Here is a 142,523-nt window from a genome sequence, read left to right on the forward strand (position 1 = left end):
ATTACCTGCCAAAATCTCTGCTCTAATTAATCTCTGTTTACTGGAATGGTACCTGGCCTTTTTAGTGCGTATGCGTCTTTTAACTCCAGGTTTCTTATGAATAAAATTTTTAAAATGTAAAGGAATTAAAAATATAACATCAAAAGGATCATCTTTAGAGTTGATGTTTTATGTTCTTATGTTTAAGTGATTCAGGCATCTTCGAATTGTGGCCTTAAATAAAATTTAAAATGCAAAATTGAAATGGTTAATTTAGACTTCTAAATTCAAGTTGAAATCTTACTAGTTTATCAACAGTTTCAGAATAGCTAAAAGAAATTTAGGCCCATCATATTATGTTTTATGATTAATTTAAAAATGATCATTTAAGGATTCGAAAAGGCATTACAGTGAACATTTGAAGTACTTATTAATGAAATATTAAATTTATAAATACAGTTTTAAATGTTTACTTAAAGATGATTAAATGAGTATGTGAATGAGATCTGAAATTTGTCAGAGGTTAATTCCAAGTTTGCTACACTTAGCACTAGACTAATAAGAGCTGTAAATTAAAAAAAGCCCAAGGTTTAACTAGGGCATTGAATTTGGAACTCTATAAAGTGCATATTAACTGTTAAAAGTAAAGATTTTTCTAAAGAGTATTTTATTTCCTCTTAAAACATATTTTAACAGCTTTAGCGAGCTGTAATTCTCATACCATAAAGTTCACCTGTTTAAAGTGTACGATTCGGTGATTATTAGTATGTTTAGTATAGCCATCATCACGATCTAATTTGAGAACACTGTCATCGCCCCAAGAAGACACCTCATACCTATTAGCAGTCGCCCCATTCCATCCCACCCCACCGCCAGGTGATGACCAATGTACTCTCTATGGATTTGCCTATTCTGGATATTTCGTATAAATGGTTTCATACAATATGTAGCCTTTTGTGCCTGGCTTCTTGCACTTAGCATGCTGTTTTCCAGGGTCATCCATGGTGTAGCATGTCAGTATTTCATTCCTAGAGAAATTTCTGAATAGTCTTTGGCATATAGAAACCACCTTCAAGGGTATGCTGAATTATATCTCCCCACTCCAAAATTCACATTTTGAAATCTTAACCCCCAGTATCTCAGAATGTGGCTCGGTTTCCAGATAGGGCCTTTCAAGTGTTAATTAAGTTAAAATGAGGCCATTGGGGGGGTAGGCATCCTAATCCAATATGTCTTGTGTCCTTATAAGAAGAGGAAATTTGGACACACAGAGACACCAGGCCATGTAGAGACACAGCAGAAGGGAGGGGGGGTGTCTGCAAGCCAAGGAGAGTGGCCTTGGAAGAAACCGAACCTGCTAACAGCCCAATCTTGGCCTTCTAGCCTCCAAAACTGCGAGAAATAAACTTCCATTGGCTTAGCCACGCAGTCTGTGATTGCGTTCCAAGCAAACTGATAGCTACATCAAGAGTTTAGAATCCTCCAGGAAAAACGAGAACTCAACTTTCTAAACCCATGTTCCAGAGCTGTCCATCATGTCCTTTCCGAGAAGCCCGTCCATGGCTTAGAAGGAGCAGCTCTCACCGTGTGACCCCATCTCTCTGGCTACGGCTATTGGAAACAAGATACATGCCTCGGATTTTCTGGGAATTTGGATTACGTCATGGAGACTTTTGTTGGTTAACTGAGTTAAAAAAAAAAAAAAGCAACAAAGAGTCATAGAGACTGAAAGGCTAAGACAAGTAGAGAAGTAATTAGAAAAGAAAGAGCTTTCTGGTTTTCATGGGGCTCCATTATTTCGCCAAAAAAACTAAAAGGGGCCCATACGATTCTTCTGTGTCTTTACATGGTTCACTCTCTCTTTTTAACTGGGTTCTTTTACTGGGGTTCTTGCAGCCAAAAATTTTTCTTTTGTTCGAAGCAGGATACAAAAATCACCCAACATTTTTAAAGCAGAAAGATATTTATTACAGGGCATCGGGCACCCCAAAATCTTTGTAATGGATAGAGGAGTAGGCTGTAAGCTGAGCCTCAGATTGACCCCCTCATTCTTACAGGATGGACCCAAGAGGGGAAGTACCACCTCTGAGGTTGTCACTGGAAGTTCCGAATTCTAGAATGCACGGATCGGCTGCTGCAATACAGTGATCAGGAGGCCAGCACCAGAAAACCTCCGCCAGCAGAGCCATCGTTACCTCTTAACTCCATCAGAGCTCGTCACTGGGAGTTGAATCCCTACCGCAGAAAGTCCCAAACGACCAGAAAACAGCCCTGAGGGTTTAGAAATATGGCTTCTGCTTCGGTTCGGCTTGGTACCTCTTGGCGAATACGTTTAACTAGCAGAATCTAATTCGCGTGCAGAACTGTGGTGGCAAGAGAGTCTGGGTAACGTCACCTTGTTTTCCAGATTTTGATACGAGATGGCACCCTGAAGGAGGGATGACTGGGGGCTGAGCAAGGACACCCAAGGTACCCAACACTTTTCTCCTCGATCTCACCTATCCGATTAGGCAGAGACTGCGTTGAGCCAGGTTCTCCAGAAACGGAGGCTGAGGCAAGGGGTCTTGTTCAGCGGTCGACGAGGGGAGTGCTCTCTGGAGAAGGGGAGAGAAGGAAGCAGGACTGGCCAGGAAAGACAGGAAACAGGAACGAGCCTCAGCTGATCCCACAAAACTCACCAGCAAGACTCAACCCAGAGGGCCAGCGGTTTGTACCGCCAGGCCACTGGGCGAGCTCTGCAGGAGGGGAGCAAAGCCTAATCGGTGGGGTGGTTTCTGCTTTGGCCAAGGACAATTCTCTGGAGAAGGCGGCTCTGGAGTTATCTGACACTCACAGCGGCCAGAGCATAGATGCACTAGCTTAGAACGCGGATTTGGGCAGGGCGCAAGCAGAATCCACTGGAGTCCACACTTTGTAATGCTTAGATTGCTTTCCACATTAACTCCATCCAAGCGCGACTTCTCCAGAATTCACGTTAGTGAGTCACGATTTCTGGGGAATTTTCTAAGAGGAGGGTAATGGGATGAACGACAGGCCCTGTCGCCACAGCTGGTCCCAAGCCGTGACCGACACTCAGTATCTCCCTGCTCTGCCATCCTTTGCAGATCGGCCATCAGGAGGCTTGACTGATAGACCGACCCAGGCCCTCATCACGGAGGGGGCCGACGCCTGGTTCCCGCACTCTCATCGAGCGGTAGCTGCCGTGCGTGGCCACCTCTAGTTGGCATCTGGTACGGAATACCAAGAAATGCCCCAGTGGACCGCCGGAGTGCCCGGCACAGGTGTTTCTGCCTCCGTGAGGTAGCAGCCTCACCTCGTCTTGATAACGTGCTCATCGGTCTTCCGGCGTTAAGAACCCAAAGCGACCCGAGAGCAGCCACGGCTTTCAGTGGGACTTTAACAGTGTCCTCCGAAGGAAGCCTCCACATGTGGGTGTCAGGATTTCTGGGCCAGCAGAGCCTGAAGTTGCAGGGAGAGGACAGGACTCACACTGTCTGCACGCGGGTCACTGGGCGTGACAGTCCCACCGGGAGTGATGGCAAGTGGGCCACTCGCCCTTGTAGCTCTCGATCTCTGGATCCATGGATTCTACCTAACGAACAGGGACACAGAGCCATATGGTGGCCATTGACTTCGGGAGCATGTCGCTTCCTGAAGGATGACACCCCAACTTCACGAGGTGGCGTTTCCAAGCCGGAGCCTCAGCTGCGCTGTCCACAGGCCAGGGGTCCACCTGCCAACCTGACGCTTCCGACCAGGGAGGTATGTGGCATGACCTTGGGACCTCAGGTCAAGTGCCGCCCGCTCCCCGCTCTTGCTGTAAGGCGAGTCCGCCAGCCGGAGACAGGGTTATGTGAGAGGCCAGAATGTCAGACGTCCCGTGAGTCCTTGGACGGCGGTCCCCACTGAAGCGCTGTGGGCAGGAAAAGCAAAACCGTACTCGGAATTCATGTCGAGCCCAGTAGAGACGAAATGTCACCCTTCACGGGCGTCGTCGGCCCAGTGTAACCAACCTGCCGCCCGGCCACTGTTTGGCCTTCTTGAAAACTCAGTGTGGTCTCTGCTGCCGGCAGCTCAGCCTTCCGGGAGCAGCAGGAGTCACGTCAGCCAGGACTGTCCCTGGCCCACCGAGGCTTCGTGGCCAGTCATCAGGCAGATGATCCAACTCCGCAAGCCCCCGCTGCCTCCCGGGATTCCTCTGGGTACCCACTGTCGCAGGCTGGAGTCCCGAGAAATAGAGCTTGAGCCAGTGAGTCACTGATGGAGTGTCCTTCGGGGAAAATCTTTCAGTAGTGACGGGGAAGGGTCAGCCAAGGGGGTAAACTGAGCGAGCATTGGCTGAAGTCTGGCCCAGTTGCTCTCCTTACTTGGGAAAACTTAACCCCGCTGCCTCTGCCGGGCTTGGCTTTTCGGAGCCATCTGTTCTGACGGCTCTGACCGAGAAGATTCACTCACCTCTTTGGCCTCGGTTAGGTTTTCTTTCTGCGTGACCCGTCTGCGTTTTCTTTCTGGTAACCCATAGCAACCCACACCTTTCACTTATCACGTGATATTATAATCGTCTTCCTACCCGTTTGCAGAGAGGAAAGAGAAGTGTTTTCTGAAAGACGTAGGGAACTCCTTTTACTAAAGATCTCAATATGCCTTCAGGCGAGGGGAGGGGTAGGAAAGGATTAGTATTGTACTACATTTTGTAAACTCCCCAAGTGATCGCAGCCCTACCCTAAACTCCTGAATATCCACTAGCCAGTGGCTCTCAATTCTAGCTACATATTAGACCCGCTAAGGAGCTATAAACATTTTTGATGCGTGGGCTTGACAGACAAAACGTTTAGATTTATAATAGGTCTAGGACGAGGCGTGGGCATCAATGCTTACTTTTTTATAGCTCTCGGATTATGCTCATATGCATTTAGGATTGCGAACCACTGCACGAGACTATGATATCCGTGGAGAAGCCGCTGGCCTGATTCCTGGGCCTTCGTCAACAGCTGTGGTGGGCAGACGATCCTATTAAAGAAATGAATAAATGATTGAAAAAGAAAGAGGGAGAAGTGCCATTTCTACCCTGTTTGTGATATAAACTGACATACAATATTAAATCACCTCTATGAATAAAGCTGACCTGAGCTAACTTTCCATTTTGATGATCACCAGTATCCCCGGAAGCGTGACTCACACAGGGGTCCATGAGTCTCAAGTAGGTATAGGGAACCCCGAAAAGCCCTCACCATTCTCTCTCAGCCTCCAAAAATAATGGTCTCTGCCCTGTATACATTAAACAGTGCTTGAAAGTGATCAAATTTCTATACTCAGTCTTATAGAAAAAGACGGCCTTGGCATTGGCGAAGAAGTGTAAAATTAAAGCGGGTCCATTTGACTAGCAGAGACGTCAGGACAGGGGGAGACAGGTTCATACGAAGGTCAATGCCAGTGGAAAGGAATGAAACATCAACGGAGTCCCGGAAGCGGTGTTCACGGCGGCCCGCGGGTGCGGGGTACAATGGGGGCTCAGTGAACATCGTCGGATGGATAACGGAGCGAGGATGGAGCAGACGGCAGGTGGGGGTGGGGGGACTGCTCACTCTCGGTAAACATCGTTTATCTGTTTATCGTCTAGAAGGCGTCATCCGCGGAGAGAGCACGCGTGCTGGGTCCCAGGCTCGTTCGAAAATATGCAGCGAGGCCGGAGCGGACCGAAATTATTAACAGTCCGAATAGGGTTTCACTTCCCGGGACCAGATGTGCGCACCGCCAAGCATGGTGGGGGCGGGGCGGTGGGGAGGGAGCAGACGGGAGGGTTTTCTCACCGTCCCTTGGAAGTAAAGTTTCTAATCTACAAGCTGATCGTGTTCGACAGTTTGTAAATTGCTCATCAGACCTCAGAACTCATCTCGTTAAAAAAAAAAAAAAAAAAAAGCGTCTATGTCAGGTTAGTTTCCAACCAGTCCAGCGTTTCCATGGGAAATTGATTGACATGAACTTATTTTCGATTTGATTTGATCCCCTCCCGTGCTCGGCTTCCAGGTTTCTCGCTTTCTTTTTTCAGTTTCTACTTGGGCTGTCTGTGTGCCCTGGAGCAAATTAACCTCTTTATGCCTTAATCTCCTAATCTGTAAAATGAGGATATAACCATAGTATCTACCTAATTCTAAGGATTAAAGGAGTTAATATCTTGCACATAGAAAATATTCAATAAGTAATATTGATTATCGCTATTACTATTATCATATTATTATCATCTGTCTTAGATTGGCTCCTCCCCATCCCCCTGAGGGCAGAACCTTCAAGAAGGAGTCGTGTCAAAATGATTGATTTAGGAGGCGTTTCCAGGAAGATCCAGTAAGGGAGTAGGGGGTGCAACGTCGACTCTGATCTAAATTCAGAGGGGACACAGGAGACAGTGTTGGTCACCCGGATGCTGTCCCGGCCAGAGGCTGTAAGATCAGGGGTGTTCATACTTGTACCCACGGTCGCTGAGTTGAGGTAGAGGTGGCCTAATTCCCAGGCACTTCAGCTTCGTACGTGAAAAGGGGTTCCAGGAGCCCAAGGGTGGCCGTCCCACAAAGAGATTAAGCAATCTGAAGGCATGTGGTCAGAGCGCTGATTCAGCAACTGCTACGTCATCACCAGCACCAGCACCAGCACCAGCATCAGCACCATCTCCCATGAAACACACAATAATACGTACATAGTAGGAAAGGCATTGTGTTGTTAGGTTCTGGGAATAAAAATTGCTGTAAAAAAAAAAAAACAAAAAAAAACAGTCCCTGTCCTTCTGCACCTTAGAATCCTGTTGAAGAGACAGGATAAACACACAGAGGCAAAAGGAGTTTGTGCCAAGTGCCCGCTAAGTGTGACTAAGGCACTGCCACGGGAGTGTGTCAGCCTTGGGTGGCCAGGAAAGATCCCAGAAGTACCTGCGTTGGATCTCAAAGAGGAGGCAGGATTTAGATAAGTGCGGAGGAAAAGGCGGGTGTCGATAGGAAAAAGAGCGGAATGATGAATGTTCTAGGGAGGATCAATAAACTCGTTCTAACATAGTGGTTCTCAACCTTGAACGCTCATTAGAATCACCGGGGAGCTTTAAAAAATCCCCGTGCCTGGCCATAGCCCGGATCAGTTATATATCGGAATTACTGGTATTTCTAATGGACATCCAAGGTTGAGAATCACCGTTTTATTGGCTAGGAAGCAGCTTATGAGAAACCGGTCAGGATACTAGAGCTGCAGAATAGCTCAGATTGTGGAAAACTTAGCTATGCGGAGCTAATTATTTTCCTCGAATTCTAACGTTGCTATTGCACGTTGCCTTAAAGGATTTTCCTAAATTGGGCTAAAGTAAATACAGAGCCTGGAATAATAGATGAAGTAGTTTGAACTTTATGCCGTAGGCAGTGGAAGGTCACGTAGAGTCCTTGAGGATTTTTGAGCAGAGGAATGATGTAAATATAAAACAACATTTTAAAATTTAAACAGGATGTGGGGTTTCAGAGCAGAAAGGACAGTATCTGATGGAACTTGACCTTGGCTGGTAGGGGGGAAGGGCTACTAAAGGAGAAAAAATTCCAGAGGTTCTGGGCATGGGGTTGCGTGGAAACAAATAGCCTTGGGTATCAGGTGGCAGGTGTTTGTAGAGGTAACCTAACCATGTTTACGTGCAAGAGAAAGACAGCCGTGTGGCTCATAGGAGATCCGCGTTCGTACAGGACCAGCTGGAACGGACTTGGCCTTTCTAGCGATTCCGCCTAAGCGACTTAGACCACGTGGCTTGAAGGTGAAACATACCAGAACAAGAAACCAGAGTGACATACTAAGCCTCGAAAAAGTAAACGAAAAAGTAAACGAAAAGTATAGCTTATCTGCTACTGCTACACTACCGTGTAGCAAAATACATTTTGAACTGAAAAGCAGAAAGTTATAATGCTTATTCAAGAGAAGAGATGTCCGATAGGGCGAAAATGGACAAGATTATAGTACTGTGTATCAATGTAAAGAGGTGCATTCTCCTTAATACTTAAAGAACATCAGAGCAGGGTTCCACAACCAATGGGAGGGATTTTCAGTTTGGGATGCCCATATCGGTCGCAGTAATGGGAATCTACTCGCTACGAAAAGCAGAAATCATTGTTAACCTGCTACTTTTACTATTTTTCAGCCTCTGTTTTACTTAGCACGTACTTGATGAAGGGGGCATGTTACCATACGCAGATATTAAAGAAGCAAGGAATGAGGGTAGGTATGTATTTATCAAATTATCTCTCAAAAAATAAAAATAAATAAATAAATTAGAACGAAACCAAGCTAGCGTTATGAAACGAAAGGGGAAATCCCATCCTCGCTCTCCTCCTATTCAGCTGAAATGTCACGGCCTGTCATTTTATCTAGTCTACTGCCAATAAGCCCTACCTGCCTTGCCTCATTTCCTTTTCATCGGGCTCACCTGGCGAGGCCCTAACCCCGGACGAATCCAACATCTGTCCGCGCCCAGTCTCCAGCTGGGCTGTTGAGTGCCGGTGATGAAAAGCTCACAATCAGGCAATGATGCTGATATCAATGCAGGGCCGCACCTGCAGCGGGCCCTTGGCATTGGCCGCGGGTCCAACGGCGACATCCTGCCACGTTCCCCGTCCTTTCCTGCGCCAGGGTTGTTTTAAACCTGCGGTCTCTTCAGATGTGCAATCGTTGCGTTTTTCCCTTTCCCCTCTGTCTCCTCATCATAGCAGGCGAAGCTGAAGAGAAGACCAAGGCCATCTGAAGAAAGAACTGCGTCGACTTTCACCAAATCTGCAGATTCACATGTATCCGTACCTGGGTAGACCGACAGAGATGCGGCCACGGAGTTCTTCACCTCCTACTCTCAAGGGGTGGATTCCACCTGCCCGCTCCCTGAGTCTGGGCTGGCCTTGGGTCTTGCTTTAACCGACAGAACGTGGGGGGAGTGGTTCGTGTGAGTTTTAGAGCCCAGGGCTGCAGAGACGTTGTTATTTTCACCGTTGGCCTTTCGGCGCACACCCACACGATGAAGGACGAAGGACGTCTAAGGTGAATGCGGAAGACCACGTGCAGAGGCCCAGCCGAGAGCTGGCACCGAGGTGACCGACATGGAAAGGAGGTCGTCTGGCCGACAAGCACCTGCAGGCTCAGGGATAATTTCAGGTGAGACCAGCAGAACCGCTCCGCTGATCCCAGCCGACCGATGGAATCGTGAAGAAGAATAACGTGTTGTTTCACACCCTGCGTTTGGGAGTTCTTTGTCCAAATGTGACGATGCTTCTTATCCTGTGTTCCTCCTCCCCCAGTTAACCACAGAAGAGATGCTCAGGCACGAGCCTTCCACCTGTGCTCTGGCCCATTCCCTCTTGCTATGTTAGGGGTACAGAACTATATATTATCCTCCATATCTCCCTTGCAATTGGTTCCATCTAACTAGCAACGCAATATCTCCAGTCTCTTCAGACCAACAAAGCTTCCTTCAATGCCATGCTCACGTCCAATGATAACCCTGATGCTGCAGGCTCTATCTCCCGTCTGCCTCTCAGAGTTAACATCATGAATGAAAAGAAGAATCGCTAAAATGTACAGAACACGTAATGTATGCGAGGTACGACTCTAAATACTTAGCATATGTTATCAATGCCCTTAACCAGCACAAGAACCCTGTGAGGGAGTTACTACTACGATTCCGACTTCGCGGATGAGGAAACTGAGGCACAGGAAAGTCAAGCAGCTTGTCCTCTTGCAAGTTTGGGTACAGAAACCAGGCTGAGTGGCTATGGAGGTAGTTCTCTTAATCATTCTGCAATAAATAGATGTACACTCATTGTTCCATTTCCTATTTTGAACTTACTCTTCGGTCCAACGCCGACTGAGTGCAACCCCCACCTCGCCCCCGAAACCACGCAGTGTCAAAACGGTCCGCACCTCGATCTATAAATCGTGCATTCTCAATGGGGTGATGTCGCCCACGAGGGGGTCAATGTTGGTTCTTGAGGGGCCAACAAATTCTTAGGCGTAACAATGGCTTGTGGCCCTCCGAAGCTCCGCAGAACATAAGCAGAGATACTGCGATGGTAACATTTTAGAGGGGTGACAGTCAGGAACAAAAGGTCTGAAAGCCTTCCTTGGTGTGGGGGGGGGAGGGGCGATAGTTTTAAATGAGGTCATGAAACGCTGCGATGAATTAAACACTACAGTGTTTATCTTGCGGGGCTTCTTGGCAGCACCCAAAGCTTTTGACCGCTCCCTCCTTTTCAAAACTCTTTCTGCCCTCGGGATTTCGGGGTGTAGCACTCCCTGATTTCCCGAATAGCTCTTTGGCCATCTCCTCTGTGGCTTTCCTGCTGGCCCCTCCTCTTCTCGGCCCTTGAAAGTTGGAGGTGCTCGGGGCTCTGCTCCTTTCCCATTGAAACACGCTTTGCAGGCGACGTGATCATTTCTTCTAGATGGTCATTTCCAAATTTTTATCTCTGACCCTGAGATTTTTTTTTTTTTTTTGAGCTTTGGACACCCACATCCACTTGCCCACTAGATATGTTTTTTTCTTTTTTTACATTGCTGAGACATCTCATGCTTGACATGTCCAAAACGGAGCTCTTACTTTTTTCTCCTAAACTTGCTTCTCTCAAAGTCTTCCGCATCTCAGTAAGTGGAGCATCCTCAGGAGTCATCGGGCCCCATTCCATCCGACTGATTGGCTGATCGTCAGGTCTCACTTTTTCCTTCCTCCCTCCCTCCCTTCCTCCCTCCCTCTCTCTTTCCTTTTCTTTCTTTCTTGCCTCCTACAGTCCATTTTTAACAGAGCAGCCAGGATAGTCTTTCTAGAGCATAAATCACATCTAGTCACTGCCCTCTTTACAACCTTCCAATAGTTTTTTATTGCCCCCAAAATAAAACCCAAGCCTCTGACTGTGGCGCGAAGGGCCCTATATAATCCGTTCCCAGCCCACCTCTTTGTCTTCATGGCATAGAGCTTCCTCCTTTTCTCAGGATGCTCCTACCTACTCCTCGGCCGCCAGGTTACAGCCTGCGCCCTTGCAGTCCATCTGGTCCACCTGGACTCCCCTGCAGCCGGAACTTGGCAGGTTTTGCTTCTCATCACTCAGGTCTCGGCTGAAGCATCATCACCTCAGAGATTCCTCGGCCATCCACCCAGTCTAAAGGAATCTCCTCCCTGTCCCACTTTCCGTCACGTCGCCCCGTTTTCTTTTCCTCCTTCATCCTTTCTGAATGCAGGTGCTCTCTCGCCTGACCCCGTTGCCATGGCAGCACTGCGTTGGTCCAGAACGGGCGGGCCCCTGACCCAGCTGGACCAGAGCCCTTCCTGGCATTTTTGGAACTGCAATCGGGAAACAGAGTCTTCTTTAACGACAGGCATCATCTGCTCTAAAATTCAGCAACTGCTAGTGGCTGTGTTTTCGGTCACGTGGCGGAAATGAATCTGTAAGAATAAATGACACTCACATAATGAGGGGGAGAAAAGAAAGTTATTTTCGAGAGTGTTCTTTGGTTCTAGTTTTTCTAAGGTCTAAATTATATTCTGGATGCTTACAGAGTTAGTTGAGAAACTTCGACATCAGTATTTTCTTTGAAAAATTAAAAAGGGCTGGAGCGTTCATTGATTTAACTTGTTCTTTGTGTCTGACGCTATACTCAGATGTAGATGTTTAATACGTGCTTTTGATGATGAAGGCGCTGAAGACCCCACCTGTGGAATGGGAGCTTAGACCCTTTGCATTTAAAGCACACTTTGATAGTGAGTGAGAAAATGGAATCAAACGCTGTAGAGACGGGAAGCGATCAGCTCTGAGAAGACTCACTCGGGCCTTTACGTGAACAGAGCGCCATGTCCTAAATCCATTTGCATACGGTCAGAGGCAAGATGGAGCAAGACGGTAAATGTTTAAAAATGACCGCCTCCTCTCCCTTTATCATTAAGGTCCATTTCAACTTTAAGAGAAAACAACCCAATTAAACACAGTCTAATTCAATATAATTATGCACTGGAAGAGACACAGAGAGGAATAAATCAGAGACTCGGCTGTTAAGGTTATTTATTAAAGGACAGATGTTTTCAAGTGCATGAAATGAATGACTAAGGCACAGGGTAATTGTCATGCTTCTAGGTAAGTTACAAACAAAGTGCGAGGGTGCCAGGGATGGGGTGGGGGTTTGTGGTAAAGAAAGGTCACGTTCACTCTCGAGAATTAGGAAAGGGCTCGTGACTAAGTCAGGCTGTATCTTGAAGGCCGGGTAGGACTGTAAAGGTCAGAGATGGCACGAGGAAGCACCCAGCCTTTGAGAACAGGACAAAGGCATATTTGGCCATGGTATGAAGGACAATGTGCAGCTAATGAAGGTCTGAACTTGTGGGGTTGGCAAAGGAACAAAGGAATGTCTGTCTACCGTCATTGCTATTCCCGGGAATTGCACAGCGTGGTATGTTCAGCTTCAGAACTTTTAAGTTCGACGTGACAGTGGACTGTCCCCTTAGGCTGACCGGGAGGCAGGTGAAAGGTGGGGCTGGCGTTTGGGAGGCATGTGAAGATGAGAGATGTTAAATTCCGATTGTAAATAAAACCACATTTGATGAAAAGAAACATGCACGTTATTCGTTCATTGTTTGGAACATGGACCGATGCGGGTCATAGACTCTACAATGTCACTGGAGATCATCATGGAGCAAAGAGGCATGTGATGTCAGTATGACCTGAGGTTGAAGGTCGAACTGAAAAAAAACAGCTTCATGTCCCTGATGTGTTCAATTCATTCAAATAACAATTCAGTCTGAAACCTCAGCCTTTGATCTGGAGGAAGTCCATTCTAAGAACAGGTTCAGAATAGCGACAGGTGCCACGAACCCTTCCTCGCCCATCGCTTTGGCTCTGCAGGCCACTCCTTACCTTTCATTATTGAACCTCTGGCTGCTGCTTTCCCCTTTTCTCACGGAAGCATGGCACAGGCCCCGCAGGTAAGACCAAGTTCTAGCTTGGTATGACAGAAGGAAATACTGCACAGAAAAGAACCACCTAAAATCAGGGATTAGATATCATCGCCCCTAACACATTGGTTGAGCTCCCTGTAAGGGCCTAGTGACAATCTCTTCCTTAGCTGGCCATCCTCATGCTATGTGAAGGACCTGCTTAAGTCACACTACCGTATTCCCCGAACCTGGAGACCCCTAAGTCTCACTCTAGCTCCAGAGAGAAAAGCAGGCTTTGTTCTTCCTTGTCCAAGACCAGCTTCCTTTCCTGCCCCAGGAAGTCAGAAAGAACACTGCTAATTAGTTTCACTATAGTAATCATTTCGCTATGTATATGCACATGCCACAGAACATGCCATACATCTTAAATCTGTACAATTTTTATTTTAAAAAAAACATACCACTTGATTTCTTCAGGGAGAATTCTTACCTTCATCCACAGAACGAATCGAGTTGAAACAGTCGTCCAAAGTACGTTTTAAGAAGTCTGGGACCTTCAGTGTTTGGGAATGTCATATGCGGGTGGAGCAGAGATGGGTGTTGGGGACGGGTTGGGGACATGGGCAGCGCAGGACCAAGCCCACTTGCATGCTTCTTCACAGCTTTTCTTCCCGCGTGGTGGTTTGGTTTCTCACGATATATAAGTAAATACTTGGACTAAAAGATATTTCCCTCAAGAAACACAAAATATACTTTCAGGAAGGGTCTATGCTAAATCTGTATTTAGGAAAATAATTTTATTCTTTATGCAAAGGAAACAGTCCTGCTAGAGAATCACCCAATTTACATCGCTGAATAAAAACCTGTAACATCTCATTAACGAAAGCTTACCTTGCTGCGCACTTACTGTAAGCTAGGGCCTTTACATCTCTGTTTCTCAAAGACAGGAACTGAGGCTCCAAGGACATAACACTAATGAATTGCATAGCAGGATTCAAACCCAGGGCCACCTAACCAGTCAGCACACTTAAACACTAAATGAGATTTAATGTCCTAAGTAAAAACTTTATTTAAACAAGGGGTGAAGTCACTATTTTCTCCAAGGAAATTTTTATGAGAACACTTTTGAGGGTTTTTCATAAAATGGTATCATTTTCATCATCTGTAAGTGGATACTTTTGATACAAACACGCTTCCTCATTAATTCGACAAATGCTTCCTGTGCACCACAATGCAGGTGTCCTGGGTGTTATGGAAGAGGCAAGTATGACTTCCTGTAGAAATTTACAATCTGGCAGGAGAGAGGAAATAAAAGAGAAGACAGAATTTGATGAATACCGTGGGAAAGGTGAAAAAACTTGTAATAGGGGTTAATAGTGGGAGAGATCAAATGTGCTTTGGGGGGTAAAAAGCTTTAGTCGGAATGGTAGCAACTGGAAAATGCAGAATAAATACAAATAGACTTTAAAATAAAATTGAAAAATCAAATATAGACATCTAAGTAAGAGGGTTAAGACAACGTGAGGGATTATTGTCAAGATATTGGGATTCTTGCAGCCGACCCCTTTCCTACCTTAAAATGATTAACGGATTAGTTACAAATTAGTGGATTTAGATCCACTGCTGTAATCATGGCTAAAAATTGCTGTTCTTATAGGCAGGGGTGCATAAGGTCACGCTCAAAATAACGTCCCCTCCGAATGGATGGGAAGCATTTGGGTGGTCATTTGTCACAAGAGTAACAGTATTTACGATCAGTGCGGACACTCGTCCATGATTCACTTTTATTGATGTTTGTAACACGCAGTATGTTATCAGTATGTTATCAGACAGTGAATGAGAATAATATACCAAGTGATAGTCCATGAGCTGTTTACAAATATGTAGGCTTTTTTTGGATAATGATAATGTCCTTTATAATCGGGAATTCGGAAGTGGCACAAAATGTGAGCCTAATCCAAACTAACCTCCCTCGCATGTGAATTTCTTTACGGGTCAAATCAGACACTGATGATATCGCCGTAAGAAAAAAAAAAAAAATTTGCCCAAGTGATTGAAACTAATCTCATCTCACCTTGGACTACAAATCCCATGATGCAACGCCCAGCCCGTTCCCACCGTACGGGGTGGAGTCGTGGGAGGGGTGGCACCGGCGCTGGCCGGTGCATTCTGGGCGTTGTAGTCTGGCGCCCTTGCCACCGTCGGGACGGTCCACGTGGTGCGTCCGGCGGCCGCTTTCGGCAGTGGCTGCCCCGCTCCCTCCACGCGGTCCTCGGGGTGCCGGCCCCGGCGGGGGACGGACAGCCGCCGCGCAGCGGGCGCGCGGGCGGGCCGGAGGGAGCCCGAGCCCTTCGCGACGCTTTTGCGACAGCCGCGGCCGTGTTTCGCGAGTCTCCTCCCTCCGCCTCTCTCTGCCGAGGTGCCGGCTGTTGTGCGGGGCTGCCTTTCTGTTGGAGTGTATGGCAGAGTGAGTGAGTGAGTGTGCGAGAGAGGGCGAGGCGTGAGTGCGCGCTGCGGAGGGGAGGAGGGTCCGCCGGGGCCGCCCCGCCACCCCCCGCCGCGGGAGCGGAGCGCGCGGCCGGAGCGAGCCGCGCAGCCGGCGCCCCGGGAGCCCGCGGGGACAAGGGCAGGGACAGCCGCTCCCCGCCCCCAGCCCGCGTCCCTCCGCGCGCCCGCGCCCCGGGGAGCCCCGCCGGCCCTCCGCAGCCCCCCCGGATGTCCCCGGCGCCCGCGCGGGGCCTCCTGCTCGTGCCGCATCAGCCCGGCCGCCGCGGCGGCTGCCGGGCGTAGAGCGGGCGGGCTCCCGGGGGCTGCGGCTGCCGGCGCGTCCCCGGTCCCCACCCCGGCGCCCCCGGCCCCCCGCCGCCGCTGCCCGGCCTCGGAGGCTGTGACAATGGACTATGACTTTAAAGTGAAGCTGAGCAGCGAGCGGGAGCGGGTCGAGGACCTGTTTGAATACGAGGGCTGCAAAGTTGGCCGCGGCACTTACGGTCACGTCTACAAAGCCAAGAGGAAGGATGGGTGAGTGTCGCGGCGCGGCGCGGCGGGGTCCGCGCGGGGCGGCGCGGCCGCGGCCCGGGCAGGTGGCCGCGGGGCCGGCGCGGCGCGGGCGGGAAGCGCCGCGCGGGGGCCGCAGACCCGCGCGCCACGCCGCGCGCCGCCGCCGCGCCGGGCCACTTTGGCGGCCCGCGGGGCGCAGGAGCCTCTCTCTACCCAGCCCGCGGGCCGTCGACTTCTCCAGGGCTTCGGTCCTAGGCTTTTTTTTTTTTTAAATAAATAAATTCTTTATAAAACGTCGGTTTAAATGATAAATATATATGTATATTTTTTTTGGGGGGGGGTGTCCATTGATGCTGGTACCCTTCTGGGGATTTCCCCGCCCGTTTCTGGAGTGACATCCATCAGTCTGGAAGGGAAGCGGTGACCCACCGGCTCGGGATTGATTTATGGTCAAATTCGGGTTTTCTTTGGGGGAAAGGGAGCCGGCAGGTAAATCCGGTTCGCAGGAGTTCCTCGTCGCGATCATCCGCGAGCGACATCAGTGTACCGCCGGCCGTTCCGATCGCATTAGCTGTGGGTTTTACATAGAACAATGGGGGTTTGGTGTAGGGTGGGCGGTGGGGGAAAAGGCGAGTGGCAAATAGGGGTTCTCTTGTTCAGGCCGTTCCCCCAAAATTTAGCAGCTGGCAGTGAACTTTAAACGGTCTCTTTGCTTTAAATATTCTTCCCGAGGAATAACTTAATTAAGTCTATGACTGGGAATGCCCCCGGTTTAGTTTCTGAAACAGGCAAGTGAAGTGTTCATTTTTCCTTTGTCAGTAGATGGATGTCTTGTAATATTGACAAAAGAGAAGGCAATTCTTAGTTGAAGAGAAAATGTATCGAATTAACTCCTTGTTTACCGCTTGTAAAAACGAATGTTGTCTCTGACACTACAGAAAATTGCTGGAAAAATAATATCAAAGCTTATTATATAATCCTTAGGTTTTATTGTAAACAAAGTGGCTTTACTCGGACATCTCTGTTAGCGGCTGTTTAACAATTAAAGCGATTGCGTTTTTTTTCCTGAATTAGATTGGAGGGTATGTTCAGAATGACATTAGCAGTGAAAAATGAAACCATTCATAAAGCCGAAGTTACCTAGGGGTGGGAGGGAAGCCATATTTATAACTACTTTAGTATTCTGGATATTGGAAAAGGAAGTGGATATTTATTCAACGTTTTTCTTAGATGTGCTGAGATATCTTTCTAAAAAACTTAAAATGGACTCTAAGCGTAAGATAGGAATTCTGATCATTTCGGAATGTGCATTTAAGTGCTTCTGTGCAGCAGTAAAGCAATACAGATAACTGCAGAAGGTCGAGATTTGAGAACTTGATGCTGCATGTATTGAAAAGTACTTTTTAGCAGAATGGATAATCTGGTGACATTTGAGAAATCGGCATCTGGAGACACTTTTGATTGTTATTTAATTGTATTTCTCGTCGAAGTATTAGTCTGTAATAATACATATATTTTAATAATTATCCTTGTTAACTACCCATATAGTGTTTTTCAAAAGCCTTAAGCCTTCTTCCCATCCCCCAACGTTATGTAATTTTGAGCATATTCATAAAATCCCCAATCCCATGAGATTAGACGTCGTAGTACCGTTTTATAAAATTCTCGCGACTTTAAATTATTTTTGATCTCCCTGAGAGAAGCCAATTCTGTTTTCTTAAATTGCCATTCTAAGCTCTGAAAACATGCAAATTTTATTAACTTCGATTTTACTTTTATTTAAAAACTATGGTACTGTGTGTTGGCAAGAGGTACTTTTAACCACATATATCTCATGGTCAGATTTTAATTTAGCCTAAGAACAATTTTAGAAGAATCATATAATTTAAAAATAGTTGAATGTATATAGTATATGAACATTTCTTAGCCATTTGTGATAGTCTAAAAGTAACATTGCATTTGGAAAAAAAAATTGACTTTTTATTTATAATTATTTGGGCCTGTTTTCCAGTAACCTTTAATGATTTTGTTTATAGCATAAACTTTTTTTGAATGGGTCAAATATCAAGAGGGTTTTAAAATTACCTAAAACAGTTTTGTTTTCCAGAGGGAATATTTCTTGGTTTAGCTTCTTTTTTTATAACCTCACTCTGGTAAAATACTGCATTGTATTTATGAGGTTCTTTTGATCTTATGTCAGCGAAATGTAATTTAATGCATTTTACTCCCGGTAAAATAAAATTTGTGGCTGTTTAATCTTTTATAAAAGCAGATGACGATTAAATAATTTGTTTCTAGTATTGATTTACTTTCAAATTAAATTATATATTCTGTAACTGAAATTTCAGAGTGCTCTAGGAACCTAGACGGTAGCACCTTCAAAAAAGAATCTTGAGATTTACAGTAAAGTAAGTTTTGTTTAGATGTATTTGGCTATTAAAATGAATGCATGTAAATGTCGTATCCTTTCCGTTGCCCAGCCAGCATCATGGGACATGAATAATTAGTAAAAAAAATAAAAATAATAAAAATAAAAAAATGAGACCAGAGGAGTTAGTTTCTTAAATTACTGTTTTAGGAAAAAAATAGCGCAAAAGGTCATTTCTTTGAGTTAAGGAATTAGTAATGCTATCCTGCTGGTATACCACACTTATGATGAACTCAGCATTTTTGGGATATGGGGGAGGGAGAAATACTTTATTTGAGCCATGATCACATACCGAGGGAAAGGGCCTTTTATGTGTTAATTTCACATTCTAATAGAGTTAAAAAAAAATAAATGCACAGTAAATCTTGGAAATAATTTCCTTTCACTGTCCCCATAAATGAGATGGTGTCCTTTGCGTCTGAACACCAAAAGGGTACTTGGTGAGAAGCGGGGGATTCATTTCCTTTCTGAGTCAATTGCATTTCCTCTTTGCAGAATTTGGGCAACCAAACTCATTTTGTTCCTTTAAAGAATGGAAAACTGAGAAGGCAGAAAACAGTTTGTGTTTTTAAATTCTAAACTCTCAGGATAGGCACTGGGCATTTGAAGAATTTAAAAACCAATTTGGAGTAAGGGTTTGATCTCCAGAAAAGAAAAGAAAAAGGAGTTTTCTTGAATAGGGTTCTCAGTTGGCCTACACTCTGTATTCAGAAGAACAGATAATATGTAATTTGTGTGTGTGTGTGTGTGTGTGTGTGTGTGTGAAATATATGGAAAACTTCTGTTGGGACACTTGTGTAGAAAACCCCGAGATTATTAGTGACAATGATAATAATGCTAAATTATTGATTAAGTACTAGGTCCTGGGCAGAGTCCTTTACATTCATCGTCTGTTTAATACTCAAGTACCATATCATATCAGTTCTGCTTTCCCTAAAATTTTGCAGGTGAGGAAACCAAGGCTTAGAAAGGTTAAGCAGATTTCCCCTGGTTACACAACTCATTCAATATCAGAGCTGGAATTAGAGGATTACAAGCAAGTGTCTTATTCCAGAGCTCGTGCTCTTAACCATTATGCTTCATATAAAGTATCCAAAAACATAAACCCAGGCGTCAAGATTTGGTTTTCAGTAGGCCATTCGGAAAACAGGAATGCCTTCATCACAGGACTAGTCTTTTCAATTAACCGATATGCTTGTTTTGGTACATTTCTAAACAGCCTGGTTTTTTTTCCAGAGCTACAGGAATGTGTATGTAGATGTGTGGGTGTGTATACGTACACACATATATATATGTCTGCAGATACACGTGCGCGTGTGTGTGTGCATGTGTGTGTAGCACCAGACTCTAATCAGGTATGTTAAGGGATGAAAGTTCTTCCTCTGCTGGGAGGAGCTCAGGACTGGAGACACTGGAGGCCTGAGCTGGATGCCTGTCCTGCCTCTGATGACCAGCGCGACCTTGGGCAGGTCATGGTCCCTGTAGGTCTGTTTTCTTATCTGTAAGATTAGGGAGTTTGAGTTGATATTTTTTAGGGTCTTTTCCAGTATTATGATTGAAGGGAGTAAAAATTCTGAGTATGAAATGTAGCACTTCTGCATGATTATGTTAACAAGCACTAAAACAAAAATTTTACTTTAGACAGTGGTCCACTTCATGTTTCCTAGTCCCGTGCTTTAATGTGGGTTGTCGTCAACTGCCACAGAGAAGTTAGACCACTCCCAAAGCCTTAGCTACTTTACTAGCCTGTCTTTTCCTGCTTTGCCGTTTTTCGTACTTACCCTGAAGACGTCGAGATTCGCGGGCTAGCGCCTGCCGCCCCTCTGTGAACCACGCACTTGGTGGCTGGCGCAAGGGGCGCTTCTGACTCAGTCTGCACTGGAGTTCCCATTCAGTTTGGTTCCTTAACTACGATCAGAACCTGGGTGGATCCCTTTATTTCTCCCAAAGGAAACTAACAGTTTTTCTTCTGAATATTGCTGAACCCTGTATTGAGGTTCCGTTTGATTGAAATATTTCTTTAGATGTCAGAAATGCCAAATACAACACCTGGGGATCGTGCATGCCCAATAAGGAGTATTTCCTATACTCTTTAAAAAATGCAGTGAAAGGGGACAAGCAGAGAGTATTTACCTTGCATGTCTTTCTTATCCACTGCCAGGTGAATTTACCTGCCTCAGGTGTCAGCGCGTTCAGATCCACCGTTTAGGCCACTTAGAGGTTTCGTGCTTAGAGCACATTTTCTTGCTAGCAAGACTGGCAAATTAATTCCTTTGGGGTTTGTTTATTGGATTAGTACGTGTGTGTGTGTTCTTCCTCCATTCGAAGAAATCTAGTCAACAAATATTTGTTGGACCGCGCTACATGCCAAGCACTGTCCAAGGTGTTGAGAATACAAGAAGAATAAAGCGTTCTATTATTTGAGGATTCATCTACTGGAGAAACAAACATATAAGGAAACTAACGGTTGAATAAGCGCCATAACAGTACAAGGTGATATTGGCACACAGAGATGGAGGATTTCAGGAAAATCCTCTCGAGGATGACGAAAGTCTGTTTGACTTAGGAGACAGGGAGGCTCTGATCGGGAAAGGCCTTTCGAGAGGAACGGGGCGCAGAGGGGAGCTTTCGTGCACCTTACAGGCCCCCGCGAGTTTCGCGGGGTTGCCTTTCCCTCCCCGCTCCTTCCTCGCGGCGTTTTTAGCTCCTGCTGGGTGTGTGGCGCGTGCCCTGCAGGTGTCCCCACTGCGCAGCGGGCGTGGTGATGACGAGGCCTCTGGAGGCCTCTGCTCCCTGACGATGAGGACGAGGACGCGTCCATCAAGGGCGCGCCCGCGCCCGGGACGGGTTTCCGTCGCGGGAATCCGCGCGGGCACCGTCCAGCCGATGCCCCGTGGCCCTCCGGGCGCAGCTGGGCTGTGACCCTGCAGAGCGGGCGCTCGTGCCTCGGCCTCCCCGCTGCGGCCAGAGGAGCTGGACCGTCCGTGGCGGCGGCTTGCGGGGGGCGGGTTTCTCCCGGCGGGGCTGCGACGCCCCAGGACGTGGGACGCGGGGGAGCGGCCCCCGGCACGCCGGGGCTCGGCTCGGAAAATAGGAGCCGCGATGAATTACTCTAACTTACGGTCGGCTGCTTGCAAGTTCAGGGCTTTTTCAAGGATCGTGTCCCTGGGGAGACGCGTTCGCGGCCGCGGGGCGCGGGCCGTGTGTGGCAGTCGCGCTGCTGAACCGCGCAGGGTCCCCGGTGCCGTCCCCGTCCCTACAGTGCGCGTCACCGTCGCATTGGGCCCCGTGGGCTCTGTGTTTTCCTGCTCTCACGCTGCTGGAGGAGGGAAATCCCGCTGTCCTTCCTCCCGCACGGCAGTCCAGGGATTCTTTCCTCCACGCCGCTGGGGCGGGCCTTGCTGTCTCTCTGCTGCTCAGAAACTCCGTTTTTTTTCCTCTTTGGACGCCTCTTGCCACCTCGAGGCAGTTCTTGCCGTTGTCACTACAGGGTGACTTTCGCCTGCTGTTTGGGTCTGAGCCTCGCAGACCCTTCATGTGGTGGGTGATTCTCAAGGTCCCTCAGTGCCGCCGTGGGCAGTCACGAAGCTGGTCCCTGCGGTGGAGTCGCGCCGTGTCCTCCCGACGTGTCACGGCGGGGAGAACGCCGCAGACCCGCGTCCCACTGTCGCGGCGTAGCCCGCACCATAGAATTCGCCCTTTTAAAGTGTGCGATCCGCTGGTTTTCGTATGGTCGCCAGGCCGTGCCACCACGGCCACTGTCCCATTCCAGACCCTTCGCGTCTTCCCCCAGGAAAGCGCGCACCCGCCGGCGGTCGCGCCACGTCGCCCCCTTGCCCAGCGCCCGGCGGCCGTTAGTTACTCTCTCTGGGGCTTTACCTGTCCGGGCATTTCACGTCAGTGCAACTGTACACGGCGTGGCCTTCTGTGTCTGTCACGGAGCACGGTGTCTTCAGGGTTCACCATGTCGTGTGTGTATCAGTGCCTCGTTCTTTTCTAAAGAATGAATGAATGAACGAACGGTGAAATCATGTAGCGTTGTGTGGGTGTAGCCCATTTTTAAGATGTTTTTCAGTCGATGGACGTGTGGGTGGTTCTGCTTTTTGGCCGCTGCGAACCCTCACCTGTCAGTCGGTGTGTGGATGTACGCCCGGGCCTGGGCTTGCCGGGTGGTTTGGTCCGTCTGTCTCATGTTTAACTTGCTGAGAAATGCCAAACCGTTTCAGAGTGGCTGAGGATCACTTCTGAGCGGCTTTACCTTGACTTTGGTTTAGGACCAAGATCTTTGTCCTTCGTCCACAAGAGCCGACAGGCCCACCCTGTTCCCCGGACAGCGGTCACAGCCCGGCCTCTCCCGGGGATTCGGGCATGCGGGGTGATGCACCTGCGTCCCTCCCCCCAGTCAGGTGGCCGTCCGACCTCCTGCCCAGGTAGCACCTTGGGCCGGACGTGTTTTTCCCTCAGGTGAAACAGGTTCTAACATTTAGCTTCAAAATCCCAACTTCTCCATCCCAACATGCAACTCCGATCATTCCTCTTCACTCATCACCCACAAAACGTAGTCCTTCATGGATGTTATTATGTAACTACTTCAGTGCGTATGTGGTTAATGTTTATATGTCCTTTGGGTCTTTCTGCTGAATGTTGATGGGTTGGAAATTATGGATTTCCTCTAGGGCAGTAATTGCGTTCCCCTCAGTTCCTGGCACATAGCCAAATGTTGGCAAGCGTGTAATCCATTTTTGTTTTCGGTGTACCTGAAATTCATATTTGAAAATCTCCCTTTTAATCTTGCTAAAATTAAAAACTTGAACAAATTATTGGAGAATAGAAAAACAGCACCTCGTGAAAATACCCAGAGAAGCAAAATTTGATGGGCCGGCTGTGTCGATACCGGGAACAGAACTGCACAAAACCAAAAGCTGGAGGCAGGGGCTTCGTTAATTGGCTGAACCAAATGGAAGGCCCGGCTTTTTGAAAAGCGGAGCCCCACAAAGAATAAAGTATTTTTTGAAATATGCCTTGTAAATGAATCAGTTTAAGTGCAAATCAAACCTATATTTCTGAACTTAAGGAAAATATAATTTCTGAACCAGAGTTGGCATGTAATTTTGTTTAAATCCATTATCGTTCCGTGTTTGAAATTTACTTTTGTTATACGAATAAAAAATTACTTAGTTTAACTATCACTGACGGTAACTCTGTTACTCATTTCTGTAGACAAGCTCTTTAACATCTAGAACTTCGTAATCGCCCGTGACTTCTAACCAATGATCATGCTAAGGAGAGGAGTTCTTTACCTCATGACGCAGAGCCCGTTGTGCGGGTGTTTATGTATACCCGAATGCATAGGTCACCTAGAGCAGCGGTCCCCGCCTTGTTTGCACCAGGGACCGGGGCTCCAGTGAGAATCCGATGTCTGATGATCTGAGGCGGAGCTGAGGGGGTGATGCTGGCGCTGGGGGGCCTGCTGGCCGCTCACCTCCCGCTGTGCGGCCTGGTCTGGGGGAGGTTTAGGGGGCCCTGGTTTAGAGAACTAAAGGGATTTAAAAACCCTAAAACTTGTTTATCACTGGTGTTATGTTTTATGGTAAATAAATCATACTTTGAGGGAAAGAGGAGGTAGGTAGTGAAAATGATTGTTAAAAGGTTTCCGTTTGAAGGAAGGCCAATAAAACGTGAAAATTTAAGTACCTGTAGAACAGATAAATTTGTTTGGAGTTTTTTTACTTTATGAAAGCATCTTTGTAAGTATGCGAGCTCTGTTAGCATATTTATCGTGTGACTCAGTGTGCAGAAAGTTCAGTTTATACACAGTTTCCAAGAAAATGCCAAGCACAAAGTAAGGCATACTTGTAGTCTGTTTTCTAATGCTGACTTAACATCGAAAGTTCTTTTAAATGTAAAAGTACATCATTTAAATATTTGACATTCATTATAATTTCTTTTTAGCTTTTTTTTTAAATTTTTTTGGTAAGTTTATATATTTATAATTCATTTGGGAGCTGTTTACCAAATGTCTGTAATATGCCAGGCCTGGGCCAAATATAAGTAAGTGATTTAGCAGTGAACAGCCCGTGGGCTGCGTCCCTAGGGAATGTAAGACTTTTGAAGAGCACACAAGGACACAGGTGATTATAACGTGGGGGGAGGGGCTGTGATGGGAAGCTGGAGATTGCTCTGGGGGTTCGTAATCTGCCCTGGGAGGCTCGAGGACGGTGACAGTTCCGATGTGACGTGAAAGGTTAGGAGGTGCACGAGCAGTAGCTGAGGGTGATGGGGTCCTAGTGCAGGGTCACCGTGCAGGCTGGAAGGTGGCCTCTGGGCCCAGAGTTTCTTCAGACAGTGCAGGACGGGGGTGCAGTCTGGGCGAAAAGGGATTGGATGAAGCATAATAAACAAACGCGAATTACAGTGTTTCTTGAGGTAAGCTGGGGAGCCCAGACGTTGCAGGGGGCTGGCTAAGGCTCTTCCCTGTACCTTTGGAGCCACCACTGGGTGGCATTTACGGAGATACGAAGGAGAGAGAGTATGGTGAGGGGATTGAAAGAATTTCATCGCCAGCTCTTAGAGAGGTGAGAAAATACATTTAGGAAGTAAGTGGGTCTTGTAAATCATGCTCTGGACCTCATCCTTTATTCCGAAGACAGTGCAGACCATTTGTAGGATTTTAAACAGGTAGTAAGTAACGAGTCGATTTATCATTGAAAAATATCGCTTGGCAACACAGTCCTGATGGCTTTAGGGATCTGGGGTTCGGAGAATGTAATAGTAATCCAGATGAGAGATCCTGGTGGCGGGAATGAGGTGAGCGACAGGGCCTTAGAGGACTTGCTGGTGTCGGACGTGAGAGAGGCAGAAGTGAGGGGGGCCGAGGCCAGCGGGCCTGCCTGGCCGCGCGCGGAGAGCCGCATCGGAAGGGAGCGAGTTGGAGGGTGAGATGATGAGCTGCGTTTTGACACGTGGAATTTTAGGTGCCTGTTAAACAGCGAAGAAGACATGTTCGTTAGACAGGTGAATCCTGGGCTGGAGGGAGCTCTGAACAGAGGCCGGGCGTTCCCAGGTACTGGGAGTAGTAGCCTCGAGTGGCTTGGAAGTTGTGGCGAGAAGGACCCGGGGATGCAGAGAAAGCGACGCCTGTCCAGGAGGCCTGAGGCGGAGGAGCAAAGCCCGGAGCTGCCGTGCACAGCAGTTCGTGGAGGGACCAACCCGACGACAGGGAGAGACGTCTCCAGAAAGTGGCGCGGGCAGCGCCACGTGCCGCGGGCAAGGCCGGCCGGCAGGGAGGTGTCTGGGTTAAGGATTTAAACGGAGAAGGAAAAGCAGCTCAAGGGTTTTTGAGACCAGAGCTCAAATTGTAACACACTGCATAGATTTCGTCAAAAGTGTTGGTTCACGGTTAGCCTTCTCTTCAGGGCAAAGCCGTGAAAAACTTCACTTCCATTTTTGGTTCCGCGTTGGGTCCATTTCTGAAGCTAAATCTGTAGATGCCACTTATGTATTTCTTTATTCCATGCTGTGTAAGGTAGTTCTTACATATATATTTTTAAATAGTCTTTTTCCCTGATTATGAAAATGATGGTACATGTTCACTGTAAAAAATGCATAGTCCGGAAATACAGACAGAAGCTAAAAGCCTCGACTCTTAATACTAGGAGACAATTATTTTCCTTGTTATCTTTCTCAATAATAATATGAATATAAGTATAGATTAATGAAATCTCCAGTGTGCTTTTATTTTTTCATTCAAGAATGCTGTGCGTCTTTCTCTGTCAGTAAATAGAGCTCCGGCTTTAATCGTTGCAGGCATCTGCAGATACATCCCTAGTTAACCAGCTCTCTGTTGACAGGCAGCATTTAAACAGTCTCCAAATTTTAACCATCACAGTTGGCAAAGGACCTCGTAGAAAACATGTCTCCACTTCTCCACCGTGGTGTCAAGTCCTCGAAGTGGAATTTCAGGGTCAAAGGCGATGTCTTTCAACAACTGTATTCTTATAAAAAAAAGATTGGATTCTAAAGTTAATATATTCTCATGCTAAAAAATTCAAACAGTACATAAGGACACCCAGGAAAATCTGTCACCTCTTTAGGGATAATCATTGTCAGCAACAGCTGTGTATATGCGAATAAAAGCATGTATATGTATTGGGTAGACTTTAAAATTTATTTTAATACACTATTCATTTCGAGCAGATAATGTACACATATGGGAAAAAATGTAAATATACTGAGGAAGTGAAAACTTAAGTCTTCTCACTGCCGCCTTTGCCAGGCATTCATTTCTCCTTCCTAGGGCTGTCTGCTGGTGCGTTTCTTGAGCCTGTTTTCCAGTTTGTGGAAACAAACATCTTTTGACTTTGTTTATGGTATTTTCTTTTTGTAAAATTAATTATTTTAATTCTTTTTCAAAATTACGGTTGACATTCAATATCGGATTAGTTTCAGGTGTATCTCTTCATTTATTTTTACTGAAGTATAGTCGACACAATGTTACGGTGTTACTTTTCATGCGCAACTCTCGTTTTTACGAAGTCACGTTTATCAGCCGCTTTAATGGCTGCTGGGTTACGTGTCTTAATCAATCGGAAAGGTCTGTATTCATCCTTAAACCCAAGTTGCACGGTCCGTGTGTATTATTCCGTGCATGCGTTTTGGAGGTCGCCGGCGACGCACACAGCGCGCTTCCCTTGGCCCGCCCGCCACTCCGTTTCCCGGATGTCATGCAGTATGCTGGTCCGGCCGAAGGCCATTTCGGTTTTCATTTTTTCCGCTCTTAAACAGGACTGCAGCAAAAGTCTCGCCATCCGCCTCGTGCACAGCAGCCTCTCAGGTGGAGGGAGATGGCGCAGGCCCCCAGAGCTCCTCATAGGACATTTGTCGTGGGCAGTTCCCCTGGCAAGAAGCGAAGGGTTCCTGGGGTGAGAGGCGCTCCCGACACCCCGGGGAGTCGGGAGCTCTGTCCCTCCCGGCCTCTCTCGGCCCTTCCGGAGGCCGAGCCGCAGCACGGAGCTGCAGGACCGGGCAGGTGCAGGCCCCTTCCCCAGGGACATGTCCCCCGGCCTGGCTTCGGGCGTCTTCCCCGAGGCCGCGCCGGCTCCACTCACAGAAGGAAACACGAGTCTGGGTCCTGGGGTTGAGTACGCGATGCGCTTGGAGTTGTTCACATGCCGCTTTGGAAATTCTGCTTTGGGTTTTCTCCCGTGTGTTTTAGATTGCTGGTCGGGATAAAAAAATTGAGATCCCCGTGGAGGTTTGAAATTACAGTCATTATTACGATGACATTTTCCGTTCGCTTCATCAGCTTTCTCCATTTTAATACCGCTGCTGCCCTTTGTTCCCGTCACACGTGATCGATGCTCTTAAGCCCGGTCGGCGCGGACCGTGGGCGGTGCTCCTCGGTCCTTGCTCAGGCGACCTCCGCTTCCTGTCGCTGGGCCTTGACCTTGTCTTCCTCGCACTCCCTCCACCCACTCTTTTCTCTGCGCCCGTTTGCGGCTCGCCTTTTCTGTTCCGCGCTGCTTTTGGCTTTGGCCTTGCTCCTTGTCACCCGACTCGGTGGCATCCGCTCTGGCCTTGCCTCTGCGGATCAGGAAGCTGGCGCTTGGCTTTGCGTTTCCAGCAGAGGGAATCACTCACGGTAGCTCGTGTGGAACAGTCCTGGTGTATCTTGTCCCTTTCGAAGAGACTTCAGATCGGCTTTAAGGCCTGGGAAACAGTTCTTCAGCGAGGTCGTAAAGCGCTCACTCCTTATAGATGGGAAGCTGGAGACGCACACGGGTATTTTATCCTTTGTCCAGAAGTCCGCTTTGGTGCAGGCGAGTTCAGCTGTGCCTGGGAACTTACACCGGATCTCCGGGAGCCGACAGTGACTCTCGTGCCGTTCTGGCCGAGCCCGGCCGACCCGCAGGTCCCCGTAGACCCGCGACGCGAGCCGGACTCGGAAGCGCGTGAGTGAAGCACGTGTTTCTCGCTCCCTCTGTCTGTCTTCCGGGTCTTTTCGTTTGTTTTTCCAGATGAGACCGTTCGGTTCTAAAAGGTGTCCTCCAAGGACTTGGAGTTTTCAGTGCGAGCCAGAAATACTAACCTCTTTTATTTATTTTCTTTTGAACTTCGATCGCGGGGCGTCTTCGCCCCCTTCCTCCTGCACGCTGTGTGCTCGCTGGTTTCAAGTCAGAGAGCGGCACAATCGCATTCTTCCTTAGTGAAATCCTGTACTATAATTATCCCTGAAATGTTTTGGAATGTAAGATAACATTTGCCACTAGCTATTTATTTTTAAGTGTTTAAAAAGTAGTTTTGATTTAGTCGCGGCGTGCTAAGTAGGGCAATTAAATCTCTGTCTTCTTCGTGGAGAAAATATCAGTAGTACCTTATAAGAAATAATGAATCTATAGTTCAGAAAGTTTTTGAACAGCTTTATTGAGAGAAAATTCACATACCATGTAATTTACCTTTTTAAAATTTACAGTGCATTCTTTTTTAGTGTATTCATAGGGTTGTGCAGCCGTCACCACAGTCTAATTTGAAAATATTTTTGTCCTCCCTACGAGAAACCCTGGGCCCGTTAACCCTTCCCCTGCCCCTCCAGCCTCTCGGCCCTGGGCGGCCGCTCATCTCTTTTCCGCCTCTGGATTTGCCTGCTCTGGACTTTTCACTTAAATGAAGTCATGCAAAATGGTGTTTCTGTGGCTGGCTTTTTCCACGTCAAGTGTTCAGGCCTCTGCTGTGATTTAGTGTGTATCACGTTTTGTTTAGTCATTCGTCAGTTGGTGGAGATCTGGGTCGTTTTTGTTATTTGTCAGTGCTGCTGCTGCTGCAAACATTGGTCCACACGTATCTGAGCCCCCGCTTTTGATGGTCCGGGCACAGATATGCCTAGGAGTGGACCCGCTGGGTCGAGTGGTCACTGTGCTTCCCTTTGGACCAGACTGGCGGCCCAGCAGGTGCGCGGTTCCCGTTCCTGCTCCACGGTTCCGACTTCTCCGCATCCGACACGCGGTTTCCCTCTTTTAAAACACAGCCTTCCTTACGGGTGTCGAGTGGCATCTCATCGTGCTTTCGACTTGCATTTCCCTAATACTTAATCACCTCGAGCATCTTCTCATGTGCTTGTTGGCCATTCGTGTTATCTTCTTGGGAAGATGCCTTCAAATTCCTTACTCATTTTAAAATCGTGTTGTCTTTTTATTGAGTCGTATGAGTTCTTCATATATTCTGAATACCAGGCCCTTATGGGAAATGTGATTTACAGACATCTTTCCCACTCTCTGGGTTGTCTTTTTACTTTCTCGTTATGTTGTTTATAGCATAAAAGTTCTACATTTTGATGTAACCCAAAGTACGTGTTTTTCCTTTTGTCGCTTGTGTTTTTGGTGTCATATCTAAAAAGAAAATTTACCTACTCCAAGGTCACCAAGACTTCCTCCTATCTTTTTTCCTAAGAATTTTATCATTTCGACTCTGAGATGTAGGTAACATGTTTCGTTTATTGGTATATTAACTCTTTTTATCCAAGTTACAAGTATTCTAATTTTTTGTCTGTTTTTACATTTATGATATTTTAATGGTAATCAAATCTGTCATTCTTTTATGGCTTCCGACATTTTTCCATTATGTTCATTTTTTCTTACATTCTAATTTTTTTATGGGTTTAAAATTTTTTCACAGTTACATTTTTATTTAATCTTAAATGTATTTGTTAATCAAATGGAAGTTGCAGCCAAGAAATCAAGAGTTAAACTTGGAAGTGCCGCAGTGGAAGAAATTGAGAGATCGGTAAGCAGAGACGTGGCATTAGAGACCCAGGCTAAGATCATCCCAGTCGCCGTGTAGGGATGCGAAGGTCGAACCATGCAGGAGGCCGATAGGAAAAAATGGACTCATTTGAAATCCGCTGTTGGAGGAGAGCTCTGCGGACACTCTGGACCGAGAGAAAGATGAACAGTGGGTCCTAGAGCCAGTTAAGCCCGAAACGTTGCTCGAGGCAGGAACGACAGAGGCACGTGGGAGAAGGCCGCGCTGCCTTGGTCAGGCTGGGAAGAACAGAAGGCGCCGGAAAACCTCTAGGGGAGAGGGAGCCCGAACGGGGCGGGTTAGGGCCGCGGGCGGGGCACTGAGGACGTCGCCCACGCCCACAGTCACTGGGAGTCAGCTGATGCGGTGGCCCGCCACGCACACCGCAGGTTCTGTAACTACATTTTCTAGTCCCTTTAATATTGCCGAGTAATTCTCTCACGGCCGATTTGAAATGCCGCTTTTACCATCGCCCCGAGCGCTCGTGTGTGCCCGGCGTTTATTTCTGGACGTGGCTAGTCTGTGGAACTCTTTATTCCTGTTTCTCCCCTGTTGTTTGCAGCCTTACATGTTTATACTGTCTGGTGAGACCGTAGACCCTTTCATTCCCCTTCTTTAAAAATATTATAGGTTTTTTGGTCCATCTATTGCAGGTAAACTTTAAAATCAACAATTCAAGGTCTAAAAAATAGTTTTTGACTTGCGTTTAAATTAATTATGTAGATTAATTACTCTCCATACTCAGCAGTATGGTTATATTTTTTCATTTCAAATTTTATCATATGAATCTTGATAAAGGCTTGTTTTCTTCATATATATTCCACAGATTGTTTATTAATAGGTATTTTATTTTCTTTATTTTACTAGTCTCATGCACACTTTCGTGAATCGGTTGATCTTGTGCACTATTTGTCACATACTTACCAAAAAATTATTTGTTAACTATTTGTTATAGAATTTGAAAAATGTACCCAAAATAAAGACAGATCAGTGAATCCTGATTAATGTACCACGTGCTCAAATCTCCATAAACTTTCTGCTTTTCCTGTCTCAGTTTAAAAAAAAATTATTGCATTTGTGAATCTTCCCTATTATATTTTTAAAATACTTCTTTCTAGTATTTAATTTATACACACACACACACATATATTTGTTTCTAAACACTTAGGTTACTGTCTTGGATTTTCTAGGTAGATATTCCTATAATCTGCACATCCTAATTTTGTTATTGATTCTTGTCTAGTACTTCAGCTTCACAATAATCTGTTACTGCGTTGGTTGTAACTTTTTAATAACTAACTTTTTAATATGGCATTGTTGGTATTCTTGCCTTTTAATTTTCAATGGGAATGTGTCACGTTTCTCTGTTATGTAAGAGTTCTTATTAATTTGATTCTCAGAACGTTCTTATGAGATCGACATCTCATATGCAATGTACTAGCTTTACGTGCTTGAGCAATTCATCTAATCTCTCTGAGCACTTTAGATTTCTCATCTGTAACATGAATTCATCTCACAGAGTTCTTTTGTACAACATAATAAGATAAAGTATGTAAAAAGTTTTCAGACTCTCACAAGGTCACATAAGTTACATGTACTTTATTTATTAATCTCACTTGTTCGGCCATTCATGATCCCCTGTTTCGTATTGCCCGATTATGCCGATTCACGTTTTTAAAGAATTTAAGATGTTTAATAGTAGATGATTTTCCTAAATATGTCTGTTTCCAGATAGCGATGTCATGGTTGTGTTTCTGAGAAATCTCTTATTAGGAGAAATCCCTTGTAAACACGTTTGTTTCAGTGGGCAGCGGGAGCTAGAAGCTTTCCGTAGGACTTGATACTAGTATTTTTATAGCTGTAATCTAAAAGTAATACATCTATTGACTAAAATGAACAGAAACAAACCAAATGTTTCGTCCTTAACCATTTAGTCCACTGGGATCCTTAGATCTTCCTAGCCCCTTTGTCCTTGACTGTGGTTATGCCCGGAGTGCTGTCCCCTGCCAAGGACAAGCAGAATAGGGGGACGCTTGGGTAAACAGACCAGTTCTGTCCAGAGCGCCCGGACGCGCACGCATCTGTGTGCGCCTGTTCTCTGCATGCAGCGAATTTTCCTGTTTACCCAGTGCTCGCTCCAGTTTGCACTGTAATAATGCTTTCGTGTGGCGATTTCCCCCCTGATTAATCGCTGACGTTACAGCCATGATGTTATAAAAACTCATGCAGAGGAGACTTGCCTATATTTGCTGGTACAGGGTAAATAGTAAATACTGTAAATACCCGTTGATTGCAAATGGCACATTTCATATATTACTTCGTATGTAAGTACTTTAAATGATTGCAAATGACGCATTTCATATATTATTTCAGGTTTGGCTCAGTAAACTGCTTATTGGTTAGGATCTGGTTGTGTAAATCTGGTTGTTCTTGTTATAAACATTCCAATGGGTTCTAGAAAATTGCAAGGTGGGGGTGCATCGCTAGAAAAATGCACGTGGGGGGTAGGAGTTGGGAAGATGAAACAGGTATTCACTGTATCATTTGGACCATGTGTTGAAAACAGTCGAAAATAATCCTGTTGTACAAAATCATAGTACCTCTTTACTTCGGACAAGTGTCACGTAGTAGGAGGACAAGAACTGGAACAGGTTTAGAGGAAGGCAGACGAAACGATCGGGGGAAGGGCACACCAGTATATAAACTGTGGGTTCAAAGTGCAGCAAACCGACTGTACAGGTAAGTTGAGTACGGACTCGTTTCAAAATCTCAGGCTACGAGTTGTTGTTTCTTTCTTTCCCATTCTTGAAATAGGACCGTGGGGCTGAGGCTCTGTAATACTTTAGTTTGCTGATGAAAACATAATGAATTTCCATAAAAAGTTAGGTATATTATAAATGGCAGAGCTATAATTAGTTACTAAGTGGCATTAAGATGTTTTAAGGTTGCATCCTCGGCCTTCTGAGGTTTAAGTCAGCGGTGTGAGTGTGGTTTCCATGTGGCAGAGGAACGAAAGTTCTGAGTGACCCAGGATGAGGAATCGTGACCAGTGACTGGACAGACAGTAAAGGCACACCTAGGAACCGTGACACGAGGAACAATTCTGTAACAGACAAGGTTGTCACAGTGGAAGGCAGAGAATGCGTTCTGCTGCCGATCCCAGCACGTCCTGAACGACAGGTCGATGGAACTGTTGTAGAGGAAACTCAGGTATTGTGTGGCTGTTTGGATTAAATCACTTCTATGGTCCTGCCAGCTCTGAGATTTTAAAATAAAATATCAGCAACCGTTCGTTATCCGTTAGAGGACATTGGACCAAATGGGCTAAATCTAGAAAAAAGTACAGTAAGTTATGCTGAAACTGGGAGACGGTTGGTTTGCCTTTAAAAGTTCATGAGCACAAGCTCATCATTTTTGCATTTTGTAAGTAATGCTTTAAAATTAATAATAATAATAAGTGGTTATGCAAAGAAGTATAAACAGTAAACGTGCAGCACGTATAAGGGGGTGAACTTGAACGTGGTAGTGCCCGGGCCCCTGGCCACCCTACAGCCTCTCACACTAGTAGCGGGGCCCAGCGAGGCCCCCGGCTGGAAGAGCCGAGGTGATGGTGGTGGTGATGCCGTTAACGGAGCGGGCGTCAGACTTGGCAGAACAGGAAGCTGTGTGGGGTAGACCTGCTGAGCTGTCTTGCATCGCCTGAATGGATTATTTAGGTCTTGGTTTCTTTTTGTTGTTTAGTGACATCTTCTGAGATATCATGTTCTTTCGAAAGGAGTAGGAGCTGACTCGAAGAGGTTGTTACTGGACAAATTCGGGCTAATTTGAGCATTGAAAAGGGTAATTGATTACAATTTGTCATATGAAGAATCCATGGATCCCTATCGGCAGTGAAAGGGAGAGGGGTTCTTTACCGAAGAACGTTAGTCGATGCACGTGGAGGGGATGGTAACATCAGAAAGAGCCTCCGTAACTCCCGGCGTGATGATTAATTCAGGCCAGAGTCATCTATGGAAACTAAAGCCATTTGATGAAAGCTTGTTGGCAAACGAAATGCTCCTTTTGTCTGCAAGTGTCACCTCACAAATTATGTAAGTGCGAGCGTACCTTTACATGCGGAGGGGGGCGGCGGTCCCCGGTCATTGCGTCACGAGCGGCAGGAGGGCCCTTCGTGACGTGTCCGATGTGATGCAGTAAGAAAAACGTCACCTATGCGGACTCCTGTCCAGATGTTTAACTGAAATCTACAGATGTTTACACACTATTCTTTCAGCTTTTCATTAGGTTTAAAATTTTTGACTGGCAAATTTCTTCAAAGCGTGATTTTTAATGACTGTCATGATCCTATGTAGCTGTATATGACAATTTGTTAAATAATTAAATGTAAATCTTTCGGTGAGAACACTTAGGGATGATTTTATAAATAGTGGCTTAGGACTTTAAATAAACTTAAATATTCATTTAAACTTGTAATAACAACAACAAAAACCCACTGAAAGTGACCTTGAGCACCTCCGTAACTCGTGACCATTTCACCTGCCCCTCCCTGGAGCCTCCTGGCATTGAAGGCTGAGCCCTGAGCCTCCAGCAGACGGAATTGAAACCATGGGAATAGTGTGACTGAGGCACTGGGGTCGGTCCCACGGTTCCGTCACCGTAAGCAGCTCGCAGTGACTCCCGTGGGAACTCTGTGTTGACTGTCGCTGAGTTAGCCGGGAAGCCGCCGGTGGCGTGTGGTGGTGCCTCCGGGTGCTGTCAGCTTCCCTTCGCTGATAATTAGTGAGTGAGCACCTGTTCTCTTGTTAGTGGCCGCTCGAATCTCTTTTGTGAAATATAATTTAGATCTTTTGCCTGTTTTTCTTCTGTGTTGTCGCCTCTTCCTCAGTGATTTGTAGCAATTCCTGTCTTTCATTGACCGCGTATGCATTGTAAAATGTCTGTTAGTCTGTGGCTTGCATTTTTACCTTCGTAACAGTGTCTTTTAATACACAGAAGTTCTTAATTTCAGCACAGTTAAATTTTCATTTTGTGCGCAGTGGTTTTTGTATCCTACTTAAGAATTTTGCCTACATCGATTGTTTTGTCAACATTTAGATCTACAGTCTATTTGGGACTGATTTTTGAATATTGTGTTTAAGTCAAGATTTATTTTTTATATTGTTATAATTACTACAGCTTTATGATAAGACTTTATAATAGGCATAATAAGCCAGATAGTGTAAGTCTTCCAAGTCTGTTCTTTAAGATGACCTTGGGCATTCTAGCTCAGTTTTGTTTCCATACACATTGTAGAATTACCTTGTCAATTCCTCCCCCCCCCCCCCCGTGCCCTTCCCCCCCCTCGCATTCCCCCAACACATACCCTATTGGGATTTAGATTGTGATTGCTTTGAATCTCTTGATCATTTGGGGGAGAATTTAACATTTTTATGATACTGAACCTTCCCTTCCGTGAACATGATATGCCATCCATTTATTTAGAACTTTAATTTCTCCTAGTCTTCGTAGTTTTCAATGAAGTTTTTATAAATCTTTTGTCAGATTTTTACTACATATCTAATTTTTTTGTCTTATTATAAATTGTATTAATTTCATTTTCTTTGTGCTTATTGCTAGTATATAGGAATGTAATTGGTTATAGTATGTGGATATTGCATCCAACAACCTTTAAATTTGCTTCTGAAATTTAATAATTTGTCAAAATTTCTTCTGATTGTTTGTTTTAGCCCTAAGGTCACCCTATCATAATCTAATATACCAATACTATTTTTTTTATAAAACCTATTAGATTTTCTTGATGCTATATTGCATTTATATTGGAAGTCGTAAGTATTTGATATCCAATTAATGTGTTATAAAGATTGACTTTATAATCTACTAATTATAGTCCAAATATTTTTAAACCCAGTTTTATATCTATATGTGTATATATCTCTCTTCTCTCTTCTCTCTCCTCTCTCTGTCTCTGTCTCTCTCAACTTTTCATCCTTTCCCAGATTCTGCAAACAGATTTCTTGAAAGTGACTTTAAATCTACCTCTTTTGCTTTCTTTTCACTGACTAGTTAACATTGACAGAAGTCGGTATCTCATTATATTGAGAGATAATGTATCTCAGTATATTCATTATATTGGTATTAGTTTGGGTTTTTAACATTTATTTTCTCATATTATAATGTAATATATGTTTATTTGTTGAAATATTGGAAAATTAAAAATCACATAAAATATTAAAACAAATACATAAGTAAGAAGACAGATTTAGATTGGAAGAGACATGCCAATGTTTTGAATAGTTCTTCCTTGAGTAGTAGACAAATAAATGACTTATATTCCAGAATTTCTGCAGTGAAGCTGTATTACTTTCTACTCTTTGGTCATAGGGATATAATGTACTGTATTTAACAGATTTCCTGTATTAGAACATTTAAATTGTGATCTAATCTAATCTTAATCTTGATTTAGGAGTATTCCTTGGACAAGATTCCATGTGTCTATTCCAATGCAAATTACAAATCATTATAGTTTTCTGGCAGAAATATTATTGATGAGTAAGTATACCATCATCAGTTTTTGTTAGGCTTTTTAATGAAACAAGGAACTGAAAGCAGCTATAAAATTTAGGTAACTTTTATCTCAAGTGTTATTTCCTTTTATTCTCGTGAATGTTACGATATAGGATAACAAGAAAACTTTTATTTTCTTGAACAACGTGGATTAATGTCTGATTAAAATCTAATTCATTGAATTATTTTACTTTCCTGATACTCAAATTTGACTATGAAAAGGGAAAAGATTACCATTCACTTTTTATTCTTTTATATAATGTTCAGATCAACTTGTACATACCAGAGCATTCTATTGACTCTAAGGCAGCGGGCGCCAACCTTTTTGGCACCAGGGACCGGTCGGTGCTCCTATGAGAATCTGAGGCCTGATGATCTGAGGCGGAGCTGAGGCGGTGATGCTGGCGCTGGGGAGCGGCTGTAGATACAGATGACACTTTGCTCACTTGCCCACCGCTGGCTTCCTGCTGTGTGGCGCGGTTCCTAACAGGCCACGGACTGGTGTGGTCCATGGCCCCTAGGGTTGGGGACCCCGGCTCTAAGGCATCTTTTCTGATCCTGGTATTTTTTCTAATAAGAATAATGAAAATAAAAATATAAATTATAAAAAAATACGAAAATAAACAATAAGTTCCCTTTAGGTTTCTTTTTTAAAGATCTTGTCCCTGTTAGACAGAGAGAAGTGATGAGCTTTGTTATACTTATGCAGGAAGTTTGGTACTTTACATGTGAAGCCCGTACTGCAGCATAAGGGGCTATATCTTAAAAGAGCCGTCATCGAGTCCAGTGCTGTGTAAGAAAAAAGTTAAGGTCGAACCAGCAGCCCTCGTTCATGCTTAGTGTAAGCGCGTGGTTAGGTAGGTGGTCTCCTAAAGATTTAAGCAGATTTTGACGTTCTTTAAATCGCACATGTAACCCAGATGTCAGCTGTCACTTCATCAGTTCTTGTCTTGCATTGTTTTCTATCCTTGGCATCTTGAAATCTGAACTCGGCGCTTCCGATCCCCTCTCCCCCCACTCCCTCCACACTGCACTCTTCCTGTGCCCCCCGCCCCCCCCCCCCAGCATAGACACAAGGCAGGACCCCGCGATGCAGCCCCCCCCCTGGAGTGTGTGTAAAAGAAATCCGGAGAGCCTCATCCGCCTCGAAGTCTGATAGACACTCCGTCCTCCACAGCCCCTGCCTGCTCCGTGCGGGTCCGTGTGAGTCCGCCTTCCCCAGGTGGCTCTGAGGGCTTGCCTTCTACTTCATGGTCTTTTTCTCCGCCTCCGAAAGCGCATACCCCAGCCCTACACTGCTTGGCAGAACAAAGGGGCCCTCTCAGCCTCCGCGCCCAGACGCCCAAGGTAGCGAAAACGATTCATTCAGTTACACTTAGGTTTGAGAGCCCTGCTAAATGTGATGTCTGTCAATAAAAACATATGTATAATATTTTCATTTACATGCATATGTATAGAAAGTTGTTAATCCGATCTCTTGGTAGAATTCTGAAATTAGGAGTCATGAATGAATTAGAACAGCAACAATGACATGGTAACTACTCAAAATTTTTTTAGATCAAAAATATGTATGTTCCGATTTTAAACAGTAAAATTTTACTATAAAGCTTATAAGAAAAGATAGCAGCTTGGGCCCCATCCTCTCTAACTTGTGACTCTCACTTCCAAGAGGCAAGTGCTTCTGAGTCTTGGCTATTTTCTCTCTATAATTTAGCATAATATTGTATTATTTCTCTTGTTCTTTATGTTTACATGTTAGACTGCTTTTGATTTCCTGAAATGGAATATGAAGGATTTAGTTCTGTCCCGTTCCATCCCCATGTAGAATTACAAACTGTCCCCTCCCATCTTCATCGGGTATCTTAGGGATGTGGAATATACTGCCGTCCTGAGTATTCTTAGCACTTGTCTCCCGTGTCGGATCCTGATTTCTGGATCCTTATCATCATTTTGGGTTTATTCCCTCATTTTGCGGAAGCATTTCCCTGAATAGCTTTTTGAAAGAGGGCACATGGAAGACAGTTTTTTAGACCTCACGTGTGCAAAAAATGCCTTTATTCATCTTTGTATTAGTTAGGTTCAAACATCAGAACCATAATGCTAGGCTCATACAGTTCATATTAATAGAGATGCCCAGCCCCTGCCCCCACTTTCGAGTATTTGGAGTTTTCGTGAAAGATAATTATTCCGTGTATTTTTTTAAAAATCAGTTTGCAAAGTAAAATTGTGTGCATGTGTGTGTGTATCAGACACTGATACTTACTACCCCTCTGTCTCTCTCCTCCTCCCCCATCTCCTCGCCCTTCCCCCACTAAGTGGTGGAGGGAAAGTAGAGCGGATTTCCCTGGAGGCATCCAGGGACCTGGGTACCTCCTGTCTTGTGTCTTGTGACACTGTTCTTTCCTCATGGGCCTTGCAGCTCACTGTATGAGTCCCAGAAACAACAGCCACATCTTATCAGACCTGTTGAATCAGAATCCGCATTTCCCAATATCTAGGTGATTCATGTGCATGTGAAGAATTGCTCTGTGGTTCAGAGATGGCTTGTCACCTGTCTTCTTCCTCCAGCCGGTGAGAGGGGGGAAGGAGGAAGTGGAGGGCATGCAAATTTGTTTTAAGGGGTGAGCCGGACCCCACCCACATCACTTTCCGTCAGAGCTCACCTGTCACTAGTTTGTCTCATAGCCACACCTGTTAGGAGCTCCGAGGGAAGCAGGAAATGTACGGTGAGCGACGGGGCGTGTGCTCAGCGGGGTTTGGCAGGCTCTCAGTGAAAGGAAGGGCAGAAGGATGGACGTGGGGCCCAGCAGCGTTTTACTTCTGCTGGATGTGGAATTCGAGGTTGGAAATCCCCTTTAAAACCCCAGAAATTTGAAGCTACTGACGTGCCGTCTTCCAGCCGCAGTGTTGCTGGGAACCCCAGTGCCATTCCCATTCTCGACCCCTGCGTGGAACTTGTGTTTGTCCCTGAGCGCTTTCAGGATCTTCTTTGACGCTTCCAGTAACTGTCACGACTGTCTGCATTCGTGGGGTCGTGTTTTATTGTGCTGAGTGCCGCGGTACAGGGCCGGGGGCTTTCACTCTGAAAACTCTCATCCTTAAGTTCTGGAAGATGTTCTTAAATTTATTTGATATTTTCTCTGCATTTTATCTTTTCCTGGACTTTTATTTTTCAACGTTGTCTTTAATCTTTCCTAGTTAATTTGTTATTTCTGTTTTCATGTATGTTTTTAACTTGTTATCTGACCTTTTTATAACCTTATTTATCTTTTCTGGCTGCAATAATTTATCTCTTTGGGATGATATGGTTATTTAATTTTTTTCTCCGTCATGCATTGTCCATTTCCTTTAAGTTATTTTGGTCTCTTTTTATTAGAGACTTTCCTTAAATATGGTGATTCTCAGCAATTTCTTAATACTTAAGCATAAAGCACCAGAAACACTGAGCGATCTTTGCTTATAAGGAAATCAGGTAAGGAACAAGCCGTTTTTTTATGGACTCCCTAGATTTCAGTATTTTCTCTTAGGCTTCCCCAAAAGATGACTAAAATACCTTATTAATAAAGCAAAGCATTGCTTATTATGTACTGTAGGGAGAGAGTCTTTGCCTGCACAGAATCTCAGTTGTATCCCAAAGGAGGGAAGGGTATCTGAGGGTCCTGGGGTCTGGTCAGCGGAGCCCTTCACTGCAGAAGCCCGATGGGGACCAGGCAAAGATAACGGTACGAGGCAAGCGTCCACGCCAGTCTTCAAAAGCGGAGTCTTTGGTGAGCTTAGCTGAGTGACTTGTCTGGGAAGGAGGGTTGCGAGTAGTTTATTTTTTGGATACATGTATTTTGGGGACGTTCCCGAAGCAAACAAGGTTATTTGTAACCTCGTCTTCCTGGGCAGGGGTTGGTGGAGAGGTGATGTGCCAAGCCGGATCGGTCAGCCATCGGCGTTGATGGAATGTGGTTTCAGGTGGTTCTCAGGACGCCCCTCCCAGCGCTAACTGTGGGAAAATGCTTCTTCCAGACGTTTGCCACTGTGCGAGGTCTCAGAATGACACGCTAGGGGAGGGCGCACGGGCCATTCCACCTTCGACAAGTCAGATGTCTTTGTCGTGTGGTCACTCGCTGGCCCATTTGAGTGGACGGCGGCCGGGCAGCAGCCCTTAGTGCTCCCGAGGTCACATGCCAATCACTGCGACACAGATACCGAGAGAAGGATTATGATTAGCGTCTGCAGAGCACTTACACTTTTAAGAATTGCTAAATGCTCAGTGACAGTCGACACATTACCTTCAGGTGTACGGCTTAGTGATTCAACGTTTATGGACTTTGCAGACTGATCAGCACGCTGAGTCCAGTGGCCGTCTTTCCACTAAATAGTTGTGATAGTAATGTTCCCTGTGCTGTACATCATGGCCTGGTGACCTGCTTTACGACTGGAAGTGTGGCCTTCCTAATCCCCTTCCCCTTTTCTGCCCGTCCCCCCCCCCCCGCCCCCGGCAACCATCAGTTTGTTCTCTGTAGCTGTGAGTTTTTGTTTCATTTTGTTTGTTCGTTTGTGTTTTAGATTCCGCTTAGAAGTGAAGTCACACCGTGTTTGTCTTCCTCTGCCTGACTGACTTTGCTCGGCGTAATACTCTCTAGGTCCGTCCTGCAGTCCGCTTCTAAGCCAGGAGCCCGGATTTAGTGCCAAAATTAAGCTAAGCAGAGAGATCCCACTTTATCCAGAGCTCACAAAACCAGATGTGGAGTTACTGGCAAAATTAACACTTTTATGATTATTTTCTTTGCTTCTCCAGTCTTCTTAGTAATTGTAAAGGTCCCAGAAAGGATTGTAGGATTGTAAGGATGACATTTCCCCCTGAGACGGACCAACATTATGTCTGAAGTGGCTCTTTTCTGAACCACTGCCTGGTTCCACAAGCCTCTTGGCCAAAGAGTTCATTGGTTTTATTTGCATTGTCTGGTTGCCTTACAATTCTCTGAGCCTTGGTATGTAGACTTCATACTTGACCGGCCTCTTGTAAAGCCGTATGTGGAGGCGCGTGACGTGAGGAGAAGCAGGTCAGAGCCCCTTGGCGTGGCCAGGGAGGTAGATTCCCAGGTGGTTTCCAGCTGGGGACACAGGTGGGCCAGACGGGTTCTGGGTGAGACAGGAGCTGTCGCAGGCGTCAGGCCACTCAGGCCACAGGTCCCCGACCGGCTGGCAGGTAGTGGCCAGTAGACTTTTATGCCACAGATTTAATGTCGGTCTTCAGGAGCCACCTGGTGGTCTGTTGGGGCGCAATACCCCAGCTGAAGCAAGTATTGTAGCATTTCGATGTCACCGTCCAGAGTGGCGCGGTGCCAGGTGGTGACCGTGGTCCGTCTCCCTTGCGAAGTGCCTGAGGGCGGGGCAGCGTCCACACGCGTCCACCTGTCTCTGGCCTCTTTCCAAGGGCTGTTTCTGTGCAAGTTAAATGTCAAAGCCACGGCCCGTGAGAGATGGCGGCCTCCTGACCTGTGAGCGACGTGAATGGTGGCCTTTTGAGGGATTTGGCATTTAAAATATTACTTGATACCGGGGTCCAGTTGCCCGGAACGCTAACGGATTCGTTACAGGGAACGGGTACGAAGGGAACCTGCGTGGCGCCCCGGGAAAATGTGCGAAACCCAGATGTCGCGCTGTAGGTTGGGTGTTCGGATTCGCCCCAGACACGTAGGTTTCACCTGATCCCAGATGCGGTGCTGTTCGCAGGCGGGTCCTTGGGAGGGCGCGCGCTCGGAATGGGGTCGGCGCCCCTATGAAAGAGACCCCAGAGAGCGCCCGGCCCCTTCCCACGCGAGGACGCAGCGGCCGGATAGCGGCGGGGGCACCGGGCCCCCAGCACACCCCGGATCTGCCCGCGCCTGGGCCTCGGCCTCGGCCTCGCAGCCGCCAGTGCGTGAGGAGCAAATGCGGGGAGGTCGCGGCCGCCCGGGCTCACGTGGTTTCGTTTCGGGAGCCGGAGCGGGCGCGGACGGCCGCGTGCGCGTCCGTGGGGTCGTGGGCCCGTTTTAGCCAGCTGTCGGTCGCCTCCCGGGGAGCGACTAAAAACGGCCAACCGTTTGAGGAACAGAGGCCTTATCGGTGACACGAGGCAGAAGAGGCCAGAAGGTGGCGAGGGCGGCGAAGGGCAGGGAAGCGGACGGGAGCGTGGCCGCCGGCCCTGTCCCGGGGGACCCCGCGCCAAGCGCTCCCCTGCCGCGGACCTGCTTCTGGAAGGCTCCCCGCCTCTTCGGCATGCGCTCGGGTGGGAACGGCCTTTGGTGGCTCGAGGCGAGGCGACTGCCGCCTTCCTCGGCGCGGGGCGAGCGGCGGGCGGCTCCGTCGGGTTTCAGGGCCCCGCGCCAGGCCCGGCCGGGCCGGGAGTCGTTTCCGGGGGCGCCGGCGGGGCCCGGGCGTCCCGGTGAGTCGCCGGCGGACGCACGCGGGTCGTGGGTCGGGGGTCGGGGTCGGGGTTGGGGTCGGGTCGCCCTCCTCAGCGCACCGGCTGCCCTGGCCTGCGTCCGTCCTGCGTCCGTCGGGCGCTCGGGCCGGCGTGGTCAGCCCCGGGAGGGATCCCTGTCACCGTCATAAAGGCAGCGGCGGCGTCTCAGGCCACAGACGCTCCGAGCCCTGGGCGGGACCCCGGTCCGACCCCGCCGCGCCCCCCTTTGTCCCCCTCTCTGGGGTCGGAGGCGCGTGGCCGGGGCGTGTCTGAGAAGCGCCGGGCTCGGGCGCCCCGCGGGCCCCTCGTCACCGAGGCGTGAGCCGCTCAGGCCGGCGGCCGGCGCCAGGGGGCCCGCACCTGGAACTGGCCGTGTCCCACACGGGGGGCGATTCAGCCCCCCAGGACGAGCAGACGCCGGCGGGACCGGCCCAGGAGCCTGGCGGGGGGCCGTGGTCGGAGGGGCCGCCGGGCGGGGCTCCTGCCTGGTCGCCTTCCCGCCGCTCCCGTCGGTGGAGGCCACGCGCCAGCGGCTTCTCCCCGCGGCCCCGTCGCGGGCGGAGGGCCCCGGGTATCAGGCGAGGCGCCGGGCCCGCCGGTCCCCGCGCTCCGTGTTGTCGGCCTCCCGCACAGGCTCCCCCGGCCCCCCCGGCCCCGCCCGAGACCCATCTGCGCCCCCGCTGGGCAGGGCCCTCCGAGGGCGGAGGCAGCGTCAGCGGCCTGGTCCCCCGGCCTGGTCCCCCGTCCGCCAGACACGGGCGCCTGTGCGCGGAGCAGACAGTAATAGTCCCCCTGTGGCACGCGTGGCCGGGCAGCCCGGGACGCGCACTGTCCCCGGGGCATCCCAGCCAGGGACGGCCCAGGAGCCGCTCTGGTCGTGGCCGGCGAGAGCTGGCCGGCCCGGGCGGGTTCTGTCCCCTGGGCGGGCCGAGCTCTGCGTCGCATTCTGGGGGCAAGTTGAGATTCCCTCCAGCACATCCTGCTTCGTGTTTTCTCGTGCTTTGTAACATCCTGCAGCGGGCTTGGGGCTTCTCTTTGAAAACCTGCTTTCCTTCCCGAAGCAAGATGGAAAAGCATAATCCGTCTTAGAGCTCACCGTCCCGGCAGGCAGGGGTCTGTGTCATGTGAGGGTCGGGCTCGTCCCGGGATCCCCCACGAAAGATCTGTGAGGGGCTCCGCCGCCCGGGGGACCGCAGGCCCAGGGCGGCACAGCAGAGGTGCGCTGGGCCAGGCGCACTGGGGGACGTCCCGGCTGGCGCCTCAGTAGAGGGGCGAGGGCCCCGAGCAGCGCAGGGCCCGGCTGCACGCGGGCCGCAGGCTTTCTCCGTCCTTCTGTCCCTCCCACCTCCGGTGGCACGAACTCCCCGCTCCTCCCTCAGGCCCTCCGCCTCCCGTCCGGGGCCTGCGCAATGGCCCCCCACGGATGGGCAGTCAGTGCCTGCGCCCTGAAGATCTGTGGGTGGCCGCATGCTTGGTTAACTGACTGTGCGCTCCACCAGCCACCCGCCCCCAGGTGAGGGCCTGTGATGGCGGTTTGTAGCCACCTGACCTGGGGAGGCGGGGGTGAGGAAGGCGCTGGCCATTGCGAGATGTCCTGCCTGTCCACTGGGCCTCTGACCTTGGGGGATGAGGAGGTCCCGGGCTGCGGACACCTGCTGCGTGCATTCTGCTGAGCAGGTCGCGGCCTCATCAACCCTTCCCTGACCCTCCCCCTCCAGGTCCTGTGCCCCCATCACCCGCCCGGTCATTGCCGCGTTTCCAACACAGCAGAAGGTTAGCTACGTCTTAAACTAGAGTCGAAGCCCAGGGAAGTTTACAATCCTCGAGGTGCGGGTTGAGGTCTCGTTGAAGAGTTGGAGGGAACCTCAGTAAGCTGTGGGAAGCAGTCCAGATGCAGTGTTACGTTTCCCAAGGCAAATGGGTATCGACGGTTTTGATCTAAAAAAAAACAGTAAGACACGTCTGCAAGCGTGATATATGTAGCTTCAGGAGGCAGTGAAAATAAGATAACACTTCGGTCTGTGAGAAAGCGAGGCGGGAGGGAAGATGAACATGCTATTTATGGCACGTCCCTTTGGAGTTACTGCCACCGTTACCATTTCTATTACTGCATTGTCATGCTTCCTTTTTGAATCATCTTTCTTTCTTTCTGAAGAACACTTTGGTATTTTGGTTAATGTGGAACTGTTGTTAACAAATTGTCTGGAAACGTCATTATTTCGCCTTTGGTCTTGATATTTCACTGATGTAGAATTCTACGTTAGCAATTGTTTTCTTTCAGTATTTTAAGATATTCTCACTCTTCAGTTTTCTGTCGATTCTGTTAAGAAAGCAGCTGTTAGTCCAATTAACTTTTCCTTTGCAGGTAACGTGTCTGCATTGTTGTGCTTCCTGTACGGGCCATTTTCTTTCTACCTGCACAGCACCCTTTATACTTACGCAGCTACGATTCCTAGTGCTTCCTGAACCTACAGTCTGCTGTCATTAGTTTTAGAAAGTTCTCAGCCATTGTCTCTTTTGTTGGTTAGCCTTCTCTCCGCCTCTTGCCCGTCCTTTCTTTTGATGGGATCCAACTGTACGCACGTTAGGCCTTCTCAGCTGTGCTCTCTGTGTCTCTTACCCTCTCCCTCGTTTTCATCATCGTGTCATTTTGTTGTTTCATTCTTTATCTTGAATATATGCCTATGATACCTTTTTCAGATCATTAGTAATCTCTTCTGCTCTACTGCTTCTGCTTTTAAACCCCATCCATTGTGTTACGTGCAGTTTGTTCGTTTTCTCTCTCTCTCTCTTTCTCGCGCTCTCTCTCTCCTTTTTTCTTTTCTTTTGTCAATTTTAGGACACTTTCTCCTCAGTCTGTTGTATCCTATTCCTGGGCTTTTGAGACTATCAGAATTCTCAGTCTTGGAAACTGTATACGTAAAGAATGCACAGGCTGTGGGAAGCCCTTACGAGTCCGTTTCTAGTTGTTTGCAGTTTCTGCTCACTGTCTTGTCTCCTCATGTGCCTGGTTATTTGTTACTATGTTTTAGACATCGCGTTCGTTCGACATTTTACTTTAGAAATAACTTAATACCTAGGAAATCATGTCTTCCAACAACAAGCTCCTTTATTGGTGCCTGAAGGAGCTAGCAGTCTGGGGCTACATTAATCTGTCTTTAGGCTTTTGTATTTGAAACTGAGCTGCAGTATCCGCGAAAGTCAGTATAGGTCTTGTTCATATTACTTTTAGAGTACTGCTCTCTGGGGTCTCCATGGAAGTGCACGGGCGTGTCTTAGCACCCTTTGCTTCTTCCTCCCTGACTTTGGTGGTCCTGAGACTGTTCAGTTTTCTCTCCTCAGCCCTGCAAGGCTCTCAGAGGCAGCATTCAGCTCCTTAATAGCCCCCTCGTAGGACCAAATGTAACTCTTCGGTTGTCATTAAATCCTGAGTTTGCTTGTTAATTATCTACTTCTTAGTCCATGTATTTTAATTTTATTTTATTATAGGTTTTCTTACAGTCTCATGGCAGTTGTATTTTCCTTTTTTTTTTTTGAATGATTAGAACCTTTTATTTTTCTTTTCAAATGAAATGTTTCGTAGAAAAGTGAAAGGGAATGAAAAGAAGATCAGTGTGGGTCGAAGCAGGACCCAGGCCTTGGTCCTTCCGTACTTCCCTTCTTTACCCATTTCTGCAGTTGTGTGATCGCATTAAAATTTCAGGGCTCTATGAAAATATGAAAAACTTGTCTTGGAAGAGAGTCTCACATCATGCTCTTAAACATTGAAGCATGTGAAGAGGTATAATAAAAACACAATGAACACCTTTATCCTCTGCCCGAGGAATAAAGCATGTCTGAATGAAAGCTCTCTGTGTGCCCTTCTGTGGGAGGGAGACTAGTGGACTCGCAAAGACGTCAGCGTCCCAACCCCTGGAACCTTGAATGTGTTATTACATTGCAAAGGGGGATTAAGGGTTTATTTTAATCAATTGACCTTAAAATAGGAAGATTATTCTGGATTATCTGGGTGGGTCCAGGGTAATCAAAAGGATCCTTAAAAGCAGAAGAGCGAGCCGGAAGTGCGGAAGTGCCGGAGAAAGAGCTGTGACAGCCGAAGGAGGTCAGAGTGACTCGAGGTGAGCGCGCCTGGCCCGTCCTGGCCCGGCGCTTCCTGCCTTGAGGAGAAGGAGGAGGTCCCCAGCAGAAGCACATGGTGCTCTTCCCTATACAATGGAAAAGGCTTGTAAACTGATGCCCCTTCAAGCCCCCAGCACCTGGGTTTTAGCCCGCGGAGGCACGTGTTGGACTCCCAGCCGTCACATCTGTAAGATAACAAATGTGTTGTCTTCAGGCAGGTCCGTGGTCATTTGTTACACGTTAGCATCAGGAAACTCATACACTCTCCTGATCAGAATTACATCTCTCACCCTAGAAATGAGCATCATGTTGGCGTTGTCATTCCTATGAAAGCCTTCGTACTTCTGTGTCACATGTATGTTAAAGCAAGACTGTGCATGTGTGTAAACTTCACGTAAGTGGTATTGTGTGGTATTTTGCAACTTTTTTGTCATTACTTTTTTAAGGTTGATTTTTCAGTTACAGTTGGCATACAATATTATATTAGTTTCAGATGTGCAGACATTTCTATATCTTAGAAAGTGGTCACCCCGACAAATATGCTACTACTCATCTAGTACACACACATAGTTATCACACTATTATTGACTATATTCCCTATGCCGTACTTTACACCCCTGTGACTACTCTGTACCTGCCAGTGTGTGTTCGTAATCCCGTCCCCTTTTCCACTCATCCCCCCACCCCTCACATCTGGCAACCAGGAAAATGTGCTCTGTATGTAGTATGAATTTATTCGTTTTGTTTGTTCATTTATTTTGTTGTTCAGAATCCACATATAAGTGAGATCACATGGTATTTGCCTTTCTCTGATTTGCTCCACTCAGCGCAGTACCCTCTAGGTCCGTCCGTGTTGTTGCAGATGGCAGGATTTCATTCTTTTTCATGGCTGAGTAATATTCCATTGTATATACGTACCACTTATTTTTTATCTATTCATCCATTAATGGGCATCCAGTTGCCTCCATATCTTGGCTATTGTAAATAACACTGCAGTGAATATGGATTCACATGTCCCTTAAGTAGTTCTGCAGCTTTGTTCTAAAATTGTTTTTGAGAATACATGTTGATACATATAAGTAACTACATCTTATTCATTTGACTGCTCTGAATCTCATTATAACTTGTGAAAATTATATGTCCTCTTGGTGGACGTTTGGATTGCTTGATAAGCAGTTTTTTTTTTGTTGAGGGAATCAGCATTTTAAAATTAGAAGATTTCACATTAAAATCTTTATTTCTGCCTTATCTTTAAAAAATAGAGTATTTGCAAACAGTTTTCTGGAGTTCTAATACAATAGCCACTAGCTACAGGTGGCTATTTGCATTTAAACCAATGAACATGAAATAAAACGTAGAGCTCAGTTCTCTAGCCCTCCCAGCCTTGTTTCGAGCGCGCAGTGCTCACACGAGGCTGGTGGCGGCTGTGCTTCCCAGGACGCGTCCCTCCCGTGGACGGCTCTGGAGGACAGTGCGTGACCAGCAGAGCCGCAGACAGGCCGCTGCGGGTGCTCGTGCCCTTCAGCTCCGAGCCGCATGCCGCGCGCGCCCCTCTGACTGCCGTGGAGGGCGCGCTGGGGCAGGGTGGCCGAGGGTCGGAGCCCCGCCGGCCGCCTGAAGGTGGCCGTCTGCCAGGGCTGCCTGCGCGCCAGTGTCCGCTCTGAATCGAGGGCCGGCAGGCTGTTCTTGGTAGTACGACGTGTGTAAACATCAGCAGCGGCAGGCAGACAGCCGGGTGCGCGGTCCGCGGACGTGGGTGCCGCTCAGCGCCGCGCACAGCGCCGCCCCGCCCCCTGGCGGCAGGTGCAGCCACGGAGCTTTCTGGACGCGGCGTCTCCTCCTCCTTACCACCCTGCTGGTCACCTTTCCTTAGAGGCCCTTTCTCTAAAAAGTCGTTCGTGTCTCATTTAGTGCCTTGCTTTCCATTTGCTTTTCGACCCTCTCCAGTCCGGCACCTGCCTCCACCTTCCTTTCCCTTTAACTCCGTTTCCTGATGTCACCGTTCCGTCGCTAGATTCAGGGGACACTTACCAAGCTGAGTCATATGATGCTACGTGTATCACGTAGTGCTAGCTGTGTGACCTTGAACATGTTACTTACCTTCCTTCTGCCTTAATTTGTTTGGGTCAACCGTAAAATGGGAATAAAGACGCCTTCTCAGAGGGACATTGTGGGAAGTGAATGAATCGGCATCTTCATAGTGCCTATAATGTCCTAGGGACATTGTGGTCATTTAGTAAAGGCCTCCTGTCATCATCATCATCATTTTACATTTTAAGTTTTTCCTTTCTGGAATATTTTCTCTAAGCTTTTGATTTATTATAACTGGCTGGTTTTTATTGTATCTGCGTTGGCTGTTCCTTCTCCTCTCGTGGGAATCCCTTCTTCTCCGGATGTGAGCGTGAGAGTCCCTCGCAGCGGGGCCCCTCGGAGCCGGGCTCCAGGCCTCTTTTCATCCGCGCCGTCTCTCTCCCTGGTAATGCCGACTCGCGGACTTGAAACACTGTCTGTTTACCAGGGACTGGCAGATCTGCGTCTCCAGGCCGGACATCTGTTCGGAGCTTAAGATCCGCTTACATACTCAGCTTCCCGGCTCCGTTTCTGTATGTCACAAGTTTCTCGAGCTGACGTGTCCACGTGGGAGCTGTTAACTCCCCCGCAGTTGGTGGCGGCCTCGCCCACCCAGCCGCCAGGGTCAGTAGCTGGGAGATTGCCTCGGAGACCTTTCTCTCGCAGCCCCTGGTCTCCAGTCGTCACCGAGCCCTGTTGGTCCTTGGGTGCCCGTCTCATCATCTACTCAGTCGCATCTTCTCCGCTATTAACCTAAACTAAGCCGCTACCATTTCTTGGCTCGAGAACAGCCCCAGGATTTTTTGTTTTGTTTTTAGTTGCGGTGAAATACACATTCCATAAAATGCACCGGTTTAACCGTCTTTAGGTCTGCGGTTGAGTGGCGTTAACTGCATTCCCATTGTTGTGTTACCCTCAGAACTTACGTTTTACAAAATGAAAACTCTGTCTCCATTAAACAACAACTCTCTTGTCCCCTCCCCAGCCCCCGGCACCCACCACCTTGTGTTTTTTCTTTCATGAATCTGACTGTTCCGGGCTCCCCACGTAAGGGAAAGCGTTCCGGCTGCCCTGCTGCTCTCGTATTCAATGCTCTCTCCACGTGACAGCTGCTGTGATCTTCCGAGAGGGTCCCTCTAATCGTGCGCCTCCGTCGGCTTCTCATGACATCGTCTAATGACTCACCTGCAGGTCCTGGGGGCCCGGACTCTGCGCCCGCCCCCGCCCGCCCCGTCACCCGGCCTCCTGCTCGTGATGCCCCAGCCTGACTTTGGTTGCTCTTAAGCACCAAGCTCCCCGTCGCCTCAAGGAGCCGGATGCCTGGGGGACGCTCACACCTCAGTCTGGAACACAGCCGAGGGGACGGCAGGTGTGCAGTAAAGGTGCTTGAATAAAAGATGCTTGCTGTGTGTTTGACTGGGGGGAGGGGGCCACCCAGCACACATTTTCTCATCTCGTCTTCTTTTTGCCTTGATTCTTGGGAGCCTGTCTTGTTAAAGACCTCTTCTTTATCGTTTCTTTCTGTTCGCCTTCTTCTCTATCTTCTTCTCTTCCACTTCTCCTTTTTGCCCTTCCTTCTATACCACGAGTGAAAATTTAAAATATTTATTAAGTTCTTATTAATCAATTATGATGTATTTGGCTGCAAGGAATAGAAAAATCTGCCTCACAGTGATTGAAACTGTAAGGAAGTTACTGTCCCACAAAACCATGAAGTCAAGATGTAAGGCGGCCTCCGGTTACAGCTCCCTGGGCTCAGCGGCTCCCTGATGGCGTTAAGATGCCAGGTTTTCCACTTTCTGTACCCGTTGTCCTCAATATCGACTTCATCCCGAGGCAGGTCCCTTCCAGGGAGGCGTAGCAGTTACCATCGGCAGCTGTGGCCGTGAACTTCCCGAGAGAGGGTCTCTCTGATGGTCTGGTGACTGCCCACCACCCCCCCAGAAGCTACCCAGTGGTCTGTCACATGACTCATTGGCCAAAATTGGTTCACAGCTCATTCCTGAACCAGTCACAGGCAAGGGAAGTAAAAATCCCTTTTGGACCATTCTGGCCCACCTGGGAACTAGGGAGAGGTCATCTGCTTTTGAGGCACATAGTTCTGTTACGAAAAGTAAATAAACCTGAATACAACTGGCGTTCTGTAGAGACGGAACCAGGGGGGATGGGTTCCGGGAGGGTAACTAACGGTGTCTGCCAAATACATGGCGCCGGCTCCATGACACCTGCGGGCGGCCGTCCTCCAGGCTGAGCTCTCCGCCTCCGGAATGCTCGAGCTGCGGAGCGTGTCTCGTTTCGGTTCTTAGCTTTCCTGGATGCGCGCGCATTGCCGTATCGGTACTTACCCCTGTGCTCACTTAGTGACTTTCCCCTATTAGAACGGCTTCGGCTGTCACGTCCAAATGGCTGATTCCTGGGTCTGCGATTTGCGTTTGGATCTCTAGCCTTTGTCTCTCTGTCTCCCCTGGACATCTCGGCGTGAATGCTGTCGTCTCAAGCTCGTTTTCTCCTCAAGCCAGTTCCTCGGCTCTTTCTCATTCACCATTTTTGCCTTCCATCCAGTTGCATCTCAGGTCAGCCCAGTCGTCGTTTTCCTGCGGGACTTGAATTTGCACCTTTCTGTTTCATTTCGGTCTCTTCACCTAGATCGTGGCTGAACTAAAGGCACGGGCCAGGCCACGTTTATGTTTGTGTCTTGTCACCGTTCACAGGACCTTGCACGGTGCAGATGCTTAGTAGAGGAAGAGCAGGAGGCCTGCTGCGAACGAGAGCCCCGCGTCGGGTGTCGAAGAGACGGAAAGGGAAGGGCGCGTACTGCCGCTGGCGGCTGTCTCGGCAGAAGCTCCGCGGGCCAGGAGAGGCCGGGAGGGCACGCTGCTGGCGGGAAGAGCTGCCGCCCGGGAACACTCTGTCCGACAAAGCCGTCCTGCAGAGGTGGGGAGGCGAGCACTCCCCGACAAACAAAAGCCGGGGGGGTTCGTCATCACTAGACCTGTCCTGCAGGAAGAGCTGAAAGGGGACCCGAGGCCAAAGTGAAAGAGTGCTCATGAGCAGCATAAAACGCACAGCACACGTTCAGACTGCTCCGATGCCGTGGCATGGCGGGGTAAGGCTGAAGGACAGAAGTGAGAAAGTAAACACGGCCACAGTGATTTGTTGACGGATGTAAAAGGAGGGACTTGCGGCATCAGAAACACAAAAGCTGGGGATTGAGAGGGTAGTTTTGTACGCCGTCAAACTTATCAGCATAAAATAAGAGTTAACGTTTTATGTAATCGTCACGGTAACGACAAAGCAAAAACCTGCAGCTGATATGTAAAAAATAGAAGGGAATCGAAGCGTCCCACTACAGAAACGATCAGCTCACAAAGGCGGTCGGCAAGAGAGAAAGGAACACGGGTACTGTAGAGTAGCCAAAAAACAATGAGAAGGCTGGAGCAAGTCCTTACGTAAATAATTACTCTAAATGTAAATGGATTAAATTCTTGAATCAAAAGGCATAGCGTGACTCGATGGATAAAAAGTAAGATCCAATTCTAGCCTGCAAGAGACGCACGTTACTCTCTAGGACACACAAAGGCCCAAAGTGAAGGGATGGGAGGGGACATCCCATGCAAGTGGGGACCGAAAGAGCAGGGGCAGCTCTACTTAAATTAGATAAAATGGTCCTTACGCGGAAGCTGCGATAAGAGATAAAGAAGGCCGCTATATCACGATAAAGGGGTTATGTCACGAAGAGGGCATAACAGTCACAGCTATATAATTCCGTAGTAGCGGAGCACCCAAATATATCAAGCATATGTGTAAACACATCTAAAGGGAGACGCAGACAATGCAATGCAGGAGGGGACTTCAGCACCCCACTTCCGGCTATGGATGGGTCATCCATGCAGAAATCAGTATGACCCATAGTTTATACCAAATGGATGGAGATATATATATATATATATATATATATATATATATATATATATATAAAATTCCATCCAACAGGAGCATAATATATATTCTTCTCAGGTATACATAAATCATGTTAGGTCACAAAACAAGTCTTAGCAAATTTGAGTGGATTGAAGTCATACCAAGTTTTTTTTTTTTTTTTTTTCTGACCATAATGATGTGAAACTAGAAATCAACAGGAGGAAACCTGGAAAATTCACAAGTATGTGGAAATTGAACAACACACTCCTGAACAACCAGTGGGTCAAAGAAGAAATGAAAGGGGAAATCAGTGTGTTGAAACAAACAAAAACGGAAACTTATACCAAAAGGCACGAGACACAGTGGTGGCAGTTCTGTGAGGGAGGTTAATAGCCATAAACATCTACCTACATTAAGAAACAAGAATGATCTGAGATAAACTCACTTTACACTGCAAGGAACTAGGAAGAAAAAAAAAAGAAAGAACATAGCCCAAAGTTAGCAAAAAGAAGGAAATCTCAAAGTTCGGTGCAGAAAGAAATGAAATAGAGACCGCAAAGACAGAAAAGATCAATGAGATTTAGAGCTGGGTTTTTGAAAGATTAAGTCAACACACCTTTAGCTAAACTAAGAATAAAGAATATTCAAATACACATCAGAAATGAAAGTGGATATAACTGGTACCACAGAAATACATAAGATCTTAAGAGATGACTATGAACGATGATGACATGCCAACAAATTGAGTAACTTGGAAGAAATGGATATATTCCTAGGAATCCGCCAAGACTGAATAGTGAAGAAACAGAAAAGCTCGACAGACCAGAACCAGTGACGAGACTGAATCGGTAATCAGAAACTCTGACAAAGAAGAGCCGGGGACTGGATGGCTTCCTGTGAACTGACGCTCTGTTCCGCTGGCCTGACCTGTGTGTTCCGTTTATGGCTTCAGTTCTTCGGGGGTATCATTCCTCCCTCTCCTCATCGGTTTACACGAGAGCCGTGACTCAGTGTTAGATATGAGTCTTAAGAGATACCGGAAATAATAAAAATGGAACACAAGGGTGAAATGTAATTTTTTTTTTTTTTTAAGTAGGAAAACCTTTGCGAGTAGATTTTTCTTTCGATGTGCAGGTTTGACATTGTGTTACTGACTAATGGTGCAGTAAAGCCTCTCCAAGGAAGAGGCAGGTTACGATGTAATGGCTTAAGATCTCATCCTGTTTATTTTTACAGCAAAGAGCATTCATGACATTCTTTTCAGTTATGGAGTCTTATTGACCGGGTAGAGAATTTAGAAGGTAGATTTGGGGTCGAAAGAGAGTTTTAGGGTGTCTTAATAACACATCAGTCTTGATTTTTTATTCACAATAGTACTTAACACACAAACATTTAAGAATATTCAGGTATAGTCACACATCTGCCTATAAGAAACAAATGTTTGGGGCCAAGTGGAAATTTAAAAACATTTGGCAGATAATTCGAAAAAGCAGGAAAGGCCAACCATTTGGTAGAAAAATATCATTATGCATTAATTGTCTTGCTCATTTCTTCTAGCATGAACATTAGGGAGAAAAAGAATGATTATAAGTGACCAGTGTCAGAGTATTACAATTGTTGACGTCAAGATGCAGTGAGTGTAACTTTCTTCTTCAGAGAGTCGTGTTCGGACAAATGCCACTTTGCGAAGGAATGAAGAAAAGTCGTTAAGTTTACTTTGACGAGAAAGCCCTGCATTTAGTTATATACGATCACGTTAGTCATTTTGTAGCTGAGCAGACAGGAGAGGACCAGGAGGTCCTTTCCAGTGTCCAACGTTAGAAGTCATTTCACTGAGCTCCGCTCAGCTGTTTCTACAGACAGGGTAAAGCCAAGTGTGAAGGATGAGAGCTCAGACGCGCAGCTTGAATTTCATCACGTGATGCAGACCGGAGAGACACGTCGCTTGGGTTACGGGAAGCTAAGTCAGTCCTTGGAGTGCGGCACCTGGAGCTGCCAAGAAACGGGAAGGTAGCTCCTGTCGGATGCTCGTGCACCGTGGCGCCTGCGACCGTGACCGTGCGAGCTTGGGGACTTGCCCCGTGGCGCCAGGAAGTCCCCTCCAATCCAGACACACTCGTTCTGACAATCTGTTAAATAAGTTTATGTCGTTAACCAAAAGTTAGCTTCTGGGTTCTATTCGTCAGAATGATCAAAGGAGTGGAACGTGTGAATATGGAGGAGGATTTTAGGTGAAGTGCAGCGGGGCCAGCCAGACGTGCCCTGTCGTCGGAGGCAGCCCCACTGAAATGAGAAGCGGGCAGGGGCTTCTCGGGGTTTGGGCTTGGGCCGGGTGGTCCTGGGGAAGGACTGGGGGAGTTGGATCGGGTGCTATCGCCAGTGGGGGCAGCCTGGTGGTCGGTGCCTCGGCGCTCCGCTCAGGAGCGGGAGCCTCGGGGGAGCGCCATCTCATTCACAGGGGGCCCGGCGGTCGCTGGCAGCCATCGTGTGGCTTTGGGCAGAACTCGACCTCCTTCCCGTTTGATTTTCTCCTGGCCTTGCCGCTCACCTGTGAGGGATGTCACCATCTGTTCATCGGCGGGCTTTTCTCACTTTCTCAGGCCCTCTTTTGGGCCAGATTCAGCCATTCAGGACATTGTTCTCTGAGACCCACATCTTCTCCGTTGCCAGATTCAGAGAACCTCATCTGCTGTCGGACTGAGGTCACCTCTTCATATGTGCTGTCTGTGGTAAGATCAGGCATTGAATCGTCCGAGGCAAAGATGCCTGTGCATCTTAGATGCTGGAGATCATGTGGGAGCCCTGTCACCCTGGCGGGTGCTGAAACATCATTAACAGTTCTCAGTGTCGTGAGCCGTGAGGACGCGGACGGCCTCATAGCCCTTTTGTTTCTGCCGTCAAGAGCACTGTGCTCGTCCCCGTTAGCAAGGACAGTGAAACCTGGAAACAGAAGTCGTCACACCGGGTTTCGCGTGTGAGCGTGAGTCGCCTCTTCTTAGAGCACATGACACCGAACGGACATGCCTTAATGTATTTTATTTGCATTTAATCTATAAAGACCGAACTTCTTTTTTTGATTTGTCAAATACACCAATTTGGAGAAGATAGAGTTTTCACAATAGGAAATCCAAAGGTATTTTAGGGGTCAAAGACATCTTGTCAGTTTTATTATTTTGATTTGGGCACCTGAGTTCACCGAAGGCAGCATGAGGAGTTTGAAATGATGTCATACGTGAAACTTAGTCTTGGTAGCCAAAGGGAAGAAATAGTTCCAGGCACTCTGAAAAGACAGCAGCAAGAACAATGATTATTAGGACGTTTAATCTTTTTAAGTCAGTAAATTTTATTAAAAATGATTTAAAATACCACTAAGGTCCAATAGTATATATTTAAGAGCATTCTTTCCCTAGTTGGAAATACCGAGGTGATTAAACACAGCAGAGGTATCCCTGAAAAGCAGGTCTGCCGAGTCGGGGCCATCCTGGCTTGGCACCTCGACGCGGTCACCGAGACCTCAGCTTGTGGTCCTGCGTCCTTACGGTGACGTTGGGTCTCAGCACACGGCGACGGCTGCTCAAGGTCTACTTCCGAGTCATCACGCAGTGAAGGGAACGACATCTTTGACACGTGCACCTGCTTGTCATTCACAGTTTTTACTCCATAGCGAGCGAAGCGCGGCGATTAGTTCAGCTGTTTCTTTTCGTTTTTTTTTTGTTTTGTTTTCCCCCGAAGAACCACTTTGTCCACGAAGGAGGCGGCGCGCTGGCCCCCGTCCTGGGGCAGGCCCCGTCCTCTAGCCGACCGCTGCGTCACCTTTTCCTGTCGCTGCAGCTGCCAGTGCCATTCTCGGGAACAGATCGTGACACGGAGCTCGCGCCGCAGCGCACACCTGCTGATGGTGTAGTGCGTGCTTCGTGGCTGGAACGGCGCACGGCTAGCTTAGTGCGTGCTCCGAGCTTCCGAAACGGCCCTTGCAAAGATGCTCCCGTAGCATAACGCCCTCGAGGAAGGCCCGGCATGTCACGAAGGGCAGGAGCTCCTGCTTTCTCCTGGCCGAGGAGTATCAGCAGTTCCTTCCCAATGGCCTGGCGTCCAGCCCCACCAGAAGCTTGTGACATATGCCTGTCTGTCCTTTTTCAAAATGTCTAAATACTGTGTCCTGATGCGGGTCTGTGTCTGTCCATTTGTGGTGGGGATGCCTTGGACCCTTCCAGCTTCACAAATCATGTCCTTTAGTTTGGGAAATTTCCTTGAATTCCATTATAAATATTCTTCCTTTTTTTCTCTCCATTCATTTTTTCTGGAACCCTTGTTGTTTGTGTATTGGATTTCAGGGACTGGTTCTCACGGGTTCTCCGCTCTCCTGTTTTCCTGACCTCGTTTCATCGTTCCGTTCTCCCGGGTATCTCTACAACTTTATCTTTCATCCGGCCGGTTCCAGTTCCAGAGGGTCTCATGCTTTCTTTCATTTCTCTGCTTTTGGAGGGTCTTGCTGCGTAAATCTAATTGGTTCTCAGCTTTCTCCACCGTCGGCTTCCCATTTAGTTTTCTCGGGTTCTCTGAATCATTAGCTCCCGTTTGTCCACTTACTTTCTGGTTTACAGATTATTATGCTGTTTCTCTCCAGCTTTGTATACTTATGGACTTATGTCTTTAAAAACTTTCCTTTACCATAGTTTTATTAGGGTTTTTGGAAGGACGCAAAGTCTGATGTATGTGCTCAGTACTCTGTTTTCCCCAAACACTGCCTTTTTTTTTTTTTTTTTTTTTTAAACCATTCCTCTGCAGCCGTTGGATATTTTCGTCGTCTTCCTCTCATTTGTTGAAGGCGAGTGTTGGTGATAGGATGGATGCTCTTCTTTTTGGTCACCTTACATAATATACTTTCTCTCAGCTTTTTTTTTTTTTAAAATGTGATGTTTTCTGTCATGCTCATGTGTTTTGTACACTCCCTGAAGCGAAGTGCATATTCTCTCACACAGCCCTCTTTGAGACGGGTGGCATGACAGGCCCCCTCCCACCTTAGCTCCGTCTGGCGCTGAAATCGCGCGGTCCTCGGGGCTGCGGCGTGTCTCAGTGGCCTTGTGCTGCCGTGGGTGCCCTTCGCTCTTCTCTGAGCATGGCAGATCCTCTCCGTGACTTCTTCTGTCCATGCAGCTCCCACTTCCTGGGATTTTTCTCCCTTCCCCAACCCCTCCCTCCCTCCTTTCCTGACGAAATTCTGAAGTCTTGAGACTCTCCACTGCAGTAGATTCGTTCTGAAGCATTCTTTCATCTCGTTTCAACCCTTCAATGTGTAGTTGATCATCCTTCTGTTTATAGCACTTAGAGCACTATAGTGCAGTTATTTATTGACATAGTCTGACCAGCTAGACTGGATCATGTCTAAAACTAGGGAACAAATCTTTTTATCTCCACTGTGCCTTTTGACTAAAAAGTGACCGTGTGGACGGATGGGTAAATGCGCTTCGTAAAGCACAAGGCACTATTATGTCTTGATGGTAATTGTATTGCGGTGGCTTTTAAGAGGAGGGTGCCTTTTACTCTAACATCTTTTTAAAGTTACTTTTACATTCCCCCACTTCACCTTTCTTTTTGATAATTTGCTTTCATAAAATATAAACATACAATTACTTAGGACGGGGAGAGGACTGATTTGCACATTAGCCTTTTCTAGTTCATCGAGAAGAAGTTTTCAGAGCCACTTGGCCATTTGTAGAGGAGAGAAGGTTGGGGCGGGTCAGCCTTGGGTTCCTTGTCTTTCCTCTCCCGTCATCCTCTTGCTTTGTAGCCGGCCGAAGCCTAGGGTGCTGTCCTTCAGCAGTGGCTGGAACCGTCTGTTTTCCTCCTGAGTGACACATCTGGCTGATTTAATACCGCACAGTGAAATTGTCCGATAGACTTATTCTGATCCCAGCTCCATTTGATTTTGTTTGACTGCATTAAGTCTTTCGGAACTCATGCAGACGTGGTGGAGATCAGGCGCAGATGTCCTTACTGTATTTTTAATATTGCGAGTGCCCAACCCCTGGTGCTTTACTAGAAGGTATATTATAATAAAGCTGATTGTCATAAAACAGATCTTTCCCAGAAAAATGTTGGGATTTATCTTTCTAACGGATTGAGTGTAAAATATGTTGCAAAAATGAAGATGAAGCTATGTAAGTTTTAATAATCATGTAAAATAATCAAGCATTAAACGAACTTCATTGATTTTGTAAGGAGTTATTTCTTTATTCAACCAAATCTTCACTCTACTCAGATCTCCACCTCTACCCTGTCTGCCTTCTTTTAGTATATGAGCTCGTTTCCGAGACGAAGATCATGAAAGCCGCCAGAATGAGATGCCCGCGGCGTGGGCCTTTGCGCCGCCGTCTTTCCTCCTGTCGGGAGGAGGAAGCGCCGGGCGTCCCAGCCGCGGACCTAGCTTCTCCCTGCGTCTGGCCCCGGGCGTGTTCATTGGCAGCGCCTGTCCCCTGGGTCCCTCCTGTGGGCCCTTCACGCACCCGCGGCTCTTCCGCCTTTGAAACCAACCTCTCCGCGCGCGTATCGCGCCGGCTGCCGCCTCATCGTCCCCGCCTCGTCGCCCCCTCGGACGTGCCCCTCCGCCGGCCACCCCGCTCGCCGGCGCCCGTCCGCCCTCCGCCGGCCGCAGTGCAGGCGGCGCCCCCGCGCCGCCGCGGCCTTTCAGCCTCGTCCGCCCCCCGCCAGACCGCGGCTCCCTGTCCGCCGTTTTGACAGTCTTTCTCTCACCTCTTCTCTTCGGTCTCGTCCGCTCTCCTGGTGTCGATGACAGCGTGTGTGCGACGATGCTAAGCCGGCGTGCTCAGCCTTCTCCAGACGCGTCTCCACAGACGGGCGTCTCCACAGACAGCATTCCTCAGCCTGTGGCCCCCGCGGGCGCCTACGCGGCCTGCGCGTGGCCCTGCGTCGCCTGCGCCTGCGCCCTGCGTCCCGCGCCGCTTCCGGTCGCAGGGAATGCCGGGAATGACGGGAATGACGTCAGTGATGGGGATGACGTCGGGCCCGAGTGGCCGCCCCCTGCGACTCCTGCTGCTTCCTGGTTCCCAGGGCTCAGTCACCAGGTGCTGCCCGGGCTGCCTCTCTCTGGTCTGTCTGTCCCCTGTAGTGGCCCCCGGCGTCTGTCACCTGTCCGCTGTTAAGTGGCCCCTCTGTCCCTGGGCCCACTGCTCCCCCTGTGCGTCCAGGAGGCGGCCAAAGACAATTCCCCGTAGGCAAATATGAGCGGCATTCTCTTATTAACACGTCACTAGTGGGGCGCTTCCTGTCGCTTTTGGGGTAAAAAGACTTGTATGTTCTGGCTCTAGGTACATCCTCAGCCTCATCTCCACGTCTTGACTCTTTTTTCCTTAAATGCTTTTCCCTCACCTCCTGTCCCTTCATACTGTTTCCCCTGTTAACACACACACGCATGCGCGCACACACATGCGCGCGCACACGTACACACTCACGCACACGCATGCACATGCGCACAGATGCACACACACCCGCCCCTAGCAGCAGTGCTCAGCCTGGGGTGCCCTCGGTGGGTCCCTGTCAGAGGCTGTGCAAGGTCGGCACCGTTTTCACGACAGCGCTGTCATATCACTTGCTTTTGTTCGCGCCAGTTCTCCTGAGTGTCTGGTAGGGTTTTTGAAGATGGCGTACCGTGATGTCGCCTCTGCTCCGGCAGCCCATGCACGTGTGCTTCTATGCTGTTTTTAGGTTTCCATTTTTAGATCCGAATCGGGTAAATACTGATGCACAGAGCCCTCCAGCGTTTTCGGTAATGACCACGAGAGCGGAGGGGCCCCGGGGCCACGGAGTGTGCGACCTGCTCAGGCCTCAGTCAGCTGGTGGTTCTTTTGAGAAGCCCCCGGTCGGGTCCTCCACCAGTCACTTTCGGGTCACCTTCTCCGTGGTTACCTATCGCAGTACTTACCCTGTTGTATTGCGGCAGGTTAGAGACCTGCCTCTCTGGCAGCAGACACAGGTAGCTTTGAAGAAGGGGTGCGCGTCTCCCCAGCTCCGGGCATGGGCCCATAGTAAGTGCTCAGTGAACACTTGCTGCCTGACTCCCTTGGAAGGCATTTAGGGACACGGGGACTATACCATGTCTTAAACGGTAACCGTTTCATACTTCAGCGATGTGTTCCTTTCTGAATTGTTTGCGCTCACTGACATGTGGATGGGTTTTAGGAAGCAGGTCATGTGTGCGCACACATGTACACACACGTGCACACGGAGAGGACGCGTGTGCGTGTTGGAGCAGAGGGAGCCCGTTCCCGGGGTCAGGAGCTCTGCTTTGGGGTCCCTGTCTCTGCAGACAGCCGCGGGGCCCAGGACAAGTCTCTTTGTTCCTCTGGCTCTAACTTCCCCCGTGAAACAACGGGATCCCACGAGATTATCCAAAACGTTTTTCCTGTATTGCACTCTGCGAATATGTATGCGAGCTGTCAAATGTATACTAAATATGTGATTTATATCTATTTAGAGTATATTAAGAATGAACATAAATTTAGATTTTTCTGTGTATTAAAATAACTTTGTTTTTACAGGAAAGATGATAAAGACTATGCTTTAAAACAGATAGAAGGAACCGGGATCTCTATGTCGGCATGTAGAGAAATAGCAGTAAGTGAAGCTCTTTTTATCATCATTATTGTCACCTGACTTAAGAGTGTCACCTGTGCAGATCTCTTCATTTGTCACATACGCACGTAACCGGAAGTTAATCAATATTTTTTTGTGTCACTAGCCGTAGAAAAACACTTGTTTTTTAAAGAAAAGTAAAGGTAGCATTTGGATCTAGAAAAAATTTCTATAAGCATTCACTTATGTGGCATTGAGTCCATTTCAATTGTTTATATAAATATGTTTTTTCCAATAAATGTCATTAAATAATTAAAAGTTCAGTTATTATTTCATCAAGTGCAATAAAAGTGGTATGTTAGTTTAGATAAAGTTAAAATTTCTATTTGAATGAGATGAGACTAATGTTGTTACCTATATGAACGTAAGTGACATTGTGTTATTTGATTTTCATTGTATCCATCTGTTCATTTTAATATTTTAATATGTAAAAATATATGCCTTTTTCTTCTGGATGCATACCTAGTTTTTACATGTGGTATTAGAATCTAATTTTTTATTTAAAGAAAAATAGTCTCCATGTTAATCCATTACCAAATAATTATTCGTACAATTAAACTGAGGATTACTCCCATGCGTTTTTTAAATCTATGTGTCCAAATTTGTCTTTTCTAGCTTTGAGCAGAGTGTCCTAGAATAATTATTATGGTCTTTGCTTTTGGCGATTTCAGCCCTTCTCGCTACACGTAGACTGTGGTGACCAGGAGATATTAATTTAGATAATTTTACCGATTCAACAGATTCTATGCCACGGGGTTTTCAACTAAGAGTTATTTATTGTGCATCATGTTGACAGGAACTAGAACAGGTAAAAGTAAAGAAACAGCAGATGGGATCCCAGGCCGTAGGTATTTACGTGCGGAGAAGGAAGGAGGAAGGAGACCCACACGTTCTATAGGTTCTATAGCAACAGGGAGCCCAGCTCCATGATAGGTGCATGTGGAGAACGTCAGAAGGTTGCAGATCTAAGCGAGGGGGTCAAGGAAGGTTCCAGGCTTTGGAGGACAGGTAAGAATACCGGCAGGAGAGAACAGTAGGGGCGAGATAGAGGCCATTCCTAACCAGAGGCGTGCATGTCGGAAACTGCATTTCATTTACTTGATGAACCTTTGATACCCTTGCACCTTGAGGCAGCGTATCTGTGCATTAGCTGTCAACTCTCGGCGTCTACTACACTATGTATTCTAGTTCGTTTTAAAGAATTAAATCCACTGAACTGTGGTCAATGGCGTCAGGTGTCACGATCGCTTTCAGGGGGGACAGGGAGAGGCGAGACAGGGAGGCGGAGCAGTCTGCAGAGCGCTGGGTCTGGTTGTCGGGGTCGAGTGTGTGGACGCTCACGGAGCTGTGCGCTCACGGGTCGTGCTTCAAAAACACACACGACTGTTGGCTTTGGGAATGGACACTCTGTACGTTTATGTTGATACTTTAAGTGCAGCTTGAGCACGAAAAGGAATAGGAAAGTTTATTTTTAATGTACTTGATACTGGTTCTTCAACCTGAGGTGAACAGAAATTTTTAATTTTGGTGGTCTAATTTGTGAATTTTATCCTTTTTATGACTGTTTTTTCGGCATGTATCTGAAGAAATCTATTGACCCATTTGTTGTGGAAGCTATTTCTCTGCATTTTTTTTCTAAAAAGTTATTGTTTTAGCTTGAATGTTTAGCCTTGATTGCATTTTGTTCGTAGGGTGATGTGGGGTTTGAGGCTGTCCACTCATCCCCCTGTGAATGCACGATCGTTGTAGCACAATTTTTTGAAAAGATTCTTCCCCGTTGAATTCCTTCGGCACCTTCGTAAAACACTAAATGGCTTTGTAAGTGTGGCATCGTTTCTGGGCTTTAGTGCGTTCCCCTGGTCTCTGTCTGTTCTTAACGCCATCCAGATTTCTCGGGAGTCACAGCCAGACTTGCAGTAAGGTGGTGTGAGGCCACCATCTTTATTCTTCTCTTTCGGCATCTTTTTAGCTATTTTAGGTCCTTCACATTATCATATAACATTTTTAATCAGCTAGCCAATTTCTAATTCTAAGAAATGCCTAATGGGATTATGATTTGGATCAGTTCAGAGAGAATTGACATTTAATAATACCAAAAAGTCAAGCCATGGATCTCATCTGTTTTTAAGGATCTCCCTCATTATTATAACTCTCACCTGTTTGATAGTTTTTAACAGAGAGGTTTTGCGCACCTTTTGTTAAATTCATTCCTAAACACTCATGGTTTCTGACCCTTGTACATGGAATGATTTAAAATTTGTTTATTTTCCATTCATTTGCTTCTGTAATCAGAAATAGAACTGATTTTTTAATATCGTACATCACGTGAATTATATATCTAAGTTCACTGGTCGGGTTTTGGTGATACCTTGGCCTTTTCTACATAAGTAATTATGTAATCTGTGAATAAAAATAGTTTTTCTCCTTTCCGTCTTTACGCTTTTGATTTCTTTCTTTCCTTATTGCGCTGGCCGGGGCCTTTCGCGCAGTGCTGAGTAGAGGTGAGCGCAGACATCTTGACCTGACCCCATCTCAGGGGAAAGTGTTCTCAGTGTTTAACCAGTGACTAAAACTCTGGCTGCAGGGTTTTTATAGAAACCATCCGTTAGGCTTAGTATGTTTCCTTCTATTTTTTTCGTAAATGGTATTGAATTTTAGCGAATGCTTTTTGTGTTGCTAAGGAGCTTTAGGGCTATGGGTCTGTAGGATGTTAGTCTATAATTATCTTCTTATAATGCCTGTGTCTTTGGTATCAAGGCTGAGCTATCCTCACGAAACAAGTTAGGCAGCCTTTCATCATCCTCTGTTTGCTAAGAGTTTCTGTGCGATTGGTAGTTCTTCCTTAAATGTTTGATATTATTTACCAACCGGCACTATTTTCTCAATAGATATAGGGCTCTTAGATTTTATATTTCATCTTGTGTTTGATGAGTTGTATTTTTATGTAAAAAAATTTGTCCCTTTCGTTGAAGTTGTTGACTATATTAGCACAATGTTGTTCGTAATCGTCCCTCATTATCTTTTCACATGTATCGCTTCTGTAATGGTGACCCTGTTTCATTACAGTTCTGGTAATTTCTGTTTTCCGTCTGTATCAATGATTTCTGCTCTTTATTATTTCTTTCTTTGTACTTATTTTTGGCTTACATTTCTTTCGTATTTTCCTAAGGTGAAACCTTAGGTCATTGATTTTTAAACTCTTATAAGCAATGAAAACTATAAATTTTCATTGAAGCAGTGTTTTATTTGCCTTCCACAGATTTCATTGTATTTTTATTATCATTTAGTATAAAATACTTAAAATTTTCATTGTGATTTTTTTCTTTTATTCATGGATTATTTAGAAATGCATTGTTTAAATGTTAAATATATTAGGCCTTCTAGGTAATTTGTTATTGTTGATTACTAAATTATTTTCACCGTGGTCAGAAAAAAGCGATCCTGCATTTTAGAGAAACATACCGAGAGACTTAGAGGTGAAATCCTATGATGTCTGGGATTTACTATAAAATAATCCGGGATAGGTGGGAAGAATGGGTATGAACATCGATAAAATGAGATAGGCTGTGAGTGGATAATGGTATATGGGGGTTTGTTTTACTCTTTCATATACTTTTGAAAAAATTTCCGTAATAAAAACTTGAACCTTCATCTCCTTTAGCAAGTCTTGTCACACCCCCTCCCTTCCATTTACGAAATCGTCCTCCGAGAGCTCATTTCTCCACCACTCACTTCTCTCATTCTCCTACGATCCGCACCCAGTTAATTCTTGCGTAACACTTGTTATAAGTTATAATGAGCAGAGTTTCTTTTTCTGTGTGTTTATTTTCTACTTATTGTCCCCGCCCCCATACACTGTGACACATTTCTTCACCAGTGTGCGCTAGATCTCACACGCAGTGTTTGCTCAGTAAATAGGCGTAAAGGGATGGGAGGAAGGAAAGAACTCTGAGAATTTCTGGCAAACTTGAGGGCAGTGCATAGCTTCATCCTCACTCTACTGTAAGTGGCTTGGTTTGTATTTCCAGAATTTCCTGTGCGCTGGAATGCCTTAGCTTACGGGTTTTCAGAGTGTGCTTCAGAGGGCCGTTGGTATTTCAAGAGGCCGCCTGGTACTTGGGAAGGGAGGCTGGCGGGGCAGAGGCAAAGCTCCAGACTCGTTTTTAAAGCTCGCCTCCACTCTACCCAAAGTGCCTCAGTGTTTTAAAAAACCAGTTTGCAAGAATTTGATCAAAATAAAGGTTCCAGAGCTTTTAAACAATTGAAATAAATTTCGGAATAATTTTCATTATGCTTGTACAGTAATTTTAACTCAGCTATCACATATGGCATAAATTTAGAATTTATAATTTTTGCTTTGTTCTGAAATTTTTGATATTAGAAATCACTGTCCTTTTGAGACTTCTGGTTTTCTTACCCATTAGCTTACTTTCATCAGTGGTATTTATTGACAAGATATAGTTTTAAATACTTGTTTTTTAATTTGTACTTTGAAAGTTCAGATTGTGATTTTTTTTATGGCACAACTGGAATGAATTGTTTATGATGAATGATGTATTAAACCATTTTTATTTATTTTTGGGCAGCGATCTTAGTGTCGAGGAAGTTACAAGATTTTATTCCAAGTAGAATTAGAAAAATCTAGGTGGTGTCTGTAATGGAAACCATCGCATCAATTTACTTTAGCCTTTCCTTAAAATTTTTTTCCACACCAAATCTTCAAAGAGGCCAAAAAACTTACACAGTGTTGAGAAGCAGGCATCTGTCTGCACGCGTCTGTGTGCGGCGGTGGCATCGGGTAACGCCACGGAGCCTCCCACGGCGTCAGCAGTGGCGTCAGCAGCGGCTTCACGGCATCGCGTCCCCTGTCGCCACGCCGCCAGGATCCCTGATCTCCCATCCGGGCTCCCCCTCCGGTCTCCCTTGGGGGACGCAAAGCGAGTTACTGAATTTCCCTGTTTTAGCTTCCTCGTTTGTAAAACAGGAATAACAACAGTGTCTCATAGGGTGACGGTGAGGAGCTTTGTACATAATTCATTTATCCGTACATGCGCCAGGTACCGGGTGAATGAACGCCTCCCGGGTGGGGGCCAGGTGGGAGCCGGGCAGTGAGCCAGAAGCCAGCCGCGCACCGGCGAGCAGGACGCTGCCTGCCGGTGTCCAGGGCACAGTCTCGCAGATATTTAGACCATCCGTGTTTGGCTTGTAACGAGAACTTGTCTCCTAGGGTATGAGGTCTTAGGAGGTATTGGTGTTAGCCATAGAATGCTGGCTTTTATTTTATTTTATATTTTATATTTTTAGGCAAGACAACCCTTGGTTGACCTCACATCGCAAGGACCTTGTCAGCTTACAATCCCCTTATGTTTTATTTTTCACGCCTACAGCACCTGGTCTTCCCAGGTGGTCTCCCATCCACGTACTGACCAGGCCCGGCCCTGCTCAGCTTCCGAGATCAGACGTCGGGCTTGTTCAGGGCGGCGTGGCCGGACGCTGGCTCTGTATTTTAGAAGTGCATTAATCGTAAAGGTGTTTAAATCCTGATTCTAACCTTTACTTAGGAATGTGGCCTTGAGCAAATTATTTAATCTGTTTACACCATCGTTTCCTCACTTGTGAAGCAGAAGTGCAGGAGTTCCCCTTTATCCACGGGGGATGTGTCCCCCCATGGGCGCCTGAAGCCGCAGGCACAACTGAACCCCGCCTGTTGTGCAGTAGAGCCTTAAATAGCATGGGCCTCGAGGCTCCGACCCCAACACAGTCGACAATCCGAGTCCAACTTCTGGCTCCCCAAAAACCTAACTACTGACAGCCTTACCCGACACAGTGGATCCACACGTGTTTTACATGTTACACGTGTTATATACTAGATTCTTACAATGAAGTAAGCTGGAGAAAAGAAAACCTTATTAAGAATCATAAGGAAGAGAATAATTTACAGCATTTATTGAAAAAAATCCGTGTTCGAACCCGTGTTGCTCAAGGGCGAGCTGTGTTGTGTTTTTCCCGTACGTGCAGACCTGTGATAAAGCTCACTTTTTACGGGGCGCACAGTAAGGGTCGAACAACAGCGAGTCATCCGGGAGAACCGTCGTAACGATGTGCTGTAATACAAGCCACGTGAGTGGCTTTGGGGCCATTTCGAAGGAAGAAATGAGGGCGACCTGAACGCAGGCGCCCGCGACAGTCGGTCCGATGCCCGAGGAGGCGACCGCGTGACTGCTGGGCTGGGGACACTCTGGATGCAGCAGGACGCAAGACTTCACCACGCTACTCGGGGTGGCGCGTGACTGAAAACAGCAGTCGCTTCTGGAATTTTCCATTTAGTATTTCGAGACCGCGGTACCTGAGACCGTGGTAAGTGAAAGCAGGGACTCGCGGGGGACGGCTGCGACACAGACCCTTCACGGGGCCAGTCACGCCACGCGAGGTGGCGCACGCGTGTGCCTCCTCGGCGGCCAGACTCGCTTCACGGGATGGTCGCTGCTTCAAATTTATTTTTTTTTAAATACAGGGGCTAAATCTCACCTTGGAGGTAAAGTTGGGGCGTAGCTAAGAATAGCTTTATATGCAGGTTTCTAACAATTGAAGGGAACTTTTGCCAAAGCCTTGGAGTTTGTTAGTCATCATTTCTACGCTGCCGTTTTCCCGAAAGGACTTGGGACAGCTGCCCAGCCGAGCAGTGCGTTCCCGGCGTGAGGTCACCGAGGAAGCACTGACCCCGGAACGAGGCCTGACTCCTGCAGCCACCGGCTGATCCCGGGGGGCCCCGAGGTCTCAGCCTGCCCGTCAGGGGCTTCGCCCTGTTTATTAATTAGGAAACGGACAGTTCTAGATGCTGGCCTTGGGTTTTGAGGATTTATACATAATCTCTGAAGTCTCATACATTCGAAATAATTTCTAAAAGCAGAAATATATAACTTGGATTTAATCTTGCTACTGGATAGAGAATAATTGTTAATACACGTGACTTAATATATATTTCAATTATAGTCTTTTCTTTCCTGAATTTGTGCTGAATTTGTGTCAGAGCCCCTGAGATATCGTTAACGTTACGTTCATATCGATCCCCTTTTTGGCGACACTTTCTTGTAAAAGGTATTGGAGTTGTAAGTTCTGAGACCTTGACTTTCTCTCCCGTGGCCGTCATTTATTTGGGACACATTTGGAAGGCAGTATGCAAGTCAGTTTTAACTGGTAAAAGCATAATATCAAGTTTCATAAGAAGTTTTTCTCGTCATTGCCGTCACTTTGGTTTTGCTCGGGAAGTGGGAGTGCTTTTTAACTGAGGAGCTGATTAAATGGAGAGAAGAGATTTTAAATAGAAGAATGTCCTTCAAGGAGACGAGCAAGGTTAAACTTATGAGAATGTGTTCTACTCAGATGCTTTTGTCTGTATAAGTTCTTTATTTATGGAAAAGATTACAAAATTTTAATCAACTTTACTATGTAATGTAAATGCCTGAAAAAATAGGCACTGTGTCTCACAGAGATGTGTTTTCAAATATTGCAATTAATTTTTAAAAGAATTATGAACTAAAGATTTGCTCTAAGTTCAGTTTTGTGATATCAAAACATAGACAACTCGCAGAATGGGGGAAAATATTTGTAAATCATGTATCTGATAAGGGATTAATGTCTAGACTATACAAAGAATTATAACTCAACAACAATCAAAAAGAAAATCTAATTCATAAGCGGGGAGAGGACTTGAACAGACATTTCGCCAGAGAAAATACACAGGTGACTTAAGCAGATGAAAAGATGCTCAGCGTCATTCATCATTAGGGAGATGCAAAAGCACAGTGAGATGCTGCTTCATACCTATCAGGATGCGGCTGTTAAAAGAAAAGGACAGTGAGAGCCGGTGAGGCGTAGAGAGGTGGGGTGGGAGCCAGCAATGGCCCTGGGGCTGCGGAAGCCAGTTGGCGGCCCCTCGGGGAGTTAAAGAATTACCACGTGATCCAGCAAGCCCACTTCTCTGAAGAGTTGAAAGCAGGGGATCAGGCACCTACCTCTACGCCGGTGGTCACAGCAGTGATACTCACAGCAGCCAAGACGTGGCCACGACGCGCATTCGTCAGCAGATGAGTGGACAGACACAGTGTTTGTATATATGTAGGATGAACTGGGATCAGCTGTAAAAAAGAAAGAGATTGTGATGCTCGCCACAACATGGAGCAGCCTGAAGGGCCCTATGCTGAGTGAAATAAGCCAGACACAGGAATTCCTGAGATACCTACCGTAGGCGAGGTCATGGAAACAAAGTAGAATGGAGGTTAGCAGGGGCTGAGGGACAGGCGGAAATGGGGACTCATTTAATGGATACAAAGTTTCTATTTAGGATAATGAAAATGTTCTAACAGCGGTGATGGATGCACAATGTCGTGAGTGTACCCAATACTAGTGGATTGTACACTTAAAAAATTGTTAAAATGGCAATCTTTATGTTATATGTATTTTACCACAATAAACAATTAAAAACAAAATTAAAAAGCAACTAAACAATAAAACGATAAACTGATTTATTTTATTATGTTTTTTTTCAGTATCTTTCCCTCCACAGATTTTTCCATATTTATTAAAGAAACACCTGTATGGACATGTGAAAATTGTGTATGCACTTACTAGATTTTTAGGATCGAAAATTACTAGAGTTGAGGATCAAGTTTGCATAGTCTTTGAATTACAAATGGTTGGGGTTTTTAAAACATTTCTATGGCCAAGATTTTTAACAAGTCTCCTTTGTTTTGCAGTTACTTCGAGAGCTTAAGCATCCAAACGTCATCTCTCTTCAAAAGGTGTTCCTATCCCACGCCGATCGGAAAGTGTGGCTTCTGTTCGACTACGCGGAACATGACCTCTGGGTAAGGTGAATTGCGGGGTAGGAAGAGGGACGGAAGAGCAATTTCGGGAGCTAATCTCACTGCGAGACGGACGACGGTTAAGTGAAAGTAGCCTCGCGGAACGCGGTCGACCGAGCACCGGGCTAGAGGATTTCGCTTTGTGTTACTGCTTTTCGATCTCAGCAGTTGGACCTTTGTGACGACGTATTACAGAAAACCGTAGACTCTGACGAGTATAAACTCTTTAGTATTGTTGCCCAACTATCAGTTTTTGATAAAACCAAAAAAATTAACCGTAATAACTATTTTGTTATAAAATTTAAAAGCAGCATGTTTCCTTTTATTCTGTAGTGTAAAGGAATCTAGAGTGAGAAGGTGGTCTCGGGTAGGGAGACAGATATGTCATATCCGGAAGACGAGACAGATCTAATGATTCTGTTATTTGTCATGTGACATTAGGCAAGTCTCTTAATGGCTTTAAAGTTCCCCTCTCCGTAAAATGTAATCCTTTTCCTCCTTTTTTTATAGGGTTTTTCTGAAGAGCAATTTTGTATTTGAAGGCTTTCCAAACTGAGTGTACTATACAAATGTAGGAAACTATTAATCATTTATTGACTGTCATTCACGGTTGACACTCAGTACTCTGACGTACTTGTTTTCGTCAGCAGAAATGTGGTACTGTCCTCACTTGCGTTGGGCACGTTGTGCAGAGAGACCTCTCCTCACAGTGAGATTGGGGTGTGCGGAGAGGTGGCTCTTAGTTGCTCTGTGTTCATCCAGCCTGTAATGCGAATATTTTCAGATGTCCAGACTCAGTTGAATGTTGGAAGATTCTCAAAGTCAAGTAATTACACTGTATCACTTTAATTTAATGACAGAAGAATGCTATTTCGATAAAAATTATTATAAATAAGAATTTTAGTTAATTTTGTCTAAATAGCTAAAATACAGACAACTGCCTCAGTGTTTCGAATTTACTAAGGAGGTCGTTTTTAAAAAATTGGTATTTATAAAAGTCTTGAGTTAACTAAAAATTTACTCCCTTGTTAAATTTAATAGTTAGCTTTTTAAAAAATCTAAAATGCCATCTTAGGGACTAAGACTTTCTGATCTCTATAATGAAAATCTGTAATAGAATGGTCAAAATGTTGAAACATACAAAACTTATGTCCTGATCGGTAGTTACCACAGATTACAGTTTAAAAGACAGAACAAGTAACTGAAACCCAATATTACATTAATTCATTAATAACTACTTCACTCTTGTAAACTATGTTTTTTTCTGATATTTAATAAGTAATAAGGTCTTTAAACACTGTTTTGCATACTAGCTTATGTTTACTGGATTAGCATGGCTGTGCATTTTATTGGGATAAAAGAGAAGATTTACGTACCAATATTCAAGGGCTTATAATATCCTGGCTCAGTTTCAGAAATCTTTAAAATAATTTACATTTTTCATTCAGCTGTAGTTCGTAATTACAAATACAAAGTTCTGAAATAAAACTAACACAAATTCCAGTAAAACTGGAATTCACCTTCAAAAATAGCAAAATAGTTTCAAACTCTTCTGCTAATTTCCAGATTTAGCCTCATTTACATAATTTAAACTTTAACAGATTTCAGATATGGAAGCTTATTGAGTTTCATTATACTTTCATATTTATAAGAAATAGCCTCACTCTATTTGTAGATTTCTGTTTTTCCATAACTAAATGTGATTCGATTCAAACTGTTTTTGTAAGTTGTCTGGAAAGAATTGTTTCAAACAGAAAATAGACACATGAAATTTTCTCTCTGTTTTGTTGTCCAGGGTCCATGCTGGTTGTAAATTTACTTTCATTGTTAGCTTCTGTTCTTTTAAAAGAAATCTGATCAAATCCAATTGGGATTCTTTTAATAAAAATTCATTAAATTGAGTGGCCAATACTGAATTGAACCCTGACCATACTCAAGCCTAACATGAAGTCAAATTATATTATCCAGATTTATGAGAATGTTTCCAGGCTGGTTTATAAAGACAATTTGCAGTAAAACATATTTGAGCATAGGAGATAATTGTAATTGGGGGATCACTTCATAAACTATAGAAATGTCTAACTGTTGTAGTGTATACCTGAAACTAACCTAAACTAAAATAAGATAAAATAAATATGGTTTCTCGCAAGCTGGTATGTAGTACTGCATTTTACCTGTAGGTATAATAATTACACTTTTGCAAATTACACAGCACGTAATTGTTGCCAGACGCATGTAAATATCAACATTGGCTTTTTCTCGATCCTGTTAGTAATACCCACTTAAGCCGGGTAAGTACTGTTAATATTCATTTTAATGAAAACCAAATGATAATTCAGCTTACTAAAACCTACTCCTTTATCCATTTTATTTCCTCATTTTAACTGGAATGTTGAAATGAGTTAGCCGGGCCGTTAGGTGGCCTAGGACACCCAAAACAGTTGTGGTAAAGAGTCGTTTTAAAAAAAATCGCTTAGGTGTTGATTAAATTTTACAATATACGTACCACGTATTTGTTACATAGCTCCAGGATAAAAACAAAGGTTAAAAAATGTCCCCACTGTAGTTTTTTGTAGTTTTAAAATTTTGGGAAAAACGTAACTCGTAATAAATACCCTAATGAAGGCATCAGCTGAAGAGACGCTTACGGCATCGGCCGGCTATGTTACTACCCTGCGCGCGCCTTTCTCTCATTCTTACTCTGGCAGGTTTTAAGTTCTTAAAAAATGATCTGCTTTAATTTTAATTTATCTTCACTATGCTCTGAGAGCCACTAGCGCTTCTGAAGGCGAGCAGTCTGGATTGTCACATCACTTCTTAGGATAGGCGACAAAGAATTCTAGACTAGCAAGAGTGACTGTAGCTATATTCTGTTTTCCTGCTCTTCAATAAATTCACGTTCAAAAATCAGGCTGAAAAGTGACTGAGAAGATTGAGATGCTGAATGCCGCTAAGAAAATATTGATTGATTATACTCCATATGTGCAGACTGATACACTTGACCTTCCCACCAGCTAGTCCTTGCCGTATAGTAGTATTTCTTTGGAAAGTTAAACTCTTTCACTAATCAGTACGTATTCCTTATCTATGTTCTGCTCTCTATATCATAAGAAAATAGGAAGTAAAAACGTTAACTATCTCAATCTCGTTTTAAAATTATGCTCACTAATTTTAAGAGCACACTCGATATTCACTCACAAGTACTGGTCACGAGTCTACTTTGTGCGTGTAAGATGCCAAGCGTGTGCGGCCGTCTGACCTCTAGGCTTTCTTGCAGTTTGAGTGCTTTAATTAACACGAAGAAACCTGTCGAGAGAGTTTGAAACATTGGATCTTGTTTCCGTTGGGGAACATTTATTTGTAAAGTAGTTTTTCTGTTTTCGGACATTGCGTTTTACTGGATGTCCAACAACATTATAGCTAGAAAGCTTTGATGGATGGCACAAGGCTTTTTTGCCAATCTGAACCTTTCCTAATTTCTAAATATTTCCAGTGTGAGCTGGTCATTTACGTGTTATTTCTTTGTGTTTGTGTATATTTCCTTATTTGTTTTCTTTATAACTCATGCATCATAAATAGGTGCCACATCCATGCTGTCAGCCAGCCAGAATTTCTCTTGAAATTTGCTCCATCTTTTTAATTTAATCGCCATGGAATAAAAATGATTGTGTTCTAGAAAATTTCCTACCAGATAAACAGGGGTTACGTAGATGCTAAAAGTAATTTTAAATCATACTTTAAAAATAAAAGCACATTATTTTTCTACTTCCCTGTTATCATCACTTATTTTCTGAGACACCAGCATATGCTTAGGAAATGCCGTTTAGCTCTAGTTATTAGGAAATTTCCAAGTTATTTCTGTTTTTCAGCAGAATGTGTCATTATGTTTTCCGCACATTCGGGAATCCCTGAGTGTGTCTTTTTCTGATGGGAAAATGTCGTGCATCAGATCGTCTTCCCGTCCTGTCTTTTCCGAGCCTCCGGTGACGATCTGGTTCGTTCTGTTCCGCCCTGCCCCCCGCAGCACATCATCAAGTTCCACAGGGCCTCGAAGGCGAACAAGAAGCCGGTGCAGCTGCCGCGGGGCATGGTGAAGTCGCTGCTGTACCAGATCCTGGACGGCATCCACTACCTGCACGCCAACTGGGTGCTGCACCGGGACCTGGTGAGTCGCGCCCGGCGGCTGCAGCGGGAGGCCGCGCTGGTGGCCGGTGGCTCCCGCCAGGCCCCCACCGTCCGTGCCGCGCAGGCCTGCGCCCTGGGGAGGGGCTGGCAGCGCCCGCGCACCCGGGGGACCGTGGCTGGGGGGACCGTGGCCGGGGGGGACTGTGGCCGGGGGGACCGTGGCCGGGGGGGACTGTGGCTGGGGGACCGTGGCCTGGGGGGACCGTGGCCGGGGAGGACCGTGGCTGGGGGACTGTGGCCGGGGGGACCGTGGCCGGGGGGGACTGTGGCCGGGGGACTGTGGCCTGGGGGGACCGTGGCCGGGGGAGCGTGGCCGGCGCCGGCCCGGGATATGCGGGTGCGCCCGCGAGTCCCCAGCTCCCGTGGTCCTGAGCGTGGCAGTCGCGCATGGGCTGCCTGGCGGCGACGATCAGACGCCAGGCGGACGAGAGACAGGCGTGTTTGAGGGGAGCTGGAGACCGAGACTTGGGGCGCGGCCGCTGTCGCCGTGCTGCATGGGGGGGGGGCGCTGCCACACCGTGGGAAGCCGCGCCGTGTCCCCAGGGGTTGGGGTGGGGGGGGCGCTGTCCACCGTGGGAAGCCGCCCGCGTGATGGCGCGTGCGGCTCTGCGAACCCAGACTTCACAAACCGGCTTTTTAATTTCCCCCCTACATGGCGACTCCTTTGCGCCCCTTCTTTGCCCACCCAGCACGAAGTCACTCGTTAAGTCGTGCACCGTTCGTCAGACCGTCGCACATTTAAGCGACGCGGCGTCCCGGTCCCCTCCCCGCTGCGCTCATGTCTGCGCTCATGTCCCCTCCGTGACGCGAGGGGCTGCAGGACGGTTTGCGGCGCCTTCGCGTCCGACCGTCGGGGACACGGAGCCGGGAGCAGGGACCCGGCCCGGCCCGGGGTGCTCGGAGCGCCCTGCGGACCCGCGTGGGGCCCTGCGCCCGGTGCATCCTCTCCGGCCGCCGGGTCCCCTGTCCGCTGTCGCCGTTCCCGGCGCCCTCGTCCGCTTCCGTCTCCTCCGGGTGCGGCTGCCGGCAGCTGTTCCCTCTCCGGTCCGCAGACCCGGCCGCCTTAGATGGGGCCATAGCGCTGCAGGACAGTGGTCGAAAGGGACTTTTTTCCTTTTGCAAACTGTATTCAGTTAGAATTAAAATATTTTATTGGCAAAAAGTGGATTCACAGAACATGGGAAATTTTTTGCTCTTGATGAAGCTGAAAATTTCAGTTTTTTGGGGTGGAATCAGCTTAGGGAAAAACTGTCTCTCCTTTGAGCCACTGACCGTTTTTATGAGCTTTGAAAGAAAATCGGGGCTTTTTCCTCAGAGCTAATGATACTAAGAAAATGCCACATTTCCTTTTTATTGCAAATTATTTTTTTAAATTAAAACGTGTGTGTTTATTACATGGATACAAACTGATTTTTAAACGAGGACTTAAGTTTTTATGTGACTACGTCATGTACTTGAACCACTTCGTAGTAACCGCAGCAGTGAAACCGCCGAGGAAGGCTCATTTCTTGTACCTCTTTCTTTGGGGGAGCGCGTTGTGTCGCTGTAGCTGAACAGGTCTCTCTGACCTGGGGTCGTGCGGAACAGGTCACTTCACCTGTCTCCGTGAGCTCTGTGCCAAGCGCACCCAGGGGCAGGCCGCGGAGGGACGCGCTGTCCCCACGTGATTTTAAAATATTAGTGACACAGACTAAAAGGAGTCGGTTTTTATTGTCACCACACGCTGAACAATATCAGTGACCAACGTTTCTGTTCACCGAGGCGCCCCAGTCCCACCCCGTGTCCCCCGGCCCCCGCCGTCTGCTCAGTGGTCTCTGTGCCCCAAACAACTTCCAGACCGAGGTGGCGCGTGGCTGCCGCCGCCCGCTTTGACCTCCCTGTGCCACGTGCGATTCCCTCCGCGGCGCGTGGCTGGGTCGAGCCCTTCCCGAACGCCCCGGTCCGCGGCGCGTGGCGGGCACGCGCGGCCGCCGAGCCCGCGTGTCGTGAAGGCGGGGACCTCCGCCCGCGCCTGGGCCCTGCGGGCTCCGCGCCCGCCGCCTCCCCGCGCTTCGGTTCCTGGAGGAGAGATTCATGTCCACGCTCTTAAAAACGTGCTCGCCTTCCCGCCAACTGAAAATTAAGTTTTGACGTTTTGATCTATAATTTTCACCTATAGCTACATGGGATATTAACATGCATAGTAATAAAGTATTTCCTCTCACGAATACTCTTTAGAAGAAGCTATATAGCATGACTTTTTGTACCCTTCTCAAATATTTCTTCTTCACAGACGAAATATTTACCCTATAAGAACAAGTAAAATTAATGGTTAATTATAGTCTTTGCTCCATTTCAGTCACGTGTAGATGAAATGTGACAAAACAGACCTCGTGTCATGAATTGAACCAGTTTGTTGAGTAGGTGACTTGCCACGAGACACTTCACACTCAGACAGATAGTTGGCACAGACTCCCTAAAAGCACTGTTTTAATAATACCCCAAAAATGTCATTGAAGCTTTTGTTTAATAAAGTTGACTCTCTTGTTGACAGAAATACTGGTTTGAGATAGCAGAGTTATTAAGTTTTTTATTTGATATGTGAAAGTGAGCTTTTAATAATTAATAATCTTATATATAGTAAGTAAAGATTAATTTTGTCACTATTAATCATCACATAGCACTAATTGGGGTCTGTCATCCTTGGTGGGAGATACAGATTTAATAATCGTGGAACCCTCGTTGGGCTGAACAGGCTAATAGGTGCGTATGTGCGGCTGGATGTCTTAAGAAAAACGAGTCAGAAAGGAAACACACGCGATATTTATTTTTGCGAGATAATTTAAGAATCTAAACGAAACCCTTTCGGGGTGGAGCATGGCGGTGCCTCTGTCCGCTCCCCGTACGCAGAGGTGAGCACAGGCGAGTGTGCCGCGCCAGCCGTACCCGCGCTTTGCCCGCTCATCCCCTCTCTTCCTCTGTTCCCCTCCCCTGGGAGGAGAAAACAGTTCGACCAGCGGCGCATAGTCCCGTCTCTGCCGTTACCGCCTGCGCTTGCCAGGCTTCTGCGGAGAAGCAGAAGGAGACTTACGTTGAAGAATCCCCTTGGACAGTCACAGAGACTTGGCCAGTCCGGGACCCACAGGCGAGTCAGCAGGCCGGACATCGGGGGCCGAGCCCCGGGCATCGGCTGGCAGAGTTCCTCCCGCTCGCGGGGAGCAGGCTTGGTTGTAGCAAGGGCTTCAACTGGTTAGGCGCGGCCCACCACGCTCTGGAGGATAAACCACTCTACTCAGCGTCCACCAGGGGAAATGTTAATCTCCTCCAAAAACTGCCCCACAGAAATGTCCAGAATAATGTGAGACCAAGTGTCTGGGCCCCGTGGTGCAGCCAGGCTGATAGTAGAATGAGCATCCTGTACAAATGGGGCACGAGTCGAAGTAATGTGAGACAAGCTATTTCAGGGCTTTTTTCCCCCCAGAATTACCTGCTTATAAGAACTTTTGTGTTTCATGCAACCTTCTTGACATTGATCATAAAATCACTTGAATAGCAGCTGCCCTCACGGTTTATATATGAGTGGGAGGATTTCAGACAAGTCTCACTTTCTTCCTTTAATATCTTTCTAAACTGTCTGACTAGTATGCAGTTAGCATACATTATTGTTATAATCAGAAAAAAATGTTTCATTTGGATCAGAAAATGGAGGAAAAAATTTAGTGCTATTAAAGTGTACAAATAATACTTACTATGGTTTTTAATATCAGTGTTTATTTAAAAAAAAAAGTCATGCATACACTTTCTTTCTGCATAGAAAGAAGGGCCATTTAATTCTTTAGTCGGGGGGCGGAGGGGACAAGCAGAAGAGACCCAGGATCATCCCTGCACTGACCGAGGCAAAGCGACACAGTGGTCGGCAGGCGGGCCCATGGCGACTGCGTTCTCGGGCCCACGGCGACTGCGTTCTCAGCCCCTTGTTAATTTTTTTGCCCCTTCTCAGCACGTTAGCCTCCGTGAAGTGCGTGTCAGGAACATATTAAGCAAGTTTCCTCAACACAGGGCTCCTTAGAAGAAAAATACTTTGGAATTATCAGGTTTAATCATCGCTTATTACTGGAGATTTGCTTCATTTATTGGGAACTCCGGGGATTTCCTCGAAGTTTCTCATTCGTTTAATTGCGTAGCTAGGAAGGTGGTTAGGATCGCATCCATGACATTCAGGCTTGAGGACGAAGCATGGGCTCTGGTGATAACGACTGGTTAAGGCAAATTCAGCGAGGTTAGTATTGGTTTTCGTTAAGATTATGAATATTGTGATTATTTCAGAGTATGTTTACTTAAGTGACCAAGTGGGTAGTTCTCCTTCTCCAAAGTACTTTCTTCATCATATTTGAAAACATTAACTTTTCTACAAGACCGTGTATTATATTCTAGAAGGAAAAAATGTGTTATATATTTTTAGTATCCACGCTGCTGAAGCGACCACGGAAAATACGTGTTATATTTTTTTTAAGTATTAGAAGCATTAACAAAAATTGTGTGAACAGATTCGCATGATTATGAGAATTTATCATACAATAAACCAGAGGTTATTTCATAATGAAGGACATTATTCTTTATTGTCATTAAGGAGAAGAATTTTTTGCCTATAGTAAAATTTTCTTTTTTATTTATATTTTAAAACTACACTAAATCCCATATGGACCATAAGATGTAAAATTTGTATTAGAAATGAGGATGTTTGTTCCAGCTGGAGCCGAAGGTATATTCCTCATTATTTAAGAATTGGCAGCTATCACTAAAGACATGACAGATACGCTGAAATGTAAACACACTAGGAAAATACTCTTACAGAATATAAAATGTGTAAAAATCATAGGAAAAGGAAAGTAATATTAGAAAAACGACAAAAATAATGGAATTTAACTTTGCTATTTAGAATATAGAGAATTTGAACATGTCAGCTTATCTTCAATAAAACAGAAGTACAAAGAATAACATCAAAAATATCAGAAGTTAATATTATATATCAATTAAACTAATAAAAGTTATAAAATCATACAGATATTAGTTATAAGTGTACATTGCTTTAGGTTTTTCAGATTGGTTTTATCATACTTAATGATATTGTTTTTATAAAAGAATGTTGAATTTATAAAATCGATGCTCGATCCTTTGAAAAGCAAAATCTTTTCACATGTATCAAAATCTTTATGTTTATAATCTTTACCTGACAATTCGACTTTTTAGGAATTTATCATAGGCATATATAGAAATGTTTGTCGTGGAATTATTTTTCTGTTATTAAGGAACTAGGAACAACCTAAATGTTTAATAGACGATGAGTTCTGTAAATTATGATGAATCCATATGATTCATGAAGATTTTACTAGAAGAGTAATTTCCAGATTAAAAAATCTTTATGATATGATAGTGAGGAAAAACGATACAATTACATTTAGCATGATGCCATCTTTTATAAGGAAGAAAAAGAGAAAAAGTTATGTGCTCTGAAATGTTTGTCATGATATCTGATAGTTTAGGGATTATAGGTGGTTTGTTTTCATTCATCTGTCAGCACATCGACCTTTTCTCTGTTTCCCAGGTTATATTGAACGTGTTTTACCTTTGAAACTTAAACAACAAAACAAAATCCTAGTTTAGAACAGTAAAGCCATAGACACGACTTGATCTGCTCATTCTCCTTCTGAGACTTTATTCCAAAGAATCACTCGGTGCGTGTGTTACGGGGGTGTTATAATTTATGCGGTGTCGTCAGGGCCGGCGCCAGATTGGTGGCGGAATCCAGGAGAGTTAGCGGAAGTGGCGTGCAAACATCTAGCGCCGTCAGAAAAATAAAACCTGAACACGAAACAGTACTGCTCAGCGATCGCCGGGATACTCCCGAAGACATAAATTACCGTTGTTTAGAATATTATTTGGAGTCATAGATTTGAATATTAACTACGTGTGCTTTTTAATAAACTTAGCTAAATTCATAATAATGAACAAAACTAGGTATTCTCTTCTTTCTTACCTGATGCTGTTAGAGTCTTCGCTTTAACTCTATAAAACTTCATAGCTTTATAAAAACAGTTAATAAATCAGACTTGGAAAAATACGTTTGTATCTATAAGAAAACATGCACACATACTCGTTACTAGGAGCAAATGAGATTTTTTTTTCCTGTTTTTTAACGATAAATCTGTTCTCGAAGTTCCTTTCTCTTGCCATGGGGTTTCTCTGCTGTGCACCACGTTCCACTGTTACCGAAATGAGTGTCGCCTTCGCTAGTCTTGACAGTGACTAAATGGTCTTCGTGTCAGTGAAAGCGAGAGCTTAAGTTCCAGATCCATCTCGTAGCACTTAAACTACTTAGTTTGCTAAGCCCCAGCTGCCTAAAATGGAGAACTTAAGAATTTCGTCATTTCAAAACTCAGAATTTGTTAGTTTAACATATACCGATTTTAAACTAATAATCTGAATTATGTTCATTGTTGTAAATACTTTCGATGATAGTCACGATGTGGCGAAAGCTCATTGTAGCTTAACTTCGTGCTAACCTGATTGTGATGAAAACAAAAGTAATTAGTGGACCGGACCGGAGGAACGTGTGAGGGGCTCGCTGAAAGGATGTGTCGTCCCTCATCGGCACAGTCACCCTCCCGAGCCAATCCTAGTTCATAAAATGTCTCGGTTTGTGTCGAATATGGCCGAAGAACCGAATCCCTGTTCTGCCTACTAGAGAATTTCTTAGGCGAGTTGAAAGCTAGTCAGCAGACGTAATTTGGGGTCCCGCTAAGGTAGGATGCAGTCTGCTTAGCGACTCCTGCACCCCTCTGGGAGAGGGCGCAGCCCCGCTCTGCGGTCACAGGGTGTGAGACGTCGGTGGACGGTCGAGGTGCCTTTGGCCTCTTGTCTTTTGGACCAGATCCCAGGCGTTCACGGTTCAGGAGCTCAGGTGTCGCCACCTGGAGGCTTTTCCTTGCTTGGCTTCCCCCCAGCCGGTGGCCCAGTCCGTCACCTCTCTGAGGATGGGCCCCAGCCAGTGGCCCAGTCCGTCACCTCTCTGAGGCCAGACCCCAGCCGGTGGCCCAGTCCGTCACCTCTCTGAGGACGGAACCGCTTGTTGACTTATTTGTTGATCTATAGTTCTTGATGCCTCTAAGTTCAGTAGATACATGAATGAGTGTATAGTGTGTTGTACTCTTTACCGTAGAGGGTGAAGATAGGTGTTACAAATAACATGTCCTTCCTTTAGGGAAGCAGATAGAATGTGTTAAGAATTCTATACCTTTTTTTCAGATTTATGCAAAAAGCAAGATACTGCTTTACTAGAAGCGGTTAATTCTCCTTTAGCTTAAAGGTCTGAACCAGCAACCCTAGAGTAAAATGTATTATTATTAGAGGGAAAAGCTACTGATTCAGAGTCTAAAAAGTTAAAACTGTATTAGGAAGCTGTCTTCTAGACCTCATTCACTGGATTTCCCCATTTCTATCAGTAACTTAACTCTAAGAAGATTTTCTTAAAACAGTTTTTTAAAATTACTGAATATATGTCATTTAAGACTTCGCTGCCTGCATTCGAATCTCATATATGTATCAGAGTTAGTTAATTTTTTAAGTACGTGTTGCACAAAGTGATTGACACCCACAGTGAAACGAAGTCATTGATCGTCTAGAGAGTTTGTCGCCAGGTCGTGGTGGTGGTGATGTTCGACGTTTCTGAAGGGGTCGCTCCGAACGAATTCTGGCGAGAAGCGCTGACTGTGGTTTCTTGAGGGTCGCTGTTTTTTTCGTAGACAGATCATCAAGAATCAGCTTTTCGTATGTTTCAGAGTCTCCATTTCTCCTCAGTACGTTAGTGGACGTATGAGAACCCCAGTTTCACCCCTGGAGTGAGACGTTCTTGCAGCTAACGTGACAGACGCGCCCGTAGCAGTTAGAGCCCCCGGCTGATGACGGCGGGGTCCCGACTGGCCCCGCCCCGCCCTTTGTCCAGAAGGAGCTCTCCGTCGTCCTTGCCTTCCCGCCAGCGTGGGCTGCGTCCCCGAGGCTGGGGCCGCTGCGGCCGCGGTCCCCAGCGCCCTCTTCCCCGCGTGCCACGTTCCGGAGAGCAGGGGCCTGCGGCGACACAGATCTTGCTTTACGAAATGCCCGTGGGACAGGAAACTGGCGGGGACCGGCGCGCCCTGCCGGTCGCTCGGGCTCCCGCTGTCGGGGGGGCGGGGGGCGCAGCAGTGGGGGGGCTGCCGTGCTTTCAGGCCGTCCGCGCGCTTCGCGGGCTCGTCGCCTCGTCCCGTCGTTCGCAGGCCGTGCAGGGGGTTCAGCCACCAGCGGAGGGGGTTCGGCCATCAGTGGAGGGGGTTCGGCCATCAGCGGAGGGGGTTCGGCCACCAGCGGAGGGGGTTCGGCCACCAGCGGAGGGGGTTCGGCCACCAGCGGAGGGGGTTCGGCCATCAGCGGAGGGGGTTCGGCCATCAGCGGAGGGGGTTCGGCCATCACTGCTGGGCACGGCACAAGCTGTGCCTGAAGGTGGTGCCGGCGCTAGATACGTTTAAGTCACGTGGGACCTCTGACCTCCACAGCAACAGAAACGGCTGCATGGAGTGACTACCTCCCTGGAACCACATTCCTTCTGTTCCTTCAAGGCGACTGTGTTTACTAGCGTCTGAGAGATCCCAGAAAGTCGTGGTCATTGTTCACTGCTTCGCACCCTGTCACCAGCTACGTGGAAGTTTCGGCTTTGGAGCCAAGACTCCTCTTGGTTTCTCCTGCTGTTAGACGGAAAAAAGAAAGAAAGTTGCTTTTTTGGAGACTAGAATATCGTCTCATTGTGGCAGGAAGCACAAAAAAGTTGTTCGTCAAGTCTTTCGAAGCTTCCTTAATACCAATTAAGCAGCAAAACATGATCATTAGGCTACTTCTGCCTTTTTCCAGTGCGAGTGCCAGTAGATTGCATTTATACAGGAAATTTGGTGTTGGGCTTGTCTTCTACATCAGAATATCATGCCCAGAGGCACGTGGAACACTACCGTGGAAAATAACGTGAGAGGGACCCCTCGTTTATGAATCGGTGTTATTAAAACAACACTAGAACTATCTCCTTTTGGTTATGACTACATCGCATACCCACACTGCATTTAAGCTCACTTACAGGTAGAGGGACTTTTAAGCAGAGGTAGGTCATGGCTTTGCCTAAGACCTGCTTTAAATCATGCAGTAGGCAGTGAGTTGCCTAGCAAAGTAATTTTTAATTAACTGGAGCTTTGGCCCCAAATCCTAATACTAGGCCAGACCTTGACAAAGAAACGGTTTATTCCCCATCGATGCTCAAACCCAGCTTTGGAACTGGACCAGTTTGGTGAGTCTAGAATAAAATGCAGAACAAGAGAGGGTTTTTTTTTTTTTTTCCTCTTTGCCAGTAGCAGGCTGGCAATAAACTCCCTCCCAGGGCTGCGTCTCAGATCTGGGCCCAGCTGCCGAATGAGTAAGCAGAAGAGGGATTTTCCCACCCCATCCAAAACGGAGGGAGGAGAGAGATGCCCCTGTGTTCTGCGCTCTTGCCGGATAAGGAGGTGCTCCGTTAGGGTCGGGCACTCCAGTCCCAGAAAGTTCGTCTCGGCAGAGCAGTCGACCGACCCGTGCCTCGGGACGGGAGCGGAGGGCGGCGGGAGGGTCTTTCCCTTTCAGCTGTGTGACCATAGTGGGAATTGTTTCTAGTCAGATTATGTTCCCGTGTTGCGCCTCTCTGAGGGGAGAGAAGACTCAGGTGTTGCCAAGGAGCACAAAGGGAAAGTCTTTTGGCTGAGAAATAACGGGACGGCAATGACACAGTCGTGAAAAGTCACGAAACAGTAAAAGCGTCCGGACGGCAGGAGCCACGCGGGGCGGAGAGACAGGTTGGGGACAGGCAGGCCCGCGCCTCGTCGGGAGGACTCGGGATTTTACTCCCGGGGGCGAGGGACCGATTGAAATTGAAATCATGTTTTAGCATTAATGACAAAAGCCGAAGCCTTCGAAGGAAGGCGTCGAAGGCTCCTCGTCATGCTTCGGTTCCGCTCGGCGCGTCTGAGAGTCCGGTTGCGATCGCAGTGCGAGTATCGTTTCGCGTTCTGCTCTTGTCACCTAATCGTCGCGGGAATGGTTCTCCACGTCGCCGTGAACGACGTTGGGGCAGGGAGTGAAATTCAGTTCGCCGTGTGATGGGAAGAGAACCACACGGGGTTCAGGACGCGCTCAGAGAGGCCCGCGCCGAGGAGCAGGGGAGAGCCGCCCCCGTCCCAGACGTGAAGGTCCCCTCACGGGCCGCGCGGAGCTGGGAGCCAGCCTGTCCCCTCAGCCGGTAGAGACGCCGCCTTCGTGCTCGGGGGCGACGCCCTCCGCCTTCAGCGTTTTACGCAGGCCTCAGGGACCTGGCTCCGTTGGGCGTGGGCCGAGCCCCGTGAGTGTCCGCGGAGTCTCGCCCAGGGGTGACGGGCGGACGTGGCCAAGGCCGCAGCGCACGTGCGGCCCGGAGCGCCGTCCGCGCTGACCTCGGCTTTTCCGTGCTCGGCCGATGATCGGGAGTGGGTGGTGACGCTGCAGGTTCTGAAAAACATTATCGCTCTGATTAGTGCGCTCATGACACGCCGATTTACAAACTCGCCGCGTAGAACCCCTCTGAGACTGGTCCGTCAGGGGAGGACGCAGCTGCTCGGAGATGGAGCGGGTCCCCTCTTGGCGCCTCGCTTCCTCGCCTTAGACGGCGTGAGACTTCTCACCCTCTGTGGCGTGATGCCTCCGTTCAGCGATCCCTTCCTGCTGAAGATAAGAAGATAATTTTGATCGGGGACAGGCTGGGGAGGCCTGTGGGCCGGTTATCGCTGGAAGCGGCCTCCGCTGAAATCGTCATTGGATGTTAAGCTTCCTTTGATCGACACTGAAAGGCTGCTGAGCTCGTCTCAGTTTCTTAGCAGACCGACTGGTGGATGAGAGTCAGCTCAGGCCCGTGGCAGGATGAGCAGGGTTGGGGGGCTCTGCTTCTCTCCCTCCCTGCCTGTCCCCCGGCCCCCCCCCAATCTCTTCTTCCCTTTTTCCTCCTCCTTGAGGAGGGGCCAAGCCTGTTATGTTAGTGGAGTATGTACCACTGTAACAGATTCTAGATGACAGTTAATCCATGTGTTTTTAGTGGTTTTAAAACTGTTTGAAATATTTCTTTTGTAAAATCTCACTTTGAATTTTAGCTTCCTTTTTTATTTAAAAACAGCCTCAAAACTGTTCAGGTCGTGGAAAATTCCTTTTACTTTGTTGACTCGTTTAGAAAAGACTTTATTAAATTGATTTCACTCCAATTTATTTGTTTAAACACAGATTCATACCTTGCGATTTCCACAAAACGGTATCAGACGGGTCCTTCCCTGTAAATTACTTTGCTACTTAGCGTGAAATCATCTTTGCAAGTTCCTTGTCCCTTAAAGTTGCAGGACGTTTTATGTAATTGGAAGAGTTAAAAGGGCCGCATGTGGTAACGTCCTGTCGGGTGGCCCGGGTCGGGGGTGGCCCCGCGCAGAGGACGCCGCCGGGCTGGGCCCGCGCGCAGGCCGCGGATGGCCTTGCGTGTATGTGCACGTGCAGTTAGTTCCTTTGGTGACGTCCTGTGTTTGATTTTAATTTTCGAGTAAATGTTTTTTTTTTACGAGGTGGATTTGTGTTATATTGGCAAACTGTCTGTTTGAAAGAAACCATTACTGAAAAAAAACACTGTTTTGTCTCCACAGAAACCTGCTAATATTTTAGTTATGGGCGAAGGTCCCGAGCGAGGAAGAGTGAAAATCGGTACGTCGCATCTTCGCTAGTCGCAGTGAGCACTCCCTTGAGACGCTCGCAGGCGGCCGCGGCACGTCTGATTTCCGCGTTCGTAACGTGCATTCGTTCATGTGCTTCCATGTGACCGAAGCCGCCTTCAGGGCGTGCACATTCCCGCTTCTCAAGGTGTCAGACAGTCCTCAGAGGCGAAAGTGTTCTAGTTATAACGTCGGCCGCGCGAGTTTCTTAGAAACCTTTGCGTCCGTTGGAAATGGCCCGTGGAGGTGAGCGGCTCCTGTCCACATTAGACGCCAGCCTCACCTTTAGTACCAGGTAACCGTCGGTCATGCCACCGGCCCTGTCCACCTGCGCAAGAGCAGATCAGAACACGTGCCTCTATGGACCTCTGCTAGCTTAGGACTTACCAGTGCGGACGACCACCGAGGCCAGCCGGGCCCGGGACCATACGTTCTCCCGGGCCTGCCTCGGGGCCGCCCTGCCCGCTGAGGAAGTCGCCGAGGGCCTCTGGCGTGGCTCGTTTCCTCTCGTATCAGAGCGAGGCGTTACCCCCTTCTGGTCCGACAACCTGTAAGGATGGAACTAAATTAACTGATCCTAACTGGGTATTTTTTTCATGGTCATTCCCAAGTTGTGTTTGTCACATTTATTTAGTTTGCTTTGGGTGCGGGTAGAAGAAATATTGTAACTAAACTGTATTAATTCAAAGGGAGCAGGATTGTGGGAGTGTTATTTTAACGAAGTAAATAGTAATTTCTGATTGCATGACTTGCCGTGAATTAGAATTATCAGCTGATTTTTACCATGTCACCAACGAAGAAAAACGTGGGTGTTCCTAACCCTCCTTCCCTCTCCTCCCCTGAAATCCCCCAAGTCTCACTTTCCACTGTTAGCTAGACTCAGAACACCCTCATGCTGCACACACTTGTCAGTAGTGGGATGTTTGACGTGCCTCGGAGCCGGGCCCGGCAGGTGCTCACACGCACCTTTAGAGGGCGTGTCCAAACCAGTGTGTAGCATCAAATTCAGTCATAAGTTCAGTGTAGACAAAATACGGAAGACCCTGCCGAGCAGCGGTTGCAGAAAGCGTCGGCAGGGAGGCAGTCTAGTTCGGAATGCCTCTTCCGTGTGCCGTGTGGGACGGCGGCAGCATTCCCATCTAAGGAGGAGTAATATTAGTTCTTCTTTAAGCCAGTATTCAGTCATCCCACTCAAAGTATGTATTCTTTGCCAAATTTCTGTGTTGTTTTTTTTTTTTTTTAGCCTCCATAATTAAGTAGATTAGACTAGGGTCTGCTTCATTAAAAATGCGGATTAGTAGAACAGAACCGAACACTCACTCATGGTGGATGAATCTTGACATTTTTGAGTAGATGGTACGATAGCGATTGTTTGTTTATTCAACATGCATTTGGCAAAAGCTATGGGTAATGAGACCCTGCTTGATACCGAAAGGGATAAAGAGATGAAAAACACAGTTTTTGCCTTTAAGAAGATTACGGATTAACAGGATAAACAGCCACGCCTGAACAGCTACACTGCATGTAAAATAAACCTCGTTCGACGCCCCGCGCTGTGTCTCAGCATAGCCCCGGCTCTGAGACGCAGTCACGACCTCTGTCAAATCACGCACGTTCTTCTAACCTCAGCTTCCCCATTCGAAAAGATGATCGAATCACGTGACTTTTAAAGTCTTTTCCAGCCTAACAAAATACTACCCATCTTTAAATGTAAGTCAGTCCCGTTCGGCCCAAATGGATGGCGGGAAACAGAGGCGTTAACATGTGTCCGTTCCGCTTTCGAATCCACCAGCGGAGGCCCGCGGTGCCAGCAAAGGGGCGCCTCGCTCCGACCCCGCTCCTCGGCGCTCGTGGCCAGCACGGAGCACGCATGCGCAGCTCGGCAGTCCTGCTCCCCGCTGCCGGGGCTGTGCCAGGCGGGCCGCCCTCGACCCCTGGCAGCAGGGCCAGTCCTCTGACCCGGGTCAAGAATGAGTGACAGCATTTCACAAAAACTGGAGCTCTGAACCTTGTCTTAGATTTAGACTTCTGGAAAGGTTTTGTGGGGTTTGAGTACATTTTCCATATCTTGCTAAATAACAGTGGTCAAATTAGAGTAATCAATTACATTTGTTAAAATCTGTTTACTGAACGTGATTTTCTTCTTTTGCAGCCGATATGGGCTTTGCCCGATTGTTTAATTCACCTTTGAAGCCTTTAGCAGATCTGGACCCCGTAGTTGTCACGTTCTGGTACCGAGCCCCAGAATTGCTTCTCGGAGCGAGACATTATACCAAAGCTATTGGTGAGTAGAACTCGTTAAGACTCCGTGGCCTTTGCAAAGTGGCTTTGCTGTTGGAAAGTCTGCATATTTCCATATGTTTTTAGATCACGTAACATAGAAAGTTATAAAAGAGCAAAAAGTAACCTAGAAATGCCATCATTAGCATCATGGGTATATCATTCCAGACATATCTCTTTAATAAATAGGTATTAAAAACAGTTTAAGTATCTGGGGTCATACTATGCATTCTAAGTAAAAAGTACTTTTTAAATTTAATTTTACTTGAAAAGAGAAATAAACACGATCATATTTCTAAAACCGTTGAACTTCAGTCAAATGATTCTTTCACCAAAAGAAATATTAGCTTCTAAAAGCTCCCCTTGCAGTTAAGGAAAAAATATTATTAAAAAAAGTAGGACTTTAGAACATTTTAATCCGTTTTAAATTTTAGGTAGTATCGATCGCCTCCCTGTTGTGAAGCATTAGGAAACTAGTGCTCTCGTACATCTCCCAGCCTCTCAGTTTACAACCTGGATGGTAGGATCGTCGTCACTGTCAGGACGTTGCCCGTGCTCACAGCAGTGCGTCCTGCCGGCGAGCGAACTCCCTGTGGCTCGCACGGCGATCGCGCTGTAGAGGAGGCAGCGGTCGGCCGCCCCGTGTTTTCATGGCCGACGGCTTTCTCCGGCTTCGCTTTATCATCAAGCAGCTTGTCTCACGTTCTTTGCCTCCTTTCGCCTGTACCGAGTGTGCTCGCCGCTTCCCTCACCGGTTCCGTCTTCCTCGGAACGGCGTAAGGGGGCGCTGAACCGCCTCCCCTGTCTCGGGCCGCCCCGTCCCGAAGTCGTCTGTCTTTGCCCCGTCCTGGGCTGGTCTGCACCCTGCCTCTCCCTTCTTTTTTACATTCCTCTGGGTCGCATCTCTTTCTTTCCGGATTTCATCATTTCACCCCTCCTTGTGCTACGGCATGTTCTCAAGTAGCTTCCTTTGGAAGGGTGTCTTAGAGGTAAATTTTCCAGTTCTTGTATTTCTCGAAAATACTGTCGTCACACTGGACGGTTCACCCGGTGGAGTTTAAATTCTCAGAACCCGCCGATGCTCCTTGTCATCCTGCGTTCTCGGCATCGCTAATGAAACACTGCATGCGGTCCAGCTCACTCACTGGCGGATAACGTGAGGTTTTCCCCTTTCTGAAAGCAAACAGGTTCCTCATTCTCGCATTTCCCGGCGGCGCGCTGGCCCCTCGGGGGGCACATTCACGTTGTGGGTCGTCTCCTGCGGCCCCGTTTCTCTGCTCTGCTGAGCGCAGGCAGCCGCAGGACTTCTCGGGGTGATGCTTTGTAAACCACTTATCTTTCCGTGGGCTCCTGCCTTTGTCTTTCTCTATTTCTAAGAGCCCCTTCTTCTTCTCTGACGAGCTTTTTAAATAACATTCGGCATTGCTTTGTGGAAAGACGAGCTTCTCCCGCATCTGTGAGGACAGCGACCGCAGAGCCACGTGGCCTGGCCTCGCCCCTCCGTGCGGCAGGCGCTTCGCATCTGTAGCTGCCCCTCGATCGTCTCCTCGTATTTAAGAGTCAGATTACAAAACGCTGCCTGGGAACGCCGTGGACGCGGATCAGGGGACCCGACTTCCTTGTGACCGGCAGAGAGCCACGACCAGTGGGGAGAGCCCGAAGGCCAGCGCGCACAAGTCCCTGCTCCGAGGCCGCTCCGGGCTTTGAGGAAGCAGGCCTCCAGCGTCCGGCCCGGTCACCGCATACCTGGAGGCCCAGGGCAGGGACGGCAGGGGCAGGAGGAGGGTCGGCGCTTCCCAATCCAGCGGGTCCTTGGGCATCGCGGGGTGACGGGCAGCAAGCACCTGCAGAATCGGAAATCCCGTGTGGCCCGTCGGCCCTGCACACGCGTGGCTGCGCGGTGTGGGTTGAGAGTGGACAGGGGTCGGAGGCGGTATCTTGGAGCACGGAGCCTGTGCAGGACCGAGCCGCTGCCCACTCAGCCTCCACTGTGGCCTGCGGCCCTCTCTGAACGTTTATCCGCCTTTCGTCTTCCAGAAGCGCGTTTTTGTACGTCTCCGCCTGATCAGGCCTCCACTCGGCCAGTCTCTTCCTCGTCAGAGTGCTTGCTGTCTCTCCCCAGAGAACTCCCTCGAGCACACGGCCTAAGGGAACCGCCCTGCCTTCCCCGCCTCGCTCCCGACTGACCGTCTTGATGGCGGGGGCCCGTTTCCAGACCCGTAACGTACGCAGACCTGGCCCCGCTGCTCCCCGGTGTGGGCCACACGCGGGGCCCGGCCTGGCACGTGGTGGGTGGACCGCGGCCCCGGGGGCCCACGTTCCCATCCCCGTGGACTGGGGCCTCTGCTTCTTTGCTGCCATTCAGCATATACGCAAGAGAAAAGGAGAGAGATCTGCGATCATTTCCCCATGTTCATCTCGAATCTAACATGTCTTTTTAAAAAATATCTTTATGTTCTCTACTCTTCATACCTGCTCGAGAACACCTTTTTATTTTATGTGGAAATGAAGATAGATAAAGCTAAGTCAGATAAGGGACTTTTCAACTATCTTTGCGACTTTTCTATAAATCTAAAACTCTTCCAAAATAATATATATGATTTTTTTTTTTTTAAGTCAGAAGGAAAAGTAGAAATTGTTGAGGGTAGTTCTCTTTTTTAGTACATACTATTACCTAAACACATTTCTTTTTTTACAAGTACTTTCTAAATGTCCTTAAGATGCATATAAATTAATAGGATACGTAGCTATTTTGTCCACCAAGACAATAACTATTTAAAAGCACTGTCACTTCTGGTAGAGACGTCGTAACAGAGCATACAAACAGGAAGTGACTGTCTAATCTCAGTGGCTGTTAGCTGAAAACTTGAGACTTTGAATCGATTTGAATTAATTAAGAAGTGTACCATCACAGAAGTTTTAGGCTCTGGCTCATTATTTATTATCTTTTTTTTATTTAAGAAACTTTATGTTTTGTGAGCATTAAGGTCTGTGTAGCGTGTCGTTCCCCGGTGAATCCCACAGCCCCGCAGTGGAAGGGCAGGGCCGTGTGTCGCGAGGCTGAGCTGCTAGCAGTTTCCGTAGACGCCTTTGTTCAGATGGCTTTGGGGTTTGGGAAGGAGAAGCCTTTCTTCGTATCTTTCCCCTCATCCTCCTCATCACCATCAGAATTTATTGGCTAGCTATTAGATAAGCTTTTTCAACCTTAAGAGAAACAAAAATGAAGGAAAATTACATCGTTTACACTTAACAGATTTCCAGCCCAGATGAGAAAAAGTATAAATATACGCATTAAATAATTTTGTCATCTTCGAACAACACGAGTGACAAAGCATTCTGACTTACAGCCTTAGCTCTGTCACTCTGTGTGTGTGTGTGTGAGGCATTTAGTCCTTTGGCCGTAGTTTCTAAAAATGAGAGTTTAACCTGACTCACATCTTAGATCCCCGTCAACAACGATAGCTCTGTGACCTCAGGTGAAGACAGCTGCCCTTCGAGGTAGAGAGTCACACAGGAGCTGGCCCGGGTGCCACGCTCGATGGCAGCCCCCACCCCGAGTCCGCCTGAGACGTGGCCAGGGAGAGAGCCTTGGGGAACACGCTTCTATCAAAACAGTGCCCCGGAAAAGTTCTCATGGGGGTGGGTATCTTACAGAGAGGAATCATCCGTAAACCATCTTGAATGTCAACGAAAGGAAATAGAGAGTGACGGAGGGAACGGCGAAACTTCTTCACTGTTTCCGGTGTGCCCCACGCAGTCCCATTCTTCCCGGGGCTGGTGCAGGCAGCCGGAGGCGCCCCACACCGGGCCAAGCCCACGCGGAGGGCTCCCCTGGCATTTGACTCCCCTGTCCGATGGTCGTAGTGTGAGCAGCCGATAGAAGAACTCTCGTGGATGAATTGCTACGTACTTTCCTAAACGCCTTGAGCATCATTCAGAAGGGCTGAGTCCACGGTGGCGCTTGGTGGCTTATGTGACACCGGAGGCCGCTAAGAAGCAGCAGATGAGCAGAGGGAAGAAACCTGAACATGTCCAGTTACATGTCCCCACTCTGTGTTGCAGACAGATTTTAGTGGTGCGGTCACTTACTCGAACAGAACTGCAAGCCGAATCCTTAGACCAAAGGGAGGAAGTAGTAGCTTGGTACACATTGTACTTCCAGGGACAGAGTTTAGTTCAGTTTTGAGTGTTTGAGGTTTAATTTGTTCGGTTGACTTTGTGGAGAAGGCTGAGAGAGGGTTATTACTCTTTAATTAATGAACAGTAAAACTCAGATGTTTGTCCTCAAATAACTGAATGCCCACTGATTATGTAGCGTATTAAATGGGAAATAGACAATAAAATGAGGACAGAGAGAGTTTACCCCTGTATGAAGGTAGAAACTAGTATTAGTGTGCCCGTTGATTAAACATCAGCAAGTCTCCCCTCCCGCCCGGCTGTGGGGTCCGGGTAGCATCCCGGGAGCTGTCTGCTTTGCCTGGTTCGCTCGGCGGGTACACAGGAGCGTCACAGATTTTGAGAAGGAGAGAGGGTTTGTGTGTTTTTAATTCAGAAAATCTTTTTAGAAGGAGTTAGGCTGATAGGTGAGCATGAAAGGACTCTTCCATGAGCTCGGCACAATCAGGAGAAAAAGGCAAGATAAGAAGAAAGACTTATTTATGAAGATTTCGAAATTTGTCTAAAGTAATAGCCTGACCAGCTAGCCCGAGATTCACGATTAACGTCCGGATCAGGATTCGGAGGAAGGAAGGAGCGGAGACTGCCGCAGTGAGAGAAAGGTCACCAGGCGAGGTCACGCGGGGCCCAGTGAGCTGTTTCCCTCTTCGCCGACTTTCTGTTTGAATGTTTGAAAAGTAGCGTGGCTTTAGGGAAGGCTGGACGACTCCTGCACACACTCAGTCCTGTTCTTGAGTCGCTGCGTAGTGAACGGGGGGGGGGGGGGGGAGGGGGGGCTTGTCACGTGCTCTTGGTGCCCTGCAGACCGGCCCGTCCGCCCTCTCCGCACCCTCCTGCGGGCCTCCCCGTCTTTCCTTTGGTTAAGGTGATCGGAGGTCGGGTGTACGGGCACCCCTGGAAAAATAATGTTCGCAAACTTCCTAATTCTCTCATCGACTTTCTGATGTTCAAAACAAAGTGGCTTGGTTTACACTTCCAGATGAGACTCTTGTGAAAGGTGGTCTAGGCCAGACTTGGTTCTCTGATGTGGGGTCAGATTGATAATCCAGACAAGGTCTGTTTTAAGAACCGCCTGCTGGTAGTCAGGGCGTATCCTCGTTAAGTCAACAGATGATTAACTCGTTACTCTGAAATGTAAACGTGATCGTTTTACATTAAATTAAATACCTATATTCCAGTTTCGGAGTTTAAGAATTCTCAGTTATTCAGAAATTAACAGTTTTCCCCCCCTCATTTTCTACATGAGACGCAATTGCTAACCTAGCTTCAATAAAATCATGATTTCGTGTGCCCCCTGTAGCTACCACAGGTACTGGTGAGACCAGTGGAAACCAGCCGGGAATGCTGTGAGCACCTCACTGCACTCAGCGCGGCGAAGCTAGCGTGGCCGCTTGAGGGTTTCGTTAAGAGAGCCTTAAATTCTAAATTGTCATAGGCTAGCAAGTGAAAGTAATAGGAATGAAAGTTAGCCAGTATCTTAAGGTGAAGGAAGGACGTTTGTAGGACAGAGAAATCCACTTGCCGGCCCCTTATAAGTACTTCCAGTGAGTTGGTAGCCTTCGTACCCATTTTAAGGTAGTGTTTTACCCCCCATAGATTCTCGTTCTTATTAAATACTTTAACTCGCAAAATCGGATGCGGCTATCGCATAAAGAGACACTTCGAAGAAAAACCTGTTCAAGTAGAAATGCTGTTTCTTCACAATATTTGAAGTCAGTCGCTGTAATTTTCTTGTTGTGATAGCACCTCGCTAAATGTGCTAACATGGGAGAGTGATTATTAGATTTTACAAATTAGCGAGTGCATAACAAGATAAAAAATATAATTTTGCCACCAAAAAATTGCGCTGATTGTTTTCGGCAATCCTGCCCGATTTCAGAGGCTCTTCGGGTTTTCCGCTGGTTTATTTTTTGTTCAGTTTTGTTTGTTCGTGCTCCCCATGCTCCTCCGTTTGTAGCTTTGTGTGTATTTCATAGATAAGGTAACGTTTGCAGCATTGAAAACTCGCCCAAAATTCAGCTACGAAATTTGATTTAAACTTGGAATGAAGCTACTAGGTGGGGGGGAAGGTGTATCGAGACTGAAAAATTGGGGTGGGTGGAATGGGAATTTATATTTACAGATCGTATTCTGTGATGTTGATAATTACAATTGTTTAGGAATTAACGTGACTTATTAGGGGAAGGAAAGGGAAGAAAAACACTCCCCACCAAGATAAAAATGCGTTTTCTTTTGGAAAGAACCACTTTATTTTCCTCCTTTCTTTTTCTTTTTTCCTTTCCTTTTTTTTTTCTTTTTTTCTTTTTTTTTTTTTTTTTTGTCTTTTTGTTTTAAAGATATTTGGGCTATAGGGTGTATATTTGCAGAACTACTAACGTCAGAACCAATATTTCACTGTCGACAAGAGGACATCAAAACTAGTAACCCTTATCACCATGACCAGCTGGACAGAATATTCAATGTAATGGGATTTCCTGCAGGTACACATTATGTTTCGTTTTTAAATCACTGTTGTTTGAACTAAGATGTCTTCATTGGAAAGGTGTATGATTTTAGCTGATAAAAGCTACTCTTACTTGATTTTTTTTTAATATATATTTACGACTTGCATTAATCAAAGATCTATAGAAATAGCAAAGCTTGTAGATTTCACATATTAGCATAAAAATGTTTATGGGTTTCCTGAGTTCAAGGGTGTATTTTTATTTTGTTTGGTTTTTGTTCGGTTTTGTTTTGTTGTTTGATATTCGAAATGATAAAATATGTGTAGCATCTGTATTAAAAAGGGACCGTTAGTTCTTGCCAGTGGGAACTGTAAGTAAAGTTCAGCAAGGCGCATTTGTCTCTGGCGGCACGAATAATACTGCCCTTACTTGAGATCTGCATACAGATTTTGAACAGGATGTTTGCTTAGGGCGCTGTGCAGAATCACAGCGTGTTGAGTAATAGGGGGTTTTGCTCTGTAACCCTTGTCGATAAGAGCGTTCCGTTAGGAGAGTCAGAATGTGGGCGGGCGTCTGGTGTCCCACAGCGACCTTGGCTGCACTGATCTGCAGCGGGAGATGGCCATCGAGGCGCCCCCGGGAGAAGGCCATCAAGGTGTCCCCTCACAGGCGTTAGGTCTCCCCGGCCGGTCTCAGCCCTTCGTTACTCCACCGAAAACTTCCCAGTAGTCTGATAACGAATGAGCGTTTGTTGAAAACACCCACATAGTTTTGGCCAGTCGAGTACTTTCCAGAGACTGTTTATTAGGAATTTTTCTCAGTCAGCGTATCACAAGACTACTAGAGAAATGTCTGGGAGTTCTAATTTCACATTCCCTGATCAGGGTGTTAATGGTCAGTCAATGCAGAATAACTGCGCAGATGTGACTTGCTCCAAACTGGTTCGCGGTTGTGGAAAGACCGCTTCGCTGTGGCGGGGATCCAGCCGTTCGCTGAATGTTTGTTGAGCACCTGCCGTGTGCCAGCCACTGTGTTAAAGAGAAAGTATCGTTGACATGTCAGACACGATTCTCGCCCTCGTGGGGTTCGCATCGTGTTGTTCTGAGCAGACTGTTTAAAGAGTAGACGTGGTCTGATGGAGAAGAATGGCCTTTGCCTCTGCCATTCCTGGGGCCCAGGGAAGGGCGCATGACTGGGGTGGGGGGCGGGAGAGTCTAGGAGGTTCTTAGTCCAGGAGATTCTACAGTCAGCTCGTCAGGAACTGGAAACGCAGGCAGCAGAGTTCGGATCTGATGTGCTAAAGAACTAAGAATCCGTGATCAGTTCCTGAGAACCGGTAACATGATTTATGTCATAGTTCTTAAAGATTCGTGTGGCGGTGGCGTGTAAAAACCAGCGAAAGGGAGGGAACTTGTCAGGGAGCCAGCCGCCTGCCCGTAGCAGTTCTCCAGGTATAAAGTGATGATGAGGATGGAGAATCAACGGAAAATATGTAATTTTTTAATAGGAAGTGCGTAATCGAGGGAAGAGTCAAAGATGATCTCGGGATTTCTAGCTCAACAAACTGACAAAGTCGAGACATCAAAGCAAGGAACAGTTGCGGAAAAAACCCCGTTTATGACCTTAGACTATATATTTAGTTTATAACGTGACATCTGGGGAGGAAGGTGGCCGGTACTCTTACAACAAGGCGAAAGAAAGTGGAGCCCGCAGAGGCCACGTGGAAGGCGGGGCGCCGCGGAGCTGCCCTTCGGCCGAGTGCCCAGCGCACTGTCAGTCGAGGTCCTGCAGCGGGGGCGGAAGCGCCCTCTGTCACCCGCACCGCCCAGGAACCAACGCCAGCAAAGCTACCAAACGTGTTAGTAGCTGGGCTCGTTTTGTGAGTGTTACTGAAACCAGCCGTGGCAACAGCTGGCCGATTAACGAGCTAGTCATGTCCTGGTTATGAGCGAGTTGTGTTCTGTTTCGTGTAGTTATTTCTGCTTCTGTAGATTGCCAATGTCAAGCAAGTATTTATTGAGGAGACAGGAAGGAGGGCTATATAAAAAGAAGCGCATTAAAGCTTCCGAGGGGAAGAGACGTTACATTTGTCATTGAAGAGACCGGTTGCTGATTTCACCAAGGAATTTGGAGGAAAAGGGGAAAAGTGGAAATAAAACTATTTAACAATAGAAATATTTCCTTAGAACGTGTTTTCCTCTAGTTAGAGAAATGAGGTAACATACTAAAACAGCATAGAACGTAGGCATTAAAAAGGTAGATTATCGCTATGTGATGACGGAGAGTCGAGTTTATACAGCTCAAGATAAGATGTTTGCTATAGCCGACCATTCGTTTGAAGTCTGTGCTTTCATGGAGGTTAAAAGCATAGGAGATGTAATGAAAATCGAGGTGGCCTTTATTAAAGTTCTCGAGAACAGAAACCTAGACAACATAAAATTTTATCAATGTGTTTCACAGATAAAGATTGGGAAGATATCAAAAAGATGCCCGAACATTCAACATTAATGAAAGATTTCAGAAGAAATACGTAAGTTGGGAAGAAAACAGATCCTTTGTTGGTTTTTGCTCTTCTACTTAGTAGAAGATTGAATACTCAGCATCATAGAATGTTCGACATAAGATTATTCTGATAAGAAAGTTTACATGTTTACTCTAATAAATATTTCACACGATGGCAGTCTTTATTTCTTAAGAGGTTTAAATGATGTGAAGAAGGTGAATATCTAATGTTAGCAGCTGAGGCAGAGAGAGACCGAACGCAGCAAACCTTGTTCATGGCCACTTACTTGCCTGCCCGCCTGGGTTGTGTAATTTTAAGCAAGTTCTAATAGAGAAGAAATATTTCATTTACTTACAATGCCAGATCAGGAGATTGGAAGAGGGCAGTTTATAGATCCATAACACATTTTCTTCTTTTTTATTTCTTTTAAGGCTGAGTTAAACCTTTGACCCATATGTTTTAAGATACTTGTTGAGATAACATTCATGTGAAACAAGCTATTTAGTGTATATTATTCATGAAATTATCTTGCGTGTAATCAGTGGTATCCGTTCAGAAGTGACCAGCGTGACTATCGAATGAAGTTTAAAATTTGTTTAATGCTACTCTTTATGCTGCCGATCATATGATGTTCTAACAGAGAGTCTGTATTGGTTTTGATTAAAATAATTCTTGGAAAACTTCAGCCAGTGTAAAGTGAACCTCAGCTCTAACAGAGACATTTCATAGTATTTCTCTTTCAGGTATACCAACTGCAGCCTTATCAAGTATATGGAAAAGCATAAAGTGAAACCGGATAGCAAAGCATTCCACTTGGTAAGCTTTGGAGGACAGTACTAACGAAATGGTTTTCCCCCTTCTGGTTACCCCATCCTCGGCTTTTCGGCGTCAATTGACGTGGCTTCTCCGCACATTTAGAGTACTTGAACGGTAAATGCAGAGCTGTTACTGCTACGTGCTAGGAAGACATCAAAATGTTTGTTTCTGCAGACCCACGCATACTTTGACGTGGGTAGATTAGATTATCTAAAGATAGTCCTTGTACCAAGTTCATCAAGAACATTTTAAAAATTTTATTATTGGTTTTAGATATTTAAATATTTCAAAAATTCCCGAGAAGAATTAAAAAGAAAACAGTCCCACTCTTCAGAAATATTTTTTACAGATTATTTTGTATTTCAACTCTTTGAAAGACTGTTTACAAAAATTTTAACTCCCAAGATACCTCTTATAAACTTGGGCGTTAGAAATCCTTCTGCAATAGTATGTATTCTTTGCCTTTGCTGAAAGAGTATGAGAAATCCAGTATTTCTCTGTGTAATGGAAATCTGATTTGACCTAGAATCTAAGTTAACCTTAACGGGCCCTGTCAAGGTAATTTATGAGAAGGTTATATTCAACTATTGCCAGCTTAAATTTGTTTACAATAAAACACTTATTTTTATCCCGTAAATATTAAACATGTTTTTCGGTTTATGCTTTCCCCAAAAATTATTGAACATAAAAGGAGACTTTGAGGAAGCAGGTTATATTTTGCTTGGCTTAAAATTCTTTTACTCCTTTATTCTTAATATTTTTAAATGATTTCATTAAATGGGATTTTTTTTTTTAACTTTGAAAGGATTAGCTTTCTTTTATTACAGTCCAGTCCACTTGGCAAACATTTCTTGTCTTTCTGTTTTTCTTCTCCTTCCACTGTTTCTGCTTCCACATCTTCTACTGATTTTTATATTATTTTGTATCATATGTTTCATATCTTAGCGGTCATTTAAAAAGCAGTACTTAACATATCATATTACCACACAATGCATTCTTATTCAAATGATGGTTAATTATAATGTACTTACAATAGGACCCAAATTGGAAGGTAAGTTAGAGCCTACGGAAGTATGAACTTATTTATTCTAACAAATTAATGATAATCGTGATAGATCAAAAGTCATGATTTAAAGGAATTATTCTTACTTCCGCCCAGCTCACTGCTAGTCAGTATAGTCTAAAGTGACTGACCACTGAAATTCGAGAGATGTACTTCCTTGCAACTTAATTTGCTTGTTTTTACCTAAATGACCTATCTCGGGTGGTCCCGTCTGAAAGCTCAAATGTAACTCCATTAAAACTGTTGAATATTTTAAATAGCAAATTAGTGATTCTCCTTTCAACTCTCAAAATAAAATTTTGCTTCCATCGAAATGTGAGGTCAGCAAAATTAAATTTAAATCTCACCCTCCCGAGCATCTGCATTTTAAAATAGTTGATGTCCCTCTGTCCTCTGTGTCATCTCCCGCTAGGCCCCAACCTGTCCGTGAGTTCCTTGGTTTGCAAAGCGTGCTCCAGCCGCAGGACGGGGTGACCTGGGAACTCGCGGGAGTGCCGCCCTTTGGGCTCCGGCCCAGGTGGCCTGTGGGGCCCTGGGAGCCACGTCTGTTTCTGAGAAGGGCTCGGGGGACGACTGTCCCCTCAGGCCTGAAGACCACTATGTGACACCGGAGATTATCGGCTCAGAGTCCGCCGTTTAGATCATCTCTCTCTTTTTTTCCTCTTTGGCGTAGCCTGATTTTATTTCTTTACATGAATTTCCGATTTCAGTTCTAATACCTGTTCTTCGAGATAAGCAAATTAATAAAATACACGAATGTTTAGAGAGCGCTAAACCACAGCCCCTCCCAGCAATGCCTGTGTCCCCCGCTGACTCCCTGACGCCCCCTCGTCAGAAACAGTGCCTGGCGGCGCCGGCCCAGCGTGGCAACTCCCACACGTCCCTCCTTGTGCGCCGACGTGCGCACACGAGCGTGCGCGGCAGCCGCGGATTCTGAGTTTTTTGGTTGCACACGTGCACATTGCTCCAGGCAAGCACATTTTAACTCATTGCGTGCCCTGGGCATCTCTGAGTCAGTGAATGTGGATCTCACTGTGCTGACTGAACCGAATGGGAAGGAGGCAGAAGGAAGGAAGGAAGGTTGCCAGGCGTCTTGGGTTTTACGGGACAGGGTTCTAGAGCTGTCGCCCGCAGACATCAGGGGCACCCTCAGTCTCAAAACAGGGGACCATCACCTCACTTCCAGCAGGACGATGACCTCTCCCCGAAGCTGTGGCACAGGGCCACCCAGCAGAGGCCTAGGGACCCCCGCCTGGCAGAGCCACCGGGATGGAGCTGCACCCCGGGGCGTCCAGACGGCCAAGCGTCAGCTGAAGGGGATCGTTCTGGAGACCTAGCGTCTCACGGAGCGCCTGTGCTGGGCTGTGGGCTGGCCGGGGACCCGCCCGTCCTGTGCCTGTCCCTCCGTCATGTCTGGGAAGCACGTCACATGCTCCGCCGCACGGGCTCACACCCGAGCGCGGTCTGGTTCCCTCTGATTTAGACGATGTTTAAGTGAGACTTCGGACTTTAGACTCGAGTCGATGCTGAAACGAGTTAAAACTTTTGGATTTGTTGGGATCGCGTGAATGCATTTGGCACCGAGAAGGCCAAGGATGGGGGGTGGGGGAGTCATTAACCTCTTAAACCCCAGGTTAAAATCAAATATTCTAGGTCAGCCTTCAGTAAACTTTTCAGTCTCCATCTGACAAATGGGGTACAGGGGAGTTAGGTAACTTGTCCAGAGTCACTCACTCAACTAATGAATGTCAGTTCTGGATTTCAACCCAAGCAGCCTCCTTCCTCAGTCTCTACTCATAGCCACACGTCTGTACATTAGAAGTCCTGTGTCCGATACCATATTATTTGGACCAGTACAGCACAGCCCGGGAGGATTTCCCCGATGACCTGCGTCCCTGGCCACGTGTGGCTGTTAAGCTCTAGATGTGTAAATGATGTGACTGAGAAACTGATTTTTTAAATTTCTTTTTAATTTATTTGGTTTTAAGTCTACACATGTGGCTAGTCTCTTACTTGTGTTAGCTGTATTTTTCCCCTTAATAGAAAAAGAACCAAAAAATCTAAGAATTTTTGTCCTCTTCTATGTTGGGTAAGGCAATTTAGGTAATGTAGGGAAAAGATCATTGGTTTAGAATAAGAAGATAAAAGTTTAGTCACGTATAAGAGAAGCACATCCCATGATCGGTATTAGAATGACTAAAACGTGAATTACTGTATTAAATTTAATAATTAGGGTTTTTTTGTTGTTAATTGTGGTGTCACTCATCAAAAAACATACCCGTCGCACGCGGGTGCCGTGGGGCATGACCGTGAGAAGTAATGCGCGATGTTTTCATGATTTATGGTTCCAGCTTCAGAAGTTGCTCACCATGGACCCAATAAAGCGAATTACCTCAGAGCAGGCTATGCAGGACCCCTACTTCTTAGAAGACCCACTTCCTACGTCAGAGTAAGTGGCCGGTCTGCCGGCGCGGCAGCGTTTGGGGGGGCGCCTGCTCTCTTTAAGCGGTCAACCCCAAGTTGCCACTCCGCTCACGTGGGGACCCGCAGAAACGCTCGTGACGGGCAGGAATTGTGCTCCGATGACCGAAGTTTCACGTCGGGGGTCAGAGGTCAGAGGTGTCCCTGTCCCCCTTGGGCCCGCATGTCAGCAGCGACGCGTGTGTGGTCGGTCGCTCGCTCGGACGTGCCGAGGTCGCTCAGTGCCCGCGGCTGCAGTTCAGGGCTCTGACTGCGAAATAAGCGTGTGTTCCGCCCTCCGTGTTTTATAGTGAATGTCGTAGGGAGGGTAAGGATGATTACGTTTGAATAGTCACATTCCGCTGGAATCTGTATTTCGGTGGTCGTCACCAAAGAGTTAGTGCCGGGAGAAAAGAAAAAGTTGAGTCATGTTAGATGATCGTTGATCGTTTTGATACAGTGAAAAGCCCTCGAATGACCTGCTCCGACGTCACTGGAGAAAAGATTCGTTTTGTCCCGCTTGCGAGAAAGGTTTTTATATTACACGTTTGGAGACAAAGTCCACCCTGAAAGGTTAGAATGAGAACCCGCTGGAAGGAAGCGTTAGAAACGTCGCTCAGGGTGCCAGAAACCGTGTTTCTTTTTCCTTCGACCAGTGTGTTTGCCGGTTGTCAGATTCCTTACCCCAAACGGGAATTTCTAACGGAAGAAGAACCCGATGACAAAGGAGACAAAGTAAGTGTCCCAGCGCGGCCGGCCCCTCCCGCGCGGGCGAGTCTTGTCCTCTTTCTGAGTTGAACTTTTATTTTTCCGTTGACCCAATTGAGAAGAACCAGCAGCAGCAGCAGGGCAATAACCACACGAACGGAACCGGCCACCCCGGCAATCAGGACAGCGGCCACGCGCAGGGGCCCCCGCTGAAGAAGGCGCGCGTCGCCCCGCCCACCACTACCTCAGGCGGCCTGATCATGACCTCAGACTATCAGGTACCGGGCGCCGGGCGCGCCTCCGCGGGCCCCTTCCTGCCGGCGGGTCTCGCCGCGACGTCTCGGGCCCCTCTTTTTAAGAGGGCACTTTTGCTAGCATCGGCAGAGGTTAGAATTATACGACTTACTGAATGCGCTTTGAAAGAGGAGAGGCCTAGGTCACGGCTGATCTTTCATAGCGTTCGCCGTGGGGGCGGGTAGCACGGGGGGCAGGTGCAGGGGCGGGAACGATCACGGGGCGGGTCGCAGTTCGGGGCCCCCAAACCCTGTCCCCGTTCCCTTCCTTCGGGCTAGTTTTAGAGTCGAGAGTGCTGCTCTTACATTTCAGCAATTATGATCCTTTCGTATATGACTTGCAGCAGGAAATGAGATTCATTAGTTTAAAGGACATAAAAATATTTAATGCAAAAGCAGTTCCGCGGCGACCCTGCCCGCCACGTTCGCTTTTATGCATTAGTCGGGCGTGCGGGGCGCGGAGTTTCTCCCGGAGACGCTGGCTCGTGACCTTGCTCGGCGTTTCTTAACGAGACGTCAGGTTCACGTGCGAACCCCCCAAGCACGTTAGCTGTTGTTTATCGGATGGGTGCGGAGCAGCACGAGAAGGGGTCGCGGCTGTAGGAAGCACCGAACCGCTCAGCGCGGTCCTGGCCTCGGCTCGGCCCCCCTACCCCGGGGCTTCATAAAGAGAGGCGGACATTAGTGAAGATTGGGGGGTTCGGCCCCTCTAACGGTGCAGCCGCTGCCCGAGGCTTTCCTTCGCTCCCAGAGCCGAGGCCGCGGGCGCGGGGGCCGGGGGTCCCCGGGGCCGCCGCGTCACCTCGCCCCCCGCCTCCCTTTGCAGCGTTCCAACCCACATGCTGCCTACCCCAACCCCGGACCAAGCACAAGCGCCTCGCAGCCGCAGAGCAGCCTGGGCTACTCAGCTACCTCGCAGCAGCCCCCGCAGTACGCGCACCCGACGCACCGCTACTGACCGCGCGGCCGGCGCCAGGCCGCGGGCACCGGCCCCCCGCGCCCCGGGCGGGCCTGTCTCGGAGTTAGACTTGAACAGATCGTGCTAGCACAGTTTGTGTCGTGGGTTTGCTGCTTCCATAGTTTACTTGACGTGGTTCGGACTGGCGGGCGTGGTCTCCGGTGGCGGTCGGTAGCGGGTGACGCTGTGACGCTGCCAGGGGCCAGCGTCCGCCGCCCACGTGGCGAGTTCCTGCAGTGCGACAGCATCATCTGACCGTAGTCCACGCGCGCGCGCGCACACGCACACACACGTTTAACTGGTACTTGAAACACACAGTGTACGTCAACTCGACAGAATGACAGATCAGACGGGACTGTTTGGGTATGCCTTCCATCTTACTGTCTCATCAGTGGGTTGGTCCATTCTCTACATAGTCAGTGTTTTTGACCAAGACTATTGCTTGGATTCGTTTGAAAGTACAAAAAGCCACATCATTTTTTTTTTCTTTCCTTTCCAGAAAGGTTTCAAAACTCCCAAAGATTTAATTTCCAACTTCTAAGTTCGTTTTTATTCTCAATCTATGACTTGACTGGTATTAAAGCTGCTATTTGATAGTAATTAAATATGTTGTCATTGATATAAACCTGTTTGGTTCAGCAAACAAACTAAAATGATTGTCATAGACAGTGTTTTATTTTTCCTGTTGCTGTTGCTGATTCGTGAGCATGCTTTAAGATGAAAAAAGCATGAATGATAATTTCCTTTAAAAGGTGCGGCATCCGATTCCGATATTTTGTCCTGATTTTAAAGCTGGTTGGTGTAGTGCTATTAAAATTTCGTTCAGTTAATTTTCTTTTTTAAAACTTGTTCGCACGTCGTTTAGGGAGCCCTTACTTCAGCAAAGGAGAGGGAGTAGGAGAGCCTTAGCATTTTTGAGGAAAAAAAAAAAAACTATAACATACAATGTACTGTATCAAACTATTTTACATGAATGACACAAGTATTCTGAATTTAAAGAAAAATTGAACATTGTTAAAAACAAGGTGTTATGTAATAAATTTATTTTTCATAAATCAAAATATGGAGTCAGTTGTATTTTTACATACACAGAGTTTTATTTTAAAATGTGCCTTCACAAGTGGCCTCTAAATTAACCTCTTCAGTTGTTTCCATTGATGACGATAATAATATATTTTGCGTTCATAATGTAGTAACGATGTATGATTGATTCAGATGTGGAATCTGTTACTCTTAGTCCCGTGAGAGAGGAAACAGACACCTTTCTAACTGAAAGTAATTGATGAGCCTTCCATTTCTAAAATGACATCTGATTCTTTGTCATGCTCTCATGTCCAAAATAATATTTTTCTTCCCTCCTACTGCACAAAATACAGAAGATAAAACAATTAACACTTTTTTCCCCCTTAAAAATTCAACTCATTCACATGAAAACATTCTAAGACATTTTAAAAACTGGAGAATTCCAGGACTGGGAGGCCCAACCCTAACAAAACTCATCAAACCATAATACACTTTAAAATGCAGATTTATGTTCTATGTAAATTAGAACACGTTGATTTATTTAAAATCCAGTGGGCGTAAAGCACTTAGCCCCTGCCTGGCATGTAAGCATTCATTAAATGTTAGCTGGCGTTAGTGTTCTCTCCAAGTGGAAATAGACTTTTTTCTTAAGTCTTAAAATATGACCTAGCAGGTAAGTGAAATTTTCAGGGCCATTTCATGGCCAAACGTTTCCCAGCCTCTCGTGAATCAACTTTAAGCATTTACACGCGCATAAGTGCAAGGCCGAAATATCGAAAGGTACTGTGGAATTCAGTAGTCTTCATTTAAGTGTTTTTTATTTTTTTAAGTTCTACGACGTTTAGGGGCTCCTGAGCAAATACTCGTCTCCCCTGGGCACAGCTACGAAGTTTCTCATAGCCTGAGAATATCCTTTGAGGGAGCAAGAGAATGGAATGTACTGGACGTTTACTAAGCGTCTGGGGCGTGTTTAATAGAGTTAGGATTTGGGGCCAGACCGAACTGAGACCACGGTCCCCGTCCTCAGACACGCGAGGGTTTGACTCAGCTGAGGAGTTGGCCACAGAGGAAACACAGCAGCGGGAGCCCCACGTGGAGGGTTAGGGACCAGGACAGTTTCTCTTCTGAACCAAGGAAGTCGTCCGGGAGAAAGGCTCCTTGGGTGTGGGGCTTGGCGTGGGGCATGGGGAGGGACGTGGGGTTTCGGGTCAGGAGGCCGAGGTCGGGGCCCTGCCCGTCACTTAACAGAAGGCCTTGGTCAAGTCCTTCAGCTTTCCTTAACTTCATATGGAATCAGAAGGGACCCCGACCAGCCAAACAGTGTTGAAAAAGGATAAAATTAGAGGACTCCCACTTTTGACTTTAACCTTTACTGCAAAGCTCCAGGAATTGAAATAGTATGGCACTAAGGACTGTTTTTAAAATGACTGTATGATCCTCTTGACATCGTCTTTGTGATTATTTTTTATTTCATGGGTTTTTTTTTTTATTCAAAAAAACGAAACACTTTTATGTAAATGTTCATTTACATTTAAAAATCTGCAGTTTGAAACAGAATGAAAAAGTGTTTTCTTTTTTCATCAAATGTTTGGGTTTTCAAATCAAAACAGCAAATTAAAATTCGAGCAAACAGTATAAGCAAAAATAACCTGCTTTTTTTGGGGTAAATGTCATTGCTTTGAAACGTAAAGAGTTCTCTGAATAAACTCAAGTTCTTAAAAAAAAAACAAAACAATACAGTACTAACAGAAAGACACACACAGAGATCCAATGGACTAGAATAGAGAGCCCAGAATAATCTCGCACATGTAAGGCCAGCCACTGTTTTTACAAAAGTAGATGTCTTACCATTCATTAGGGAGAGAACAGTCTTCAGTACGTGGTGCTAAGAAAAACTGAATGTCCACATGCAAGAGAATGAGGCTGGGCCCTTACCTAACGCCAACTCCAAAATTAACCGAACACGGATCAGAGTCCTGATTCTTCAGCGCTGGAACTGTAAAGCCCTTAGAGGCGCACATGAGAGACAACTCCTCATGACACTGGGTGTTGCCAATGGTTTCATAGATGTGGCACCGAACGCACAGGCAACGGAAGGGACAAATTGATTGGACGTCATCAAAATTAAGGACTTTCGTGCATCAGAAGATGCTATCAAAACCCTGAAAGGACAACCTACAGAATGGTTTGAAAAAATATTCGCTCATCATTTATCTGACAGGATATCGATTTTATGTTGTTGTTCAAAGAACTTCCTTTAACATTTTTCATCATTTAAGTTTGCTGGCAGTAAATTCTCTCCACTCCTGTTTATCTGAAAAAAAAAAACAATTATTTTGCCTTCGTTTTGAAAAGATGTAATTGGAAAACGATTTCTACTTTAGAGATGCCTCTCCATGGTCTGTGTTCCATAGCTACTGTTGAGAAGTTATTCGTATGTTTCTTCTTCTTTACGAAATGTGTATTTTTATTTTTTTTCGGCTACTTTCAAGATTCCCTTTTCATCCCTGGTTTTTTCAGCGATTGCAGTGGTTTTCTTTAATTTTATTCCGCCTTGGTTTTGTTGGGATTTTTGGACCCGTGGGTTTATCATGTTCACCAAATCTGGGAAAACCGTAATCACTTTTTTCAAATGGTTTTATGTGCCCTCCCCATCGCGTGACTCCCGTTCCATGTACATCACACCCTTTGAGGTTTTCCCACAATTCCTTGATCTGCCTATTTTTAACGTTTTTTTCTCAGGGTGTTTCATGCGGGGTAGTTTCCGTTACTATGTCTTCAGGTTCACTCATCTTTTCTTCTGTGTCTAATCTGTTACTAAGCCCGCCCGATTTTTTTTTTTTCATTTCATCTACTGTGTTCTTCGAATGCAATAATTCCACGTGGGCCTCCCCCTCCCCATCTCTTACCCTGCTCCTGTTTACCTCTACCTTTTTTAATATACGGAGCATATTAATAATGGCTGTTCTGATGCCCTTGTCTGGAGCTTTCATTATCTCTGTCATTTTCAGGTCTGTGTCTATTGATTGATTTCTATCCCACATATGGGTCACATTTTCCTGCTTCCTTGTACACTTGGTAATTCTTTTCAGCTTTACTGAGGTATTATTGATGAATTAAATTTTAAAATATTTAAATGCACTGCATGCTAATTTCGATATAGCTACACTGTGTGAAAAGACTCCCTTCATCTAGTTAGTTAACACATCCATCACTTCAAATATGTATCTTTTTTTTTTTTTTTTGGTAAGAACATTTAAGTTGTACCCTCTCAGCAAATTTTAATTATACAATACAGTATCATCAACTGTAGTCACCATGTTATACGTGAGATCTTTAAACCTCACTCATTGTATAGCTGGAAGTCTGTACCCTTTTACCAAGCTGTCCCTATTTCTCCCCAACCCAGCAACCGCTCTTCTACTCTTCTTTTAATGAGTTTGATTTTTTTTTTTATCTTTTTTTCATTTTAGATGCCACACATAAGCGATGCCAGGCAGCGTCGGCCATTGTCTGTCCGGCTCATGTTCTATCTATGTTGTCACAAATAGCGAGACTCCCTGCGTTCTCACGGCCGAATCATATACGTGCTCGTCTCACAGCTTCTCATCCCTCATCCACACCCCGTGCTGGACACAGGGCGTTGTCATACCTCGGCCATCGTGGCGAGTGCTGCGGTGAACGTGGGAGTTCAGCTCGCTCTTCGAGCTAGCGATTTCGTTTTCTTGAGCGATGTGCCCAGATCGCTTGATCATATAGTAACCGAATTTTTGTTTTTTCGAGAAGCCTCCGTGCTGTTTCCACAGTGGCTGGATCAGTCTCATTCCCACCATCGGTGCCCAGGGGTCTCTGCTCTCCACACACCCCCCCCCCGACACTTGTCCCTTGTCTTCCCGATGACATTATTTTAGAGTATTGCCTTTTCCCGCGTGCACATACATGAGATAATTTTATTCAATCTCTTATGTGCATCTTTGACTTTAGTAATTTTGTCATTGCTATCTGTTTTTTGGAGTTACCCAAAACATCCTTTTTATATCATCGAAGTTGTTTGAGATATAGCACTTTGTGACTATTTACGTGTGTTCTCGCTAGAAATCTTACCCAGGCCACAAGTATTTGCATTACAGTAAATAATTGCTAATTAAACTATTGTGATATTCATTAACATGGGTTTTGGCTGGGTAAGTAGGTTCATTTTTATTTTCAGATTTTTCCCCCCCGATTCTTTCAGCACACCAGCATATTTCAAAGAAAATTGTCCTCTCATCCACGCTCATGACTACACAGATCGTAAGTATTTCATAAGCCACACAGGCCTGTGGGGCAATTTTAACGGCAAACGAGAGTATCTAGGAAGGATTCTAAGATGATAGAATCCCTTTAATCGAAATGACTGTTAAAAAAATAGAAGAGGACTGGATTTCTTCATAAAACAACCTGTTTTCTTCATTTATTTCGAGGCATCGTTAACAGCAATGCTGGTATTTCCCCCTGCTGTGTTACTTAGAAGGAGTAACTCAGTTTACCCCAGGACTGCAGACTCCCGGTGGGGCTGGGGCGTCACAGCCTCAGTGACTTGACTTGGTCTGCCACTTCATGAAATTCGGTGGCGGGAATAACATTTGCCACCTTGGGTTCGTTTTAGAATCTGGGAAAGAGTGCGAAGTTCCTTCGTGACTCCCGAACGTCCTCAGCATCAAAGTGTGCCCCGCTGGGACCTGTGATTCAGAAAGTCATTTCTCTCCTGTCCCTATGGATACGAATGGGAAATCAGGTGATAGAACTTGAAGGTAACACAATAAAACATCCCTAGGAAGCACGAGCCTCTTAGATTAAGCCGTCGGTGAGGTTACGATCTTGCCCAGATGTGCTGAAAATATTCTTTCCACATGGTGAAAACATTCACTCCCTTCCTGAATTCAGTGGTTTTCTTTCCTTCTTTTTCTTCTGTTTTTTCTTCCCTTGACATAGACAAGCAGCTGCCGCTCCTGTTGGCAGATGACTCTGCTGCTCCTGAGGAAAATCAGAGGGCGCTCAGCCTCTGAGGCTGGCTCTGGCCAGTTCTTCACACGCTGGCTTAAAAGGGATTTCTCCCAGCACATTCCTGCCCCCACAGAACACCCCGCTCTGCTCTCCGGCTCGGCCCCCTCTGCAGCAGCCAGCCAGATGGCTGACCGGCCCGCGATGCGGTTCGCCTCCTGCATTAGGCGCTCGTGATCACAGCAAAGAAGAGGTCACGTGCGCCACGTCGGGTGTCCGTAAGGAGTTTGTAAACGTTGCTTTAACCCGCGGCATTTCCTTAGGGCGTTTCCTGTTTTCCTCCTTCCTGGAGCCGCGGTGTTCACAGCCTTGTGTCTCCTGCAGTCCCCACCTGGCCCGCTCGGAGAGTCGCCAGACCGTCTTTCCTTCGTGACTCGATTCCTTTCGCAGCATTTCCTACTGAACGTGACCCGTGATTTAGACTCAGATGGAAAACGGGCCTGAGGAAGTGGCCCGTGCTGGGGGCGGATGCATGCTCTTTCTGGACTGAGCTGGGCTCCTGGGGTCACGTTGGGGCACAGCGGTCTGGCTCTGTGCAGCTGGGGAGTCTCCCCCGTGACGCAGCGGCAGGGGCGATGGCAGATGATGGAGACCCAGTGCCCACCTGCATGGGCGAGGGCCTGGGATGGGACTCAGAATCGCTCGCGACACCCCCTTTCTACCGATGTGCCCCATCCCCGCTCTGGGCTTCGTAGAGGCCGGACCTCGGGGACTTGATACTCTTCCCCGGTGACTCCGGTGACTGGCACCCAGGGGTCATGTGACGGTTGAATGTCAGTGAAACTAATTCACCCCAAGAGATGACTTTTAAAAAAATTTTTAAATTTATTATTAGTATTTTTGCATGCAGCACCTGGCCTTCCTAGGTGGTCTCCCATCCAAGCACTAACCAGGCCCGGCCCTGCTTAACTTCCGAGATCAGATGTCAGGCTTGTTCAGGGCGGCATGGCCATAGATCATGGACCGGGCTCCACTGGGGTGTGAAGCAGACGTGCTCACCGCTGCACCGTGGAGCCACGTCCCAAAGAGATGACGTTTAAAGCTACAGTTTCTAGCTGACCTTCCCCGCCCCCAGCGGTGAACTCGGGAGGGGCATGGCAGGCAGCAGGCAGAGGGGAGTCCTGGTGGCAACCGAAAATCCTAAGAGGGCGAACGCCTTGACTTCTAATGTCCATTTTAAATAGATTTTGATCTTTTCCTCTTCCTGGGGCAAATTGCTTAGCATTTCAATTTTCAATATCTACTAAAAGCATCGAACATTTCTAAGCACAGTGAAGGACTTGCCCTAATGTTGCCCCAAAATAAATAACTAGGAACATAATGTCCCCTACTCTTGTGCCCTTGAATGTCTGCACCGCACAAGGTCCCCTGGGTTTAAGCGGAGTGTGGTTTTCTCTCCCCAGAAAACGTCAGGTTTCTTTGTGTCAAAAAAAAAAAAAAAAAATCTGCTCCCTTTGAGTTAACGACATGATTTTTTTAGATCGTGTACTTGGTTTAAACGGAAATGAAACATGAGACCAAATCTTTACGTAAAGGAGACTAAAGACCTCGAAGTGACGTGGAAGGCCACTGTCCCCTCCCCGCCCCCCTATTTCTTCTGCCTGTCACTCTGTCCTTCACTGGGTGCCAGTCCAGCCCGTCCCTTGTCCTGTTCCTGTCACGACGTAGGGACATCGAGAGGGGGACCCCGAACAGCCTGGCTGCTTGTCTGGATTCTCACGAACTTCTCCTCGTGAGTTAGCAGGGCGCTGCGACGTCGTAAGCATTTAACAAGTTCCGTCCCTCAGTAACATCTGCCACCTCGCCGCCTCCTTTGGTCCTCACTCCTGTCCCGAGACGTGGACACTATTCTTGTCGTTCCCGTTCTGCAGACGAGGGGCCTGGTCTGTAAGACTTGCACATCCTGCTGGAGCTACACAGCCCCGGGCAGAGCCAGGGCCCGACAGGCCCAGCTGCCCGTGGGGCCTGCGTCTCCCTGCCCGCGGTGAACTGCCCGTCACTGTTCCCTTAAGTCGATGGAGGGGAAAAGGAAGCAGCCGCCTTGGGATGAAGCTGACCCTGAGGATGGCGGAGCAGAGAGACCCCAAGAGATCAGGGGCTTGAGGCAGACCTGTGGACTTTCAGGTCACATGACAGGTAGACATCCTGACTCTTGAAGCCATTGCGAGTCGATTTTCAGCTCTCTGCGATGGAAAATCCTCTGGCTGAGGCGGCGGCCGGGCCGGGGCCGGGGCCGGGCCGGCCACCCACCCCTGCCACCGCCTCCTCCGCTCTCTGGTTATTTCCAGGTGCGTCTTCTCTGCAGGAACAGATCCGTTAATGACATTGTGACCGAGAGTGATCGTGTGCCAGGCGGTGCTCCAACCACGCCAATGGAGGGTCGAAACCGTGTTCGCGTGCTTTAGTTTTGGTGAATTTTTAAAAACCCTTCTAACTTCTGTGTCCCTTTCATGCCCCTACGAGTCTGTGAAACTGTCTGACCCTCCGCCGAGAAGGAGGTAGCAGTCGTTTCCTGGGGTGCCCTGCAGGCCTGCGGTCTGGGCACGAAGCCCTCCCACGCACCCTTCCCAGCTGACCACTTTCTCTGGGGGCTGCACGATCCTCGCCTTGTCGGAAGAGACTCCCGCACTCAGACAGGAATGACGGCTTCAGAAATGGACCGTCTTTGTCCACGCCGAAGCCTCTTCTGCATCCGTGATGATGTCTAAACGATGCTCTGATCCCTCAGACAGAACCCGCTTTCTCGGCCCACCAGGAAGCACTGGAGGTGTTCACCAGCCCGAGGATGGGCGGACGGAGCCGCCCGGAGGGTCCTCAGCGGCCAGGTGAGCCGCCACCGAGCCGCGGCCGGGGAGGGAACGGAGGAGAATACCGAGAGGGTTTGGGGTCCTGCTCGGCTGTTTACTAAGGAGTCTGCTGGGCCCTCCCCGAGGAAATGCATGAGCAGGCAAGGAAAGATTCCCATCGTCTCTCAACGGCGACCGTGAGGTAGCTGTAATTGTCTTGGCCATGGGGACATGAGTCGTGAGGCGATAGTGCCCGTGTGCGTGTGACCGGGAGGAGGGAGAAGAGGGTGAGTGCAGGCCAGCAGGGCACCCCCGGGACTCCAGGCAGACGGCCTGGGGCTCAGGTGGCTCGCTGAAGGGCTATGTACAGGCGGAGAACAGGATGACCGGACCCGGTGCCCCGACGGAGGCTGCGCCCGCAGACGCGGCCCTGGCCCGAGGACCTCGGTGGGCCTCACTGACTCCTCCGGTCAGCTGGGACGCTCGCAGGCGGCTCCCGGCACAGCCGCGGTACCAGAGTCTCCAAGGACCGACCTTAACACTCACCCCGTTCCCGCGCCGGGACCTAGTTGGCCGGCCAGGTGTCGCGTCCGGCTCCAGGGAGTGCTGGGAACGAGCGTGTGTGTTTGTCGGTCGGTGGGGGAAGGTAGCGTGTGTCACAGGCCTAGTAATATTTTAAGTATATTAAACTAGCTTCTTATTCAAAGAAATGTTAGAATTTTTTTTCCCTAAAATTAGAACTGGGGGTTCAACAAACAAGGCCCTGCGGGGGGCTGGGGGACCTTGGAGCAGCTGAATCCAGCTTCCGGGCTCCCTCCGAAGGCCCCCTTGGAGGGGGGGCCAGATCCCGCTGCAGCCCCGGAGAGCACGGGCAGCGCCCTCGGCTCCAAGTCCCCTTCCAGCTTGTTCTGTGTGAAACTCTCCCGCCCACTTGACATGACCTGCAATGCCCAGTCGAGGCCACCGAGTCAGCCCGCGGCTCTGTGTGTGAAAGAGGGCAGGGGCTTCGTGACAGTCATCAGGAGATAGGCTGTCCCCAAAGCAGGACAAGAACAGCAGTCCCGGCAGAGGGCGGGGCCTCGGCGCCTGGGCCCACCTGGAGACCGGCCTGGGCCTGTGCCACTCCCGGCTGGCAGGGCCTCTCAGGGCGTGAAGGGGGGTGGGGAGGGGAGCAGGTGTGAGCCGGGGGCGGAGGGTGGGTGTCAGGGGTGGAGGGCGGCTGGAGGGCAGGAGCCGCCAGGCCGCTGGCGGGTCCGGAACGGGCACGGCCCCTCCGCAGAGGACCAGGCCTCGAGGCAGGACCGGACGGAGGCCTCCTCCACGCCGCCGACTCGCACGGACGTCCAGGAGGACGGGCTGCTCCAGGACAGGTGGGTCCGACTCGGCCGGAGGGCGCCCCGCGGGTGGGCTCCCGGCTCCCGCGTCGGGGCGGCAGGGAGGAGCCCCCCACTCCGCGCCCGGGCTCAGCGTCCCGGTCCCGCCGTTCGTGCTCGGTGCCCTTCGGTCTGCGGCTTCCAGAGCCTCCCTCAACCGAAGCCGCTGGACTGGGCGCCGGAGGAAGGGGAGACCTGCGGTCAGGCGGGCCTGGGGGGGACGGCGGCGCCCCGGGGGGGGGGGTCAGAGACCGAGGCTGGAGTCGCCACCCCGTCCCCTGAGAGCTGGACACGCCGCTGGCCGCCAGGGCAGTGGACGCTGCCCCTGCCGCCCTGGCTTCGGGGGCCAAGGTGCGAGCGACAGGTGTGGGCGCCCGGGGGGCGGGAGGCGGCGAGGGGTCGGGGTCCGCTGCTCGGGGGTCTGGTGCGGCTCCTCCGCTGCGGATTTGGTCCCGGGGACTAGGCTTTCGCGTCACCCTCAGGGTCCCCGGTGAGATCCCACCCCACATGTCACAGCAGGAGCACGCGGGGGCGCCCGCGCCACCTGCCGGGGACCCCCGCCCCGCTCCCTCGGGGACCCCGCCTCGCCCTGCTGCGGACACCCGCCCCCGCCAGCAGCTGACGCGGGCGGAGTCATCGGGCGGGGTCATCGCAGCTCGCTCACCTGGCCGCGCACCTGGCCGCAGACCGCCTGCCGGGCTGGCGCGACTCCTAGGCCAAAGCTCCTCCTCGGGGAGCTGGGCGGCCCCGCCTGGGATCGCGTGGCACTTCTCGCTTCCGTGACGTGCAAACCCCCAGCCCGGCTCAAGGGCAGGCGCCCAGGACACTACGAGGGCCGAGGGCCGTCGAAGGTGGGGACTGGCCGCCCCGGCCTCGCAGGTGCGCTCAGGGGCGGGGCCTAGCGGGGAGCCCGCAGGTGGGCGGGGCCCAGGAGGAAGCCGAGGACCCGGAGGAGGCCGCAGGTGGGCGTTTCCCTCCAGCACTGGCGCCTGTTGGGGAGCTCGCTGCCTCTGGGGAGACACGGGCTAAGGCGCTGGGGTGGGAGGTGCGGTGGAGGCGGAGGGGTCGGCAGTGACCCAGGCCACAGAGCGGAGGGCGGAGTCTCAGGCCGCAGACTCGTCTGAGGGGGGTGGGCGGGCAGGAGCGGGGGCAGGAGCGGGGACAGGCCGGGAGCCCGGCCGGCCGACGGGACCGGACGGGCGAGAGAGGAGGGAGCCGCAGAGAGGTCCCTGGGACTTAGTTCTCAGATAAGAACTAAGAAGCTTACGTTTGTAACCACAACGTGTGCACGCGTGCGTGTGCATGCGTGTGCGTGTGTGTGTCTGGCTCTGAGGACCGACAGCCTTTCCTCACCCCCCGAGGACCCTGTTTGGCCTCAAAAGAAAGGAAAGTGGGTTTTTATTCACGGGCCGGATGATGTACGAAACGGAGTTGCAAAGAATTCCCTGCTGGAATCTCGGCAGCAGAGGCCCAGGCGCCTTAGGCAAAGACACTTCTGATTCGAAGGGAATGGCGGGGCCAAGTGTCCCCACTCGGCCTGAGGACGTCTTTCCTGAGGCGTGTATTTGCCCGGGGCCGGGCCTGGCATCTCCGAGATTCTCCAGGGAGCCGGGTGACCATCCCACGGAGCGAGGAAGCAGCTGCAGCTCCCTCCCCGTGTGGGCCCTGAGGTGCCGTGACATCCCTTTGTCTTCGGCCTGAGGGACATGAGCGGGTCAGTGCAGAACCTTCCAGCGCCGCGCCGGGCGCCCGGTCCCCCGCTGGGCGAGACGTCTTTCCGCCTCCTCCTCTGGGGTCTCTTTCCCTCCCGGAGAACACTCCGATAAAACCTACCATGCAGGGTAAATGTGTTTAGGATAAAACGCGCTTTCGTCGCAACTCCCTGTAAAATGACATGCAGCTTCTGAAAGGCCAGGGAACGTACGCGGGGGCGGCAGGAAGCCGCTCGTCTCGCACATCTGGGCGACGACGTGTCTCCAGGGCGGCGGCCTCCGCAGAGCCCAGGTTTAAGCCTCGGCCCCGCATCCTGGGCTGTGCCCGGCCGGGCGCTCGCTTTCCTCCCGGGGCGGGGAACGCGGGGTGTGCCACGTCGGGGGACACGTGTGCGCGAACTCGCGTGCGCCTCCCTGTCCGGCCCGCTCCGTTCCTGATGGCCGAGCTGGCCTCCCGGGCGACGGGGCGGGCGGTTCTAGAAGGCTCAGCGGCCATCATCGCGACTCCCAACACCGCAGCGACGAACCTTCCGAAGCCTCCTGCACGACTCCCGGACACACCGTCACGTGGCGAAGGCTCGGCTTCCCGGCTCCGTGCAAACTGACGTTTCCCCGAGCACGACTGTTGTTTACTTTTTATTTAATTTTTTTAGTGTGACCTAATTTCTCCTGGCTGCTGAGCTAAGGCGTTGAGGCTCATTAGCTCAATTAGGTCGGGTGGCTTAGAAGGTTTATTAGCGCTTTCATCCGCAGTGCGCCTGCGAGCACCTCGTTCTCGTGACCCCACATCCTCTGAATCCTCGGTGCCCCCCGACCCCTGGCAGGGTGGTACCCGGGGCCTTGACAAACCTCGGCCCCACCTCCCCGCCCTCCTTCATCTGCTGCACCCCAACCTTTCAGTCTCCGCCTCTCCATCATGTTCACCCGCACGGCCTCGAAACCAGCTCGCCGTCTCCATCTTAACGGGGGTGAACTCCCCACAGCCCCCCGGGGTGGGAGGAGGAGGCCGCTCTGTGGCGGGCGCCTGTTTCTGCAGCGTCAACTCCGCCTCGAGCCGGTCTAAGAGGAGGCGCCCGGAGTTCCCGATCGTGGGGTCGCCGGCCCCGGGCCATCCCAGACACCCGCCGGGGCCGTGCGCTTACCTGGGCTTTTCCCCTCCTCTCGTCGGTTGTGAACGTCCTCAGAGAGCAACCCGCAGCCGTCGCTTACACTCCCTGACTTCCGACTCTCCCGTCGGCCTCTACGGCCTTGGGGTTTACCTCTTCGAGGTCCTGGGCGATGTTCATTGTTGTTGTTACGAGAACTATCCATGCGAACTCCAAGAGAAAAAAAGAAAAAGAAATCCGTCCCCAGAAAATGATTGAGGGGGTAAAATTGCCGCCGTGGATAAGCCCGGAGCTGCCGCCGTCCGCTCTGGCCGCTCGGCCCCGCTGGCCGCCCGCGACCTCTCCTGCGTCGGCGCCCACAAGGCCGCAGGATGCGCCGTCCTGCCCCGTCCCTCCGAGGCGCCTTCCTCCTCCGCCCCCAAGGTGTCCAGGGAGTGGGGCTGAGCCCGGCGGCCCTTGCAGCCCGTTCGCCTCACCGCTGGGGCCGATAACTCGGGCGACGAGTGGCTGTGCTTCTCCCCAGGGCGGGACTGACAAGCGTCCCCCGCGCAGCCGCAGGGAGCCTTGGGATGGCGGCCGACCTCGCGGCTCAGACCAGCAGCGGCGGGGCTTCGGCCCCTCTGAGCCTCGCGGACCCACGATGCCCCTGACAGAACGTGACCCCGCCCCGCCTGTGACACGCCTCTCCAGCCGCCCCCGTCCCTGAGATGGGACATGGGGCTCCCGGGCAGGGCGGGGGAGGGGGCGCCGTGCCCCCCACATGCCCCGGCGAGGGGGCCCTAAAACGCGCTTTTGCCTTTTCACGGGCGCCGAAGAGTCTGACTCCTGGGGGTGTCGCGTGGATATCAGAAACTGCCTGTTTTGGCTCCGAATTCACGCACGAATCTCGCCAAGGCCCGGGGTTTACCGCGGCCGGATTTCACGGCCTCGGCGGCCCCGAGCAGCCGTTGTGGGAGCTCTGACTTCTGAAGGCGAATCCCCTCCCGGGGTGACCACGGGGCATCCACGCCCTTCCGCGCCTCCCCCTCTGCCTGGCCCCCCTGTGTCCCCGACTCCGGGGTCACAGCAGCTACGTTGCGACGGCCCGTTCTGGGCGCGCGGAAAGGCTGAGGACTGGCCAGGTGGATGTCAGGTACCACAGGTAGGTGGACGAGTCGGTGGCCGGGAAGGTGTCCTACGTGCATGATCTACATGACACGTTTGGTATCGCTGCATGTAACGTGTGTCCGTGTGTGTCCGTGTGTGTGTGATCGCAGGGAGATGCTAATCTCAACAACTAAGTGGTAGGAGTTTGAAGGTCCTTTTCTTCAGGAGGAAGGAAAACTGAGGCCTGGCCGTGAGCCGGAGCGGGGTGGGGTCTGAGCTGCCGCATCGTTAGGACAGGTGTTGGTCACGGCCCCTGACCGTGGACTCACCCAGAGGGCTCGCCAGGTCACGAGGAAAGCAGGTGTTCGGGGCAGTTTCCAGCGTGTGCAGAGGCAGACCCTGGCCAAGGGCAGGCTCGCCGGGCAAGGCCGTGCCGGTTCCCCAGGGACTTCCCCCTAAAACGCTCCGGGAGCACAGCCTTTGGAGAGTCCTGGCCCTCGTGCACTGGACTTCCCAGCCGCTGCGTAGCAGGAATGATCCCCGGCGGCGGGAGCACCCCGAACACGAAGACCGCCCGTTCCGACTTCGTCGGCGCTGTTCAGGAGTGAGTCAGCTCCGAATGCCACCTTTTCAACATTTCCAGCCATCTCTCGACCTCTCGGAATCACCGTGGAAAAGCATGAACGTGGCCTTCACTTTGGAGGCGGCGTCCAGTCTGGGGGCCAGGCTCGGGGCCAGCTGCGCCAAAGCATTTGGTCCACTTGCTGAGAACACAGACTCCTGCCCCCCGCTCTGAATCCTCGGATGGTGGGTTTGGAGTGGGCGCTGGAATCGGAGTTCGCAAGCTGGTGCACAGCCAGATTTGGAGACCCTGGCCTGGTCTGAGTCCCCACAAGCGTAGAAATCCTTCCACGATATCGCCGCGACGTTTCTCTGCCGAGCTGAAATCTACCACAGAGAGCTGCTTACCCACCTGCCCTGCCTTGCCCCTGGGCACCGCAGAGCAAGGCCCCCGGGGTTCGAGGGGTCAGCAGAGCAGCCCAGGGCCGGGGAGTCTGTGAGCTGTGAATGGGAGCGTGTGTGTGTGTGTGTGCACGTAGACATGCAAACGCACACTCACATGCGTTGGGGGAACTGGTTGGAGCCGGCATGAGCCAGAAGGGCAGCTCACAGTTAGAGGTCAACTGGGGGCCGGGCGCAGCCAGGCCCAGTCACCACCGAGACCCAAGGAGGCAGAGATGGGGGCGGGGCGGGGAGGACAGGTGGGCAAAAACATGGTGGTACCAACGCGAGCCTGGCTCATCCGAGGGACTCCGCCTGCGGTGCGGCCGGCGCAGGAGGGAAGAGCCTGGTCTTCAGAGACGGGGGGCCGGACGAGGGGCGCAGGAGGCCGGCACCAGGCACCGGCTGAAGGCAAGGAGACCGGTATGGGGGAGCCTCAGGATACTCAGGAGACCCGAGCAAAGGAGGTCGGGCGCTCCTCCTCGCAGGGGTCAGAGAAGGAGCTGCATCGGCGTGGAGTGTGGGGCGCTGGGCACAGAGCTAGAAGGCGCTTTCGAGACCCCGTTCATTCGTGGGGCGAGGCTTGTCATTCATTCTGAGGAGGGGCGGGCCCCCGATCCTTGGATCTCCAGCTGCTGCTCAGCGTCCGAGGACCCTCTGCTGCCCTGGCTGAGCCCGTCGGGTTCTAAGGCTCGACGTTGCAGAGACGGTTTAGTCAATACAGATTAGGACGGAGCTAACACCCTCTTAGCCCTGGATGCCACACGCCCATTACTGTTCACTCCACTTGGAGCGGTCCCTTCCTAAGCTTGGTTTTCATTGACCCTGAAGCTATCTCAACCCTCTGGAAACTTTGGGCAGAAATTCTCCTAAACTCGGATCGGAATGCAAGTAGAGACGACATTTTTCCTTATTCGATTTTATCTTTTCGTTTCGAGATACCTCTTCTGGGCTGGTGGGGAGGGGGTTTCTGAATCGCCATCCACAGCCGGCGCCTTAGCCGGCCCCCACAGGCGGATGTCTTCGGCAAAGTCGATCGACGTGACTTTGATGCCTTCACGCCAGTTTTTTTAAAAAGGAGCTTGGGCGACGTGGCATTGACTGATAGTCATCTAGTCGTGGAGACCCCCGTCCACCCAGGCGCTGAGCAATTAGTGTTCTTCGGGCAGCCGCAAAGTCACGCTCGTCTCGTCACATGCAGCACTTGGTGAGTGACTCAGCTACAGCGTTCGCCCAAGTGCGTGGCGGTGGCTTCGTGGCGAGGCCGCCGCCCTCGCCAGGCGCGTTTCTCCGAGCCGAGGACCACGTCTTGCTGTGTCTTCTGCGAGTCCAGCGTCCAGCACAGTGTGGTGAGCGTGGGACATGCGTGGTCCGGACGATCCGTCTGGCCAGCCTCCCCGACTCGTCGGCGGAGATGAGCGTCAAGGAGGCGCCCAAAGCTTCTCGCCGGAAACGCAGGTCTCGTTCATCCTGCCTCTCATCTATCGGGACATTTTATGACGTGCGAGGTGAACCGGACGGGCGTCGGCGCCCGAGAGCCGTTCGATTCCCCCCTTACTGTGCACGCGACGCTGGTTCGGTACTCTAACCCAGACGCTTGCTGGCGCCGCGGGCCACATCCGTTGGTGTGTGGCTTTGGTGCCCGCCCGGGTAAGTGCCCCCCGCCCCGGCCGCCGGCTTTGGCCGTCCTCCGTGCCTTGGCCTCTCACCGTTCCCTGCGGTTTCTTGAACGTCGCCGGCTGACTCTGCACCTGCCGCTGGCTCTCTGGGAGGGCCTCGCTCGGACCTGCCCGGCTGGATGGGCGGAGCCTTCGGGTGGCCTCCCCGTCTCTAGACCCACGCTGCCCTCTCGCCCAGGACTCCAGGGCGAAGGGGGCGCGAGGCGGTCTGGGGTCCCCCGCCCTCTCGTGCGTGGCCTGGGCCAAGGCAAGGAGACGCCGCAGTCGGGCCTTAAGATCATTTTCTCGGATAGAGGACGCGAACGGGGAGAACCAGGCCGATGCCTCGGCCCTCGCCTAGCCCCGTCGCCATCAGGGTGCCGCGCCAAGCCGGGCGGCAAAGCCTCTGGGCCTCGCGCTGCCCGGATCTAGTCTCGAAATCCGCGTCCCTCCGTCTGCCCTGCATCCATCCTCAGCTACGTGCCGCGATCTTGTGCATTCGTGCGACAGAGAGCTTTGGGGGGGCCTGCCGAGTACCAGGCCCTGGACTCACTATGCAGGGGGTGGGGTTGGGGGGGAGGAGACCGCAGAAATCTGGCCGCCTTGGAGCTCGCGGTCCCCCAGGAGACAGACAACGCGCAAGACGGACGTGTAAGGTAATCGGGACGTTCCGGGGCGTCGTGGAGAACGAAGCAGGGAAGGGGGGGGGGCGGGCGCTGGAGCGTGAGGGGCGGGGGGGGGGGCGGGGCGTCGGGATTCGAAAGCGCGTGACCCGGAAGGGTCTCCACGAGCAGCCTCCGAGTCACCTCGCAGGTGAGGGAGGGGGGCACACGACCGTGCGGGCGCCCGGGAGCGGTGCCCCAGGCCGGCCCGCTCGCCCGAGGCGCGCCCGCTCGCTCGGCCCAGGCCGGAGCGGCTGCAGCGGAGACTCCGCGCTCCTCCCGCCAGCTCCTCCTCTCCTGTGTCCGCACAGACTCTGCCGGACGCCGAGGCGGACGCTTTAAGGGCGGTGGAGGTGAGCGTCCCACACCAGGCGGCCCTGGACGGCTCTGCTTTCTGAGCTCTTGACATCAGGCCATCTGCTGCCAGTTCACTCACTTATTGCACACGCGACTCCTGAGTCCCCGTTGTACAGCCGCGAACTAAACACTCCCGCCCCTGCCCTCACGGGCCCGGGGAGGCCAGGAGCACAAGCGCCGGACCCCGCAGAGGACGTGGCGGTGAGGAGCCCACGGACAGGCCCGCTGGCTTCTCGTGGGAAGTGACGTCCTCGCCCCGTCTGGAGGAACAGACAGTCCGGGCAAAGCCTCAGGGAAAAGTTTTCTGGGCAGCATGCCGGGGTGCCGGGGACCCCCCCACGTATCCGAGACGCTCGGAGCGGTCCTCAGGTCCGGAGGGGGCCAGGGGAAGGGAGGAACGATTGCGTGAGGCCAGCAAGGGCCCCGTCACGGCTGGTCTTGAAGGACTCCGTTCTAAATGGAGTGGAAGTCGCCCGGCGGTTTGCCTGGGGGCTGACACGGTCTGGTCGGCCGTCTCTGGTGACGTGAGGAGACCCCGTCGGAGAGAAGCTCCGCAGGTAGCGGCAGGGCCCTTGGGGGTGACGGTGGCCTGAGCTCACGAAGTGTGGTGTCACGAGGCATGAGGCGAACGGATGGACCCAAGATCGGGCGCCGGTTTGTGGGTCCCGGGGTGGACGTGTCATCTGGGGTGGGGGGGGGGGAGTTGACCCCGGGTGTCTGGCTTGACAGCGCCGGGTGGTGGGGGTGCGTGACGGGCTCCCTCCCAGCTCTCGGTGCAGCTGGGGTGACCCAGAGGAGGACAGCAAGGGGAGGCCGTGACCAGCAGGCAGTGCTGTGTGGGGACCGCTCCCTGGAGGGGGCCGGGCGGGAGCCGCGCACGCAGTCTGGGGGGCGAGCTGCACCCCGGGTTTCCACCTGGGGGCCCCTGATCCTTTGTGACCCATGCCGGTCTGTCCTGGCTGTGGGCTGTCCAGGACGAGTGTGCGGGGTGCTTCTGAACCAACCCCCACTTCTGCCACAGATGATTCTCCCGAGACGGGGACACCGCGACCCCCTGCCAGCCGGCATCCCCGAGTGCTGGGGGACGGGCCAGGGGCACAGGCCCAGAGAAAGGGGCCCGGGCGGGGCGTCCCCTCTGCCTCTGGCTCATCCCGACTTCTGCTGCCCGGGAAACCAGATGACCGAACCGCGGAGGAAGCTGGGTTAGGAGGTGGGTGTGTGGTTGGTGATGAGGGCGCAGCCCCCGTGAATGGGTTGAGCACCCCGACACGGATTACAGAGCCCCTGACACCCCACGGGGGGCAAGCGCCCGCATCCTGGCCGCAGCACGCAATCTGTGACCGTGACTCCTGATCCCGAAGGGCGTGTGTCTTTTTTGTTTGTTTGTTTGTTTTAAATTAAGTTTATTGGGGTAACACTGGTTAATACAATTATATCATTTTCAGGTGTACGTTATCAATTGACATCTGTATATTCTGTGTTTACCACCCAAAGTCCAGTTTCCTTCAGCCACCATGTATTTGACCCCCTTTACCCACTTCGGCCTGCCCCCACCCCCCTGTATTTAACCCCCTTTAGCTGTCTACCTCCCCCCTCCTCCCCCACCCCCTACCCTCTGGTCATGAGTCCATTGTCCATGTCCGTGAATCTCTGTCTGTTTGTCCTGCTCATTTGTTGCTTTTAGGTTTATAACCCACATTTAAGTGAGATCATGTGATTTTCAACTTTTTCTGTCTGGCTTATTTCGCTCAGCATGATTATCTCAAGCTCCATCCGGGTTGTCACAAATGGCCATATTTCATCTCTTCTTACGGCTGAGTAATATTCCATTGTCTACATGCACCGCAGCTGCTTTAGCCGATCATCTATCGTAGGACACTTCGGTTGCTTCCACGTCTTGGCCACTGTGAATAATGCTGCTGTGAGCATCGGTGTGCAGAGATCTTTTCGGATACGGGTTTTCAAGTCTTTGGGGTACATACCCGGTAGAAGGATTGCTGGGTCAATTCCTAGTTTGTCGAGGACCCTCCACGCTGCTTTCCACAGTGGCCGTACCGATTCGCAGTCCCGCCAGCAGCGTGTGAGGCTTCCTTTTCTCCGCATCCTCTCCATTTGTTATTACCTGTCCTGTTGATTGTAGCCGTTCTAACAGGTGCGAGATGGCATCTCACTGTGGTTTTGATTTGCATTTCAAAGGGCGTGTATCCTTCGAGATTGCCGAATTCCACGGTGGTCCGCTTGGGGGCCGTTTTCCCGGTACTCACGCATCCTTGGCCGTTGTTGGTCAAAAAGGTTTTCCAGCCCAACATATGAAAAAACGCATCCTTGACGTGTTTTCTTCCCTGCGTTTGATTACGGCCGGGATTCGTCACTTCCGGCCCTCGCTGGCCCGAAGTTCTTGTTTTATGAAATGCCTCTTCACAGCTACCGTTTGCCGCTTCCCGTTGGGGCGTTCCGCGCTCTTCGCGGGCTTGACGGGCTTCCCCGCGCTCTCGCATGGGGCACGTTCCCCTTAGCGTGTTGGGGGGCGGGGTTACCGAGGGTCCCTCAAGGACAGAGGTCGTGCCCGGTGAAGGGTGGGGGGCTGGGGGGTTCCAGGGTTTGTAGTCTGAATGAAGAGGACCGAGCTCGGGGCGACTCAGCACCTGGCCTTGGTGGGGTGCTGGGACCGGGTGCTGGGGGGTAGGGGGGTAGGAGGGGCCACACTTGCGTTCGCTGCACTGCTGGTCCTCGGCCAGGCGGCATCGGCTTTGTTCCGAAACCCTTCTTTAGCAATGCCGATTCTCAGGCCCCCGCCCGGGAGACTTGGTAAATACACAGACATGACATTCACCGTCCTAACCGTTTTTGAGCGTCTGGCTCAGTGGCATCGAGCACGTCCACGTCGGTGTGTAGCCATCACCACCGCCCGTCCACGGAAGGTTTCGACTTCCCCCGCCGAAACTCTACACCCACTGAACTCTGACTCCCCTCTGCCCCCCGGGGCCCGGCTCCTGGCACCCCCCGATCTAATTTCCACCTGTGTGAATTCGGCCGCTCCGATACCTCACATACATGGAATCGCACAGTATTCTTTTGCGTCCGGCTCATTTCACTTCCCATAACGTCCTCAAGGTTCGTCACGTTGTATCTATCGTGTGACGGGATCTTCTTCCTTTTTTAAGGCCGAGTAGTATTCCACGGTGTGCACACACCACACTTTGTCTCTCCTCTTGCCCGTTGGTGTGGCTGACTACATTTTGAGGAGCAAAATGCACAGGATTCACTGGGGACCGGGTTAAACGCAGATTTCGATCACTATTTCTAGAATGAGGCTTGAGACTCTGTCACAAGCTTCCGAACCAGCCCCCCTACGAGCCAGGCCGATTCTTCCTGCACTGCGCCCCATGCCACCTGTATAAATAAGCCACGGCACCAAGGGCTGACCTTGGTGAGTGAGTCCCACACATCTGACAGAAAGCTTTTTAAAAAACAAATTATTTGTTGTCCCCTTTCAACCTCCGGCCGGGCACAGGTCTGAGCGGGTCTGGGTGGGCGCGAGGGCCTCTGGCAGCCTCAGCCAGCCCAGCTCCCTGCTCCCTGCCGGCCTCTCACCTGCTCCAGCCCCCCCACCCCCACCCCTAGCCTCAGCACTCATGTGATCTGTTATGTGTATTTGACTTTGCTCATTTGGAACGAGGACCCCGGGGCTAACAGCCTGTATTCTGTATTCCTTCATTCAACAAATGTTTATCGGGTGTTTCTGTGCGCAAAGCGCTGTTCTCTCTAGGTACAGAGGACGCAGCAGAGGACAAAAGAGACCAAATCCCGGCCTTGACGCGCTTCGTGCTGATGGGGACACAGATAATAAACAAGCTAAACGAGCAAAATGTCGGCTGGAGAGACGTCGTAAGCACGACCAATAAAGCAGGGGGGAGAGGGAGAGAGGCATTCGGGGGGTGATGCCGGAGAGGGGAGGGGGCCGGAGCAGCCTCAGAGGGGCCGAGCCGGGGGGGGGGGGTAGCTGAGAGGCTCGCTCCAGGAGGTGAGGACAGCAAGCGCCCAGGTCACAGTGCCCAGGTCCTGAGGCGGGACCCGCCCGGCGCATTCGCGGCCAGTGCGATGGACCCAGAGTGAGGGAGGCTGAGGGGGGCCGAGGGCGGAGGCGGGGGCCCGTCCGGCCCTGTGACCAGCGCTGGCCAGTGGACGCAGGGGAGCCAGGTGTGTAGTTTCCAATTTTCTCACAGCTGTCTTAACACAGGAAAAAGAAACAGGTGAATTTAATTTAAATATATTTTATTGGACCCAGTGTATCCGAAATATTATTATTTCGACTCGTGATCGGCATAAAAACTATTGATGAAATGTTTCACTTTTTGTTTTTTTTTTGTTGTCTTTGAAACCGGCCATTTTCCAGGCCCAGCTGTCTCCGTCTTGGCTGGCCGTGTTTCAGGGGTTCGATAGCCGCGTGCAGCTCGTGGCCGCCGCCGTGGGCAGCGGAGTGCAGGGCATGTGGAGACCCGGGCTGTCCTGCTGAGGGTGTTTTAAAACGCAGGCTTTGTCGCGACTCGGGTGCGGCCAGGCCGGGGCTCAGGAGGTGACTGCCGTCGAAAAGCGGGCTGGCCGCACTTACGGCTCCCGGCAGAAGGGGCCGCACCACACGCCACAGGGGCCACGCGAGGAAGCACGGGGGTCGGGCGGGCGGCGGAGCACGCGGGGAAACCGAGGAAGAGCCGTTCCTACGGATCCCACGGGAACTCACAGCGTCTGGGCAAGGATGGCCGGCTCAGGCCGTTCCAGCGGACTCTGGGGCCCCCGGTTGTCTGGAGCCCGGCCCTGGGGAGATGACAGGTCTGGGTGACAGTGGTGGCCCAGAGCGTGGCTGCTCCACAGGGGAGGTGGCGGCCTTGGGCCCTGGACTTGCTGACTTGCACGCGGACGGCGCCTCGCAGGCCAGTTTGCTCTGCCTACGGGCTGGCCGGCCCTGGAGGTGTGTGTGGGGGGGTGCGGCATCTCTGGGGTCAGTGAGTCCCCGAGACGACACAGCGTCAGAGGTCAGCACGGGGAGGAATGGGAGCCCTGCGGGGCGGGCGCCGGCGGGGGGTGCGAGCAGCCGCCGTGTCTGAGGGGCCCCGCCTTCCGGGGGGGACGGACGTAAAGGGGGCAGGTGCGGAAACAGGGACAGTCGGAGGGGGCCGCACCGCCCCGGGGCGTGGACGCGGCGGGCGCGGGTACAGGCCGTGGGGAGGCGCGCAGCGGCCCGCGCCGGGGGCTTCGGGGAGGAAGGGGAGAGAACACGTTTGCGGAACTGCTCACGTGCTCAGCGACATTCCCTGGGCGTTCAGACAGCGACGGGATAGTGAAAGCCGCGGAGTTGCCCTCGGCCGGCTCCTCGCCAGCGTGATGCTCCCTCTGCCAGGCCCGACGGGGCTCTTTCATTTCCCAGGTCAGAGCTTGAGGGTTAGAAACAAAGTCTGGCCCCAGGGCAGGTCGGTGCCCAAGGAGGTCGTGCCGTCCTGGCCGGCCAGCCCCTCCGATGCCCGCCTGCAGGGACGCGGCCTGCCCCAGGGCTTTGCTGCCGGGAAGACTGTCTCGAAGGAGCCGTTTGTCATTCTCTGGCCGGTGGCCCTGGGTCCGTGTCGGGAGCCAGTGGCGTGGGATGTGGCCGGCGGCTCCTCCTCCCCCTTTCGTCCGGCCAGAGACGCCACATTCTGCTCCACAGCCTGAGCAGAAGGCTTTGATGTCCCCAGGGTCTGGCCTCCACCGCGCCTCAGTCGCTCACCCCAGCCCCGCTGCACAAAGCGCAGCCCGCAGGGACGGTCCCCTCTGCATTCGGAGGGCGGAGGAGGGTCAGGCCTGGCTTAGAGCTCGTGGAGCCGTGAAGCGAGGCAGGAGTGTCCAGCCGAGCAAAACCGCCTCTCGCCCGGAAAGCCGGGGGGCTCTGTCCTGCCCAGGTGTGCTGATCGGTCAGCCCCCGGGCCGGAGATCACAGACTTCAGGGAGGTGCCGCTCGCAGTTGCCCCCCGAGAGGGCACGCCCCTCTTCTGCGGCTTCTCCTTCCCTCCGAGCCTGTGTGGAACTCACTTCTCCTTGTCGATGGCCTTCAGAGTCCGGCGAAGCCGCGATGGAGCCCGCCACACTTTCAGAACAGAATCAACGGTGTTGCCCACCTCGATTTCACATATTACCCTCCAGATTTGATTGTGACTTTTTTTTTTATTCAAGTCATTATTCTGCCACTTGGTATTATTTCTTCTGAATATGTCTTTCATCTCTCATCAAAAAAAATATATATATATAGAGAGAGAGAGAGAGAGAGAAAGATTATTCTGAATCTACAGAAAAGTTTACAGGTCATGCGTGCACAAATTGATGAGTTTTCAGGAACCGAACACCCCAGCCCGGCCAGCACCCAGCGTGACACCCAGACAAAGCATTTGCCGCAGGGCGTTGCTGACCGGCCACGGCCAGGGAGGCTCGCACGGCCCCCGCGGGGCGGAACTCAGGGCCGGGCCCCCCACGCCTTACGTTTGCGGCCGGGCCGCTGACATTCCTCCCTGCCGTCCCGACCTTGATCCTGACCGTGACCTCTGACGGCGCAGACGACCTCCGCCTGCGTCTGGGCTTCGCGGAGACCGGATCGTGCGGCTCACACCCTTCTGTGTCTGACGCCTTTGTGCGGCTGGCGTGTGAGAGTCGCCCTCGCTTCTGCGGGGAGCTGTGGAGAGCCGGGGTTCTCAAACGTGAGCAGCCACCGGGGGGCTCGTTAAAGCGCAGATTGCCGGACCTGTCCCGGAGTTTGTGGCTCGGGAGGTCTGGGGACGGGCCTCGGAGTCCGCTTCCCCAGCAAGTCGCCCCGGGAAGCCGAGCGAGGCCCCATCCTTCGAGAAGCACCGCCGAAGAGAATCGCATTGTGGGGCCGGCGCCCACGAGGTCGGCCTCCGGGATGGTCCCGTGTCGATGGGCGGTTGGGCGTCCAGTTCGGGACGATGGCAAACGGGACTCCTCCGGGTGACGCCGAGCGTCCCGTGTGCTGAGCCGCGGAGCATTCCGTCGGGCGCGCCCCAGGGGCGGAAATCGCGAAGGCTTAGAGCGGGTGAACGTCGGGTTGGGATAGGTGCGGCCGGATTGCCAGGGCTGCGTCAGCATGGACCCCGCCGGCCGTGTCTGGGCGTCCCCGTCGCCCGCGGCCCCGCCGGCCGCGCCCGTCATCTGGCGAGCGTGTGCAAGCGTCCCGGCGCGGTTTCGGTTTGCTTTATCCCCACCACAAACGAAGCCGAGCACGTTCTCCTGCGCTCGCCGGGCGCCTGGCTATCTCCCCGTGAGGGGGACCTGCTGGCGCCGTGAGCCCCGTCTCTCCGGGGCGTCCTTCCCTCGTGATCACCGGGCGTTCTCCGAGGCCCTCGTCAGGCGCGGGCGACGCGGATCGCTTCTCCACCCTCCGATGCGCCTTGCCGCCGCCTCCGGTGTGGACGGAGGCTCTGAATTTTCGCACAGCCCCGTTTGGCGAACGTGTTTCTTTAGACTCGGCATATTTGCGCCTGCTTCAGAAATCTTTGTCTCCCCCAAGGCGAGGAATTGGAAGTCGGCCCCCGACCCGCGCTGGGAAGCGTGAACCTGAGCGTGACCCCCGACCTTTCGGGTCCGGCACCGGCGAGCACGGTGTCTGCACCTCCTTCTCCGCGTGCACCGCCCCGTTTCCCTGACCCCCCCACTGCTCCTCCCACGTGACCTCATGCAGCTCCCGCAAAAAAAACACGCCCCCTCCTCTCGGCCTCTGCAGCCCATGGGGGGGCCCCGCTGGACCCGTTTCGTGAATGCCCCCCGTGACGACGGTGGCAGTGACTGACTCCGCCAGGCGCGCTGGGCCGCAGCGCCATCCGAGGTGACCGACGGCCGGCGCTCCCGAGTCAGGAGCGGCCGCGAAGTCCTGTTTCTTTCGTCTCGTGGTTTCTACCAACGTTCACTCCGTCCCCCGTCCGGAGATGCGGAACCCCAGCGGCCGTGGCCGGACTTTAGAGTGGACCTCGGTCTCTTCAAGGCGGAGGAGGGTCTAAGTCGATTCTGCGCTTGTCACAGCGTGAACGTGCGTCCCCAGCCCGCCAGGCCGGGCGGCGTGGGCCCATCGGGGCCCCTGCGAGGAAGCGGGTTTGGAGGGAGGGCGAAGTGTCGGTGGCCAGATGCGCACGACGGGCGGCTGAGGGCCGTTCACAGGGTGTCACAGGGTGACACCCGGGCCTGCCAGGACGCGGCGGGAGGCGTCGTCGGTGAGCGGGGCGGGGGCCCGGAGTTTAGAACCGGCTCGCCACGCACCGGCCCGTGAGGCTTGGAAATTCTCGCGAATGGGCGCCGTGCTCCTAGGGCGCGTTCGGGCGTCGGGCGCGCGGCCTTCGCCATGGGCGTCTCGGCCCGTTTCCGGCACGATAAGCATCGCGCCCCTCGGGGCTAACGGAGTTCATCAGGTCACACGCGCACCTCTCGCCCGTGACAAAGGGGTCAGCGAGGAAAGCGTCCGAGCCGGGCACTCTGAATTTACGTCCGCTACCGGTAACCTCAGCCCGTCCGCAGGGGCAGGCGGCCCGGAGTTTAGAACAGAACATCGAAACGTACTTAGGTTTCACTTCGTAGGACGGCGGGCAAATGTTCTTCCCTCGGTGGCCTTGTCTCTTCGTGGTCACTTGCCAAGTGGAGTGTGACACTTTTTTCCCGTGTTTCCCGAGCACGCATCGGGGCCGGGCCGTGGGCGACGTGGGGCAGCCGGCTGCAGATTTTAAGGTACCCGACAGTGCGCAGCGGGCGCTAGACACGCCGCCCGGTCTCGCGGGACGCCAAGCCTTCGGCCGGCCAGCCGCGGCAGGCCTTCGCGCTGGCTTTCCCTCTCGACACCTTGTCAGCGGCCACACTCGTCCCTCCTCAGCCCTCTTTTCGTACCTTCGTGTTTCCTAACTTCGGTGGTTTCGTGATCGGCCCCGGCGTTGGGAAGGTGTGAACACGCTCCCGTCTTTCCGCTCACGCCTTCCCCCTGGCTCACTTCCCGTCGGCCCTCCTCACGGCCCGGCCTAAAACACGAGCTCGCCGTGCTGCTCACGCCTGCCTGGCTGGGGTTGTTCAGCGCTCGGGAGTGCAGGACCTGGCATTCCAAGAATACGATCGCAGGTATACGCAAAGATTACCAGGTTATTCATCAAAACATCGTCTAAAATAAAATAATAATAATGATAAATTAGAAGGGGAGTAAAAATCTACCCATCGAGACTTGGTTAAATTTAGGTGCGTTCGTACAACAGAATATTAAAAGTCATGCAAATAACACTGGAGATTACTATTTGGTGATGTGGAAAGTCCTTCTGGATAGAACATCGGAGAAGCGAAGGTTAAAATCGGTGTGAGCTCGTCTCCGTAAATCAACCGAAACCAGGCGTCTCTAGTCACAGGAAGAGTGAAGAAGCGAATGAGAAATGGCAAGTGTGAATGGGGTCAGCTCGGGGTGCAGGAGAGTCACGCTCGATTTTCCTTCCTGGGGTCTATCTGTATTTTCTTTTAAAAAAATCCACATATACCTCTGAGAGAAATGACAGTTTTGGTTTTAAAAAAAACGTTAAGCTCTCGGTGAAGAGCGGGGGCCGCGGGAGAAATGCCCAGCTCCTCACGGGCTTTCTTCTGCAGCTCCTGCGAGTCTGCGTTTCCTCCCGAGGTCCTCGTCTCGCTGGGTTAGGGGCCACCCGGCCTCGCTTTAAAGGAATTCCCTCTTTGCAGGCGCTCCCTCCAAATCCAGCCGCATTCTGAGGTTCCGGGGGGCGGGGCTCCGAAATGTGACTCTGAGCGGGACACGGATCAGCCCGTAGCTGCACTGAATCTCCCGCTTTCTCAGCGGAAAACGAGGCCGGGCCGGTCTGGAAGCCTTGCTGAAGGAAGGAAGCGGCACCATCGCGTGCATTTCCACGTCTCTCCACCAGAGGGCAGACTTTAAAAAAAACCACTTATTTTTAAACATTAGCCTTGAGTTTTTAACCTGTTATAAGCCTAAATAGCTTCTCTTTTAACTTAAAAAAGAAAAAAAAAATTAGGAGCACATAATGCTTGTGTCCACAAAGCACAGCAGACCATTTTCCTTTTTTGAAAGTTCGGGATCCTGGAGGAAGGCAATTTTCCGTTCCTGGGTGTGAATGTCTCGACAATTTTAAAACCGGTCGTTCAGAAAAAGCAACTCTTTGGCCATATTATCTTTCGTTGTTGTAACTCCTGTGATTTTAGTTGCATTATCTCACCTTCTAAACGCCTAATAAGTTAAAGAGTTTATCATGCGGAAGCGGAAGCAAATGCACTTTGAAGTCGGAGTGCTTGAATACGTTTATCCGTTTGTTTATTCAATCATTCGTCCAGTCAACAAACGTGCTGTTGTGTGCAAGGCAATGAGCCGGGGGCCACCAGATGCCGGCAGCCTATCTCCTGCCTCCCCTAGTGGTGACAAGAACACAAATGTCTCCGGATGTCGCCAAAGGTCCCTGGGGGTTGAGGACCACCGAGCTAGCAGCAGCGCTGGTCACGTGGTCATAAGCAGAAACAGATACCCGGCTCGGGGCCTCTCTGGGTGCAGCTCCCGCCGCCCCAGCCCTGCTCTCCGGTCCACCCTGCTGTCTGGCTGTCATTTCTAACTCACTCGCGGCCTCAGCCCCCTTCATCCAACACCCTTCAGCCAGGAGAGCTTCACAGGCGCGAGCTCAGCCCCTGGGCCGGGGACATTATCACGAATTCGGATTTAGAAGTGAGGAGCCCGAGGCTCGCAGACCTGTGCCCAAGGACCGTCTCAGGCCTGGCACCGTATTGTCGATTACCTGAGCTTTAGAGCCTTGGTTTTTGGTCTGTTTTGAAAATACTTTGTGTTCGCATGTGAATTGTTGTTCGTTTTACCGCTCTTTCTAATTCCTTACGGTTTCTGGTCTTTTGTTTTTTAACCTAACACATGTTTAACGACCATGATTTCCTCCCTGCCCCTGTTGAGAATTTTCTCCTTCCGTTTATCTTTGTCTTACCTTTTATCTGTGAAAAGGTCTCATTCCTCTTGTCGTGAGTCACGAATCATTTCAATTTCTTTACGCCCACTCCCTTTCATTCCCACATTTTAATTTCTTATCTGTCTTAATTTTCTGCAGAAACAACTGATCTCGGTCCTCTCTTATTTTTTAATTCTGGCTTTGCCATGGGTGGGCGGGACACGTGTGTGTGAGGTGAGCGAGCCGGGGAGGGGGCCCGGGCAGGACCAGCGCTGCCGGTGGACGGTCACCTCCGACGTGCCCGCAGACGGTCCTCTGGCCGACAGCTTCCTTCTCGTTCCGCGCTCACGGAACCGCGGTCGCAGTCTGGGTCGTCAGCAGCACTCAGGGTGTGATCCTTCCCACGGGGATGGTTTGCCTGTGCAGGTAGCGACCTGAATTCATTATTCAGCCAATGCCCGGAGGCGCCGGCCTGGGTATATAGTTTTAGCCGAAGCCAGACGAGGTGCCAGCCCCGCCTGGAACTTCTGCAGGTGGGCGGACGATACCGACGCTTCTGGGGGAACTAAAGACCATAAAGGCAGCTTAGCCAGGAACGAAGCCACGGGCCGAGGAGTGAGTGAGCGAGGGGCGGGAGGGAGGGCCGGTGGCTTCGCGGAAGAAGTGGTGGACTCTGCGCCCAACGTGTTTCTTTCTAAAGACGGGGTGCGGTGTCCGGGCTCAGTGAGCCGGGGGAGGTCTGAGGCAGGAGAGCCAGGGGCCTTTTCAACTCTGCGGGTGCACAGTGAACTCTCATAACCCTTATGGCCACTTGTTCTTTTTCTGCTGTTTGTTTGCTGTTCCCAGATACTTGGGAATTCTGGAAACAGAAAGTGTTGGAAAATTCCATTCGGAAAATATCCCTGAATGGCGTTGAGGGACCATTCGTATACCAACCACTTCCCCTAAGGAGGCACTGGAACGATGGAAATCAAATACAAACAAGCAGAGGAGGCCGTCTGGGCCACCTGTGGCGGATGCGCCGCGGGCCAGCCACGAGGACGGCGCTCCCAGGATGGGGGCCATGCTCTTCGCGGTCCTCTCGCGGGGCGGCCAGGCCACGCTGGCCTGCAGGAACGGGGCAATGCAAGACCACACGAGGCCGAGGGCAGCGACGAAGCCGGAAGAGCCCTTCCGACTCCCGGGCAAGTTTACCGTCGGGTGAAGTCAGGGCCGAAGAGCCGGCTGCAGGAGAGTCATCATTATTCTGTGCTTTGCGTGGAATAATGAGCAGCTTTGGCCTCCGGGGGCGTCTCCACCCCTGACCGCTGACTGTGTGTGGAGGGTGGCTCGCTGGGTTGGGCCGGGCAGGGCGTGACATCTGAAGCCAGCCCTCAGACCCTTGCTGGGGGCTACAAACCCACCCGAGGGGTGAGGGGCGTGTGTGGGGCCCCAGGGAGCACACGGAGCAAGAAGATGTCATCTAAGTCCTCAAGGGCTGCCACTGCCTCGGGACCCGGCAGGTCCCCGCAGTCAAGCCTCACCCTCTCTCCCTGCAAGAAGGCCGGCCGAGGCTGGCCAGGCCCCTGGTGTCCGTCTGGCTGAGCTAGGACCTCTGCCATCCTCAGCGGGTGGCACACGGAGCCTGTAGGAGAACACGGAGCGCTCCGCCGGGTGCGAGCCCACACGGTCTCTCCTGCCGCTCCCTTCGCCAGAGTCTCCCCGCAGTGTCCCAGTGGCCTGCTCCTGTCACGGTCGCCCGTGGCCTCCACCTGGCCCGACGCGGGGGCCAGATCTCTACCTGCGTCTTACTGAGCGCGACCTGTGTGTCACCTTCCGGTGCACCGGGGTCCACACTCCCGTTTCACGTTTGCACGCGGGACCCTCTGCTCTTCCCAACATCCGAGCACGCGAGAGCTTTGGGCTCCGTCTCGGCTCCGCAGCCTCTCCTTCCCCGTCTGCCCGGGCGTCGTAAGTGACTCCGTCCAACACGCAGAGATTTCACACCGCCCAGCACGGTGCCGTCTGACCTGGTGGCCGCCCGCCCCACGTGGGAAGTGGAGAGTCCGGGTCGAGATGTGCCCGCCGTCTGTGTGAAGACACGATGGAAAACAAAGGTATAACGTCTCATTGATCATTTTGGATTGATCGTACGTGGCCATGAAGAAAACCTCGGCTCCGTAGAATACATTTAAATCACTGTCGCCTATTTACACTTTTTTAAAACTGTGACTACTAGGAAATTTAAAACGATCTCGGCGGCTCACACGTTACTTCTATTGGACAGCTCTGAATGCCGATCACGCCTAGATTTCTCTCTCCAGCCTCCTTTCCTGAGTTTTAGAGCAGAGTGTCAGTCAGGATTCTCCAGAGAAACAGAGCCAATAAGAGGTGTACACACCTGTGTGTACAGAGGGGTTTATTTTGAAGAATTAGCTCCCGTGATTGTGGGGGCTGGAAGCCCCAAACCTGCAGGGTAAGCAGGCAGGCCGGGCGCCCAGGACAGCGTGGGTGCTGCGGCCTTGACTTTGAAGGCCGTGTGCTGGCAGGATCCTGTCTTCCTGGGAAGTCCCCGTCTCTGCTCTGAAGCCCTTTGGCTGACCAGATGAGGCCCACCCACATTTTGGAGGGTAATCTGCTTTACTCAAAGTCTGCTCATCAGTCGTCAATCTCATCAAAAAAGAACACCTTCACAGCCACCCTGGACCGGTGTTCGTCCCAGGGTCCGGGGACCGTGGCCAGGCGAGTTGACACGTGAGGTTAACCGTGGCGAGTGGCATGGCTCACCTGGCATCTCCACGTGGGGGTCCCGTGGCCACCTGCGACTTCAGGCGTCAAACGGCCCTCAAAACAGATCACTGAGCAGAGGCCGCAGGAGGAGCTGTTCACAGATCGGGGCAGGGTCGAGGCGCAGGGGAAGGTCGTAGGGAAGACGCCATGTCTCGATTCTCTTCTTCTGGAAGGACCGAGGTCAGGGAGCAGATTTGAGTCTGAGGCGGCGGCTGCAGGCAAGGCTGTGGACCTCAGCAGCGGCCTGTGGAAGGGTCTGAGTGGCGGGGGCGGGGGGGGGGTCCCCTGGGGGGCACGCATAGCCCACCCTCACTTCCCTCCCGAAGCCGCACCTGCCAGCGCCCCGAGCAGGAGTCATGGGCGAGAGAGGCTGTGCATGCTCCCAGGACACGGAGTGGGAAGGAGGAAGATGGAAAAGGGGTTCGGGCGGGGTTAACAGAAGGCGCCCAGCACAGCCCTCAGCCCCCCAAAATAATAATAATAATAATAATAATAATAATAACAATAATAATAAAAGTTAAAACAAGAGCAGAAAGGAAAAAGCCACGTGATAAAATGACGGGAGTGATATTTTCTTTAAAAAAGATCAAAACAAAAAATACCCGTTGAGAGTCACAAACAGGCCCTCGCGCAGAAAACAGCCCCATGGCTGGTCCCCGCAGCCCGGCCGGTGTCTCGTGCACGTCGGAGTCTGCTGCCGTCATTTCAGCACGGGGAGATTTGACACAGAAACCTGGATTTCCAGTGTTTCCTGAACAATCCGAAGACCTTTCCAGATGGCCCCACAGCTGGAGCCGAGGGGCCACAGCCCCGAAGGAGCCGCTTCGGGGATCAGCGTCGCGTGCCGCGACATTCCTCTGTGCTCGCATCGGGACATCGGCCCTCCGTGCCGAGGGAGGAGGCGAGGGCTCGTGTGCTCCCTCCGGCGAGAAGGCACATGCCGCTTCTCAGACCTGCGCTCGGCAAGGCGGGCGGGGCCGGTGGCAGCCAGCTCGGGCCCCGCCTGCGGCCGGCCCTGGGACGCGCGGGGCATGAGGAAGGCCGTCTGCTTGCCCGGCAGGGCCTCGCGGTAATGCGGGCGGCCAGTGCCTTGGAGTTCCTGTCTGCGGGGATTTCATGTCATGCCTGTCCGATGCCACCAGAGTCTCACTTGGGGAGGAAAAGGGCCTCGCGCTGTGAACAGCAGCCCGATCAAAAGCCTTGCTTTCTGCCGACGGGTGTTCCCTGGGGAAGGACAGCCCCCCCCACCCCCCCCCCACCCCGTCCCCGACAGGAGGACGTGACGGCCGCGAAGAGGAGCAGAAGTGACGGCTCTGTCACTCGGTGGATTAAGTGTGACGCGGCGGCGGGAAGTGGCGGCTGCGACGTTCTCTCCTTCCGGAATGTGGTGCGAGCCGCCGGCGGCCGTGGTCTCTGCCGCCGGGCCCGCCAGGCGGTGACGCACTGGCTCCCCAGGGTCCCAGGCACCCAGGCCCTCGAGGCCACACCCTCCACCTGCTGCCCGACGAAGAGCAGCTCCCGGACCGGGCGTCAGGGCGCCCCAGGTGGTGCGGGCGGCTGGTGGCAGAGAATTTCCTTGTCTGGCCTGTCACCTCCCGACAGACCCCGGGCCGCAGAGCTACCCCGGGGGCTCAGGCTACAGCCCGGGGTTCCGGGGCCTGTCGTCCTCGGCCCGGCTGCCCCTACGCCAGCTCCAGGGACCGGGCGGCGTGAACGACAGCCATTTATTCCTCTGGGTTCCGGGGGCCAGGGACCCCAAGACCAAGGTGTCTGGTGAGGACCCCGCTCCTGGCTCGCAGGCGGCGCCTTCTCCCCGCGTCCTCCCGTGGCGAGAGGCCAGGGCACTTGCTCACGAGGACACCGCCACGGGACCCACCCGCCTCTGAATCCCGTCGCCCTGGGGTGCGGGGCCTGCGGGCCGCGTGGGGGGGGGGGGGTGCGACGCCGGGTGCGCGCGCCGCTCCGCCGGACGTGCGGGTTCTCGCCGCGCCGCCTCCTGCCCGCGCGTCTCCTCTCGCCGGTCAGAGACGCGGCAGCCAGCGCAGGGCGGATCCAGGACCGCAGACCAGTCGCCGGGCAGCTCCAAGACTCCTCCACCTGCAGGTCCTGCGTCCACACCGCGCGCACACACACGCAGACGCGTGTGCACTCATGCACTCAGCACACCCACACATAAACTCTCACATACACCTATACACATGCACACACGCACACACATGTACACTTACACACATGCACACACATGTACACTCACACATATGCATGTGCATGCACACTCACACACATGCACATTCTAGCACTCACTCATGCACACCCACACATACGCTCACACACATGCACACACAATGCACGCATGCAACACATGCATGCACATGTGCACACATGCACACTCACACTCACACGCACACATGCACACACGTGTAGTCACACACATGCACACACACATGCATACACGTGCACATGTGTGCACACACATGCACATATACAGCCGCACACACTCACACATGCAAGTACACACACTCACACACGCACATGCATGTACACACATGCACACACGCCTGCACACATGCACACGTGCGCACATGCACCTGCACACACTCACACATGCATGTACACACACATAGACACACATATGCATGTACGCATACACACATGCATGCACATGCCTGCACACATGCACACGTGCGCACATGCACACTCACACTCACTCTTTTTAAGACAGTGTGATTCGTGCCAACGGGGGAAGTTGAGCCTCTTCCTCTTGCCGCAATAAATACCCGCCAAGGGAACAGCTTTGAGGGCCTCAGAGGGGCCTGGGGGTCGGGGTGTCAGACGCCCCAGACGGAAGGCAGGCGGCAGGAGCCGCGCAGCTGCTGGGCTGCAGGACGGCCCGTCCTCAGCCTTGACCTCTGCGTTCATTTCCAGGGCCGATCAGCGAAGATCTCCCCCAAAGTACCACCCGTATGAGGTTGCATTGGGAGGCGAGCTCCTCCCGCGGCCCAGCTTTGCCACGCGGGGCTGCGGGGGGCTGGCGAGCATGCTGTCCCCCGCCTCACGGCAGAGCTGGGGGGGTCACCGTCACAGGAGGGGACCCCAGGCCTGCACGCTCCGGTGTCCATGGAAAACCTGTCCTTCCTCGATGGTGCTGACAGTCATTAAAATGGGCTTCCTATAACAGTTGGGGGGTGGGCTGCACAGGACCCATCAATTCTACTTCCTGTTTAACTTGATGTGAAATATGGACAAATAGACCTCAGAGGATTAAGAGAGAAAAGGGTCGCGTGCATTCCCGCATTCTGTTTCCTATCCAGGCGGGTGCGGAGAAAGCCACCTGCTGCACCAAAGAGCCAGAAGGCTTGGCTTTGAAATTTATTGAATTTTGCCTAATCATTAGCTTCCCTAAGCGCATTTGACTTTTTAAAATAATAAAAATTATTTTAGATCTTTCTTGGAAAGGAGGAACTTGATTTTCTTGCAAAACAGCTAAGCCCGTCAGTCCCTGGTAAAAAGGTCAAACTTCTTGTCTGGCTCTGGGAATTCACCAAAGTAAATAGTCCTGAATTTTGGGGGGGGGGGGGCGGGGGAAACAGGGTTCATGACTATGCCTATTATAGCACTACTTATCAGCGTGAAAGAACGGTAAACACTTTAAATACTTAATGATAGCATCGTGGTTAAGTCAAGCACGTAAATCTCCTGTAAGGAATATTATTCGGCCATTACAAATGATGAGGAAATGCTAAGTTCGCTGAAAAGCATCTCAGGCTATGAAATTAAACGGTATTCGTGTACTTCCATAGAGACGTGGAAGAAACCTGCCATAAAATTTGCTAAAACATCAACAGTCATGGCAGAAGGGTGGGAGGACCATGGATGATGTCTTTTCATTACTTCCTAAATTTTCAGTTCCATAATTATATTTTTTATAATGGAAAAATGTGAATATAACTTTCCATAGAAAAGATATTGCACTGACCCAGAAAGACATCCATCTGGTTCTTCTGGACCCGGGAGGCAGATACCTGACTTAAAAACATCTACATGCAGAAGGTTTGCTGGTTCAGTGACTCAGCCTGAGTCTCCCATGAGTCAACCCCGCGTGAACCGTGAGAAGCAGTTGCCATGACAGCGAATGGTTTCTAGAGCTGCGACTGCTCCCTGCACTGGCTGGGTCGCATGCAGAGCGTCCCGGCCAGAACTACAGGTCAGGACAGCCGGGAAGCACGAGGGGTCAGAGGTCAGGGCAGGGAGGCTCTGAGAATCACCGAGGGCGCGGCCGAGGCGTCCAGGTGGGCACGTGGGGCGGGGGAAGGAATGTAGCAGCGGCTGGCTGGTTGTCCTCGAATATTTGGGAAACACATCTTTCTTTTGTTCTTAACATCCGCTCCCGTCTCACTGGGAAGTTGGTGCCTTCATCCAGGAGTGACAGAGAGAAAGGTCACTCTCTTTCCTTCGCTGGCCTGGCCTGGTTCTGATGCTCGCTGTTTCCCATCCAAGGCCAATTGGTGAGAGAATCTTACCCCCTTACATCAGGGTTGATTTGCCAGAAGTCTTCCTTCGCGGTGGCCAAAATGCAGATATTAACTGTGAATTCGTCGTCATTGTTTCTGTAGATATAGTTACGGCTCTTCCTACTCTGCTACTGCACAGATCCGTGCTATGCTGGAATCTGTCATTCGTTCAAGCCACAGATATTTTCACGAGCGCTCGGGACATGGCTGGGGCACTACAGGACCCCACGCAGACGGAGTCTTTGCCCTCGGTGAGCTTAAGCTCTAGGGAGACAGGAAGGGTTAACTACCCCTGGGTATTGGCGCACATTGACTTACTTCATACATATCCCACCCCTGTTGGGGAAGTAGCATTGTTATCTCCATTCTACAGAAGAGAGAATGGAGACACAAGCGCGTCGAGCAACTCGTCCAGAGAGACAGAACCCAGGGCCCTCGCTCTTCCCCACGGGCCGGGTTCACCTCCCTGCGGCACGAGCATCCTTCTCTGACTCAGCTGCAAGATGACCTGAGGCGGAGCTCAGGTGGTGATGCTGGCGCTGGGGGCGGCTGCAGATACAGGTGAAGCTTCGCTCGCCCGCCCGCCCGCCGCTCACCTCCTGCTGTGCGACCTGGTTCCTAACAGGCCGCTGACCGCCAGTGATCCACAGCCCGGGGATTGGGGACCTCTTTTAGAGTTCTTGGAAAGTAAAAGGTTTCTTTTCAAGTGAAATATTTGCTTACATGTGCCACACTTCGGGGAGTATCGTCCTAACCCACTGAGGTGATGGCTAAGTACGGGCAAAAACCCCAGCACCATCATAAAGGGCCTCTCGTTACGAAGCAGGGCACGGGACAGAGGTCGGTCGGAGGGCGTTCGGGTGCCGAATTTGCAGTGACAGCGTAACTTTCACCATAACGGTTATCGTCCTTGTTATAACCGTCTTCCTAAGTTCTTCCGGGCACGAATCTAACAGGAAATGCTAGATGCTCTGTTAATGTAATGTTCCCTGCAAGCATTTTCATGGTTTGCTGATACACAGCCCCAAGACTTTGGAAAAGATCCTTAACGAGGAAGACCATTTCTTCCCTAGCCTCTGGGGTCAAATCGGATGAGACGCTTTTCTACTTGGTGCATTCTTTTGGCGCTGTTTCTCTCTTAAGGGTTACCTACGTGCCTTTGTTTTTAAAATTAACTTTACTTATCATTTCATGAACCTAATATTTCTTGAGTGCCTACTATGTGTCAGGTATTTCTCTGGGTACGAGCGATCGGAGATAAACAAGGCAGAGAAAACGCTTTGTGGAGTTTCTATGTTTTTGGAGGATGGGGAAAGATAGTTCGTCAAAAGAGTACCAATAAGTGTAAAACGTGAGGTCGGTTGGTAACGACCGCTGTGCGGGAACCTCAGACGGACTGCGGACAGGCCGTGGGAGAAGGTGGTTTTAGAAGGACCTCGAGGCAGGACGCCTTTCTCTGCGCAAGGGACGATAATGTCACAACTGTTCAGATCCGGCTGGGCACGAGGGCCCCCTCCTCACAAGCCGCACGGCCTCGGGCGAGTGACTCTGGCCCCTCTGCTTCTCACTGTTAACATGGGGACAGTGATAGTCTCTCCTTCATAAGGGTTTCGACTGATCGTTCAGTTTCGTTTTGTTTTTTTAATTTTGAATTCTCCTCTTCTCTTTGCTTATTTTTCTTACAAAGGTAGAGCGATCCTACTTTCCAAACGAACAGATGGTAAGAGGTGAACACGTGCCTCTCCGAATGACTTTTCCAAATGATTATTTTAATTCTTACCGAAGGCGTAAAAATCAATTCACGTTTTGATGGACATGTCATTCATCTCACACACACACACACACACACACACACACACATTTATTTGAAGTAACAATAAACTTACATGAAGTCGCAGGGATGAGACTTCCCCGTGGTGACAATTCCGTAGTTTAATTGTCTTAGGGGAGGAAGCCGTGACCATGAGGGATGAGTGGGGACTTGGGCCCAGGGGGACACTGAGTGTCTGTTCTTTAGA

At 49.7% G+C, this 142,523-nt stretch overlaps 1 protein-coding gene and 1 long non-coding RNA gene across 8 annotated transcripts; one reads left to right on the forward strand and one right to left on the reverse strand.

The window, feature by feature from the left end:
• Positions 1-13,940: 13,940 nt before the first annotated feature.
• Positions 13,941-15,132, reverse strand: LOC118609328. The gene is made up of 2 exons (XR_004953264.1): positions 14,976-15,132; positions 13,941-14,192 (listed from the first exon to the last, which is right to left on the reverse strand). It is a non-coding gene; the product is annotated as an uncharacterized LOC118609328 (long non-coding RNA).
• Positions 15,133-15,212: 80 nt separating this feature from the next.
• Positions 15,213-105,505, forward strand: CDK8 (cyclin dependent kinase 8). 7 transcript variants are annotated; one of them, XM_016121905.2, is made up of 13 exons: positions 15,213-15,368; positions 61,797-61,872; positions 70,647-70,757; positions 74,779-74,919; positions 86,678-86,735; positions 88,896-89,027; positions 95,536-95,679; positions 98,104-98,173; positions 98,890-98,962; positions 102,377-102,474; positions 103,142-103,220; positions 103,313-103,471; positions 104,313-105,505. In XM_016121905.2, exons 1-13 carry the CDS (start codon positions 15,361-15,363, stop codon positions 104,442-104,444), a joined length of 1,281 nt encoding a protein of 426 aa, XP_015977391.1. In that variant the 5' UTR covers positions 15,213-15,360; the 3' UTR covers positions 104,445-105,505. The 7 variants fall into 7 exon arrangements, with proteins under 7 accessions (XP_015977391.1, XP_036084263.1, XP_036084262.1 ...); XM_036228369.1 differs by lacking the exon at positions 15,213-15,368 and adding an exon at positions 15,388-15,922 and having other exon boundaries at positions 95,566-95,679; XM_016121906.2 differs by lacking the exon at positions 15,213-15,368 and adding an exon at positions 15,391-15,922.
• Positions 105,506-142,523: the final 37,018 nt, after the last annotated feature.

Source organism: Rousettus aegyptiacus, unplaced genomic scaffold (genome assembly GCF_014176215.1).
Source record: "Rousettus aegyptiacus isolate mRouAeg1 unplaced genomic scaffold, mRouAeg1.p scaffold_m13_p_11, whole genome shotgun sequence".
Taxonomy (NCBI): domain Eukaryota; kingdom Metazoa; phylum Chordata; class Mammalia; order Chiroptera; family Pteropodidae; genus Rousettus; species Rousettus aegyptiacus.

Excerpts from the sequence above, each read along its gene's own strand:
- CDK8 (XM_016121906.2), top strand. The coding sequence starts at position 15,795 with ATGGACTATGACTTTAAAGTGAAGCTGAGCAGCGAGCGGGAGCGGGTC. Across the intron at positions 15,923-61,796 it reads AAAGCCAAGAGGAAGGATGG|GAAAGATGATAAAGACTATG; the intron begins GTGAGTGTCGCG and ends TTGTTTTTACAG. Across the intron at positions 86,736-88,895 it reads GCGAGGAAGAGTGAAAATCG|CCGATATGGGCTTTGCCCGA; the intron begins GTACGTCGCATC and ends CTTCTTTTGCAG.